At 37.6% G+C, this 144,179-nt stretch overlaps 6 protein-coding genes across 8 annotated transcripts; 1 reads left to right on the top strand and 5 right to left on the bottom strand.

Annotated features, from left to right (window-relative positions):
* The first annotated feature begins 68,277 nt into the window (after nt 1–68,277).
* Nucleotides 68,278–72,620, top strand: NIK2 (NSP-interacting kinase 2). 2 transcript variants are annotated; one of them, XM_079069115.1, is made up of 10 exons: nt 68,278–68,663; nt 68,800–68,929; nt 69,029–69,100; nt 69,459–69,602; nt 69,698–69,769; nt 69,868–69,927; nt 70,392–70,489; nt 70,609–70,761; nt 71,124–71,465; nt 71,684–72,620. In XM_079069115.1, exons 1-10 carry the CDS (start codon nt 68,561–68,563, stop codon nt 72,382–72,384), a joined length of 1,875 nt encoding a protein of 624 aa, XP_078925241.1. In that variant the 5' UTR covers nt 68,278–68,560; the 3' UTR covers nt 72,385–72,620. The 2 variants fall into 2 exon arrangements, with proteins under 2 accessions (XP_078925241.1, XP_078925242.1); XM_079069116.1 differs by having other exon boundaries at nt 68,279–68,663; nt 70,612–70,761.
* A 12,171-nt stretch (nt 72,621–84,791) lies between these two features.
* LOC145134452 (F-box/FBD/LRR-repeat protein At1g13570-like) lies at nt 84,792–87,192 on the bottom strand. Its single transcript, XM_079069298.1, has 4 exons — nt 87,100–87,192; nt 85,657–86,493; nt 85,400–85,558; nt 84,792–85,202 (listed from the first exon to the last, which is right to left on the bottom strand). The coding sequence occupies exons 2-4, from the start codon at nt 86,476–86,478 to the stop codon at nt 84,900–84,902; spliced, it is 1,284 nt and encodes a 427-aa protein (XP_078925424.1). The 5' UTR covers nt 86,479–86,493; nt 87,100–87,192; the 3' UTR covers nt 84,792–84,899.
* A 242-nt stretch (nt 87,193–87,434) lies between these two features.
* On the bottom strand, nt 87,435–89,959 carry LOC145134916 (F-box/FBD/LRR-repeat protein At1g13570-like). Of its 2 annotated transcripts, XM_079069724.1 has the most exons (5): nt 89,696–89,959; nt 88,515–89,149; nt 88,336–88,409; nt 88,092–88,253; nt 87,435–87,993 (listed from the first exon to the last, which is right to left on the bottom strand). In XM_079069724.1, exons 1-5 carry the CDS (start codon nt 89,944–89,946, stop codon nt 87,700–87,702), a joined length of 1,416 nt encoding a protein of 471 aa, XP_078925850.1. In that variant the 5' UTR covers nt 89,947–89,959; the 3' UTR covers nt 87,435–87,699. The 2 variants fall into 2 exon arrangements, with proteins under 2 accessions (XP_078925850.1, XP_078925849.1); XM_079069723.1 differs by having other exon boundaries at nt 88,336–89,149.
* Nucleotides 89,960–96,219: 6,260 nt separating this feature from the next.
* LOC145134559 (F-box/FBD/LRR-repeat protein At1g13570-like) lies at nt 96,220–98,613 on the bottom strand. The gene is made up of 4 exons (XM_079069396.1): nt 98,527–98,613; nt 97,009–97,833; nt 96,756–96,914; nt 96,220–96,656 (listed from the first exon to the last, which is right to left on the bottom strand). The coding sequence occupies exons 2-4, from the start codon at nt 97,816–97,818 to the stop codon at nt 96,357–96,359; spliced, it is 1,269 nt and encodes a 422-aa protein (XP_078925522.1). The 5' UTR covers nt 97,819–97,833; nt 98,527–98,613; the 3' UTR covers nt 96,220–96,356.
* Nucleotides 98,614–103,839: 5,226 nt separating this feature from the next.
* On the bottom strand, nt 103,840–107,978 carry LOC145129350 (gamma aminobutyrate transaminase 3, chloroplastic-like). The gene is made up of 19 exons (XM_079064046.1): nt 107,829–107,978; nt 107,131–107,213; nt 106,960–107,044; nt 106,781–106,853; nt 106,585–106,682; nt 106,422–106,514; nt 106,250–106,323; nt 106,128–106,166; nt 105,778–105,866; nt 105,609–105,685; nt 105,371–105,445; nt 105,222–105,269; nt 105,048–105,131; nt 104,824–104,911; nt 104,675–104,753; nt 104,488–104,578; nt 104,312–104,390; nt 104,080–104,195; nt 103,840–103,983 (listed from the first exon to the last, which is right to left on the bottom strand). The coding sequence occupies exons 1-19, from the start codon at nt 107,877–107,879 to the stop codon at nt 103,909–103,911; spliced, it is 1,497 nt and encodes a 498-aa protein (XP_078920172.1). The 5' UTR covers nt 107,880–107,978; the 3' UTR covers nt 103,840–103,908.
* A 1,032-nt stretch (nt 107,979–109,010) lies between these two features.
* Nucleotides 109,011–113,313, bottom strand: LOC145129349 (inorganic pyrophosphatase TTM2-like). Its single transcript, XM_079064045.1, has 12 exons — nt 113,007–113,313; nt 112,225–112,566; nt 111,989–112,103; nt 111,708–111,903; nt 111,531–111,644; nt 111,262–111,435; nt 110,971–111,165; nt 110,592–110,714; nt 110,412–110,518; nt 110,204–110,327; nt 109,551–109,823; nt 109,011–109,421 (listed from the first exon to the last, which is right to left on the bottom strand). The coding sequence occupies exons 2-12, from the start codon at nt 112,559–112,561 to the stop codon at nt 109,203–109,205; spliced, it is 1,977 nt and encodes a 658-aa protein (XP_078920171.1). The 5' UTR covers nt 112,562–112,566; nt 113,007–113,313; the 3' UTR covers nt 109,011–109,202.
* Between the last annotated feature and the right edge of the window lie 30,866 nt (nt 113,314–144,179).

The raw sequence follows: 144,179 nt of genomic DNA, 5'->3' as shown, positions 1-144,179 counted from the left end.
ATCACTCAATAACATACCCAAAAACACAAGAATACCATCGCCATCTGCTGTCACCACTATCTGCCAACACAATTGAATCGCCTCCATCTCTGCCTCTACCGTTCCAAATATGGAAATCGACATTCAAAAACCTTCTCCATCTCCTCCTCTACCACTGTTTGAGTGTTACAATGGTGATGATTAGAATATAACATAGAATTTTGTTTTGGCACTGACTTCGGCTGATTTTGTTCACAATCTCACCATTATCACCGGATACCACTGTTTCACCTTCATGCCATTAATCATCATCATCTTGAGCATCAACCTGTGATTTCGATTCATAAGATAAAAGGAGTTGCAATCGATCTTTAAAGAATGGGACCGGTGATTGAGCTTAGACTAAGGGGAAGGGGTTGTGATTTTTTGGTGTATGTTCTTGCTGATAAATCTCAATCGTTATCAAGAATTCGCTCAGTAATCTACCTTCTTTGTTTAATTTTGATTTTTGCATTGGTTTTGATTCAATTCTTAATTTGGGATTACAAGATTCGTCTTTATGAACATGTAAATAACGGGAACTTAGAGCAATGAATTCATGGTGATATGGGTAATGGATTCTCGCAAAAAACCTACTATTGCAGGTTTGATTTTGATATCGTGGGTTGTGGTACATGATACAATTAATTTGGAGGTGTTGGTAGCCAATGGCATTGCTGGTGGTGATGGTATTTGATCTTAGAGATAGTGGTGGTGTTTAATGTAGGAGGTGGTGGTGGTGTTTAATGTCAGAGGTGGTGGTGGTAGTAGGCAAGCGATGGTGGTAGAAAAAGGCGGATGGTGGTGGTGACAGTAGGCGGGCAGTTGTGGTGGGTTTTTGGTAGTCGGTGGTGGTGATCGTGAATGTTGAGAGAGGGAGAGGGAAAGGTATATATGATAAGGGTATTTTTGTAATCTTATAAACATTAAACATAATTTGTTAACAAAATTAGTCACTAGGACGATTGGTGTGCTATGTTTTGTTAAAAGGAACCATTAGAGTGCAATGTTTACTCCAAAGGGACCATCCATGCAAAAAGGTTTTCATAAAGAATATATTAGGGAAAAATTAAAAAACATTAAGACCATTGTGAAGTTTTGTCTAAAATTTAAAACACATTGCTTAATATTATTGAAATTACATTTGAGGTTGGTTATTATTGGTAACTAGATGAGGAACCCCGCTTTACGGGGATGGATTTGGACAACTCCGATCATTTTGGCCACTTCATGCTTGTTATCGATAGAAAGGATTACGTAGTAATTTGGAGTAAATATAGAGACTGTAATCCACTTACTCATCTAAAATTACAAACAAACAGAGCAAGCAAAATAGGTTAAATGCATGAAATAGCAATGTACTTTTGTTTCTCCACTCCTTTAGCAAATACCTGCAGAAAGAAAAAATAAATAAACTAAAAAATGTAAACTAAAAATACTTTAAAACCCGTTGAATGTTGTGGAAAAAGAAAGAATGGGTGCCGCTATTAATCAACTTGTATCCACTAAACCAAAGTCTGTACTGTGGCATATTTGAGTGCAGAACAAATTGGTCTTTCAACAAAATTGAAATATGAACCAAAAAAACATTACATAAGGGTAGTTCAGTCACAAACTATTAATGATAAAAAAAAGCAAGATTCAAAAGTAAACAAAGAGTAAAATAACGTTGCGGACAATAAAAAATGGTAATTCTAATAAGATAACATAATTTTATTTTTTCATTTTTTTCATGAAAAATAAATTATTTAAAAAACTTAAAACATGAATCTACATTTATTTGTGCACCCACGTGGAGATGGTATCCTGTTTGGTGAACTAAGGTCAAACCGTAACACCAAAACAGGAATAAATAAGGGACAACGCTATGCATATGAGAGAAACCGAGACTGGTGGCCGTCCCACATCCACCGCCTTAGAACCACATCCAAGTTGCAACCCTTTCCAACTTCCCTAAAAAACACCTTTTACAATGTTTTCAATGTGAAAATATATTAGCCACTTGAATACAAACCAATACCATTAACTTCTTATAGTATAATAAAGATAAAGATGGTCACATAACACCAGTTCTAACCCTACATAAATGAAACTTCATTAGCTAAAAACATAACTTGAACTGCTAAACACCAGAGTTTTAGATGTGGCTCAGTGCTTTCCTTCCTCCAAGACCCCCTATTTTGTTCTTTTGATCAGCCTTAACACCTGAAAGGAACAATCATCAAAAATTGATATTAGATTACAATATATATATATATATATATATATATATATATATATATATATATATTGTGACATCCCCTAATTTCTCGGCCAGAAAAGACCGATTTAATTTATGCTTTTTAAAATAAAATCAGAGAAATCTTTTCAAAAGATGTTGCGGAATTGGTCCCCAAACAACATATGATAAAACTTTATCAAAACCCTTCTTTAAAAAGGTATATATTTCCCATATATATATCAAAACTCGGGATGTCATGTTCCGATACAGATCAAAAGCATAAACAAGATATTATAAGCCTTTCAACGGTTATTTACAACTACTGGCCTATAATAAAAAATCTCTCATCGTCCTCCGACTATGCTCGGGGTCCACGACCTGTAATCATAAAAAACTGAGTGGGTCAGGCTTGGGAGCCTGGTGAGCATATAGGATTTTCAACCCACAATAATAATAACATATTAAGTTTACCAATCAACAATAACCCTGATTACCCATTCCCGTTGTCCTCACTTTACGTCCCTAAACACCTAACACAAGGGACTTAGCCTAAGGAATATCATCCGGTTGGACACTACTGCTAAGGGGACTCCTCAGCCATACATGTCCTAAAGGCAACCATGAGGGGGATTGGAGTACACCAATGAACATTTAGTTCATCAACACCTACAAGTTGCGAACTTGCTAGTGTACCACTGGACTGTCTAGAAAGGTCCGTGATCGTCATATATACTCCGCTAGACGACTACAACGATAACACCAACAACAACACCGACACCGAGGCCTCTCATCATTTTTAACACCCACCGACTATTTTGTCTACCCATGTTTTACCCAACATATTTGTAGATAAAATACATATACAGTTTAAAACTTGTATAAAACATCAATTCCACAGTCACCTCAAATAAACAATTAACATATTTACACATAACACGTATTTTAAGGTAAATACTTCATATCTATGTGTAAATTGAAAGTAACTACACACTCACATGATTTGATGATAATCGGGCAGCAATTCGTTTCCTAAAACGTTCGTTTCTAATAAAACCGGGAGTTTTATTGAGAAACCGGGCTCTGCAAAAGTCGGGCTTCGAAACCGAAAAGATAAATTTTCCGGGCTTCACAGGCACTTCGTGGCGTATTCCGAGGCTTATAATTGATACCGGGGCTTCGGGGGATGATAATATGAAAGAAATATGGAGAAAGGGGCTAAAAATGACAAGTTTTCAAAATACCCCCGGGAGGCCTCGCACCCTTGTATTTATAGGGCCGAGCCTCCTGATCCAATGGCTGAGAAGTGGCCACGCTCCGCGGATCCGACGGCTCGCAGAGGAGGCTCGCACGAGGGCTGCACGTGGGTCGCACCTGCGAAGGCTCGCTGGCAGTCTCCTATTGGACCGAGGTCTACTGGTCCGAAGCCTAGGCACCGTGGCAGTCAGCGAGGGTTCGGTCTCGTGCTAAGAGGGTACGTGTCGCATGGCTACTGGACCGCTTCGGATAAGGCCATGTGCTCGGATGACTCAGCAGCTTCGCCACGTGGCTTCGCATGAGTCACATATTTCGGACACGTGTCACATGCGAGGCGAGGGTGACGTGGCAACTCGTGACTATGCGAATTTTCTCGGTTTTTGTGCAAAAACTTCTAAAATCCATAACTTTCGCATACGAGCTCCGTTTTTGACGTTCTTTATATGCACGCGTAGGTAAATTTACGCTCTACAACTTCCGTTTAGACTTCGTCGGCTAATTTTGACTTTAATTTTTATATTATTATTTTTAACAGACCGGGACAGGAAATCCGTTAAAAATTCATAACTTCTTCATCCGACGTCCGTTTTCGTCAGACTTTTTACCGTTGTGCTACTATTTACGAGACCTTCGATTCTCGTTTAGGTCGTGTCGGCTAAAAATCACTCGATCTAAAATTCGAGTTTTTAGCTGTCTACTGCTAAGCTGAAACTTCGAAAAATCATAACTTCGCCATACGAAGTCAGATTTGGGTGTTCTTTTTATACCTACTCTCGGTTTAACGAACACTACGAGTTTCGTTTAGATCACTGAGGCTAAAAAGTAGTTTATCAAAAACTCACTTTTTACGACATTCGGCACCGTGCCGGTTTATCGTGAAACTTCGACAGGTCATAACTTCTTCGTTATAACTCGGATTTCGGCATTCTTTATATATCCGTAATCCTTGTCACGCCCACTATAAGTTTCTTAATAGATATCGGCTTTATCTAAAATTTAATTTTTGACGCTCATTTTTATTCTTATTTAATTAACTCCTAGTAATTAAGCATAAAACACATAGAATTCACATAATTCCGTTTTCATTTCTTCAAAATGAGTTACAAAGGTTAACCTAGACTATCACCTTAATATTAATGCCTAGGCTAGAAACACGAGTGTTATATATATATATATATATATATATATATATATATATATATATATATATAATCTCACAATGTGTGGTGTGAGTCGTGAGCCGGGGTGCCCACTATTATCCGTCTCAAGGATGCAAAGTCCCAACGTTATTGTTTACATGAACGTAATGTAATGCATGCTTCTGATGCTCATGACTAATAACTGTATGTATATACATACACACTTAATTAATATTTAAAATAGGACATCACATATTACAATAATACCCTCGTTAGTAATCTTGACTCAGAAAAAAGGTTTAAAAAATACTCACCAAAGATGGGAATGTCACATACCTTGCAATATCCATAAATTACCAACCTCTACCTCTATCATCTTACTAACCACTTCAACCTGGTGATTACATTACAATTCATAACCGGACATCAATTAACCAAAAAAAACAAAAAAAAACAACACAATATACATCCAACATTCTTTGACACATTTCATCAAACACCTGATGAGCACACACTATTAAACTTTAATATAACGACAAATTGCAATCACAAAAAGATGAAAATCAAGTAGTTGTACCTGATGTATTATTGCAAGCCATCATTGCTCCTACATATTAAAATCAACACGGTTGCTGACTTGAAATCAGCCTCAACTTGGGCTTCAACCTACTCCCTATGACTTTGTCTTGAAAATTCTTCGAAAATCAAAACATACCTGTGATAAACATATAGTGAAATCTTATAGGTATTTAATCCAACAGTTGGGATATAGAAATATGAAAGAAAATCCATGAAAAACTTACAGTCACAAATCCCTAATTCCTCAATTGACCATCCACATATACCCATAAATAAAGTAAATAAATAAATAAAAAAGAATCCATAATGTAAACAACGACAAAAGATGAAAACTAATTAAAGAAAAAATCATACCCTGCAATTTTGGAATCAAAGCAAGAGAAGGAGAGGAAATGTAATGCCCCGTTCCTAGTACGTATTTAATTTATTACATGTCTTTTATAAAGAGCTACTCGGCGAGTAGTAGCCCTAACTCGTCGAGTAGATGCCAGGTTGGACGCGGGTTTTAAGTGATCTACTCGGCGAGTCCGCGCCTGGACTCGACGAGTAAGCCAGTCTGGAGGAAACCCTAATCCTTAGGGTTTGTACCCTATTTAAACATCCTTATAGCCCCCATCCCAGCCTCCAGCACCCTTAAAGCGTTCCCCCTCAAAACCCTAGCCTCCATTGGTGAGCTTGAGTGATTCCTTCTTGATTTTGAGTGTTTTGGTGTATTCTTGGAAGGGTAGAAGTGAAGGAAAGAGAGAAGGTGCAAAGGAGAAGAAGGAGATCCAGAAGCTAGCTTCCATTCGCTACTTCATCTGGTAATAAAGCCTCTACCTTGTTCATTTTCCTAGTAGATCTTCATATATGCTTGTTTTGCCACTTTTGGGACATTTCAAGGTCCAAACTCGAGATAGGAGCTCCCTTAGGGTAGGGAGCTATAGATCTGGACATCATTGAGCCCCAGGAGCTCAAAGTAGCTACCTTTATGCAAAGCAAGGTCTTGTTCCAAACCCTAAGTTCCCATTTCTAGCTTATTTTGGTGTTTTAGCTTCATACCTCTATGCATGCACGTAAAGTTGGCAACTTTACGTGTTATATCGGCCCTAGGAGCTCAGATTTATAAATTGGATGCACTGAAATCGATTAGAATCAACTGTTTAGTGGGGACATGCATAGGACTCGACGAGTTGTTCTTGGACTCGACGAGTCGTAGCGCAAACCCTCCTGATTTCTCCGATTTTAGAGTTGTGAGTTGAATCAGCGAGTGGAAGAGGACTCAGTGAGTTAGAACAAGGATCTGGAAGTAGAGGGACTCGGCGAGTCCACGTCCCGACTCGACGAGTAGATTCGCGAGTTAGAGAAGTGTGAGTCCAGGAACTCAGCGAGTTCATAGTAGGACTCGGCGAGTAGAGTCAACCAGGAAGTTGACTTTGACCAGGAAGTTGACTTTGACCAGGGGTAAAATAGTCATTTTACCCTGAGATTATTTATCAGTATTTGATTTAGTGTTTATGGGATTTGTAGCCGGGGAGTTCCGGAGCAGCAGTCAGACAGTCTCAGATTTAGCACCTCAGCAGCCAGCGTTACGAGGTGAGTTTTCTTCCAGTAGGAACGGGTCTACGGCCACAATGCCGGCCCGTTTAAGTTAGCAGTAGTTCCGGACTTCGGTTCGATGCAGTAGTTCAGTGTGCTTGATGTCTTTGTGATTCAAGCATGTCTTCGTGTTATGTGTTCCGGACTTCGGTCTGATGCAGTATGCAGGATATGTGTTTATGTTAGTAGTTATGATTATGCTATGCTATGTTCAGTCAGTTCCGGATTTCGGGATGATGGCATGACACACACCACAGCTTCAGTTTATCCTGGGAGTTTTATTCGGATATTTTGATATGTTTTGACATCAGTTGATTTGATAAATTTATTATGACATTTTGAGACGCATGATCCATGGATTTATCTTTTAATATTTGATATTATGGTTTAGTAAAATTTTCAAACGAAAATTTTTGGGTTGTATTTTTGAGATGTTACAGGAAAGAGGAACAATCTCTGCTCAGCGTCGTCGACCGGCTCGTGGTCGAATGAAATCGATTGTAGTAACGTAATAGAATGGGGAGGCGATGAATCGATTGGTCGACGATTGTGGTTGTACAAAATCGGTGACAGAGCGAGTTGCTTCTTGCAGGACCAAACGAGAAGGTATTAAAAGTCGATTGCCCTGGAAATTTTCATATGAGTACGAACTCCACAATCACACCGGTGGGACTGAGGAGGTGCAAGGAGGTCACAGGAGGAGAAAGAAGTACAAAAGGTGGAGAAGAAGCGCCTTGGCATTCTCTCTGGAATACATGCGAGGCGGCGGTGGTTTTCTCAAAGAAGCATAGAGAAGATGAAAGACCCATACTTTCATATTTGACAATTGTTACTCCGAAACATGCTACATGCATATTTATAAAACAATATCTTACATTGATAAGGTGATTACAAAAGATTGGATACAAACCGACTATGTTTTAATATTTTACATAACTACCCAGGATATTGTAATTTTATACATACATGATCCCTAAATACAAAAGTAATATTACAACTATTCTAAACCTTTCAACAATATATGACTACACTGGTTACTTATCTCCTGCAAAATTTGTTAAACATTGAGAGGGTAAGCGGTGACGCTTAGTGAGTTCAATAATAGATACAATATAACGTTATGCCATATATATATACTTCAATATGGCAGAAGCAAAGAGGAACAAGGAACAACAAAGGCATACGTGAATCATGTGACAAACTTTCCATACTTGATATACATCAATAAAGCTTTGGCCCAAATGGCACAAAAGACATACAACTTCGGATTAACATTTTGGTAGATTTCAGGCTTATAGCCCTGTCTAACCTTTTGCCAATACCATAGAATAGAAATCATTCTCTTACGGAGACATGTTCTAGATGGCCAGAGGCTACATACCAGTACCAATATGAATCTAAGTCCTTTCACTGATCACATGGTCAAAGGTATTTCTTTTGCTATTAAAAATAACGAATAAAAATAACACGGAAAATACTCAGGAATATCATTTTGCTAGAATATTCAGGCTTTCAGTCTTATCTTAGAATACTACCGAAGCCAAAGTGATGCCTATGTCATACACGTCAAGGTCAACGGTTCATACCAATACCCAAGTGATGCCTTGCTATGAAAATAGCCTTGCTATGAAAATAGCAGAAATAATAACACGAGATGATAACATGGAAAAACACATAGCACATATAACACATAACATACAATTGTTCCTATATATTAAACTCACCGTGAAATAACCGGGGGTTAAAATAGTAATTCGGGGAGCACTTCGCCTCTAAATATGACTTTCTTCGTTGAAAACCGGGTCCTGCGAGGGTTGGGCTTCGAAACCGAAAAGATAAATTTTTCGGGCTTCTCTGGAATTTCGGGGCGTGTTTCGGGCGTTGGAATTAATACCGGGGCTTCGGGGGAAGTGGGAGTAGAAGAAATATAAGTTTAGGGGTGAAAATTGCCAAATTTCAAACATTTACCCGGGAGGTCTCGCACCCTTTATATAGGTGCGAGCCTCGGATCCGAAGCGAGGGGGAAGGGCGAGGTGGCTGCGAGGCTCGGAACAGGTGGCAGCAGGGCGAGGCTCGGACGGACAGCTGTGCACTTCGGATTGGTCGGATGACGCGGCTACTGCTTCGGATCGGGCCAGTATCCTCGGTCGAATTAGGAACCAAGACGCGGGTCGGATCACGAGGGAAGCATGCGAGATCACGTGACGAATTCGGACACCTGTGCGACACGCGTCGCTTTTCGGATGCTCCACGCAGCTGCTTCGGACACGTGGCCAACTCAGAACGAGGGTGACGTGGCTGGTACTATTCATGCGAATTTTCTCGAAAATTGTGCCCAATCTTGTAAAATCCACAACTTTCTCATACGGGCTCCGTTTTTTACGTTCTTTATATGCACGCGTAGGGAAAATTATGCTCTACAACTTTCGTTTAGACTTCGTCGGAAAATTTTGACTTTATTTTTATATTATTATTTTTAACAGACCGGGACTGGTAAATCCGTTAAAAATTCATAACTTCTTCATCCGACGTCCGTTTTTGTCAGACTTTTTACCGTTGTACTACTATTGACGAGACCTTCGATTCTCATTTAGGTTGTGTCGGCTAAAAATCACTCGATCTAAAATTCGAGTTTTTAGCTGTCTACTACTAAGCTGAAACTTAGAAAAATCATAACTTCCTCATACGAAGTCAGATTTTGGCGTTCTTTTTATCAAAATTCTCGGTTTAACGAATACTACGACTTTTATTTAGATCACTAAGGCTAAAAAGTAGTTTATCAAAAACTCACTTTTTACGCCATTCGGCACCGTGCCGGTTTTGTCGCGGATCTTCAACTGGTCATAACTTGTTCGTTATAACTCGGATTTCGATGAGGTTTTCGCCTAAATGTTTCTAACGAGATTCTTTACAACTTTAAATTATAAAATTTTATTTATTTCAAATTTTATATTTTCGCTAAATTTCACTATTTGGCTTTTAATTGGAATCTCATAAGACTTCCAATATTTTATGAGTGATTCTAAACGTAGTTTTACTTTATTTCCAGTAAAAACTATCTGTTACAACTCCACACTCAATTTCACATAATATTTCATAATATTATTAACTTTTCAAATTACATAACACAATTTCAAAACGTGTATGTTACAGAAGAAGATGTTGCAATGGAACCGATGAGCAAAGAAATCAGTGATTTGTTGTAAAGAAGGAAGAAGGAAGATGTAACGCGGAGCAGGCAAGTGTTATGTATGTGGATTAAAATTTTATAACCATTGGAGGGTAGAGGCGATGGGAGATACGTGTCTAGGAAACACATACACTCATACACCGACTTCCAAATAACCAAAATCGATAATAGTGAATAGAAAACGAAAAAAATACAAAATTAACCAAAGTCAAGTGAACTAACTAACCCAAGGAATTGCCCCACGCAAAAGACGACGGCAACAAAGGAGAAAGAGAACACATATCCATAAACAAAGGACCAGTTTTGCCAAAAATGGTGGATGTTCACTATTCCTTAGCATTGTCCAACTTTAATATGATATAAATTTGACCATGGTTTATATATATATTCCAACTTTAATTTGTATATAAAACACAGAGAAAGCCCAGGGTACCTTATAGTTATGTCAAAATACAGTCATAGAATTGGTCATTTTGTCAATAAACTTATATTACTTTTAAATTAAATTTTGCAGGTTGATGTCTAATCGAGGGAGAGGTGGCTACCCTAATAGAGGTGGCAGAGGAAGATGATCATATCCTCTTATTCAACATGGGAAAAATTTGCTAATGGCTGAAAATATTGTCTCTCAACCATCATCATCTAATATGTATATAAATTTGACCATGGTTATATATATATATATATATATATATATATATATATATATATATATATATATATATATATATATATATACTCACACGCAAACATACATACATAAATATACGAGTAATAACCTGTTAAAGTATGATGCAATGTTAAAAAAAGGTAATTATCTTTGTTTTTGTATTACTTTTTTGTATTTTTTTTATTTTTTTTAATAAAAAATGACGAAAATAATATTTTATTGGTTTTCTCAAAAATTCAAATTTGTTTTATATTTTAAAATATTTTTTATATACGTCTCCATGTATCATATAATTTCATTTGTCTCGTTTGAACCTAGTATATATATATATATATATATATATATATATATATATATATATATATATATATATATATATATATATATTGCCATATTTATATATATTTTATGCATTATTTTAATACATTTTAAGCTATAATTTGTTTAGTTGCAAAGATATTTGGTATTTATAACGTTTAAGTTGAATTTTGCAGTCAAAAATGGACATTCACGAAGAAAATGATTGATACCGACAAAAGCTAGATACTTAGAGGAAGAGGAGCTGAAAAGGACACAAAAAGGATGTTGTCGGACAGCTTGACCCTTCTCCAGTAGTTTTGCCATATTTTATGACTCGTAACTCCGATTGACGAGATTTAAAATGTTTTGAAAACTAGACAGACTTCCGGGCGACTTTTGTGTTTGTGCCAAAATGTGAATTTCATTTCCCACGTTGTGGCAATCTAGAGGCCACGACATGGCCACCTGTCCTGCCATAGAAGCTTCCGGTTACATGCTGCTTACGGGATTTAAAAGATGCCCACGACGTGACACCTATCCCCACGTCGTGGCAACAAGAATTTGGCAACTATATATATATATATATATATATATATATATATATATATATATATATATATAGGTTCAGGTGTTTAAAGTAATTATTGTGTTATTGTATGCATAAATGTGGGGCAATCAAAATTAAATAAAAAATTAAATAACTAAATAAATAAATCAGGGTAATTTAGTAATTTGTTTAGTAAGTTCCAAAAATAATCCCTATAATCATGGTATTGACTTATAATATAAATAAATAAGTGTGTCTTCAATCTCCCACCTGATAAAGCCCTAGCATCGACGCTTTCAGTGTTCGGAAACCCCTCACTGATCATCCAAAAATAATCGATGGGGGAAAACCTCTTCATCTTCATCTGATCACGATAACGCAACCCTAACGAAATAGAAGAAGAATGGTGGCTTGGATTTGTAACCGGTTGGTAGCAGCAGTAGCAGGGAAGGAGGCACCGTAGCAGTGACGACGGACGCCGGTGATCGACGGTGATCGACGAGCGGTGGGTTTCCTTCGACGGTGAGCGACAATGCGCTCTTCTCGATGTGGTCTCTGGGCTTTGTGGTCGATGGGAACAGCAGAGAAGGAAGAAAACGAGGGGAAAAGGGAGGACCTATGGGGTTTGGCTAGGCCGAAGGAAGAAGCAACGAAGCTGTGGTTGCCTTCGGTGGGTGCAGATGGGAGTTGTAGGGCGGCAGTGGGTCGTCTAGGTTGGTGGCAGTCGGCATTTCCGTCTGCTTTTTTGAGGTTTGTTTCTGTTTTTTTTTTTTTTGCTTGTTTTAGACAGAAATCAATAGAGGGAAAAGATGGGTGTTTGGGTTTGTTGTTTTTACAAGTAAGAGAACATGAAAATGGGGCTATTGACCATTGAAACAGAAAGGGGAAGGGGGAGTTGCAGTGAAACAGGTGAGCAGGGGGCTGTTTCTGCAGCCCCTTCGTTCTTCATCTTTTTTTTGTTTAATTTTTAATGGAATGGAAGCAAGAAATCAGTGGCTTTTGCTTGTGGAATCGGTGATGAGCAAGGATGACCAAGAGAGGGTTGTTGCTCTCTTGATTACTGGGAATTTACCCATTGGCAGGAAAACAAAGGAGAAGAACAAGGAAGGCTTTGGTTGCTTCATTTGACAGAAAATAGAAGGAAGAACAACGGTGATGATCTCTTCTTTGATTGGGTATGTTTCTTTTGATTGGGTTTTACTAGTTAAATAGATAAAAAAAAAAATCAATTCTCTTGATGATCTTATTGTATAGTTGTGAATTTTGATAGATATGGAGTACATTGTGATCTAAGGGAAAGAAAACATAAACGTGTGGTACAATTCTTGAGATTGACATGAAGAAGATAAAAGGAATCATGAATTCCAATTCTGTTGGAATGGAATCATGAATTCTAATTCTGTTGGAATCTAAACTACAATTTGGTTTTGTTTTCACAGAAGTTGATGCTTGAAGAACGGACAACAAAATTGAAAGTGATTCTAAGTAACATTATTCTTTTAGAATGTATTAGTGTCATTGTTAGATTTTGATGTTTTCTTTCCCGTTTTGAAAGTTTTTTTTAGTTTTATTCTTTAACAATAAATGTAATTCTTAACAATTGTTACCCGTATTTTATAAGAAATAATGTATTTTTTGTTTTTATTCTTCAATTAATTGTTCAAGAATTTGTTATTCTACAAGAAGTTTTTAAAGTCATGATCAAGAAATAGGTTCAAGAATATTTTTATTATTTATGGTTCAAGAATATTTTTATTTTTGAATATACTCAAAACACATTCTGTCAGAATGTCCGAATTAAAAGAATTATAATTCGTAAAATCGAATTTTTAAAATTAATAGAATCTATGATCCCTTAAAATATGCAATTTTCCTTTATTAAATCTATATTAATTGAATAAAATACCCTTGTAATTAAATTAGATGATATTTTTCAATTATATTTAATTCAATAATATATATTAATCATTTTCTTAAAATAAGTAAAATTGATTGGCCGACATTTATGCATACAATAACATAATAATTACTTTGAATAGAATAACCTAAGCCTATATATATATATATATATATATATATATATATATATATATATATATATATATATATATATATATATATATATATATATATATATTCCGGACATTAGGTTGTTTCCAGAGGTTAGAGGCCAGAGGGTTGCGACAATTGACGAAGAAAAACCCTTACAAAAACCCTTGGAAGGTGGAATTCGATTAAATAACAAGGGATAAAGAGACTGGAGCAAGGATTCACAAATATTCATTCGGTTTTCCTAGTATAATCATGTTTAGCTTAGTTTTCCTTTTGTTTATGTGTTTTCTAGCTGTGATTATGGGCTAATAACCCCTGCTTTCGTTTAGATTAGATGAAGTACTAAATACTATGTGTTAATTTTTTATTTGATGGATTTATGAAGTTAGTTTTGCTTTAAATATTGTTTGATAAATCTAAACCTAGCTTGTTATAGATTTTATCTTTATTTCCTTGCCTCAAGATTGGGTAGTTAAACTGCAGTTAATTGCATGGACTTGATTTACCTAGTTATTTATGATCATTAAATTGATAGAGCTAAAGATTAGCCATATCCTAGTATATGTGATAAGTTAGTTGCTTAACTGTGTTAGAGAATAATATTTGATCATATTATTTGTTTGATTACTAGACTTGACCATAGAATAGTAGTCTGTATTCAGAGTCAAAATTATCTTTAAAATCAATATAGTGTCCTTAACTTGCATGATCATTGGGGTTAAAGTTATTGAAATGACTTATACTAGTTAGCCTAATCATGATGACTACTAACTTTTATTTAGTAACTAATGGAATTAATCCATTGTCTTGAAATCCACCATAGGAAAAAGGAGGGATTCGAAGCTAAATGAAAGTACATTTATTTAAAACCGTCTTCCTATTTGTTTACTTAAGTAATTAATTAAGTATTTTAATTAAGTTAATATGAACTTGTAAAATCAGATAAAACCCAACATTTTAGTTGTTTTTCTTAGTTTAACTTTTAGTAATTATTTTATTAATTAAATACCGTTCCATTTGATCGACACCCGACTAACTTTACTATTCTATAATCCGACTAGGTACACTGCATATAAGTATATAGTTAGTTAAGTTTTGTTAGGTTATAAATTTAAAAGTTGATAGGTATACTTTTATGCACATCAATATATATATATATATATATATATATATATATATATATATATATATATATATATATATATATATATATATATATTGAGTAAACATAATGTTGTTATGAAATATGGTAACCATTTCAGGCATGATGCATGTCTTTACGTACCATAGCATATCCAGATATAATTGACACATGTATATAAATATAAGTTTATGTTTGAAAACGAGGTTGTGTATATATACATTTATTAATCAAAGACATATACATACATAAATACATACATACATACATACATACATACATACATACATACATACATACATACACATACATACATACATACATGCATACATACATACATACATACTGTCACACCCCAAAACCGGAACGACGGAAACGTTCGGGGGCGGAGGACGTCATGTTTAGTATCACAAGACATGCATCAAAGTAATCAAAGTAATAAACAACCATTTTATTAGAAAGAAAGTGTTTACAAAGTATGTGGTTCACATAACATAGACTACAAAGTAAATAACAAAACAAGACATGAAGTTATACTGCTCCATCTTCTGAATCCAAGTGCGCGTACCTGTCTACTGGTCTCCTGAGAATACAAGTTATTTTGAAAGCGTAGATCAGCATTTAAGCTGGTGAGTTCATAAGATTTTAGTGATGTAAGAAAGTTGTAAGTAAGTTGTAGTAAGTTGTAAGTTCTTTTAGAAAAGTTCGCATGTTCCTCCAAAAAATCCTATATTTCCTGCTTTGATGAAAGATAAGTAAAAATTGCTCTACAATCCTTTCTATGAGTACTAAATGGATACAAGTTATATAAAACCCAGAGAAAACAAACAATCGGTTGTGTGTATCTTCCCTAATACCACAACCAAACAAGGAACATGGAATGAGGCGGAAGGCACACAACCCATTGGTTGTTAGATCATCGTTGTATATAACCCTGGCGTATTTACTTTGTACTCACGGAGTTAACTGTAAAAGTTCCTTTATATTTGATGAAAAGATTCTTTAAGAAAACCCTTATTTCTTTTAGTAAAAATGGTAACCACAATAGTTCCTTCTATAATCACTTAGTTTATACTAGCTATATATAATCTAATATCGAACAGATAGTTAGTTGTGTGAATCTGCCCTAAGCCCACAACCAAACAAGGAACAGGAAGTAAGGCGGAAAGCACACATCCAACTACCTATCGGATATTAATTATATATAACCATGATGTATAAACTAAGGTATTATAGAATTAACCACTTAAGGTCCTTTAAGTTATACTGGTTTAATAAAAATGGATTAAACCTTTACTAGTATGTTTCTGGTTTTGTCTACCAAATGTTCTATTTGAAAAGTATGTTTTGTACTAGAAAACGGTGTAGTGAATTAGTATACTATGACCTGGCCCATACGTGGTACTCCTTATGATTACTTGGTGTATACGAAATATATACATAGCTAAGATCGAGTAGATAGTAGTCTGGGTGAATCCGCTCTAAGTCTACAACCAAACAAGGAACAGGAAATGAAGCGGAAAGCACACATCCTACTACCTGTCGGATCCGATTAATATATATTCCTGATGTATAAACTAAGGAATCATAAAGTTAGCATTATAGGCCCCTTTCTACTGAATGTACTAGACTCGACCGTTCTGTTTGTCGCTTGAAAAGTTGTAAGTTTTCCCTAGTTTATAACTATCTTAACTCGAAAATAGTTTGCATTAACTTTCAAGTGGAACTGTCACAATATGAAAGTAATGGGAAAATGTAAGTACACAGTTGTCTTTTAAATTGACATCTTGAAGTACTAATTACCTTAAAACAAGTTTGTTTTATTAAGGTCATAATGTGAGGTTGTACCCATACTATACGCTCTCCCTGCAAGAGATTTTGGTTACAAAACGTGACTTCAGCAAACAAATTGCTAAGCCGTGAAGTAGTCTCACATTAAAGTTATAGTAGTCTTGTATACCCAATTTATTATCACCTTTTGTTTAGAACAATGAGTTAGTGATCATTGGTATATTTTGTTAATCATGATTTGTTTTTCTGTATAGTATCTTAATATGTTCTTTCTGTTATAGTATCTTAGTATGATCTTTCTGTTATCGTGTATTGTATCTTCCTCCCTGTTTCTCTTTATAGTATGTTCTCTTATGTTATCGTGTATTGTATCTACCTCCCTGTTTCTCTTTATAGTATGTTCTAGTATCTAGTATGAACTGAACCCCTAAACTATACCTATTATAGTTTACTAGTATGTTTACTTGAACTGTTATTGACTTGAAGAAAAGACTCATTTATCTACTAAGTTATGATTGTACTTTAAAAACGGAGTTTTATAAACTATAAAGTAACATAACTTAAAAAGAGTTTTTGAAATGTTTTGATCACTTATAAATACATAAGCAATCCTTTAAAAGATGTTTATAACAAAACATTTACACAATTATCATTGTGTTCAACTTGTATTCCCCCCCTTAAAAGCATTTAAAACAGTTAAAAGATTGATTATAGGGGTATGAACTCACCTCATGTGGGTGATTCAAACGAATGTGCGCGTAAGGATGAGAAGTTCCACGAATGAAGTCCCGAGACACAAACGAGTCCTAAATGACATATATGGCATGTATTGGCATGAATATAGTGTTTATAAGCAACTAACATGCAAGGAAACACCCTTAGGGACTAGGAAACACTTGGACCAAGTGTTAGAATCACATGTGATTCATCAAAGGGGAGTGCACGGCCACAATGAGGAGTGTACGACCATGGGTGTACGGACATGGAGTGTACGACCGTACACTCATGGTAACTTATGCACAAAAAGGTCTTTGAATCAATGGGGAAGCTTGAGGGACTAATGCTCAACAAGAATAGAAACTAGATTTGCATTTTTGAGGCCCTTTTGGGGTGTTTTGAGGGGTGTATGACCACACCTGGGTGTACGGCCATACACTCCTTTGGTTCTAGTTAAATGTAGATTGTATGGTGTTTAACATGAGATCCTGACATGTACTAAGCATAGGGAAAAGATACTTACACTTTGGAGGCTCAAAAGGGTGTTCACAGCCACCAAGAAGAAGTGTGTGTTCTTGGTGTTCTTGGTCAAAGATGAAGATCTTGAAGATCTACCCAAAAAGATGATTTTCCTGGATGAAATCAAAGGGTGATACATGATTACGAAGGATAACAACAACTAGAGGGAAGAAACACTTACGTTTTTGAAGATCAAGGATGAAGAACTCGATGATAGTTGAGAGAGAAATCCGATTTCTAAACTTAGAAGTTGACGAAATGGCTAGAAATGAAGGGTATATCATACTTATGGAGGGGGTGTACGGCCAACATAGGTGTACGGCCGTACACTCCCTCTGATGGAGTGTTCGGATCGATTTCAATGCGAAGAACTTTAGCAACTCAATCCTTTACTCAATGCTTGAATGTACTGAGCTTATAACCCTTAAACAGACCCTAAACAATGCTAACTGATAGCAGAAACGGTCTGACACTTGGTTGAATTGAATGGCTGGAATTTACAAGGAAAAAATTTTCGGGTTGTCACATCATCCCCCCGTTAGATGGAATTTCGTCCCGAAATTAGCTTTCTTAGCAGAGCTATTGGGGTTGTGCTCCTCTGATTGGCGGAATACTCTATCGTAGACCTGGTAACTTTGCTCTACTGTTCATGATAGGATTCATACTAGGTCCATCTATCATTACCTCATGTATACAAGTCGTATATAATTAAGATTAGTTAGACGGTCGGATGTGCGACTCGGCCCCAGGTCCACAACCAAACAAGGAACAGGAGATAGGGCGGAAGCATACATACTAAATCTGCGTAATCATAATCATATACCACCCTCGCGTATACACTGAATAGTGATAGGTGGGCTGTATTTGTCCTTAGCCTCTGTGCTTGAACTTGATCTGCTGAACGAGTGGTATTTCGGGAAGGTCTACTGAACATACGTCGACAAGGCTTCGGAGGGCAAAGTACTCTTCGCACGAGTACTTCGGGGTTTAGAATACGAGGTAGACGATTCCGAAGTCTGGGTCGGACTGTCGTTACGAATGACGAAGGTTTCGTGAATTTGACGGTCAAGGCGATAGAATCTTCGAAACATATGAACTTAGTATGGTGAGGACATCGCCAACTCATGACGAAAGATTGCAACAGACTCTTTACTGAACAAAAGTTTGGCTGATTTGAAAGAAACGTCTGTTATACGATGATGTACCCCTAGTGTGCTCGAAAATGTACTATTTGTAAACGTTCTAGTGCTTTCTGTTTTCTCCTTGATGTTAACACTTCTACGTATCATACCACAATGAGCGAGTACATACAATGAAAGTGCTTTGATAACTAGTGTCGATACTTTATACTACGATCCTCCTCGGTACCACTATGATCGCCTGGAATATACAAGTTATGAATAATTAAGATGAATTAGACAGTCGACTGAGTAAATCTGCCTCAAATCCACAACCAAACAAGGAACAGGAATTAAGGCGGAATCACTCACTCTAAGTCTGCAAAATCTTAGCTATGAACAACCCTGATGTACACACTAAGCCATCATAGCTTCTCTGAACGGATCTTTTAGTTCTCTTGAATACTGTGACTTGTTCCGATAAGTGAGTTATTATAATTACTTTTAAGTGTTTTCCCCAAGTTTTAATCTTATATAAATATAAATTAATTTTTAAAGTAATTAGTTAATTTCGAAAACGCACCGCTCCTTGCTGGCGACTCCGGGGTAGATTCTCCTGCGGTGATCATCAGAATCCGTCCATCCACTCCTGACTTCTTTGTTATCGGGCAGTCCTTCCTATAGTGTCCATCCTCACCACAACCATAGCAGGCTTGGTTTTCTTCAACGCCGGGGACTTGGGAGATTGGTTGAGTCGGTGCCCTGCAGAAACGGACTATGTGTCCCTTTCTGTGGCAGTTCAGGCACTGCATTTCCTGACATACTCCGGTGTGGTGATAGTTGCACTTTCCACACTTCGGGAGGGTTCCAGCATATCGACTAGCAGGTGCTGGAGTAGCAGGTGTTGTGGCGGCGTACATAGTGCTCGTTTGTTGATCCTGCGGGGTTTCTTGTGTTGTTCGCTTCTTCTTCCTCTTGTTTCCCGACTTCCATTTATAGTCCTCTCCCTTTGATGGCTCGGGAACGGGGACTACCACGCCATGGCGGGCTCCATGGTCAATGAGTCGATGTGCCAGGCGTTTGGCACTATCGAATGTGGTTGGGTTAGAAGACAGCACATCTCCTTGGATCGGGGAAGATAGACCCCAGATGTATCTTTCTATCTTCTTGCTCTCCGGGGTAACCATCCCGGGGCATAGTGCTGCCAGGTCACTAAACCTGTCAGTGTAGGCCACTATGTCTGAGCCAACCATCGTGAGCTCCCATAGTTCTTGTTCCAACTTCTAAACTTCGCCCCTCGGGAAATATTCTTCTAACATCATCTCTTTTAGGTTCTCCCAACCTATTGAGTTAGCCACTGGTAGGGTCAGTGACTTCACATGGCTGTTCCACCATGTCAGGGCTCTGTCGGAGAAGGTGCAGGCAGCAAACTTCACTTTGCTCCCTTCTGGGCACAAACAGATTGCGAAGACCGAATCTGTTTTCTCGAACCATCGCATCAGAGCGATGACTCCACCATTTCCATTAAAGGACTTGGGTTTGCAGTTCATGAAGTCCTTATACGAACACTCCCTTGGTGTTCGTGAGAATCTCCGGGGTTGGTTAAGTGGGTACCGCTACCAGATCCGAAGGTACCACTTTCGCTGAAATGAGCTAGAGCAGTTGCCACTGCGGCTGATACTACTGCTTGAAGAGCAGCAGGATCGAATTATGGAGGAGGTAGTGGCGGTTGAGTTGGAGTTATCGGAGTAGTGCGCCTGTTTGATCTGCGAGGAGGCATCTTTGCTAAAAGAATGCAAAGACGAGATGGAATAAGTCTATAGTAGTGGTTTATAAGCCAAAAGCTGAAAGACAAGGTTATCCTAGTTCTGAGTGTTTCTGGTTCTGACTTTCATAGGGTTCTGAAAACAATTCATAAAAGAGTCTATGCAAAATAAACTTTATGAATTTGAAGTGGCTATCCTCGAATGAATATCTGTGACCTGAATAACTGTTACCAGTTGCATGAAGAGAAAATAATCCTAACACATAGTGTGAGCAGTGTCTCCACTCGCTCACTAAGTTAAACAAGATTATTATTTATTAGTGTGACGCATAAGACGTTTTGGTTACTTTTGTTGATCCTTCCTTGAAAACTTCTCATGAACCTGCTCTTGTTCCTCCTTGACTCTTCCGTTGACTGCTATGAGGAAGTGGTTACACATATCTGGGTTTATCGTGCGAGAATGGAAGTGTCTAAAGAATCTATGGGATTAAGTGAAACATTATGGGGTGATCCTTACAGAGTCCTCCTATAATCGTATAATGTATACAAGTTGTATATAATTTAAGATTAAATAGACCTTCGAATAAGTGATCCTACTCCAAAACCACAACCAAACAAGGAACAGGCAGTGAAGCATAGATCACAAATTCTAAGTCTATAAAATCTCAATTATATAAAACCTTGGAAGTATACACTCCAAAATTATAGACCTATCTGTAAGGGTCTTTTAAATTATCACATAAGTTATTTATATAGTGCCTAAAATACCCGTATAGTAGTTTAATGTAATGTACTTGATATGTTTTAAACTTGTTATCGTGTTATAGTATCATAAAATACTCCTATAGTATTCTAACTCTATGTACTGATCTAGAAATTCTTTGACTAGCGTTAGGTAAGTTTTAAGACTGTTGCAACACCACATCACTCCCAAACACATGTCGGTCACATCTCAAATGAATATAGTTAATCAGGCTATATTGATCCTAGCTATGATTACATAACTGTCCAGGTTTGACCGTAGTGTTCAACCTTTAAATACTTATGTTCTGTTCTTCTCGTGATACTTGTTCTAGTATGTATATATGTATAAGCATGTATGTATACTTTTATAAGGTATTGTTATATTTTTAAAATATAATATTATCCAGAGCACTTCGGCCCCCATTGTATTTATAGTTGTATATCTTTTATCGTTTGATATACTTAGTTCACTATAAACAATGCTCGGATACCAATCTGTCACACCCCAAAACCGGAACGGCGGAAACGATCGGGGGCGAAGGACGCCATGTTTAGTATCACAAGACATGCATCATAGTAATCAAAGTAATAACCAACCATTTCATTAGAAAGAAAGTGTTTACAAAGTATGTGGTTCACATAACATAGACTACAAAGTAAATAACAAAACAAGACATGAAGCTATACTGCTCCATCTTCTGAATCCCAGTGCGCGTACCTGTCTACTGGTCTCCTGAGAATACAAGTTATTTTGAAAGCGTAGATCAGCATTTAAGCTGGTGAGTTCATAAGATTTTAGTGATGTAAGAAAGTTGTAAGTAAGTTGTAGTAAGTTGTAAGTTCTTTTAGAAAAGTTCGCCTGTTCCTCCAGAAAATCCTATATTTCCTGCTTTGATGAAAGATAAGTAAAAATGGCTCTACAATCCTTTCTATGAGTACTAAATGGATACAAGTTATATAAAACCCAGAGAAAACAAACAATCGGTTGTGTGTATCTTCCCTAATACCACAACCAAACAAGGAACATGGAATGAGGCGGAAGGCACACAACCCATTGGTTGTTAGATCATCGATGTATATAACCCTGGCGTATTAACTTGGTACTCACGAAGTTAACTGTAAAAGTTCCTTTATATTTGATGAAAAGATTCTTTAAGAAAACCCTTATTTCTTTTAGTAAAAATGGTAACCACAATAGTTCATTCTATAATCACTTAGTTTATACTAGCTATATATAATCTAATATCGAACAGATAGTTAGTTGTGTGAATCTGCCCTAAGCCCACAACCAAACAAGGAACAGGAAGTAAGCTGGAAAGCACACATCCAACTACCTATCGGATATTAATTATATATAACCCTGATGTATAAACTAAGGTTTTATAGAATTAACCACTTAAGGTCCTTTAAGTTATACTGGTTTAATAAAAATGGATTAAACATTTACTGGTATGTTTCTAGTTTTGTCTACCAAATGTTCTATTTGAAAAGTATGTTTTGTACTAGAAAACGGTGTATTGAATTAGTATACTATGACCTGGCCCATACCTAGTACTCCTTATGATTACTTGGTGTATACGGAATATATACATAGCTAAGATCGAATAGATACTAGACTGGGTGAATATGCTCTAAGTCCACAACCAAATAAGGAACAGGAAATGAAGTGGAAAACACACATCCTATTACCTGTCGGATCCGATTAATATATATTCCTGATGTATAAACTAAGGAATCATAAAGTTAGCATTATAGGCCCCTTTCTACTGAATCTACTAGACTCAACCGTTATGTTTGTCGCTAGAAAAGTTGTAAGTTTTCCCTAGTTTATAACTATCTTAACTCGAAAATAGTTTGCATTAACTTTCAAGTGGAACTGTCACAATATGAAAGTAATGGGAAAATGTAAGTACACAGTTCTCTTTTAAATTGACATCCTGAAGTACTGATTACCTTAAAACAAGTTTGTTTTATTAAGGTCATAATGTGATGTGGTTGTACCCATACTATACGCTCTCCCTGCAAGAGATTCTTGTTACAAAATGCGACTTCAGCAAACAAATTGCTAAGCCGTGAAGTAGTCTCACATTAAAGTTATAATAGTCTTGTATACCCAATTTATTATCACCTTTTGTTTAGAACAATGAGTTAGTGATCATTGGTATATTTTGTTAATCATGATTTGTTCTTCTGTATAGTATCTTAGTATGTTCTTTCTGTTATAGTATCTTAGTATGATCTTTCTGTTATTGTGTATTGTATCTTCCTTCCTGTTTCTCTTTATAGTATGTTCTCTTATGTTATTGTGTATTGTATCTACCTCCCTGTTTCTCTTTATAGTATGTTCTAGTATCTAGTATGAACTGAACCCCTAAACTATACTTATTATAGTTTACTAGTATGTTTACTTGAACTGTTATTGACTTGAAGAAAAGACTCATTTATCTACTAAGTTATGATTGTACTTTAAAAACGGAGTTTTATAAACTATAAAGTAACATAACTTAAAAAGAGTTTTTGAAATGTTTTGATCACTTATAAATACATAAGCAATCCTTTAAAAGATGTTTATAACAAAACATTTACACAATTATCATTGTGTTCAACTTGTATTCCCCCCCTTAAAAGCATTTAAAACAGTTAAAAGATTGATTATAGGGGTATGAACTCACCTTATGTGGGTGATTCAAACGAATGTGCGCGTAAGGATGAGAAGTTCCACGAATGAAGTCCCGAGACACAAACGAGTCCTAAATGAAATATATGGCATGTATTGGCATGAATATAGTGTTTATAAGCAACTAACATGCAAGGAAACACCCTTAGGGACTAGGAAACACTTGGACCAAGTGTTAGAATCACATGTGATTCATCAAAGGGGAGTGTACGGTGTAACATCCCAAAATTCAAGACCAAAAATTTCATTTTTATTTAAGTTATTATAAAACCATTTAGTATAATATCATCCATAATAACATCCCATGTCAAAACCAAAGTGTAAATAATCAAAACATGTCAATATAAAACAATATCAGAGTGTAATCCCAAAGATCTCATGTGCGGAAAACATAGTGTGATGCGCTGCGATCGAGCCGACTCCTTTCCTTGAAAACAAAGTACCTGAAACCAAAACTGAAAACCGTAAGCACGAAACTTAATGAGTTACCCCATCATACCACATGCCATACAATTATATAACATACATACTGCCAGGCATATCTGGGTGCCCGACCTACCCCTTCGGTCCTCTCGACCAGTGACCTTGCCTACCATATCTGGGTGCTGGCCTACCCATTCGGTCCTCTCGACTGGTAACCGGGAGCTGGTCTCCCCTTCGGTATCTTTCAACCGGTAACCGGGGACTATTTCACCCCTACCACTACCACATAAAACCCTAGCATATAAACACAAATCACATACTGCCTAGCATATCTGGGTGCTGGCCTACCCCTTCAGTCCTGTCGACCGGTAACCGGGGACTATTTCACCCCCTACTACTACCACATAATATCATATCACATATATTATAATCTGGCTAGTATGGCTGGGTACTAAACTACCCCTTCGGTCCTATCGACCGGTGACTGGGGACTATTTCACCCCCTACTACCACTATCACATAACATCATCACATGCTAGAACATAAAACATACTAGGTAGCAGCAAACCTAGATGAATATCACAAAGACAATCATCTAACATACAACTCCTACTGGTGGGCCGACATTGTGGCCGTAGACCCACCGCTTCTGGAAGGTAACTCACCTCACACTGTTGAAGTCACGTAGACTCAACCCCACACTGCTGAAGTCCCGCAGACTCAACCCCAACTGCTGGATGACAGATTCCCGAACTGTCAACACCAAAATAACACCCAATTAATAATTGGGTTCCAATACATAACCATAAGTCCATGCTTGGGGGTAAAAGACTACTCTACCCCTAACTTGGCTTAATTCAAGCCCAAGGCCCAAACCAAAGGCCCAAAAGTCCAACTATGGCTCAACACCCAACATATGGCCTAATTTTCCAAATTGGGCCCAACCCTCTACATGGTCTTCCCCTAAGGCCCAACCATTTAATCCAGTCCAAACAAGTGGCATTCAATTGCCCAATGTCTCATAATCATCAAGGCCCAAATAATGGCCCATCTATGGCCCAATTTTCCAAATTAGGCCTAAACCCCTTACATGGGCCTTACCCTAGGCCCATTAAATTATTTTAGTTCATATGATTATTCTTGGATGGCACATTAATAATCCAATCATCAAGGCCCAATGGAAAGGCCCAATAATAAACCCAAGTGAAATTAGGGTTTCCCATAAAATGATGATTAGGGTTAAGTTTCCTACTTAACCCATTAAGGACTTAATCCATCAAGTCCCACATGGCCTTAGGTTAATTGCAAATGGTTATTAATTAATATTTGATTTAATAAACGATTCTAGTGCGGGTCCCAATTGATCCAAAGCCCATATATATCCAAAATTAAGGTTTTCTAAACCCTAATTAGGGTTTCCTACCCATTCATAGCCCAATAGGCCCAAAACCAAGTCCTTAAGCCCATTAGGGTTTCCTAGGCCCATTAGGGCTTCACCAGGCCCATTCGGGCTTCATTGGGCTCATTAGGGTTTCAAGCACCCCAACCGAATCAAACACAACAAGGCAAAGCACACCGCCACCCGACACGGCGGCCGGTGGCGGCAGCCACCACCCTACGGTGGTGGTTTGATTTTCCTTTCATTATTCCAATCTTTACATTTTACAATGAACTCACGAAATAAACACACACACTATACTAAATAAACACACACCCGCAACAACCCTTGTGGTGGACGGCGGTGGCACGCGGCGGCAGCCACCACCTCACGGTGGTGGTGGTGGCGTTCCAACAAAGTCCGGTCAAGCAATACATGCAACAAAGGACATCAATACACGTACACACCTAGACCCATGTTGGAACACGCACACAGCCACCCCCCCATGGTGGCCGGTGGCGGCGAAAGTGGCGGCTGGTGGCGTCCATGGAAGTTCTTCGCGGTTGTCGGCCATCAAACACACACACAGTAAGCACAATAACGAAAAACGCACACCCTCATCTTTTGCTCGTAAAAGAAACCCACACCCACCTGATGGCAAAAGTCGAACATAATAATCCTTCACGGTAGAATGCAACGGTCCTGACGATAGGCAGCAGTTCACGGCGAAAGGCGGTCTTCACAAGCTTATTCTCGGTGACAGCAAGGCAACACACCCACGTAAGCGTCGCCTGAGATCTGGAAGCAGCTTGTCGTCACGGAAATGGGCAGCAGTTGTGGCTAGCAGCGGCACCCACTGCGGCTAACGGAAATAGCGAAGAAGGGTGGCGGCGGCGACAACATCACATGTCGGTTGGTTCCCGACGGTCCATAGCAGCAACCTCCGACGTAGAGGGGTTGGACTCCGGCGACCTAGCTTCAGTGGTGGCAAGGAGTGGTGGCGGAGGAATGATGGGGTGTGGGGTGGTGCGGTGCCGAGTTAAAGGATGTTGCGGTTGCCAAAAATGGTCGATAGGGTTAGGGTTATAGAAAGGCTTTATACCCGATACCTTTCCAAACTTATTCCCATAATGACACCTTTAGTCCCTCCCTTCCCATTTTCTTTCAAAGCAAGACCAATATTTACCATTTAAACCCTGAATCCAAAAACTTCTTTCATAATAAGTTCGGATTTACTAGACAGCCCCTATCTTCTAAAATCTTTACAAAACTAATCCAGAATTTACAAAACTGCCCCTTGCTTGACAAAGTCTTTTCAATTAAGGTCCAGAATTTACCCTTTATCCCTCAACTTCTAAATTTATGACAATTAGCTCTTCGAGACCATCCTTTGATATAGAATTATTTATTTTAGGGCTACCGCTCGTTCATTAATTAATTAATTTATTTAATAAATAAACGGGGTGTTTCAACTCTCCCCCACTTAAATTAGATTTCGTCCTCGAAATCATTCCTTACCATTTCTAATACGCCAAACCACTCTAGTAACATGGTCACCGTCTTGGGTACACCCTAGCCTTCCCAGGGTAGTCGTGACCAATCTTCGCAAATGCCCTAAAATCCGCAGGTGAACGAATTCCTCACAACAAGATAACATCCACTCGATTTGAATCTGCTGTCTCGAGATGGTCCGAATCCCTGGCAAACCACTCATACTGAATCATTATCGACGAATCCAGTCCGTTTATCCCACAACTGTCTCCTTAACTTTTGATAGCTCGAGGTTCTCACTATGAAACATGATCACAAGACTAATTATCCTTGCAGATCACTTATACTTGGTCAAGGCTCAGTTGATCCCGCTGTGAGTGACTTGTCACTTCCCAGATCAACCAGCTATTTTGTCCGTACTTGCAACCTGAAACACAAATGCTAATACTACCCAAACGCTAAAACTGTCTGAACACTGAACTGCCTGAAGCAGTATGTTGTCACATGACTGCTTTCCTAAAGTCTATCGAGACCTTCCTGGTCTCACTTCGTTCACCAATCATCTGAAATACCGGGTTCCGGCCCAGCTGCGGAGCCAAAGGACTCCCACTTAGTCGCCTCGCACGACTTCTGAATGATATCCTTGTCTGTCAATGGTTGTCATTAGTTATCTTACCACCATGGCTCTAACAACCTCTTGATCCAACCGATCGGGTCCATGCGTCGAATCCTGTCATCATCAAATCCAAGACTAAAAGCGATTGCTACCTGACCAATGGTAGACTCATATCACAAATGGCCTCATACGGTCCATTGCTTCCATGATTTCATAAATATAGTGGCGTCCCTACAGTCTTATCACTGGCTCAACCAGATCTAATCCATCTGGGTAATTCCGAAATCCAATCCGTGGATTTCCATATCCGCACTGCTACACCCAAACCGGTGGGTACTACTGTTCCTTCTGCGTCCTAACAACGCGCTCAAGCTATCTACCAACCTAGTGAATGCTACGGCTACACCCACAGACTTACATCACTCTCACACTATCTGCCAACCTGGTGAATGCTACGGCTACACCCATAGACTTACAACACTCCTAGCACTATCTGTTGCTAGTGAATGCTACGGCTACCCCCGTAGTCTTACAACACTCTCCATGCTATCTGATTACCAGTGAATGCTACGGCTACCCCCGTAGTCTTACAACACTCCTCACACCATCTGCCAACCTGGTGAATGCTACGGCTACACCCGCAGACTTACAACACCTTCCATGCTAACTGACTGTTAGTGAATGCTATGGCTACCCCCGTAGTCTTACAACACTTTCCATACTATCTGACTGTCAGTGAATGCTACGGCTACCCCCGTAGTCTTACAACACTTTCCATACTAGGTCGAACACGCACTCGACCTAACACACAACTGAACTTGAGTCCTAACTAGAGCTCTACCCTGGTTCCCAAAACCTGTTGTCTGAGAGTCTCGAAGGTTGTGTGCTGCTCAAGCTCCCAGCGAAAGGTCACCGACTTCTTGGTCAGTTGGGTCAAAGGAACCGCAATCTCGGAGAAATCCCGTATAAATCTCTAGTAATAACCTGCTAGACCCAGGAAACTCCGAATCTCAGTTGGAGACCTCGGAATCTCCCACTGCATCACGACCTCTATCTTGGCCGAATCGACCAGAATACCCTTCTGGTTGGCAAGGTGCCCAAGAGATTGCACCTCGCGCAACCAGAACTCACATTTGGACAACTTTACAAAAAGTCTCTCCCCCACTTAGATTCGACTAAGTCTTCAAGGTACGTGAGAATTGAAGGATTCCCAATCCTTCTTACTTCCTAATAGCCCACTGCCGACAATCTGAGCTTACCAATGTTAACGATCAATTACCAGTCAAACCTTAAGATCGCCCATCCTCTCAAATCTTGAGAGTACTCTTGAAATCTGATCCAGTATGACACCTTAATCCATCTCCCATGTTGTCAACTGAAGGCCTTAATCTTCACTATGGCTGACGAATCCTCGTTCCCACTTTCATTCTTGCAGCTCCACAGAACTCTAACCGAACATGGCCCATGCGAAAATACAATTCTCTTGAACATCCAATGACCAACCACTTATGCATCTAACACTCGCAACTGACACTGCCATTTTCATGCTACCAGTCCTGTCCTAGCAACGGTAGTTCCTTGAGCTTCCAAGGTTCTTCCATAGACAACTGTCGACCATACCTGAACCATGATAGAACCACTAAACACTGACTTCCCTAAAGAACTATTGCTCTAACCCTGACCAAGTATCCTCTACATAATACTCTTGCACAGATCTCGACAAAGATCCGGAATGATAACGGTCCATGCGGAACCCACTCTGCAAGATTCGTCCCTCTGTGGGTTCATCAAGGACTTTTCGGCATGCAGGATGGCATATATGATCCTTGATAACCCAAACACTAGCAGAAAACCGACCCGAGATCTGAGTTATCCAAACTCACTCACAATCCCAAAGTGATACGTATCCCCAACATCCATTTAGTAGAAATAGAAGATGGCATACCCGCAACATCTGGAGGAATCCTGATCACCTTCTGCTGACATGACCAACTCCGCTACCCTGTAGCAGCCTAAACCCTTGGAGCGACAAACTCCCTTGTGCACTTTCCCGTACGTGCTGCACTGACTCAGGCACTGCTGGCCTTTCACCTGATGATCAGAAGTCATGGGTCTTTTCCCGGGACCATCTACTATATGCACCTAGCACGAACCTCTCTTCTCAAAATGCTCCAAATCGATCTCACATCTGCAACCTCTTGGAAATCATATCCTTCAGGGTCTGACACCCTGTCACGCTTGCTAGCTTACTTGCCAATGGCTAAGCTGCAACAACTGGAACATTCCCTGTCCCCAAACCGAGTCACAAACTTCTCCCCGTAACTTCTCAGATTCTCCAGGACTCTCACCAATTCGAGTATGGATCCTGTGCTTTCAGTAGTACAGGCCCAATACTACCTTCCACACCTATCCATACCTTCATCAGTAATCCTCCCAAATCCTCCAAGTCACTTCCTCAAACTGGTACACCCAAGTCTCACTGAGCTTACTACTAACCCACTGAAACATATCCTAGGCTTTCCTAGGTTCCCGTACTCACCCGGTCCTCAGCTGCTGAAAGATTCCCAGTAATGTCAACTAGCTACCTCATGAATATAGCCACATGCAACAAAGATCAAATAATCTTTCGAGTAATAGACCCATCCCTAGAACGGTTGGACTCAGACAAGAGCTGCACAATGGGGTCAAATCTATCACTCTGAGATTATCCAGCCTGTGCCACATGTGACTTAGCATATTCACTTAATAGCTAGCTTACATTACTAAGAGTCCCACAAAGCACAAAGCAAGCAACATTCAGACAATGGAAAAATCTAACCATCATATTCCAATCAAACCATTCTATCCTATAATCAGGAATCTGTACATGCAATTCAAAGGCTCATACAATCAGGTATAACCTAAACAGGCTATCCTATCACTGGCTGATCAGTACTAGCATGCAAGTCTACAAGCATATACAATAGGCATATAAGGCATCCTCCTAGATCCTTAGCCATAATCTAGCATGCAGTTCTCATAATCATATCATAACATAACATATCATAACATGTATGGGTATCTTGGGGAAAACTTACTTGAGCTCGGCTAATTTCACGCATCACACACCTTGTTCTTTTCAAAGTTCTTTTCTCTTTTCAAATTATTTTCAAACTCCTTTTTATAAAATGGTTTTACTTTTGAAAATTTTCATACCAAGTCCTTAGTTTGAGTCCAGACACACCCGAGAGTGTACCCGAATCCCTCAAACCAAGGCTCTGATACCAACTTGTAACATCCCAAATTTCAAGACCAAAAATTACATTTTTAATTAAGTTATTATAAAACCATTTAGTATAATATCATCCATAATAACATCCCATGTCAAAACCAAAGTGTAAATAATCAAAACATGTCAATATAAAACAATATCAGAGTGTAATCCCAAAGATCTCATGTGTGGAAAACATAGTGTGATGCGTTGCGATCGAGCCGACTCCTTTCCTTGAAAACAAAGTACCTGAAACCAATACTGAAAACTGTAAGCACGAAGCTTAGTGAGTTCCCCCATCATACCACATACCATACAATCATATAACATACATACTGCCAAGCATATCTGGGTGCCCGACCTACCCCTTCGGTCCTCTCGACCGGTGACCTTGCCTAGCATATATGGGTGCTGGCCTACCCTTTCCGTCCTCTCGACCGGTAACCGGGAGCTGGCCTCCCCTTCGGTATCTTTCAACCGGTAACCGGGGACTATTTCACCCCTACCACTACCACATAAAACCCTAGCATATAAACGTAAATCACATACTGCCTAGCATATATGGGTGCTGGCCTAACCCTTCGGTCCTGTCGACCGGTAACCGGGGATTATTTCACCCCTACTACTACAACATAATATCATATCACATATATCATAATCTGGCTAGTATGGCTGGGTACTAAACTACCCCTTCGGTCCTATCGACCGGTGACTGGGGACTATTTCACCCCTACTACCACTATCACATAACATCATAACATGCTAGAACATAAAACATACCAGGTAGCAGCAAACCTAGATGAATATCACAAAGACAATCATCTAACATACAACTCCTACTGGTGGGCCGGCATTGTGGCCGTAGACCCACCGCTACTAGAAGGTAACTCACCTCACACTGCTGAAGTCCCGTAGACTCAACCCCACACTACTGAAGTCCCACGGACTCAACCCTGCTGCTGGATGACAGATTCCCGAACTGTCAACACCAAAATAACACCCAATTAATAATTGGGTTCCAATACATAACCATAAGTCCATGCTTGGGGGTAAAAGACTACTCTACCCCTAACTTGGCTTGATTCAAGCCCAAGGCCCAAACCAAAGGCCCAAAGGTCCAACTATGGCTCAACGCCCAACATATGGCCCAATTTTCCAAATTGGGCCCAACCCTCTACATGGTCTTCCTCTAAAGCCCAACCATTTAATCCAGTCCAAACAAGTGGCATTCAAATGCCCAATGTCTCATAATCATCAAGGCCCAAATAATGGCCCATCTATGGCCCAATTTTCCGAATTGGGCCCAAACCCCTTACATGGGCCTTACCCTAGGCCCATTAAATTATTTTAGTCCATATGATTATTCTTGGATGGCCCATTAATAATCCAATCATCAAGGCCCAATGGAAAGGCCCAATAATAAACCCAAGTGAAATTAGGGTTTCCCATAAAATGATGATTAGGCTTAAGTTTCCTACTTAACCCATTAAGGACTTAATCCATCAAGTCCCACATGGCCTTAGGTTAATTGTAAATGGTTATTAATTAATATTTTAATTTAATAAACGATTCTAGTGCGGGTCCCGATTGATCCAAAGCCCATATATCCAAAATTAGGTTTTTTAAACCCTAATTAGGGTTTCCAACCCATTCATAGCCCAATAGGCCCAAAACCAAGTCCTTAAGCCCATTAGGGTTTCCTAGGCCCATTAGGGCTTCACCAGGCCTATTAGGGCTTCATTAGGCCCATTAGGGTTTCAAGCACCCCAACCGAATCAAACACAACAAGGCAAAGCACACCGCCACCCGACACGGCGGCCGGTGGCGGCAGGAGGCCGCAGCCACCACCCTACGGTGGTGGTTTGATTTTCCTTTCATTATTCCAATCTTTACATTTTACAATGAACTCACGAAATAAACACGCACACTATACTAAATAAACACACACCCGCAACCACCCTTGTAGTGGCCGGCGGTGGCACGCGGCGGCAGCCACCACCTCACGGTGGTGGTGGTGGCGTTCCAACAAAGTCCGGTCAAGCAATACATGCAACAAAGTACATCAATACACTTACACACCTAGACCCATGGTGGAACACGCACACAGCCACCCCCCATGGTGGCTGGTGGCGGCCATGGAAGTTCTTCGCGGTTGTCGGCCATCAAACACACACACAGTAAGCATAATAACGAAAAACGCACACCCTCGTCTTTTGCTCGTAAAAGAAACCCACACCCACCTGATGGAAAAAGTCGAACATAATAATCCTTCACGGTGGAATGCGACGGTCCCGACGATAGGCAACAGTTCACAGCGAAGGGCGGTCTTCACAAGCTCATTCCCGGTGACAGCAAGGCAACACACCCACGTAAGCGTCGCCTGAGATCTGGAAGCAGCTTGTCGTCACGGAAATGGGCAGCAGTCGTGGCTAGCAGCGGCACCCACTGCGGCTAACGAAAATAAAGAAGAAGGGTGTTTTGAGGGGTGTACGACCACACCTGGGTGTACGGCCGTACACTCCTTTGGTAACTTATGCACGAAAGGGTCTTTGAATCAATGGGGAAGCTTGAGGGACTAATGCTCAACAAGAATAGAAACTAGATTTGCATTTTTGAGGCCCTTTTGGGGTGTTTTGAGGGGTGTACGACCACACCTGGGTGTACGGCCGTACACTCCTTTGGTTCTAGTTAAATGTCGATTGTAGGGTGTTTAACATGAGATCCTGACATGTACTAAGCATAGGGAAAAGATACTTACACTTTGGAGGCTCAAAAGGGTGTTCACAGCCACCAAGAACAAGTGTGTGTTCTTGGTGAAAGATGAAGATCTTGAAGATCTACCCAAAAAGTTGATTTTCCTGGATGAAATCAAAGGGTGATACATGATTACGAAGGATAACAACAACTAGAGGGAAGAAACACTTACGTTTTGAAGATCGGGGATGAAGAACTCGATGATAGTTGAGAGAGAAATCCGATTTCTAGACTTGGAAGTTGAAGAAATGGCTAGAAATTAAGGGTATATCATACTTATGGAGGGGGTGTACGGCCAACATGGGTGTACGGCCGTACACACATCTGTACGGCCGTACACTCATGTGTACGGCCTTACACTCCCTTTGATGGAGTGTTCGGCTCGATTTCAACGCGAAGAACTTTAGCAACATACATGCACACATACACATATACATATACACACATACATACATACATTAATTATACATATACATACACGCATACATACATGCACACATACACATATACATACATATACATACATACATACATACATACGTACGTACGTACATACATACATACATACATACACATACATACATACATATATACATACATTCATACATACATACATACATACATATACATACATACATACATACATACATAATACATACATATACACATATATGAGGGGAGCATGGGTGGGGGTGTATGAAGGTTTAATAAATTAAGATTAAGTGTATGAGGGAAGCATGGGTTTTGGTAGAATTTAAAGTGAAGATGCATGTGTGAAATTCAAAAAGCATGACAAAATAAAGAAAGTTAAAAAGTATTTAAAGAAGTGAAACCTTTATCAAATAATTTTAGGATGAATGGTAGAATAGTGTGGCTAGAAATCGAAGGCTTGTCATTATATGCTTCGATCGAAGGTATTTTTAAAAAGAAAGAAACAATATGGGAACACTTTTCTTTATGGACGATGATCATGAGGTAAGTATATGTGTGTGGTAGGTATGTGTTAACACAATGGAGCAATCTTTTATTTTTGAAAAAAAAAACTAATGCTGTAAATGAAGGGATTAAATAGGATGTGTTCTTTCATGAATTATGGAGTCGGACTCCATAACCTCATGAGGATGATAAAGCCTCGTTAAATATTTATATGTACTAATTTTCTAATGAGTTCTAAAAACATGACATTAAGGAATTTAAAGCAAATCTTAAAAATTATGTTATTAATGTATGTGAAGATGCATAATTTAATAACATGAAATGAACTAGAAACTTGGCAAAGATTATAATTAAAACAAACAAGCATATACTTTGCGAAATGATATATTTTCTATGAAAATTAGTACTATTTTTACATGTTGCAACATCCATAATTAAATATACACTTTCAATAATGAACCTCCTCGATAACAATTTACATAATAAGAAGATTGATCCATTTAGAAAAGATCATCTAATATCGTATATTGAGAAATATGTATTACATAACATTAGTAAAGATGCACATAAAGATTTCTTTGAAAGTATGAAATATTATCGAAAAAAATTATAATACGTTGACTAGTGTTTTTGAAATTACATTCGACCTTGGTTATTATTGATAATATGACCTCATAATAACCCGTTTAAGGTTAACACATGTATTCAAGATGGTAACCATTTGAGGCCTGATGCATGTCTTTACATACCATAACATATCCATACATAGTTGACACATGCATATACATATTGTTAGATGCCTTTTTATGTATATTTTATATTAGTTTTACGAGTGTCTTGTAGAATATTTTATGTTTTTATATATGTTTGAATGTAAATAATAGTTAGCTCATGTTTTTCACCCGAATACCTGTATCGCTCACGTTTTTACGTCTTTTAAGGTATTTCGAAAGGAGTAGTGTTCTAAAATTTATTGGAAGCAGCTTCGATTAGGCTTGGAAATTGGGTTGAGTTCGGGTTGACGGGTCACGATTTGACGGGTTGACAGGTCAGAATAGATTGATCTAACCCAACCCATATAATATATGGTTTAGCGGGTTGGTGGGTTGGAAACATCAACCTAACCCACCCACATAACCCTTTTAAGTATATGAGTTCACAGGTTCGCAGGTCAGTGAGTCATTTTTGGGTAACTTTTCACATGTTAAATTTATAAGAAGTATACACATCTCTAAATTAATTAATAATTAGCATTTTACATTTAATATATTGAAATAAATAGCCAAATACAAATCTAACATAATAACTTAATAAGCAACAATTTGAAAAAAAAGAGGTTTCCAATATAAAGTCATAAACTTATAAACTCATAAGCATCCAACTGAAATTGAAAACATTCATGCAAAGGGAAATTGTGTTGTATATTCCATTGATTCATAAATAAAATTTTAATTTTTTAAATATAATATATATAGTTGGGTTGACGGGGTGACCCGCAAACCCAAATAGGTAACCCAACCAACCCATTAAATAAACGGGTTGGTGGGTTGGCGGTTCCGAAATCTTAAACCAAAATCATTTATTTTTGTGTCCGGTTCATGTCGGATTACAGGTTGGGTCGAGAATTATGAGTAACATGTAGGTAGAGATCATTAAGAAGATTGAAATTATATAGTTTTAATAATTTTATATATTATTATTTAATTCAAAATAATCAGTATTTTATACTAAGTTAGTATAAAAATTCTTATATCAAAGTTAGAAACATTATTTTTATATTTAAACTAGAAAAGATTCCCCGGCGTTACCGGGATCGGAATGTACTGCTTTGTAAAGTAAAGTAACATGTTGATCCGGAAAATATATACCGTTGCTTTTTGTCCGTTAATGTGAGGGTAATTTGGTCTTTTCAGGTAGTAGGGACTAAATTTGTCACCATGGGTAAACCATATGGACAATTTATGTAATTTTGGCGGTGGTAGTGGTGGTGGTGATGGCAATAAAACATTAATTTAAAACAAAAAAGAGAATGTTAAAGCTGGTAAACCACAGGGACCAATCGTGTAATTTTGTCTAACAATAATAATAATAATGATGAGGGACAATTTCTGCCAAAATACTAAATACTAATAATATGTAATAAAAGGTGAGGGTTATGAAAAATTCAAACAAAAGTGAAAGGGTTGTTTGTGAACAAAAGCATAAAGGTGAAGGGTCAATGTTGTAAGTTGGAGGACCAAAATTGACAAAAAAGATGTCACTTTACTGCTAAAATCTTTCATAACTTTAATATATATATATATATATATATATATATATATATATATATATATATATATATATATATATATATATAATAACGTATATTTAAAACTTTATAGTTATATTATGCTTTACACGTGAATGTTCACCTAATATATAACTAGAATGATGTTTTTTTTATAAATAATTTGGATGATAAAAGTAATGAAATTAATGATACTTTCTTTTAATTTGAAACGGAATTTAATCGGAATTTAACCCAAAATATATGACCGAGACTCATTTTGACGGTTTAAAAAATTATTTGATCTCAATGAACCCATTTATATGCTTTCAAAGATGTTCATTTAAATATTAATTTTTTAATATATCATTAATATACTTTTCTAATAATTGTTTTTTGAATGAGAGTAGAGTAAGGTGTTTGATATAGTGGTTATTATTTTTTTTTTGATGTATTAGGAACTTTTATAATTTCTTAATTTTTGGTATGAATGTTCCTAAGAAATCCATACTTTTTGATCATGTGATCAAAGTTTTAAAAAACTCGTTATGACGTGTCATGGTTCCAAGGCTTGTAGTTACCGTCAAGTTTTAACAAAATGATGCCTTAAGTCATATATATATATATATATATATATATATATATATATATATATATATATATATATATACAAAATTGTCACCTTAAGTGACGCCTTATAAACGACATGGCTCGCCACAATTTGAAAAAGTTTGAGGCTTAACATTGTCGTCAAGTCACACCTTACGTTATAGAACCTTGGATGTTATAGATAACCTTTTTTTTTTGAATTTATAATAGGGTTAGTAAAGATAAGCTTACATACTCCATCTTAAGTTTTTATATCTTTATAATGAGTTTTTTCTAGCTCTTTGTTAGTTTTGAATAATATCCTCTGTTCCATTTTTTTTTCTTAATAATAGCAAATTATATAAATTTTTAGAGAAATTAAATATTTTTCTACTTTTTATTCCTACAAATCCTCCTATCCATTTAAATGATGACATGTGTCACATTATTATATTAAAATTTCATTAAATGAGCATTAAATGTTACACATGTCACCATTTAATTGGGTATGATGATTTATAGGAACAAAAAACAAGAGAATATTTAATTTATCATTTTTTTAATAAATTAGAATCACTAGCTAAATAAAGAATCACCAATTTCTTCTACAAATTAACAGTTACACTAATAGTGTACTAAAAGTTAATTTCCTTGTATTGATTGCAATATCATTGTATATTAAAAATATTGTGGTGCAGTAAGCAAAAATAAATAAATTATAATAATAAGAAAGACCCTTAAACATGTGTTTTTGTCATCCCCAAATGCGGGTTAATCATTGCCTAAAATCCTTCCTGAATATGTGTGACTTCCATGTTCAATCGTTGATTTTTTGTACAAATTCGAATATAGATTCGTTGGGGTTTTAAAGGATAATGTAATTAATAACCAAGTTTTGTAATTATTTTATTTGTGAAGCTTTCTTTGAGAATTAATATTAAGATATGTTATAGTAATTTTAATATTGATATTAATATTCGCTACAGTGATTATAGTATTAATATTCTTGACGTATAATGTTCCAAAACTTTTCAACTGACGGTTGGGCATGGAAGCTTGAATCCTGCTGGATTTTCTCGGTTAAATCCCGGTTGTCACATTTCACCTTACACTACCACAAAACATACTTTGGAACACCAAATCAACGATAAATTAATATGTCGCTCGTTAGCAACATATCTGAATAGTTGATATCAATCGGTCTCAAGTTCCTAATAAATTTAAGAAGTAACAAAATACTGTGAATGCATAAAAAGGATTAAGGATGTTTGATATCATCTGAATTTTTAAAATTTGGATTTCTAAGAGTTTAGGATTTTTAAAAGGTTTGAATTTTTAATATCTGAATACTTAACATACTATTTGGTTGAAACCTTTGAATTGTTGTGCAAAATTATAAAAATGATCATTTTACTTTCTGTATTTTTTGTTGAATTCAATGTTTTTGTTTATAAAATAACCAAAACAACTTCTTGAATAAAAAGAATATATATATAAACACCATATAAAATCCAAATTAAACATAAATCAAACACATATTAAAATCAAACATAAATATTTTTAAATCCACAAAATCATACTGAAATCCAAATTAAATCCTACAATTTTAATTTAAAACATCTGAAAATAATTGATTCGCAATCCGGTCATGTAAATAGTCATGTATTTGTTGCCTTGTGAACCCTATTCCATGTCGAGTACCTCTTTGTCATCACTCTTTTCCCTTGCTTAACCAGTGTTCTCCCCAGACGTCATAAATAATTTATCATGAATATTGCATTTCCTTATGAAATTTTAGAAATCATCACCTATTTTTCATCAGAACTCAACACATTTTTTAGAGTATTTTTCAACACATATTTTCCAAACAATTACTAACCAATAACTATAACAACAAATAAGCAAGATATCATCGATTTGAACATGAAGTCATAATGTTCTTCATCTACGAGTTCAACAAAAGAACGAAGCATATACCTGTTTTGTTGCTGTTGGACGGTGGCGCCACAGGTGTGGGAGAGTGGCGACGGCCGGAGAGATGCGATGTTGATGAGTGGAGAGTCGGTTGAAGAGGCGCGAAGGTGGAGGCGAGAGAGATAGAACGGACGCTTTTAAGTTAAGGGCAATGTGTCTTTTTTTTTCAGATGGACCTTTAGATGTGATTCGGTAAGATGTATTTTTCATATTCAGATAATTTATTAAGTGGTAAACAAACACTCCGAATCTTAAAGATTTAGAGTTGCCTCCTTTTAACATTAAGTGGTAAACAAACAACCCTAATTTTTACTTATTAAACTAAGGACTTAATGATAAAGCAAAAGAAATATCAAGCGTGCATATTATATACACGTGCATGATGTGGATAAAGCAAGGAGACTTGATGAGCAAGCAATATCCAAGCGTACATATAACATACATGTGTATGATGTGGATATAATAAAGAGACTTGATGACCATACAATATCCAAACACTTCCTTTTAAGTTGGACTGTGAATATCACGAACACCTAACTTGACACGTAAGAAGCTAAAACGCTCAACTCCTAATGATTAGTGAAAATGTTTGTTGGACAGTATGGGATAGTTTTTAACATCACTACTAATTACTTACTCTCTCATAAAATAACTATCCATTTCCACATGCTTTGTTCTTTCATGATACATTGTGTTAACCACAATATGACATGCAACTTCGTTGTCACACATTAGCGAAGTAACACAACTTTTTGTCGCCGCTAACTCTTGTAACAACCATATTAACCAGAAACACTTCACAATTTTTTCCATGGCCATTAATTTGTCTGCCTCTTCTAATGAACAGGAGACAACACTTTGATTTTTAGTTCTCCATGGAATTGAAGATCCACCTAAGTTGACGAAAAATCATATACATGACCTTATAGTAGACAAAAAATTCAACTAATTAGCATCACACATATGTAACTAAATCAAGATTTATAGTAGTAGGTTAAAACAAACCTTGTCTAGGAGTAGACTTTAGACATCATAAGACTCTAACAGCAACATCCATATCTTTCGTGGCTGTCTAAAAAATCAGCTTAGCTGATTTACCTAAAAATATATATTTGTTCTATTAACCTTGAGATATAATAGTCATCGTACCAAGCCATGATATTGAGTTGTATCAACGATTATGTTGGAGTCATCTTTGTGTAAATGCAAGTTCTGCTCCATTGTGAAGTTACTAGGAGGACATCCTTGGATGCCATAATCCTCTAATATGTCTATTGTATATTTCATTGGATAAGTACTACCCCTTCAGTTAAATGAGCAACGTCAATTCCCTAACAAGTACTTGAGTGGATTCAAGTCTAAAATGCCAAAATATGACTGTAATAGATCTTTTACATCCTTACTTTTTTTTCTGTTACCATCGCTCATTAATTGCACGTCATCAACATATATTAATGTGATGACATATGTCGATCCTTGTTGGAAAATGAACATGGAGTGATCAGCTTTCAATTGTTGAAAATCATTACTAATTAGTTCTTTTGTGAATTTTATGGGTTTGTTGTAATCCATATATAGATTTATGTAGTTTGCAAACACGTTTTTCATTTGCTTTATTAAATAAGACACTTTCATATAAACTTCTACATACAAATCTCCATGCAAAAACCATTGTTAACATCTAACAATTGAATTTCCATTTCTTCTTAGCTGCAAATGCCAAAGTACATCGTACCATTTCCAAATTTTCAACAGAAGAAAAAGTCTCATAAAATCTAATGCCTTCAATTTGTGTGAAAACCTTACGCAACCAGTCTAGCTTTATGTCGACCAATTTCTCTATTTGGTTTATATTTTATTTTATATATCCATTTTGAATCTATAACTCTTTTTCATAGTAGCAAATCAATTAAAATCTATGTTCTATTTTCTTTGAGGGGTCGAATTTCATTACTCATGGCTTCACGCCAATTGGAATAAGTGGCTGCCTGTGAAAAGTTTTTGGGTTCATCACGGGATGTTATTCCTATAAAAATGGTTGATGAGATTTTGAAAATTTTTATAAGAAACAAATTGTGAAAATGGAAGTATAGTGGATGATTTTTTGTATGGAACTAGATCGCAAATGTTCAAGCGAAGGTGGAGTTGTCGAGATAAATTCTTCTGAGTGTTATGTTTTCACCTTTGTATGTGTATTGTGTCTCATTTTTCCATAGCAGGTGCATCGTTTAGTTTATTGGTGGGTGACATTCGGCTATTAATTGGCATTAGGCCATTAGGAGATACATGAGGGTCCAACCGATCAGTGGAGGACAAATGGGAGACCTTGGCCTCGTGAGAGTTGTTGACATTTTCTAGGCTACTGGTGTCAATTTGGACCTGGAACATGTCCATATTTTCTTTAAAATCCTGTTGTAATTCCTGCAAACATTCAGAGCAACCATTATATAATTTTCTTTGTGTCTTTCATCATTGTTTCCAAAGGAAAATATGTTTCCAATAAAGGTAACATTTCGAATAATGTGTATTTTTTTCATTTTCAAGTCATAAACTTTATATCTATCTCTTTTGTATCATGGGATATCTTGTAAAAAACATATGTTCTTTCGCTTTCACCAAATATATCTTACTTAAAGTAAGACATACGAAAAATTTATAGTGTTTGTATGACAATATTTTTCCAAGTAAAATTTATTGAAGAGTATTTTCTCTTAGCACTCTAGTTGGTACTTTTCATGATGTATTTCGTCGTTAGTATACAATCTCCTTAAAATTCAATTCTTAATGAGGCTTGAAAATGCTTGCGCTTGCCATGTCTAGTAGACGTTGATGTTTTTGCTCCACAATACCATTTTTTTGTGGTGTGTAAGGACATGAAGTTTCCAACAAGATTATTTGATCTTCATAAAACTCAAATATATGTTGTGACCTGAATTCCCATAGTCCGTTGTTATCCGACTTATCTTTTTGTCAAACTGTATCTTTACCATAATGTGGGATGACGTTAAAGAATGTCTCGCTTCATATCAACATTTCATGTGGTAGAACCATACTCCTCGACTATGGTCATCAACAATAGAAATAAAACAATATGATCCATTTTAAGAGGCATGTTGATATCGACCTGAAATATCCATGCGTATTAATTAAAAAAAATCCATTCTTTTATAAAAAAACTAATAGGAAAAAGAAAATTTTAATTTGTTTTAAGATAATATAAGAACTACAAAATTGATTGCAAGTACCAATATCCAATTGCGTAAAACTTCATCTGAAGCATCCCAAAATTTTGTGCGAAAAACTTGTTCACTTAAAACCGTAAATGCCACGTTCTTTTGTTTGAAAGGCTCCAAGTATTTAGGTCATCATTCTCTTACCGATCCCAATCTGGTTCTTCGAACGTAAATTTTGTATAAAACATGTCTTGAAAGAATGTCAACAAACATTTCAAATCACATGTTAATTGACCTATAAATAATAACAAGTAGTTAAATTTTGGAAGTTCAAAACGTATTTTAGACCAAAATTGTCATAAATGCATATTTTGTAAACGTGTTCCATAATAGATAAGGGATAGATTAGTTTGAATGTATTTTATTGTAAAGATAGGACCTAGTTTGTTGATCCATCTTATCTCTTACTTGTATTGTTATATAATACAAATCGATACCTAAAGGGTTTATTACGACAATATCATATTTCTACTTGGTATCAGAGCCAATCCTAGGGCTTCTGAGTTTCTTCCTCCTCCGGATATCTGATCCTTTCTCTCAGTTACGCCATCACCATGTCTACTCATATTAACTCTTCCAAAATCGCTACTGCCATCTCTTGCAAGTTAACCATGACAAATTTCCTATTATGGAAGACACAAGTCGTTCCAATTCTGAGAGGTGTCAAACTCTATGGATATGTCGATGGTACTACACCCGCTCCTGCTGGCAAAGTAACCACCAGAGTCGGTGCTGATGCAAGACAAACCGGTAACCCACAATATAATACGTGGGTAGTTTAGGATCAAGCAATCATTGGGGCCATGTTATCTTATGTGACAGAAGATGTGATCTCTCAACTCACCCGATGCACCAATACATCTTCTGAATTGTGGACATCTCTCCACCCGATGTTTTCCGCTCAACACAATGAAAATACCATCCAGATTCGAACTCAACTGTCAACCACCAAGAAGGGAAATCTTTCGGCATCATAGTACTACCAGAAGATGACCAGATATGCAGATACCATGGAAAACATAGGACATCCTATGATAGATGAAGAAGTGATTGGCTATATCTTAGCCAATTTAGGTCCTGGTCACGGTGATTTGTTTACAACAATAATTGTTTTGAGCAATCAACAAACAATTAAACTTCCAAAATTCTACTCCTACCTAATCGCTCATGAGGCACAAGCTAGTGCAGCCAACAACAATATCATAGAGTTTTCATCTTCAGCAAACAATGCAACTCGTCAATATTCGAACCCTTCTCGCAAAAACTACAACAACAACAATTTCTCCAACCAGAATTAAAGATAACACTATAGGGGTAATGGCAGCCGTGGCCGCGGCAGAAGTAATGGAGGACCAAGATGTCAAGTTTGTGGAATTCCGGGTCACACGACTTTAAACTGTAGAAACAGGTTTAATCATGCGTATCAGTCTGAAGAGTATCATGGAGGAAACAGTGTCACGACAGGCAACTACAACAGCGATCCAGCTTGGTACATTGATACCGGTGCTACAGACCATCTCACCAGTGATCTTGATCGACTCACGATAAATCAAGAAAGATACCATGTCAAGGATCAAGTTCAAGTTGCAAATGGAGCAGGTTTGGCTATTTCTCATATTGGTCATGCAAAAATTTATGGTTTAGGCACATCTCTTAATCTTAAAAATATTCTCCATGTTCCTCATATTAACAAACATTTGCTCTCTGCTTACAAACTTCTTTCTGATAATAATGTTTTCATTGAAATTCACAAACATGCTTTCTTTATTAAGGACAAGGTCATGAAGAGAACCCTACTATTCGGTAGAAGCAAATGAGGACTTTACCCGGTGCCACTCATTCGTACCCCTCATCATGCATCATCCAGTGTTAGAGTATCGTCTTCCCAATGGAATCAACGTATTGGTCATCCCACTTCAACAATAGTCAAGTCCATTTTACAGTCAAATAAGTTAGGTTGTTCTTTTGATAATAAGTTTTCTATTTGTGATGCATGTCAACGTGCTAAGAGTCATCAATTACCCTACAAAACTGATGTTCATGTTACTTCATCTCCACTTGAGCTTGTCCACACTGATGTTTGGGGACCTGCTCAAGTATCAAGTGGTGGTTTTAAATATTATGTTAGTTTCTTGGATGATTATAGTCGTTATACTTGGATTTATCTCATTAACAATAAGTATGATGTTGAGCAAATTTTTTATAACTTTCAAAATACGTTGAACGTCTTTTAAATGCTAAGATTCGAATTGTTCAATCTAATTGGGGAGGTGAGTATCATAAACTTCATCAATATCTTCAACGTGTAGGCATATCACATCGTGTATCATGCCCTCATACCTCACAACAGAATGGGATGGCGGAACTAAAGCACCGCCACATAGTTGAAATAGGGTTAGCCCTATTAGCTCATTCTTCTCTTCTTCTTCGCTTTGGGATAAGGCTCTTCTCACAGCCTGTTATCTTATCAATCGAATGCCCAGTCGAACAACCAACACTTTAACCCCTATTACTCGTCTCCTCAAACTCAATCCTGATTACTCGTTTCTTCGCACCTTTGGTTGTGCATGTTGGCCAAGTTTACGCAAGTACAACTCACGAAAACTTGAGTTTCGTTCCAAAATATGCACATTTCTTGGTTACAATTCGATCCATAAAGGTTATAAATGTCTCGATCAGACTACTGGTCGTGTTTATATCTCTTGAGATGTTGTTTTTGATGAATCTCGCTTTCCCTTTGCGAGTTCCGACACTACCACCACACCTTCGACTTCATGTCTTGTTGTCACCTTTTCGCAGAATGAACCAGAAATTTTAAATGACCATATGAATGCCTATGATTTATCCTTGCTTTTGTCGAATAGTTGTGATGCAGCAACAACTCTGGCATCGACAAATTTACTGGTTTCTTATCAATCTCACGGGACCATATCTCAAACACCACTACCACCAACTAATGAGGCTTAAGACAATGCCGACCCTATACTCACTACTAAGGATCAGCAAACTCATGGTAGCTCAACTACTGGTATGGACCAGCCTCATGTTGACAGTCCTGTTACTTAACCATCTGACGATACTTCTCCCCATCCATCTCCACCAGGCGTTCAAGCACGTGGTCGTGCCCAAAAATTCTTTCCGCGCAAATTTACGGATGGAACAGTTATTTATGACCTTAACAAGCAAGCATTCTTAGCTACACCTACTTTTTATCGTACCGCTCTATCTGAGACCACTTGGAAACAAGCTATGGAAGCTGAATTTTCCGCCTTGCAACAAAATCGAACATGGTCTCTAGTTCCTCGACCATCTGGGGTTAATATAGTAGGCTGCAAATGGATTTTTAAGTTAAACCAACATCTTGATGGAAAAATTGATAAACATAAGGCTCGATTAGTGGCACGGGGTTTTACTCAACAATATGGTGTTGATTTTCAAGATACCTTTAGTCCGGTTGTTAAACCTGCTACAGTTCATTTGATACTTGCTTTAGTTGTTTCACGTCGTTGGCCTCTTCAACAAATCGATGTTAGTAATGCTTTCCTCCATGGTTTTCTAAATGAGGAGGCGTATATGAAGCAACCCCTCGGCTTTGAAGATCCACAAAGACCTCATTTTGTGTGTAAATTGCAAAAAGCTATCTATGGTCTCAAACAGTCTCCCCGAGCTTGGTTCTCTAGACTTAGTGATAAGTTGCTCGAACTTGGTTTCTGGCCTTCCGAAGCTGACACTTCTTTATTTGTTTTTCATCATAACGATATCAATATCTACATGCTTGTTTATGTAGATGATATCGTTATCACTAGGTCATCTTCTCCCGTGATTACCAAACTGGTTCATGCCTTATCTATCCACTTCTTTTCCAATTAAAGATCTTGGCCGGCTGTGTTATTTTCTAGGGATTGAAGTCCTTTACAATTCAGAGGGAATAACACTAACGCAACACAAATATGCTACTAATCTACTACATCGTGTTCATATGGAGAATTGTAAAAGCATTTCAACCCCGATGTCAGTGACAGAAAATCTCTATCGAGCTCATGGAAAACCACTCAACGATGAAGAAGTATTCAAATATAGGAGTATGGTTGGAGGCCTTCAATATCTTACGTTGACACGACCTGATATTTCCTTTGCTGTCAATAAGGTGTGTCAATATCTTTCGAAGCCAACATACATTCATTAGGAGGCAGTCAAAAGAATTCTAAGATATGTAAAGGGCACATTAACCACATGACTCAGATTTAGGCAGTCCAATTCAACACTCTTAAGTATCTTTACAGATGCAGATTGGGCAGGGTGTTTGGACTATCGTTGATCCACAGGTAGCTATGCAATATTTCTTGGGCCTAATCTGATTTCTTGGAGCTCTCACAAACATCTGACAGTGTCAAGATCGAGTACAGAGCCTGAGTACAAGGCACTCGCAGATTGGGCAGGGTGTTTGGACTATCGTTGATCCACAGGTAGCTATGCAATATTTCTTGGGCCTAATCTGATTTCTTGGAGCTCTCACAAACATCTGACATTGTACTTGCAGATTGGGCAGGGTGTTTGGACTATCGTTGATCCACAGGTAGCTATGCAATATTTCTTGGGCCTAATCTGATTTCTTGGAGCTCTCACAAACATCTGACAGTGTCAAGATCGAGTACAGAGCCTGAGTACAAGGCACTCGCAAATGGCACAATAGAAGTAATATGGCTGCAAACCTTACTTAAAGAATTAGGAGTCAGACAACCAAGACCTCCTGTCACGTGGTGTGATAATCTAGGTGCAACATATTTGACAGCAAATCCAGTATTTCATGCTCGTACAATATCATATTTCTACTTATTTTACCTATGCCTTTGACTAAGAAAGATTCACCATTAGGTATAGTTTATTATTATTATTTTATATTTTTTTATTTTTTTTAAACGACAAATTTAATCTACTTCTAAACTACTTCTTAATTTCACATATGTCCACGACGGGACTTGAACCCTCAACCTCAAGGAGGGAGGGCAACATCGGATACCGCTGTGCTAGAAGCTATTTGGTACCATTAAGTATAGTTACTACAAAACATATGTTACCTATGCCTTTGACCAATTTTGTATCATTTCAATTTAAGCATATTTAACTACAAAACATCCAATTTTCCTTGGCATGATCATACTTTGATAGTTTGATGTTTGTTTGAACTATTTGTATATTCAAGAAAATGACGGAAAAGCAACTGAAAAATGATAAAAAAAAAAAAAAAAAAAAGATGCGGGATCAAGAAGTATAAAAGACAAGTTGAGGAACAAAGCTAACTGATGGACTTTGATTGAGAGATGGAAGGCGGTTAAATGTGAACATGTTCGATGAAAAGTCAAAGCAACGAGCACAAAGGATGTTTGTTTGAACTATTTAGTAAATAACATAACTATTTTCAACTTTTATTTGGCAAAATATTAACTACATAAGTTTATTCTATGTAGTATGATACTCACCTAATAATAATAAGAAAATTAATAACAAGCATAGGTTGCGATTGCAGCATCCAAAGTTAAAAAATGAGAAGAACATATTCTTTGTTTGCTTAAAGAAGCCAAAAGGTACCAAATGGAGGTGCCGACATTACACACCATTAACATTCATTCATTCAAAATTTCCTTTACTAAAAGTAATACGATTGATCATTACTTTGTTCTTTGTTCATAGCCTTTTTTGGTGCTTAGTTTCTTTTGGAGCCTATTGGGAAGAGGAAAAAGGTTTAATGTTGTTCATCCTTTTGCCCTTTCGGCCCATGAGACACCTCCAATGAACCACACATAATAACTTTTCCCTTCCAATTGGTGCGAAGAGTTCCATCCGTTTTCACTTTGTGACGAGAATATAAGATTTTATATTTATATTGGTTGTGGTTGAATAATCCGTTTAGTAGTTTAAGAATTTCAGCCTTAAAGCTAAAATCGAAATAAAAGTAGCATAATATATATAAGAAACCACCAAGCTGATTCGCTTGCAAGTAAGATAATTTTGTAGTAAAATGTTTTACTAAAAGTTCTAGGACACGTAAGAGACCAAAAAGAGAAAAATCGAAAATGGATTGACAAGAGTAGTAAATTAGTACCAAATATAGTATAAAAGTTAAAAACAAATAAATTCGATATTCTAAAAGTCATGGTAAAAAATGTAACGCCTCACAAAATAAAAAATAGTTATGCTTGAGTTTTCATAAAACTTTCAGCATGAACGGCAAATTCGACGTCATCTACTACTTTACTAACTATTTGATTGCAAGGTCTGCCTACTTATCAGTTATCACAAGGCCCAGATTATCTATGTAATGTTAAAACGACGTAGTTTAATGATTGTATAATTTTAATAATTTGTTAAAATCTATTATATCTTTTAGTCAATGAAAGAAAACTAAGTGAAGTGCATGGATAAGTACTGATCAGAGAATGTGACATGACACGAGGTTTGGGTACCAAAGTACAATGTATAGAAGAAAATTTTGACAAGAGAGTGATCGTGATTATAAAAAAGTGGATTGAGAAAGGTGTCAAGTGCCAACAATTATTAATGCAAATAATGTGTACCATTTTTGAATGGGCGACAAACAAAAGTAAATTCTGATTTATAATTGATATGAGATATAATGTATACAGTCCCCACTAAATCCTTAAAGTTTTCGTAAGTTCTATACAAAAAGCACTATTATGTTTAAAAGATACACGAGTCCTACTCATTATACATTAAAGAACCAATATCTCGAAACCACTTCTTGCCATTTCCACCTAAGTAAAAAACTGTTTCACTATCCTATAAATCAACTAAAATCATAATAAAAAATTGTTAAGGATATATTCACTGTTTAATACTCATGAGGAACTTTAAATGGATGTTGGGTGGAATGGGCTGTCACAAAATCGTTTTCCCTTGTCCATAGTAGAAGGGTACAAGTTTAACTCATGATTGAGGGCATAGCTTGCAACTGCTTCAAGCTTGGATCTTGGCTATAAAAACTATATTTGGTCCAAGATTCCTTTAGAAAAAACACTAATTACCTACAATGTCATGACAAAATGATTAAAACATGTTCCCCTAGTGGCCTTCATCAAAATAAGCAATTTTGGAAATACGTAAATGAACAATTTCATGAAGGCTAGTAACAAGGTACTAGGGTTAACTATCATTGTCCCTTCTTTATTGCCACCTTTTCGTGGCCATCACAAGCAAAAGTTAGTATATATCCATGGCAATTTGCAAAGATTTGGGCCATTTTTCCTGTCAATTTACTTTTAACTTTATTTCCATCTCCCATCACATTACTTTTTTTATATCAAAGATGCCTCCTCCTCTCTCTCATTGGAGGTATTGGAGCCAAAAATAGAGTCAAAAGAAAGTGGGGTTAAAAAGTTTGGTCTTAAATCATGATGAAGATATGCACTTAGTGGGTGGTAGCCCAATGAGTATGAAATAATTGATTGTTTTAGTCGGGATGCAACTTCAATTACTTGGAATTGGATCATTGTTTAGCGTAAAATTGTCACATTGTCAACATGGCAATACATACAAATGATATTTCCATTACAATTTATTTTAGTTATTATAATTATTTGGTTCAAAAGCTACCACAAAACGAGCTTTCAAACATGGAAAATTTCATAGCTAATCCGCATTTCAAACATTTTAGGACGAATTAGCATCGGAAAAAAAGGAGTTGGATATTTTATAGTGTCTACTTTTTAGCAACAGACTCACAATTAGTCGCATCATATGCCTTCCTTTAGGTGAACTGTTTAGATAATTGAGTTCATTCTAATTAGGGATAATGATTTAAAAGGGTAATATATTTTTCAATTTTTATATATTTGGTCACTGAGTTTTTTTTTTTCGGTTCATATTTGCCCCTTAAACTTGTTTAAATGTACACAACATTCAAGTTTTGGGTAACTTTCTCTTTTAGTCCTTAATGCTAACTTGTTATCAATTTAGGTCCCTTGCTAGTACGCTGGGCGTACTCTATGAGTACGCTTAGCGTACTAGCCTTCTGATGGTCGCAGATTCCACCCATGTACGTGGGGCGTACGTGGAGTACGCATGGCGTGCGCAGGGCTAGGACAAACCCTAATTTTTAGGGTTTGTGCCCTATTTAAATGACTTAAACTTATCTCTTAGACATTTTAGACCAGCCTCCACCTCCACCTCCCCTTGCCCTGAAATCGAAACCCTAGAGTGATTTGGTGAGTTTTGAGCTTGAAAGAGTGTTTGTTGGTGGTTTGTGAAGGAGAAGAAGAAGAAGAAGAACACTTGGAGGAGTGGCTTGAGCTTGTAGATCTAGGGTTAGCTTCTCATTTGCAAGCTCTTTGAGGTAAAAAGCTCACACCTTGCTGATCATATATGTTAGATCTAGTTTATGGTGTATTTTGTGTACTTTTGAGGCTTTTTTTTGTTAAAGGTGAGCTTTTGATCTACTCTTGAATCAATGAATGCTAGATCTTAGCTCCATTCAGTCCCTATATTCATAAAAATGTCAACTTTATGGAGTATTTTGATCCATGCATGCATTAAGACCTTTGTTTACCCCTTTTTGAGCTTTTGAGTCCCATAAAGCCATGCATGAGTATAAAGTTGCCAACTTTACGTGATAAGTTCCCTTTAGGACCAGATCTGAGAGTTTGACTTGAGGTCTCAACCGATTAAGTGCTTAATGGAGTAGGTTGGAAAACTGGGGAGTACGCTGGGCGTACCCAGTTGGTACGCTGCACGTACTAGCCCCAGATGGTGTACGTTAAGAGTACGATCTAAATACGCCCCCATGTACTCAGCAGATGGGCTTTTGGGTTTAACGTCCTCGGTATTGTGCCATAGTTGGGTTTGTAAGTTTGGGTATGGTTGGGCCATTAGTCCTCTGTTTAGGGCTTGGAGCTATCTTGTTGGGCTTCATGGATATTAGGCCCATGATGGGTTTTGGGCCCAATTTGGAAGATTAGGCCATAAATTGGGCCTTAGTGTCACACCCCGAACCAGACGTCAGAAAACGTCCGGGGGCTTGCGCGTGACTTCATCTTGTAATATCATCACAATTGTATATAATTGAAACAAGACAACACCATCATCATACATATCAAGATAAAACTAGCATTGTTTACATCAAGTACAATATCATAAATTACATGTTCAAAATATATAATGTATGATGATAACAAAATATAACAAATTCCACCATTTCCTGCTGACCTTTCTGCTTAACGATTCCCTGAGAATACAAGTTATTTTGAAAAACGTCAACATATATAATGTTGGTGAGTTCATAAGCATATTTGAATGAAAAGTTTCGAATTGTTTGTAAACACTAGAAAATCCGATATTTTCTGAAAATGGTTTGAACGTGATGTATCAAAATCAAGTATTAATGCATGTGTGTTTTCTGTATTTGGAATGTATATAGAATATAATCCAGATAAAAACCCTGTATTTTCTGTAGCAAGTAAAATGTATTGTTTAACTGTGTATTACCCCAGAAAATCCTATATTTTCTGTTTATAAAAGTGTTGTGGTCTCAACCCTAAGACCGAATATCAGTGTATGTAGGTTTTTGTATCAACAAGATTTTATAGGTGATCCATAAAATTATGTTGGAGAGGATCTCTATGTGAGCCGTTTTAACCATACTTGATTATGACGAATTCGCCTATCGTGGCGTTTTTTAGGCGCCAGCTTGATGTACGGTAAGGTTTGTCACCCTAGACTGGCCTGGTTTAGCTCTAGCGAACAACTCAGGTGTGGGGTGTCACCCCGTATAGATCTATACACAAACTCTCGCTCTCCTTCCAGGAGACTCTGGTTATAACTACAGGCTACGACCGTACACTCTAGAGGTGTCAACCGATATGTCTCACTAGCATCCTTGGCTGAGTTTACGCGAATATTGTATTACATTATATGTATAATGTTTCCGAGTACGTTCTATGTTTGAATAGTCCAACGAGTATGTATATGAATGTACGAGGCCCAACAGACATGTAGGAGGACCACCAAGGCCCAATAAGCATGTGATGTATAGTCTAGGTCCAATAAGCATGTAATTGGGCCACTAAGGCCCAATCAACATGTAATGTATAATCCAGGCCCAATATTCCTGTGAATGGGCCACTAAGGCCCAATAATAGGTGTAACACCGTAAATTTTCAAACAATTTTTCACTTTTAAAAATATAATTTCATTCACAAATATTCTCAAATCTCAATGTATCACATCTCAAATCCATAAAAACACATCCCAAGATCAAAATGTATAAAACTCCAATAGTGTGTACTGATCATGCCAGCGCCTTCCCGCGATCCTCATTGGTACCTGAAACACATAACACAAAACACTGTAAGCATAAATGCTTAGTGAGTTCCCCAAAGTACCACATATAACACATATTAGCCACTCGAGGCTATAACTCTGTGGGCCCACTGGCCCTAACTCTGTGGACCCTCTGGTCCTAACTCTGTGGACCTTCCGGTCCTAACTCTGTAAACTCTGGAATACACACAGCATAAATCACATAAATATAATGCAGTGCAACACATCACATACATAGCATACAAGATACTCTGTCACATAACTCTACTTACCACTCAAGGTAAAGTATAGTGAGAAGACTCACCTCGGGTAACTCGGTAAATCTCGAACTTGGTAAAATCTGGTCTAGCCCCCGCCTAATCACATGGAATAAGTACTCTAATCAATACAACCCTCAAGGCTAGACTAATCCCTCTCTTAGTACTCTCAGAAGGGTAAAAGACCATTTTACCCCTCTCATGGCCCAAAGACCCTAACATTGACCAAACCCTAAAAGTCAACAAAAGTCAACGGTAAACTTTGACCAGACTCGCCGAGTGCACTCGTGTGAGTCGACGAGTACATGCATGTCCTCTTCTCCCCTGGTCCTCACTCGACTCGCTGAGTTAACCCTACACTCAAAGGGTTGTCACCGGTCGCGACTCGCGGGGCAACCCGACTCGACTCGTCGAGTCCCTTATGGGCTCGGCGAGTTCCTCCCATGAAAACACTCAAAAGATCCTTTGAGGTCAGATCTGCTTCACCAACCAGTAGATCCAACCTTCTAACACTCGAAAGTCACGTAAAGGTTCAAACTTTACGTTCATGCAATGCTTATAAGACCAAAAATGGAGAAATAACCATTTAAATGGGGTTTTACTCTCAAGGCTCACATGAAAGCTCATAAAGCTGGAAGCTTGGGACCTTTTGGACCTCTCAAGGTCCAGATCTATCAACTATACCCAAAGGGACCTCATATGCTTCACAATCTAACTCAAAATTGTGCAAAGGAAACCCTAGATTCAAGGAATCTATCAAATACACGAAATGGGAAGGAACTTGTACCTCAAAACGTGAATCTCAGTGTGAACAACACAGATCCAAGCTCCACAATCAGCCTAGCTTGTTCTACCTCCTTCCTTCTTGCTAAAACACACAAGAAATGGTGAGTTAGCCTTCCTCTTGCACCACAAACGATCTCTCTGCTCTCTAGGGTTTCTCAGGGGTGAAGTGGCCGCAAATGGAGGCCATAAAGGCCTTTAAATAGGGCTCAGGCCCTGAGATTTAGGGTTTCACTTTACAGCGCGGACTCGCCGAGTCCACGCATCGACTCGTCGAGTCCCTCATTAATCCAGACAAGAATTCGCGATCCTACTCGGCGAGTCTGAGCGCTTACTCGCCGAGTCCCTCCCTAAAACTCAAGGTAAATACTTAAAATAAGATACCTGGGAATCCGGATGTTACAATTCTCCCCCACTAGAATCAGACTTCGCCCTCGAAGTCTTGCTCAGCAAACAACTCTGGATGCTGCTCCCGCATCTCCAACTCCGGCTCCCAAGTCAGCTCGGACCCTCTCTGATGTTGCCACTGGACCTGCACCAGGGGCACCTCCTTGTTCCTCAGGACCTTGATCTTCCGTTCCCGGATTGCGATTGGCCTTTCACCATAATTCAGGTTTGTATTCACTTGAATATCCTCCAGCTGCACCACTGCCGACTCGTCGGCTATATACTTCCTCAACTGAGACACGTGGAAGGTATCATGAATCTGGCTCAACTCCTCGGGTAGCTCTAGACGATATGCTACCTTTCCCACCCTCGCGGTCACCCTGAACGGGCCAATATACCAGGGCCCCAGCTTGCCCCTCTTCCTGAATCGAATTACTCCTTTCCAAGGGGACACTTTCAGGAGTACGAAGTCTCCCACCTGGAACTCAAGTTCGGATCGTCGCCTATCCGCATAACTCTTCTGGCGACTCTGAGCCGTCAACAACCTCTGTCTAACCTGTTGTATCTGCTCGGTCGTCTGAAGCACTATCTCAGTGCTGCCCATCACGCGCTGCCCTACCTCTCTCCAGCAAATGGGAGTCCGACATCTCCTCCCGTATAACAACTCGAAGGGAGGCATACCAATAATTGAATGGTGGCTGTTGTTATAAGAAAACTCAGCCAACGGCAGATACGTGTCCCAACTTCCCCCGAAGTCCAACACACATGCTCGGAGCATGTCCTCGAGCGTCTGAATCGTCCGCTCACTCTGCTCGTCCGTCTGTGGGTGGTAAGCGGTACTGAAATGCAGCTTCGTACCCAACTCCTCATGGAACTTCTTCAAGAACCTGGAAGTGAAACGTACATCTCGGTCTGACACAATCGAGATTGGTACTCCATGTCGCGATACCACCTCCCTCACATACAACTCTGCCAATCTCTCTGCAGAAGAGCTCTCACTGATAGCAAGGAAGTGAGCGCTCTTCGTCAGCCGGTCGACAATCACCCAAATCGCATCGACACCCCTCGCGGTCCTTGGCAATTTGGTGATAAAATCCATGGAAATCTGTTCCCACTTCCACTGGGGAACCTCAAGTGGCTGCAACTTGCCGTGCAGACGCTGGTGCTCAGCCTTAACCCTGCGACAGGTCAAGCACCTCTCATTAAACCATGCTACATCCCTTTTCATACAGGGCCACCAGTAATCTTTCTTCAGATCCAAATACATCTTAGTGGCCCCGGGATGGATCGAGAACCTCAATCGGTGCGCCTCCTCCATCAAAGTGGTGCGCGTCCCGCCTGCATACGGCACCCAAATCTGACCCTGAAAGGTCATAAGCCCACGGCTATCGGTAACGAACTCAGGTACCTGCCCAATCATCCGATCTCTCTTGCGGTTCTCCGGTCTCACGGCCTCTGCCTGGGCCTCCCGAATGGTGTCCAACACCGGAGTCATCATGTCAATCTCAAACAAACATCTCGTATCGGGGCACTCTCCGCCCTGCGACTCAGGGCATCAGCTACAACATTAGCTTTGCCCGGGTGGTACAGGATCTCACAATCGTAATCCTTTACCACGTCTAACCATCTCCTCTGGCGCATATTCAGATTGGGCTGATCCATCAAATACTTCAAGCTCTTGTGGTCCGTGTATATGGTACACCGAACCCCATATAAATAGTGACGCCAGATCTTGAGGGCGAACACCACTGCCCCCAACTCCAGATCGTGGGTAGGATACCTCGTCTCATGAGGCTTCAGCTGCCTCGATGCATACGCTATCACATGCCCCCTCTGCATAAGTACTGCACCCAACCCTGATATCGATGTGTCACAATACACCACAAAATCCTCCATCCCTTCCGGGAGGGCTAACACCGGGGCTTCGCATAACCTCTGGCGAAGTGTCTCAAACGAGGTCTGCTGCTCCGGTCCCCACGAAAAAGCCACACCCTTCCGGGTCAACCTGGTGAGAGGCACGGCGATCTTGGAGAAATCCCTGATAAATCTCCGATAGTAGCCAGCCAACCCCAGAAAACTCCTGATCTCGGTGGGGGATCTCGACACCTCCCAACTCATCACCGCTTCAATCTTGGCCGGATCGACCAATATCCCATTCTGGTTGACGAGGTGTCCTAAGAACTGGACCTCTCGTAACCAGAAATCGCACTTGGAGAATTTGGCGTAAAGCCTCTCCGATCTCAGAACTCCGAGGATCTCCCTCAAATGCTCCTCATGCTGCTCTCTGGATCTCGAATACACCAGTATGTCGTTGATGAATACAATCACCGATCGATCCAACATCGGTCTGCACACCCTGTTCATGAGATCCATGAACGCTGCCGGTGCGTTGGTGAGCCCAAAAGGCATCACCACGAACTCGTAATGCCCATAACGAGTCCTGAATGCCGTCTTCTGGATATCCTCATCTCGCACCCTCATCTGGTGATATCCAGACCTCAAGTCTATCTTGGAGAACCAAGATGCTCCCTGCAACTGATCGAACAGATCATCAATCCTCGGCAGTGGGTAACGGTTCTTGACCGTTAACTTGTTCAACTCCCGGTAATCAATGCACATCCGGTGTGAACCATCCTTTTTCTTGACAAAAAGGATCAGCGCTCCCCACGGCGAGCTACTCGGTCGAATAAACCCCTTCCCCAGCAGCTCCTGAAGCTGCGAGGATAACTCCTGCATCTCGGTCGGCGCAAGGCGATAAGGCGCCTTGGCGATAGGCGCTGCCCCCGGAACCAAATCGATGCGGAACTCTACCTGCCTCTCGGGAGGCACGCCCGACAACTCCTCGGGGAAAACATCCGGGAACTCACGCACTATCGGGACCTCATCGACCGACCTCGGTCTCTCTGCATCTACTCTCGTATCCACCACATAAGCCACAAACCCACTACAGCCCTGCTGTAGGCTCTGCCTCGCTCTAGCGGCCGAACAAAATGCTGACCCAGAACGGGTACCCTCGCCATAAACCGTAAGAACTCCCCCACTAGGGTCTCGTATGGTCACCAACTGTCGCTCGTAGTCGATAATCGCTCCAAACCTGCTCAACCAGTCCATGCCCACGATGACACAGACATCTCCCATCGCAATCGGGACCAAATCAATAGGAAACTCAACGCCGAAGATCTCGAGTACACATCCTCGGATCACATCAGTGGCATACACCGCTCTCTCTTCAGCTACGGAAACTCGCAAAGGTCGAATCAACGCCTCTCGACAGATACTGATGTGCTGACTAAAGGCTAACGACACAAAAGACCGACTCGCACCCGAGTCAAATAACACCAAAGCAGGTACAGAACTCACAAGAAACGTACCTACGCATATCATATATAAACATAACACCATAATCTCAAAATAAATAGATGAAAGAACACATACCCGCCACAACATCTGGCGCTGCGCGGACCTCCTCCGCTGTCAACTGGAAGGCTCTCCCGCGAGCCTTTGGCGCCTCGGCCTTCATTGGCCGACTCTCTGCAGCTCGAACGACAGCAGGGGCAGATCCCTGTGATGCTCCCTGGGCTGACCCCCGCAACTACGGACACTCGGCCTTCCGGTGTCCTGTCTGGTTGCAGTGAAAACAGACTGCAAACCCCTTGGGGCAATCCTTGGCCATGTGCCCCTCCTTGCCACACTTGTAGCAAGACCCTGCTCTACAAACCCCCTCATGACTCTTGCCTCACTTGCCACAAGTGCGGCTCTTCTGGTTCCCTGATCTCGAATCGGCGGGCTTGGCCCGCTTGGCTGCCGGCTGGGACTGTGCCGGTCGCCGATCCCTCCCTTGAGACTCCGCCTCCTCCCTGGCCTGAGTCTCGAGCTCAATCTCCCTCATGCGTGCCTGTTCGGAAGACACGTGCTCAGGGCAGAACATCGCCCTCTCATGGAACATCCTGGTGATCACTTTAACAGACTCGGTACCCTGCTTGAGGGTCAAGAACTCCTGGGCCAAACGTTCCCTTTCCACCGGGGGAACGTACTCATCACGAAACATAGTGGTGAACCTCTCCCAGGTCACCGCGGCAAGCTCTGCAGAAGAGTAGTGCGCTGTCACAAACTTCCACCAGTCCTTCGCTCCCAAGCGAAGCTGGTTCAGCGCGAACCGAACTCTCAGATGCTCCGGACAAGAACACGTATAGAAGCATCCCTCAATATCAGAAATCCATCTCATCACATCGATCGGATCCTGCGTCCCATCAAACTCTGGTGGCTTCGTGTTGCTGAACTCTCGGTACAGCAACGAGTCACCCCCCTGCAGTCTCGCAGCAGCGACAGCTGCGGTGGCTGCAGCAACAGCAGCATCAGTAAGAGCAGCGTAACGCTCGTAAAAAGTCTCGATCCGGGTGGTCTTGATAGACCCAAACATCTCTGGTATCTCGGCTCGGATGGCAGCAGCCACCTCCTCATGAATCAACCTACGGATCTCCTCATCACTGGTACCACTGGTACCACTGCCTCCTGGATGGTGGCGCGTCCCAACCATGATGTCTCTGAAATACAACACGAAAGAAATCAGAGACTCGAACGAGTATACTCGCACTCGATACCCAACCCTACTTGCTCTTTAGTACCCTAAGGATTCTTACTTGGACTGCTCACCGATCCGGTGTTTCCAGTAGTACGGGCCCTTATACTACCTTCCACAGCGCATCGGTATTCACCCCAAGTCCTCCTCCTAGGATCCCAGATCACAAGTTCTCTATATCTCACTAAACTCAGGCTACTCTCCGGTAGACCACTCATAAGCTCCTCGCTGCTACCTACTTACTCTCGAAGTATCTCATAGCAGCAATAACTCCTAGGCTAAGGCAGCACAAATCAGGCCCACTCTAGTCCTAACCATGAATACCTAGCCTACTCTAGCATGCATAACATACCACATAATATCTCATAACACATAATGTAAGGGTATTTTGGAAAATCACCGTTCGGGCGCTGGCTGATCGTACACACTGCTCTGCTCTGCTCTTTTCAAAATCTTTTTACTCTTTTAGAAAAATTTTGTTTTATTTCGAAAAATTCCTCAAATCCTCAGTTTGAGTTCAAATGCGCTCGAAGGTGCATCCGAATCCCTCAAACCAAGGCTTTGATACCAACTTGTAACACCGTAAATTTTCAAACAATTTTTCACTTTTAAAAATATAATTTCATTCACAAATATTCTCAAATCTCAATGTATCACATCTCATATCCATAAAAACACATCCCAAGATCAAAATGTATAAAACTCCAATAGTGTGTACTGATCATGCCGACGCCTTCCCGCGATCCTCATTGGTACCTGAAACACATAACACAAAACACTGTAAGCATAAATGCTTAGTGAGTTCCCCAAAGTACCACATATAACACATATTAGCCACTCGAGGCTATAACTCTGTGGGCCCACTGGCCCTAACTCTGTGGACCCTCTGGTCCTAACTTTGTGGACCTTCCGGTCCTAACTCTGTAAACTCTGGAATACACACAACATAAATCACATAAATATAATGCAGTGCAACACATCACATACATAGCATACAAGATACTCTGTCACATAACTCTACTTACCACTCAAGGTAAAGTATAGTGAGAAGACTCACCTCGGGTAACTCGGTAAATCTCGAACTCGGTAAAATCTGGTCTAGCCCCCGCCTAATCACATGGAATAAGTACTCTAATCAATACAACCCTCAAGGCTAGACTAATCCCTCTCTTAGTACTCTCAGAAGGGTAAAAGACCATTTTACCCCTCTCATGGCCCAAAGACCCTAACATTGACCAAACCCTAAAAGTCAACAAAAGTCAACGGTAAACTTTGACCAGACTCGCCGAGTGCACTCGTGTGACTCGGCGAGTACATGCATGTCCTCTTCTCCCCTGGTCCTCACTCGACTCGCTGAGTTAACCCTACACTCAACGGGTTGTCACCGGTCGCGAGTCGTGGGGCAACCCGACTCGACTCGTCGAGTCCCTTATGGGCTCGGTGAGTTCCTCCCATGAAAACACTCAAAAGATCCTTTGAGGTCAGATCTGCTTCACCAACCAGTAGATCCAACCTTCTAACACTCGAAAGTCACGTAAAGGTTCAAACTTTACGTTCATGCAATGCTTATAAGACCAAAAATGGAGAAATAATCATTTAAATGGGGTTTTACTCTCAAGGCTCACATGAAAGCTCATAAAGCTGGAAGCTTGGGACCTTTTGGACCTCTCAAGGTCCAGATCTATCATCTATACCCAAAGGGACCTCATATGCTTCACAATCTAACTCAAAATTGTGCAAAGGAAACCCTAGATTCAAGGAATCTATCAAATACACGAAATGGGAAGGAACTTGTACCTCAAAACGTGAATCTCAGTGTGAACAACACAGATCCAAGCTCCACAATCAGCCTAGCTTGTTCTACCTCCTTCCTTCTTGCTAAAACACACAAGAAATGGTGAGTTAGCCTTCCTCTTGCACCACAAACGATCTCTCTGCTCTCTAGGGTTTCTTAGGGGTGAAGTGGCCGCAAATGGAGGCCATAAAGGCCTTTAAATAGGGCTCAGGCCTTGAGATTTAGGGTTTCACTTTACAGCGTGGACTCGCCGAGTCCACGCATCGACTCGTCGAGTCCCTCATTAATCCAGACAAGAATTCGCGATCCTACTCGGCGAGTCTGAGCGCCTACTCGCCGAGTCCCTCCCTAAAACTCAAGGTAAATACTTAAAATAAGATACCTGGGAATCCGGATGTTACAATAGGGATCGCAGGTATTAGGCCCAATAAACATGAAAATTTACACCTTTAGTCCATTTGTATGTAAGTTGACATTTTTGGCCCAAATAACCATAAATTGATAAATTCGGCCCATTAATATAAAATTTACATTTTCAGCCCCTTTTTAAATAAAATGACATTTTCGGCCCTAGTTTTGTAAAAATAACATTTTCGGCCCAAATATATATATAAATTGACATTTTAGGCCCAAATTTGAATAAAGTGTCATTTTCAGCCCATAAAACCGTAGATTTTCATTTTTGGCTCCAATTTGTATAGAATGACATTTTGGTCCACAAAAATCATAAATTTTACATTTTCGGCCCGATAACCGTATGGCTCATTATGCGAAAATTACACTTTTGGTCGCTTAAATGTCATGAATATCATAAAGACCCACTTTCTTAAATAAAATGACTCTTTTGACCCTTGTACAAACCGTAAATGTCAAGAAGGTCTCATTCTTTTGTTTATTTGTCAAAAATGGCCCTTTTTCAAGATTTTGTTTAGTTTCTTATGAATCTTCACATGTTTAACACATTTATCTTTATAGTAAGTTGTATGAAGTGTTTTAGTTTACAAATATCACAACTTTTGGTTAGAATTTTCGAGATATATAGTGTTTCATCACATAATCACAACTTAAATCAAGTAAAACACACATAACATGCATAAATACATAGATCTACCACATATGCAACTTGTATTCTCCCCCAAAACATGTTAAAACCGAAAACAAGGGGTATGAACTCACTTTGCTTTGAAGTTTCGGTTTTTGATGAAGAAGATGAGGAGATTTCGGTCCTAGCAAGCTCCTTGAGGAAGTTTTCGAACTTAGATGGTTCTAGGGAGTTAGATCATGAAATAAAGCTATGTAAGAAAGTGTTCTTAGTAATAAGATGGAAAGTAGGTGTTTATACATGAATACAACTTACCAAGAGGTTGAAACCCGATGAACACTCTTGAAACACCCACACACACCCACAATTTTTAATGAGGAAGAAGGAGGAATTTTTCTTGAGAGGATTTTGGAGAGTTTGAAAAATCTTGAAGTGAGATGTGGAGAGAGGGGGGGGGGTCTCAGCCGAATATCAAGAGAAGAGAGAGAGAGATGTGAGGGGATGTTTCATGGAAATCCACCATGCAAAAGTGATGTGTCACTTGCAAATTAATTCTCTTTTTCTCTTTTTTTTGTTTATATGCATAATGGGCCGAGAATTTGGGCTAGAGAGATGAGAATGAAATGATTTGGGCCCAATCTTGGCTTTATTCGAATCTTAAGAAGCCTAATAGTATTTTTCGGCCCATTAGGCCCTTATGAAGGTTCTCGGCCCAATGAAGCCCAATAAAAAGGGTTCATGGCCCATTTGGGCAATTGAAATCATTTATGGCTCAACAAGGCCCATTAGAGATAAGATGCATTATTCTGGGCTCACATGGCCCAAAATGCTAAAATCTTATGAATGTGGGTCCAATTAGAGCCCAATTAGGGTTCCTAGGCCCAAGATAGTCAAGTGAAGGTTTATTGGTCCATTAGGCCCAATAGGAGAATCCTAGTTCATATTACACTTGAACCGGGATTTTTAGGGTTTTAAATCATTGGTTGACTATATGAGATGCTTTGTATAAGGTTTTGAACTTTACTTGTGAACATTGATTAAGTTTGTTGCCATTGAATGAGCATAGTGTATATTATCAAATTAGGGTTACAAATATCACAGTAGATGGTGTTTACATTAGACTAGAATTTCCTAGCTAAAATGCTAGTTGTGACAATTAGGATTTGGGTCTTTTGAATAGTTGAGTTGGGCCTTGGATTTTGGCCAAGTTAGATAAAGGGTAAAATGGTATTTTACCCTCTTTATGGGCTAAATAGCTTAGACTTTTGGTTATGGGTCAGAATCCGATTAATAGTTGGATGTTATTGATTTTAATAGCGCAGGGATTTTCCGGTCCAGCAGTCAGAGATTCATTCGAGTGATTCAGCAGCTAGAGGTGAGTTTTCTCATTGTGTTTAGCGGGTCGTAGGCACCAATACCGGTCCATGGTTTATTATGTTAGGGTGCTAGATGTTTGTGTGACTCTTGCATGTGTTATATGCTTGTATGTTTACCGGGCAAGGCCCGATGACGGACGGGGCCTTATGACTATCCTGTATGCTATTATCTTTGTGATTATCGCATGTGTTTGTATGATTATACGTTTATATGTTATATGTATACCGGGCGGGGCCCGATGCCAGGCGGGGCCTGATGACTAACAAGTCTGTATACCGAGTGGGGCTCGATGTCGGGCGGGGCTCATTATTTGTTTATTATGTATGGTATGTGGTATTTTGGGGAACTCACTATGTTTTGGGCTTACAATTTTCAATTTATGTTTCAGGTACTTCTAGTTCGAAAGGGAAGAGCCCGAGATGATTGCAGTGCACACACCATTCCGTTCCGCATTTTATGATTACTTTGATGTTTCATGATGTATTTGATACACTTTGTTCTATCTTGGTTTTATGATGATGTTTGGATTACAGTTTTATTAATTTAAATACGAAAATTTTTGGTCTTAATTTTTTGGACGTTACACATCCAGTCCTTATGACCGACTACTCTAAGTAAACCGGAAAAAATGACTTAATAGGGTAATATATTTCTCACTTTATATACATTTAGTCTTTAATATATTTTTTGCACATTTAATTCTTAATATATTTTTGTTTTAAAATAAGTCCTTATTGTTTGTGTACACATTTAATACTTATGACCGGTTTCTTTAGGTTTTTCTCATGGCATCTTACGTTGGACAATCATTAATCAGGCGTTTGGGGATGTTGATACTTATCGTCACTGCGACCTCAACTGCTTGGTTGCTTAGGTGTTGTATTCTGAACTTCGTAACTTCTTCATATGATCTTAGAATCTAACGATCTTTATATCCACACGTTCGTATTTAAGTCTACTACAACTTTCCTTTAGATCGCTCCCATTAAAAATGAATATATTTTTTACTTATGATCATTATATACATGCGTGTATGTATGAACATTTTTATAATTTCTAAAGTACAAATATATTTCTTTTTAACGAGAGTAATCTATACGAAATTGTAGTAGACTCAATTACGAATGTGTTGATATAAAGATCGCTAAAATATGAGATCGTATGAAGAAGTTACGACGTTCAAAACACAAGACCTAAACACCAAACAATTGAGGTCGTAGTGGCCATAAGCATAAACAACCCCAAACACTTCCTTAATGATTGTCCTATGTAGGATGCCATAAGAAAATACCTAAAGAAATTGTTCATAAGTACCGGGTGTTTATAAAAACAACAATGACTTATTTTGCAATGCAAAAATATCAAGGACTAAATGTGAAAAAAATAATTAAGGACTAAATGTGTACAAAGTGAGAAATATATTACCCAATTAAGTAATTTTTTTCGGCTTACTTGGAGTAGCCGGTCATAAGGACCGAATGTGTACAGTTAAACAATTTGAAGGGGAAAATATGAACGAAAAAAAAACTCAGTGACAAAATGTTTATAAATCGAAAAGTATATTATTCTTTTAAGTCATTATTCCTCTGATTCGTTGTTGAAGGGCCATTGCTGGGTATGACATGAACTACATTGATAAGCGTATGTAGTCAAGATGGGATTTGTCCCTCTGATTCGTTGAGAGTTAGACATCTAAGGCCTTACTAAAAGTTGAACACTAAATGAGATTGATCGCGATCCATATCTCATGTTTCAACATGATGTCTGAGACAAAGGAATAATTGATACCATACCTTTAGTAACAATTGTAGCTTAGAGCTCCTGGAATTGGCTGTTGATGGGATGACACCCTTCATATGTTGTTAGGGGCAGTAGCCCATTGCTAGACGTCAGCTACTGTCTATGTCGGCCTATAATGAATCTTGTGCAAGTGAGAGATTGTTGAATCTATATGCCTAAGTGTAGTGATATGGCTAATAATATATGATCATATAGGGTCACACCTTTATCAAGTTGGCACATTTTGTATATTTATTATTAATGTGATTATTTATAAATAATATCAATTCTTGTATTTTAATTAGGAAATAATTATTGTTTGAGAAAATAATAATTATAACAGAGTATTACTAGTTATTATTTCATATGGTATGAATTAATAATTCATGTACAAACTTTTGGACTAGTTGGATTCTTTTGTCTTTTACCTAAAGACAAAGTTTATATTTTATAAACTTTGAGTTTATAAAATTGAAGAATCTTCCACTTTTATATACTATGGACGAAAATCATAAAGGCATAGGAGGTTGTTTGTCAACCTTTCTTCCTTTGTCCCCCATGCCTCTAAAGTAAGGTGATTACTTTTTATTAATTAATGAGGTTGCTTTTGCTTTTCATGGACTATATAAGAGAGTGCATGAAGCTTGTTTTTGGCTAGTAAAACCCTCTCTTCTTCTTCCTTTATTCTCACCAAAACTGTAAGTAGCAAAGTGCTACTCCTATTGCTTTCTTTTGAAGATCATTGAAGTCCTTAGTTGTTCAAAGTGCTTCTCATTTAGTGCTTATTTGAGTTAAGCACTTAAAGGCTTAATAAGTACTTTATACAAGAAGGAACTAGCATTCCAAGTGCCTTAATATTGATGATGTATACTTGTAGAGAAGATCATGTTCTTTGATCTTTACATCTTCATCAACACCCCAAAACCAAGTGGGTTTAAAGGCTTCAAAGGTTATCTCTAAAATACTCTTTGGTTGTTTTTATTTCATTCTAACCTCTATAAATGAATCCATGATGGTTTGGTTTGTTATGAACTAAAAATAAACTAGTTATTTTTAAAGACTTCCGTTGCCGGTTTTTGTGAAAAACGATCTTATATTTCGTATCAAAACCCTTCAGTCGTCATCGAACGCACTACGACCAAGTATTTGAGTTTAACGTTTGTGCCCTTGACGAAATAGGTGGTGGAGAATTGTCATCACAATCATCACCATTTTTGAGTCCTCACCGGAACTGGACCATATATATATATATATATATATATATATATATATATATATATATATATATATATATATATATATATATATGTGTGTGTGTGTGTGTGTGTGTGTGTGTGTGTGTGTGTGTGTGTGTGTGTGTGCGCGTGTGTGTGTGTGTGAATTGGTTAAAATATCATGTGTAAATTACACCATTCGTCCCTTGTATAGGTGGCAAAACGTACGTTTAGTCCTTATTTTCAAAAATTAACTCGGACCGTCCTTGAGTTTGTTTTTTCTTGTATGCTTAGCCCCTAATGACATAAAATGATTATATTGTCATTATAATTTCATTTTTAATTTAAATTTATTTATTTATGATTTGTTAAATTAAAAAAAAAGGAAAAAATATTCACACAAAATCCATAACCTCTTCCTTCATTTTCCCTGATTTTATCCCTCTTTCCCACCCGTTCATCTTCCTCTCTAACTCATCTTCCTTTCCGGTGAGGTCATTAAACAATCCACCCTCAATGCATGATGTTGAACAACAATAGCAAAAAAGAGAGAAAAAAAGTTAGTGGCGTTTCAAATCTAGGTTTCAAATGGGAGTTTCATATCTAGTGGAGTTGGTGGTGTTCAGGTTGGTTTCCGGCAAAAAAATCCTCCCTCTTTCTCCTCTAACACTATTGATAAGAGAGAGAAAGACGTTGAGGGAAACAAAATCGATGAGAGGAAGATGAAGAGGAGACCGATGAGATCGGTTTTTCTAGAACTGAAACAAAATCCTCCCTGCCACTGGCATTGTAATCTATGGATTTGCACTCTAAAGATCGTCTCTTCGAACTCTTGTGTGGTGGTGTTGGAGACATGTGGTTTAGAGAAGAAAAAGAAGGAGACGGAGGGGGTCGGCGACTTCTGCTTGGAGAGGAGCGAGACGGTGAAGTCTGGTCAGAGAAGAACGTCGTCTTCCCCATTTTGATTTTTCCCTAATTTTGGATTGTTTGCACAACAATTGGTTTGTTTATGATTTTTTGGGTTTTCCAATAGTGATTATGAAGTGGTGACAAGTGGTGTTCGAAGAGGGGTGGGTTGAGATGAGAGTAGATTTTCGGTGATGGTTGTGCATGTTTCTGGTGGTTGTTGTGCAGGTTTCCGGTGGTGGTGTAGACTTCTGATAATGGTGGTGGTTAAGTGTTCTTCAACAAAAGAGAAAGATCATTTAAAAGTGTTAGGTGGACTCACAACTTTAATTAAAATATTTTTTTTAATAATTAAAAATAATCAGAAATGTTAAAAATAAATGAAAAAGAAATTGAAAAGAAGATTTTACGTCATTTCAAGTCTCAAAGGGATGAATCATACAAATTTAAACTAACGAGATATGAAACGTGCACATTTTTATGATATAAGAAACGGTCCGAATTAATTTTTAAAAATAAAGACTAAACGTATGTTTTGGCACATGTATCAGAGACAGGCTAATGATGTAATTTACCCAAATAAGATAAAGAAGAAAACAAATGACAAGAGAGAATAGATGGAATGCATAATGCTCATTTGATGTTCATTTTGTGTTTTTCCTGATGTAAACGTGTTATCTAGTATATAATAATTAAATTACTAGATTTGAATAAATAGTATATATGTATTTTATAATGAACAAGTTTGTGCTTCAGAAATGCTTCATACCTAACAAAAAATATATATAAAATTATTATGTCAACAGAAGAATTATAAAAATATTATTTATCAATTTTCAAGATTCCTTGATTGACTCGTAGAGATAAATAAATACACTACTTTAGTATATATTCTTTACTGAAACAACTGGGAAGCATGTTCTTTCTTTCTCTGTCTTCTAATTTCTCTCACTTTAATTCTCACTCTCATTTTCCCTCCTATTCCATATCACTATACTGTGTGTTTGTTTCTCGTGGGTGCTGACACAAAGCTTCCATCGCAGTTCCAATTTAATATGGAAAGCAAATGAGAAGCGACTTCCATCATCATCATTTTGGTCTCTTCTTGTTTCAAATTTGACACTTTTTCTTCCATTTCATTCAAAAAAACCTTCTCTTTCCACCATTTTCATTCGATTCAATGGACCTTGAACCTCTTTTCTTCTGTCTGCTGGCTTTGTTTTTTACTTCATGGGCTTCTTCTGCAACTGCTTTGCTTTCTCCCAAAGGTGTCAACTTCGAAGGTACTTGAAACTGTTGTATACCATTCATGAACCCTAAATCTGAAGCTTTCTTGATGATCGAAATCAGTATCATGCAAGTTTTCCATGATCTTTATCACATATATCGTAAAAACTGAATCATTTGATGAATTTGCAGTGCAAGCTTTGATGAACATCAAGAATGGTTTGGAGGATCCGCATAGTGTCTTAAACTGGGATGCAGATGCTGTTGATCCATGCAGCTGGACGATGGTTACTTGCTCTTCAGATAAACTCGTCATTGGGTTGTAAGCATCTTGATCTTCATCTTTCTGGGTGTTTTTCCATTGATGGATTAGTGAATCTTAAGTTAACATAATCTCAATTTTTGTTGAATAAAATTGTAGGGGGTGTCCAAGCCAAAATCTTTCTGGTTTTCTTTCTCCAAGCATCGGTAACTTAACAAACCTCCAAACAGTGTAAGTATTAAGCTCTTTCTTCTGTGTTTTTGGATAAGTGATGTGTTAAAATATGCAAGATAATTACCACAAACATGACAAAATGAAGCAAAAAATTTGTAAAAAGTTTGGATTTTTTTTGTTAAAAAGTGATATCCATACATAGCTTAATTAACATATGAAGGCAATGGATTTAAGTTTCATTTTCCCATGTATGGCATTATTTTCTCAAATAACTCTTAAATATCAGTAAGTAATTCGTACACTTATTGGGACAAAAAGAAACATATTAAGTCCATTAAGTAATAAAAAGAACAACACAACACGTAAAAAAGTGATGTACAATATGAGTTGCTTATGGTACTAGTGCTTAATGCAGGTTGCTACAAAATAATAGAATCTTAGGGCCACTTCCATATGAGCTTGGGAGGTTGCCTAAGCTTCAAACACTTGATCTTTCTAATAACTCGTTCACCGGTGAAATCCCACCTTCTTTAGCTGATATCAAGACCCTCCAGTATTTGTAAGTAGTGAAATTACGTATTTACCCTTCTCTTTTATGATAATCAAATGTAATGATTTTATTTTATTGAACTTTTGGGTTTTGAATTGTAACAGGCGGCTAAATAACAATAGTCTCACAGGACCAATTCCACAGGCTTTGGCTAACTTGACACAGCTCACATTCTTGTAATCACTTTAATAAAAACAACTTTACACTTTAATCTTTTGACTGAACTATCTTTTTCTTTTGGTTTGAATTTACTTAAATGCCCTTTCTTTTACAGGGACTTATCGTTTAATAATGTAAGTGGTCCTGTGCCAAAGTTTCAAGCTAAAACATTCAAGTAAGTTCCATGTCTGTTTTAATTTTCGGGTTCAAGTTTTAATATTAAATTGGGAAATTGTCAGAAAAGTTTTAATATTTTCAGGAAAGTTACACTTTAGCCCCAAGATATTTTTTTTGAACAAAAAAATCCCGATTATTTCATTTTGGCTCAAATTTACAAAAAAGTCATTTTTTTTCTTTTAACAGGAAATGACATATTAGCGTGTTTTTAAAAATAATCAGGACTTTAATGTTCAAAAAAAAATATTGTGACTAAAGTATAACTTTTCTGAAAATATTGGGACTTTTCTGACAATTTCCCTATTAAATTTTTATTGTATTCGTACTACTTATAATAACTTTTGAAAAACTTCATACCAAACTTGATGAGCACATTGGTTATCAAACATGGAAATCATATATTTGACCTCAAAAGTCAACCTTTTACGTTTCAACATTATAACTAATCGTTAATATAAACAGTGTTATGGGAAATCCAATTATATGTGCCACGGGGACAGAGCAAGATTGCAATGGAACATCACCCATGTCAACGTCACTCCCCTTCAATACTCAACAAAGTAAGACTTCATCCCTTTCATAAAAAAACTTGTTTGTACTTATGTATCATATAATAAACATTGTAGTATATATGAAGAAATTATCTGACATCATATTTTTCACATTTTTTTGTAACAAGTAGAGTCGAATCCATCCGTTATGCCAAAAACTCACAAGATGGCTTTAGCCTTCGGGACAAGCCTTGGGTGCTTTTGCTTGCTGTTTTTCGGATTTGGATTTGTTTTTTGGTGGAGGAGACGACACAACCAACAAGTTTTCTTTGATATCAACGGTTAGCATTAATAAAAACTTCTAATTATGTGTTAGAATGGTATAATTGTAGAAAATGTCAATAGTTCGAGTCTCAATAAGTTGATGTTCCAATGTGGATTGAGCTCCTTGTGCACACTGTACTCTTTTCTCATCCTGATCACTGTGTACCTGATTTACATCTCACTCGTAGTTTGGGAGTTTAAGTTCCAATGTGGATTGAGCTCCTTGTATACATTGTACTCTTATGTCATCCAACTAACTGGTCATGGTCACTATGTACCTGATTTACATCTCACGTAATGCGCATGGGTTTATGGATGAATAACTTTTTGCAGTAACGACTAATGACTAACGCATGATAAACTTTATTTTTGTTTTCAGAACAATATCGAGATGAAATATGTTTGGGGAACTTAAGGAGATTCCAATTTCGAGAACTTCAAGTTGCCACGAAAAACTTCACGAGCAAGAACATACTAGGAAAGGGCGGTTTTGGAATTGTGTACAAAGGTGTTCTCTCGGATGGAACCGTTGTAGCCGTTAAGCGGCTTAGAGATGGGAACACAGTTGGTGGTGAGATCCAGTTCCAAACTGAAGTCGAGATGATTAGCCTAGCCGTTCATCGAAACCTACTTAGACTCTACGGTTTTTGCATGACATCATCCGAACGCCTCCTTGTTTACCCCTACATGTCTAACGGGAGTGTCGCTTCTCGTCTCAAAGGTGCATTTTTTTCATTTCAGTTAAAAAATATTTGTTTGTTAACGGTTTAACCTGTTAACAAACAATACTTGTTTATTTAAACTGTTTAACAGTTTAAACAGTCTAATCTGGACCGGTTTAAACACCGGTTGATAACCGGTGATAACCGGTCCAAACAGAGTTCGGTCCATTTTTGGACCTCTAGACTGAGAATCAATCACAAATGTCTCTTGTTACAGTCAAACCGGCTCTAGATTGGGGAACAAGAAAGAGAATAGCATTGGGGGCAGCAAGAGGTTTACTATATTTACACGAGCAATGTGATCCGAAGATAATCCATAGAGATGTGAAGGCTGCAAATATACTATTAGACGATTACTGTGAAGCAGTGGTGGGTGATTTTGGTCTAGCAAAGCTTTTAGACCACCATGATTCCCACGTTACAACCGCCGTTCGAGGAACAGTAGGCCATATAGCTCCGGAGTACCTCTCAACCGGCCAATCGTCGGAAAAAACAGATGTTTTCGGGTTCGGGATTCTCTTACTAGAACTGATAACAGGCGAAAGAGCTTTGGAATTTGGGAAATCGGCAAATCAAAAAGGGGTTATGCTCGATTGGGTTAAGAAAATTCATCACGAGAATAAACTCGATTTGTTGGTGGATAAGGATCTGAAAAGCGATTACGATAGAATAGAGCTTGAAGAAATGGTTCAGGTGGCGTTGTTGTGTACACAGTATCAACCGAACCAACGGCCGAAAATGTCGGAGGTGGCGAGGATGCTTGAAGGCGATGGATTGGCGGAGAAATGGGAGGCGGCGAAGAGAGTTGAATCGAATAGAGGGCGGCCGAATGAGTTCTTGTCGTCGGAGCGGTATTCTGATCTTACAGACGACTTTTCGTTGCTTGGACAGGCAATGGAGCTTTCAGGCCCCCGGTGATACGCGCCTCCCGATTGCAGAGACAGTGAATAAATCGGCGGAGGGATGATCTTCTTATTGTACAGGTGCTGAATTACAGTTCATAAGTCATACTTATCGTTTTTGAGTGAATTTTTTTTTTTTTTTTGGGTTTGTTCCGAGTGTTGATCTTGTAAGAGAAATGCTGTATAATTTTTTGTTGTTCGTATCGAAATGAGTTCTTTGACATGAATAAAATCATGGACCATTTCCAAGTAGAGTAATATCGTCTTTTTTACATTGTCTCTTTCATTATATCAACATAACATTAACCTGTAAATTGAAAATCGTTTCTTCTCCTTTGTTTCTGAAAAAAGCTAACCTTTTAAGACAAAAGTAATCAAATATGAAATTTAATAAACAGAAAAACATAAATAAATGGAATTTATATATTATGGATTGACAATTCAAGATACATACTTAAATGTTAATGTATACAACAGATTTACAACCACAAAAATAAGTAAATTGAGGCCTTGTAGTGTTTTAAGACAGGAATTGCCTTAATATGGACCTGTCTTAAAGATATGACAATCAATTCAAAATAAGATATTAAACAAGTCAAAAATCACCATGCTCCCATTTTGCATCAAAAAATGATTTTAAGAGGAAGTATATGTGTGTTTAATGAACCTCCAAAGTCTGTCCATCTTTATGTATTTATAGGCTTCTAACGATGGTTGTAAAACTAAAAATAATTGCTAAAAACTGTCAAACAATTAATTCAATAAATTAACAGAATTTACTAAATAAAAATTAATTAAATAATTACTTTTGGATTTATAAGAATAAAAACTTAGAGTAAATTACACGAATGGTCCTTATGGTTTAGCGTAATTTACATGTTTGGTCCCTAACTTATTTTTTTAACTCGGAAGGTCCCTACTGTTTGTTTTTGTTACGCGCTTGGTCCCTATCTTAACTAAAAAGACTATTTTGCCCTGATTTTTTAATTTATTAAAAATAAACAGACACCCAACCCCACCCCCTCACCTCACCTTACCTACCCCATAATTTTTCCCTATTTAAATAATAGTCTTTTTAGGTAAGATAGGGACCAAGCACGTAACAAAAACAAATAATAGGGACCAAGCACGTAACAAAAACAAATAGTAGGGACCTCCCGAGTTAAAAAAATAAGTTAGGGACCAAACACACAAATTACCCCAAACTATAGGTACCACTCGTGGCAAGGTGGCTTACAGGCTAGAGCTGCCGGAGGAGCTTAGTCGGATCCACAGCACTTTCCACATTTCGCAACTGCGAAAGTGCATTATGGATCAGGAGGCGGTGGTGTCGCTGGATGATATTCAGGTCGATGAGTGCCTGAATTACGTGGAGAGGCCTGTGGCCATACTGGAGAGAAAGATGAAGATTCTGAGGAACAAGGAGATACCTTTGGTGAAGGTACAGTGGGAGCATCGGAGGGAGCCCGAGTGGACGTGGGAGCCAGAGGCAGAGATGCTCGAGCATTATCCGGGACTGTTCACCGCGGCAAACTTCGAGGACGAAGTCTAGTTCAAGTGGGGGAGAATTATAACGCCCCGATTTTCAGGCATTGAAGTAATATAAGAATTTTCTTGATTTCAAGGGCTACTCGACGAGTTGGTTGCCCTACTCGTCGAGTAGCAGCGGGTTGGTCCACATGTGTTAGTGACCTACTCGCCGAGTCCAAGAAGGGACTCGACGAGTAGGAGCTGGCAGATGAAACCCTAAATTTCGGGGTATTGCACCCTATTTAAATGATCATTGGCCTCCCCCAGCCTCCCCTTTACTTCTTCTTGTCCCTCTCAAACCCTAATCGAGTGTGTGTGCTCTATTTGTGTATTCTTAAGCTTGGAAGAGGATTTTTGGAGAAAAGAGCTTGGAGATCAAGTATCCAGAAGCAAGTAACTTGTGGGATCCGAAATTTATCTTATTTGGCATCTTCTGGAAGGTATCAAATCACTATCCTGACCTCATTTCATTTCTAGATCCCTTTTGGGCAAATTTTAGGGCTTTCCTAGTATGTTTGGAAGCTTTTCTTGTGTATAAGCTAAGATCTGAAGTTGTAACTTCAGATCTGAACTCTCTTGGGCTTCTAAGTCCATAAAGCTTCCAGCTCTTGCAAGGATGAGACTCTCCTAAGGTGTAAAGCTCCATTAGAAGCTTAGATTGGTCATTTAGAGCCTCTAGGGCCTTGCATGCACGTAAAGTTTGCAACTTTACGTGATAAACATGCCTTAGAAGCTTGGATTTGCAATCTAGAACCTTGGCATGGCTTAAAAAGTGTCTGTATGGATGAAGGTCTGAAGGGACTCGGCGAGTTGCATAGTCAACTAGGCGAGCCACATGAAGATGGCCATGTACTCGACGAGTTGGATGAACAACTCGGCGAGTCCGTTGAAGATTGCGTTGAACTCCGTGAGTCAGTCGAAGACTCGGCGAGTCGGCTAGGGTTTCTCTCAACCTTTGGACACGTATGAACTCAACGAGTTATAGGGGAACTCAACGAGTCGACCTAGGATTTCACGACTTCTCGAGTCCAGGAAGAACTCGACGAGTCGGTGAACTGCACTCGACGAGTTAGGTCCACATGGACTGTTGACTTTGACTGTGGACGTGGACTTTGACCAAGGGTTGACCAGTTGACCTCTGGGGTATTTTGGTAATTTGGAAATTTATGAAAAAGGGTTTTATGGTAACTATAGGTGGTGGAGTTCGTGTTGGCGATTCGAGAGTTGAGCCTATCACTTCAGTGCGACATTTGGGAGGTGAGTTATCCTCACTATACTCAAGGGTCTAAGGCACCAAGGTCGGCCCTTTGGATTGTTATCTGGTTATGTATTGTGGTATGATATGTTAGATCGGCATCCTAGAGGGTAGGATAATATTATGTGGTATGTGGTATGGCCTGTTAGAACGGTATCCTAGAGGGTAGGATAATATTATGTGCTATGTGTCATGATTCGCCAAATCAGTAGTTGTCTATAGACTGTTATGTGGTTATCTGTTATGTATGCGTACATGTTTGTTTGGCGGTTGAGGCTGATCTGCTTTGTGCGAAAGCCAATAGACCTGGGCATTCCAACCTGTTGGTTGTGGGTCGTGAGTATTCCATCCCGAGGATGATTGGACTCATAGTACGTGGGCATTCCAACCTGTTGGTTGTGGGCCTGGGGTATTCCATCCCGAGGATGATTGGACCCATAGTATGTTGGCATTCCAACCGGATGTTTGTGTAACATCCCAAATTTCAAGTCCGAAAATTTCATTTTTAATTAAGTAATTCACAACATAGTTTACCAAAACATTTCCCATGCCATGTCATTTGTAAAAAGAAACTTAACAATGTGTCTGAAAATCATATCGTCAAAAGCAAAATAAATCAGAGTACATTCTCAAAAAACTCCATACGGAAACCATGTATGTGTGTGATGCGCTGCTACACCGCCGGCTCCTTCCCCTTAGACGAAGAGGTACCTGAAACCAAAACTGAAACTGTAAGCACAAAGCTTAGTGAGTTCCCCCATCATACCACATACCATACAATCACATAACATACATACTGTCGGGCAATTCTGGGGCGCCCGTCCTACCCATGTCAAGCCATTCTGGGGTGCTGACCTACCCATGTCAAGCCATTCTGGGGTGCTGACCTACCCATGTCGAGCCATTCTGGGGTGCTAACCTACCCATGTCAAGCCATTCTGGGGTGTCGACCTACCCTCCGGTCTTTTAACCGAACACGAGGACTATTTCACCCCCTACTGCTAACACATAATATCATATCTCAATCATGCTGTCAGACATATCTGGGGTGTCCGACCTACCCGTTGGTCCTAATGACCGATTCGGGGACTAGTCCCCTCCTACTGATACTATCTCGCATAACATAGCAAACTAGCTTAGTCACATATCAAGCAAACTAGCATACTCGCATATCAAGCAATAGCAGACCAGAAAATTATCACAAAGACAATCATCTCAGCTAAACAACTACTAGTGGGCCGACCTTGGTGCCTTAGACCCACTTCTACTGGAAGGTAACTCACCTCGATGTCGTGTAGTGTCTGAACTGTCCTCGGCGTGAAGGTCGGCTCTCCTCGACTCCTCAATCCCTACACGACAACCTTCCAAGTCATCAAACAGAACATACAACCCTAACCAGGGTCAACTCAAGTCCAGATAAAGTCAACATTGGTCAAAGTCAACATCCAGTTGACCTAATTCGCCGAGTTGGTCTACCAACTCGTCGAGTCCAGGCTCCACTAACCCGATCCAACCCCGACACCACTCATCGAGTCTAGCGAGTACTCATCGAGTTCTCCTTCATTCAAACCATCGGGACCATCTTCATCCGACTCGCCGAGTTCGAAGAACAACTCGGCGAGTTCATCTCCCTCATAAGAACGTGTCCAGTCTATGACTCGCCGAGTTGTATGAACAACTCGTCGAGTTCATCTTCAAAGGTTGGGAGATTGCCTTGGACTCGCCGAGTCTGATCTTACACTCGTCGAGTCCCATGATTCCTAGGTCCCTTTACGACTCTAAATATTTACGAGACTTCCTTCCCGAACCACTGGTCCATCCACAGAAAGGATTTAGTGGTCATTACCCACCGACTCGCCGAGTTCCAAGAACAACTCGTCGAGTCCCTTCTTGACCCTTACTATACAGTCGATTTAAATGGGTCTTAACACGTCAAAACCATAGATCTGGCCTCCTAATGTCCATTTTTTACGTAAAGTTCCAAACTTGGTGCACATGCATGGGGTTTTTGGCTCAAAATCCATAAAAGGTGCTCTACAATGAGCATGGGGCTCTCATGGCCATAGAGTTGGCACCTTTATGCCATGAGACCCCTCCAATGACTCAGATCTGAAAGTAGAACTCCATGAATCACTTCACAAATCAGAAAATGGCTTAGAAAGCCCTAAATGCACCCAAAATCAAAGCCCTAAAGATGAACAACCAAATGGAAGACCAAAACAGGGGGCATTTACCTTGATTGAACTGAAGATGGAATAAGATCTCTGGATCTACAAGCCCCAACTCGGATTCCCAGGCTTCTTCCTTCCTTTCAAGCTTCACAAACCACCCAAAAGCACCAAAAATGGCCTTAGATCACTCAAAGCGACTAAGGTTTCGATATGAGGTGTTCTGGGAGCATAAGGGACGATGGAGGCTGCAGTAAGACGTTTAAAAAGGGTGCAAACCCTCAAATTTAGGGTTTTACCCAAACAACACCTACTCGCCGAGTCAGTCTCCGACTCGTCGAGTAGGTCACTTAAACTTCCGCGGATCCCGTCTCTACTCGACGAGTTGGGCCACCAACTCGTCGAGTCCCAGAGAAAAATACATAAAATTCTTGAATTAAAGACATACCAGGAATCGGGTGTTACAGTTTGAGGGCCTGGGGTATTCCAACCCGATGGTTGACTGGACCCATAGTATGTTGTTTATGATTATATGTGTATTGTTGTGGGTATGGGTATTTTGGGGGAACTCACTAAGCTCTCGGGCTTACAATTTCAGTTTATTGTTTCAGGTACATCAGGGGATCGTGGCAAGGCAAAGGTGTGATCGTACAGCTCCTCACTTTTTATGACCTTGTTTCTGGGATACTCTGATATGATACATTTTTAAAACAAGTTTTGTAATAGTTAATGGATTTGTAATGTTTTTAAAAAGTTTAAATTTGCCTGAATTTTTGGGTGTTACAGATGAGGTCCAATAATGGGAAGAAGAAGTGTAATAGTGCTGACAATTATGGGTATTTATCCACATATACCATAACATCCTGTTTTAAGGAAAATTAAAAGTTTATTAAATAAAATTAATTAAATAAAAGAGTGGCAAATAAAAGAATAATAGAAGTAATAATATTTTTAAGGATCTAATATAACAAGTTTGATGAATATTTAAGTGTTGAAAGCCTATTTGGACTTAAAATAGAACAATTAAGACGAGGGACTAAAAGTGACGTATGTTGCTATTTATGAATTTTTGGGCAAAACACTGCTCGTGTATCCAAAACATGATCATGTAATTTGGTTGTGGTCTATAAAATAAGGTATATTATGTGTTAAGTCGGTCATTTCTATCTCATTTCACCCACACACCATTTGAAAGTTAGAACGGGCGATTTTGAGAGTTTCTAACCAAGAATTGATGCTACATCCAACGAATTCCAAGAGAATAACAAATCAAGCTTCCTTTACTCGGATCGAAGCAATAAATTATTCTTATTGTAAGCTTAGATGAGATTTAATGGTGGAAACTGGAAAAAGGTGATGGAACCGTAGTTCTTATATCATTCTTATGGAAGAAAATCTTAAAGACAGTTTTGTAGTAAGTATGGAAATCACTTTACAAATACAATATGTCAAAACTATGTCATATTACATGAGACATGAGGAATTGAAGATGATCGTCATGAACCCTAGTTTGGGTAATTTATAGTTATCTATGAAGTTTAGCAAGTTATAATTATTGGACTGTAAATAAATGAAATTATGCGATAGATGAGGATTAATATGGAATTATAGAATAAGATTAAACAGATGAAAAAACCTTCTGATGAGATTATCATGTTGTTGAATAGGGATTAAAGAAGCATTGGTCAAAAGCACCAAGTGAAAGACAATGAGTAATAGTTAATTTTCACTAACTAAAATGGTGAGTACATGTGGATTTTCCCATTATAGCATTATATTAATTGTTTTGATCTAATGAACTCTTCAAAATAATAAGCATTGGTTGTATATGATTTGGAAAGATCAAAGTATCATATAAGCTTATCCTTAATGCTTAAACTCGTTGATGTTTTTATATGATAATTGTTTATACTATTCAAATTGATATTATATACTATGGATATTGTGACAACCCGAAATTTCTATTATGTACAACCATTCACTTCAATAGAAGACAGAACAGTTTCTGCTAACTTTTGAGCTGTGTAGAGTCAGTTTGAGTGTCCTAAAGCCTAGTACTTCAGGAGATAACAAGAGAGAGGATGCCCTAGGGTTTATTGTGTAGCAATAATGTCCCAAAACTCCAAGAGTTTGGAGTTTACGGCCTAAACATGGTGTTTACGGCCGTAAACCCCAAGGGTATAAATATGGCACTTAACCATTTTAATCACTTTTTCACTTTTCAAGATCCAAAACTCAAATCTTCTCAAGTATCATCCGATTTTCCTTCTTGATCTTCAACTTTGTAAGTGTTTCTAGCCCTAATAAGTTGATATCTTACTTAATCTAGTGATCTTACATGATTCCATCCGTGAAATCATTCCAAATGTGTAGATCTTCAAGTTTCACCAAGAACACACAAGATAAGGAAACACAAGATCAAAGGTGTAGATCTTCAAGTTATAAGACTTGTTACACTTCCTAAACATCTAGAAAACATAAGGAAACACAAGATCAAAGGTGTTTACGGTCCAAGATGTTCTTGGACCGTAAACCCTAATAAAGGGGCCAAAGTGTGCTCTAGTCCTTTACCAAGCCTTGGAAACTAGTCTAGATACCATCCTTAAAGTGCTTAGGACCTTAAACATCAAAAATACCATAAACCCTTAGGGTTTACGGCCGTAAACCCAAGGAGAAGTGGTCCAAGGACCGTAAACTCCACAAAGGAGTGAAATGGTGCCCTAATCTTTTCCTAAGGCTTAAACATGAAGTAGGAATGCTTCTTATGATCTTTAAAGCTTCAAAACACAAAATGGTAAAAGTACCATGAGTTTACGGCCGTAAACTCATGGGTTTACGACCGTAAACTCAATGTGAGTTGGTCCCAAAACCGTAAACTCCAAAAGAGTTTACCCTTGGACCCCAAACTCAATAGCAATGTCCTACAACCCTTAGATGCAATCCTTAGTACTTATAACACTTAAATAAGGTGTTTTACATGTCTTAGGATGTCTTAACTTGGTTAATTAGTTGTTTAATGACTAATTGGATACATATATGTGTTATTATATGTTAACTAGGATCCTTGTGTGTGTTCAAGTCTTCACTTGACACTTAGCATCCTATACATTCCGTTCATTCAAACCACTCGCTACAGGTGAGTTCAGACCCCCTTAATTAACCTTTTAAATGTTTTTAAATGCTTTTATGGGGGGGGATACAAGTTGAACAATTATAGTTATTATATCAATCACATGTGATTAATAACTACCAAACAAGTGGATTTCTTACTTTCAAACTGTGTTACCAAACTGTTTTACTTCAAATTGTTTTATAAACTCTTTTTCATATCAAATACTTTTATTAAACTCTTTTAACTTATATTATGTGTATCTATGTAGATATAGTTATATAAGTAGGATTGAAAGGACTTAGGACTGATAGCTCACCTTACTTCCTGTTCCTTGTTTGGTTGTGGACTTAGGGTATTCAGGTTATTTGTCCGAAGGTCGTTTGAATCCTAGTTATATATCATGTATATGTGTATAGATATAAAAGGTTACTTCATTCAGTTCAATACCTTTGGGTAGCAAAGGTACACAAACATGTTCATACATTCAAACAACATTACTAGTAAACTATAATAGGTATAGTTTAGGGAGATACTAATACTATTACTAGAATAGGGAAACATACAATGAGTCAGTTCATACATGAGTCAATAACAAACAAACAATAGATACTATGATGAGAAACAAACAATAGATACTATGATGAGAAACAAACAATAGAATACTATGATGAGAAACAAACAATACATGCTAGACAGGGAGAGAACACAATACAGCTAGCACATACATATACTAGAACATTATTACATTTATGTGAGCCACGTAACGGGGCATGACACTACCTGTCATGACCGTTTTGTATCCAGAATCTCCTTAAGTGGGGAGCGTATGAGTTTGTGTATAGATCTATACTTGATTGACTATCCTACACCTTGCTGCTCGCTACAGTGGGACTTGCAAGTCTACGGGTGCCAAACGTCATTTCTTACGACGTCTTACATCGTTGTTTTTCTATGAGTCGGTAGCAGGATACAGGCCGATCACATGGTACTTTAAATAACAATTGGTTTAAGGTAGTTAGTACAGCAGTAGTTACTTAATACAACACTATAGTACTATTTCATTTTCCCATTACATTTACTTTGTGATCTTCACACAATAAACAATAATGTAAAAACTATATTTTTGGTTAATGATAGTCGGAATAGGGAAAATACACACTCTTACAAGAGACACACACACAGATACTAGATGCCTTGGTAGAAGGCTACTTTTAGTAGGAAACATAGGGTTTTCTAGGGGAGTTCAAACAATTACAAACTTTTACAAACTTATACAATTACAGACTTACAAACACTTTCATGCAAATACATACATTAATATACTTATGATCTCACCAGCTTTAAAGCTGATAAACTCTTTCAAAATAACTTGTATTCTCAGGTCACCAGTAGACAGGTACCGGTGCCAGGTTTTGAGAAGATGGAGCTCATTCAAGACTCATCTTTTATTTTGATGTATATTTTTGGTGTCTATATAACTTGACAGAACACACTTGTATGAAATTATATTATTAATGCAATTGATGATGTTGTTGCTTGTTTACTACTTTGCATTGTTGTGATACTGAACATGACGTCCTCCACCCCCGAACGATTCCGCCGTTCCGATTTTGGGGTGTGACAGATATTGTATACTATATAGAGCCTTTTCCTTAAAACAAAGACCGGGAAACAAAGATTTCCCAAACGAAAAGTCACATATTCGTCCCCAGCACCCGTGCTCAAATGGGTTTGTATTCTTGAGTCTTAATAAAATTGGATGCTTGAACAATATCAATTTTTGAAACAAACATGGATATCGCAAAATCGATTAATGGGTTTGTATATTTAAACCATTAACATACACATCTCCATGTATGGGCTTTCATCAACAAACAATATACACATGGATTTGCATGTTTGAACTGGATGAAGATGATGAACAATTGTGCTTTAGTTTTCCATTAGTCAAACCTTCGTTCTTTGAAAATGGTTTTCAATGGAGATGATTCCATGTTATGAACAAGAATAAGACAACAACCCATTGATGAAAATGATTCCAGATTCAAACTAAATTTGACCCTTGAATGTTGTTCAACTCCCTCATATGCAAATGAAACCTATAGTGAATCCTTGATGTTCTTTTTTGCAAATGAAAATGAGTGTTGAAGATAAAGATAGAACCAAAAGCCACATAAAGTAAAAAAAATGGTATAGATAGAACAAAGTAAGAGTAGTTTGATAGTTTATAACTGTGTAAGATCTGACTGGGTTAGAAGATGACTAGGTTAGAAATGTTGACTGAGTTTATGTTGTTTTATTATTTCTCTGACTGGTTGTGCCAAATGATAAAAATGAGCATATTACCCTTATTTTGTATTTTTTTTTGCTTATTCGAATATAATTCAAACATAAATCTGATTTCAACTTATTTTTGCCAACATCCTACCTAATAAATGAAAGTTTTCTACCACATGTCATCACCTAATTCAATATGTCACACATCATTTTTTTAATTTTTTCAATTTCATTTAAATACACTTGACAAATTGTGGTTTTTTTTGGCTTTGTTAATAAATTTAAAAAAAAAATCTAATCTAACAATATAATAAAGAAAATAAAGAAATTTAAATGACATCTTAAATTCTAATGCAATTTGTCAATTAATGTAATAAATTCAATTTAAATTCAAATCAACATTCCTAATTGAAAACATAATTTCCGGCTAATCCCTTTTGATTTCACGATAATTTGCAAAAACTTTTCAAAAATTAGTTCATTCACAACAAATATTGATATCATTTCCAAATTTAGTTTTGTAAATTATGTATAACTACAATCTCATTCATATGTCGTATTTTATCATTTATATATTTTTGTCGTTATGTAAATTATTGCTAAAAAGCATGTAATGCTTAATAATATATATTAATTTAAAAAAAAACATGTGTGTTAGACGTGTCTCACACCTAGTTTACAACATACAACATGTACAACATATTATGATTTCATACAACAATTCAATAAATTCTCATTTCATGCAACATTTCATACAACAAATTCTTATTTCATACAGATATCATATAAACTTTCAAAAAAATTTAATTTCATGAAAATATAATTGATTTCATAAACATATAACCTCACATTATGCATATAAATTCGGAGCACAAAATTTGATTTCATAAGATTTCAACATTTTTTTTTCATGATCACAAAATCTGATTTCAGAGCTTACAAATCAAGTTATCTCAAAAACAAAAAAAAACATAAAATTAGCGTGCATACATGTGGAAGGCCGATAGAAGATGATGAATGGAGGCAGAGGGTGATGGTGTCGGTGGAAAAGGCTAAGGAACACCGGAGACGCAGAAGTGGAGAAGGAAGGGAAGCGAAAATCTGATTTTTCCTTAATGTTCGTCAATCGTGATTTCAGGGAAAAAAATCAAAAACTTATGTTCCTTACCTATGCTATTCTGGAAGGCCGACAGGCAGTTTCCTTTTTCTTTCTCCCTTGTAGCCGTTACCCGAATTCGTGCAAGTGTGTCCACACCCCCCAAACTGACTTGACGAGGAATTCATTCTCGCGAACAAACACAACTAAACGACGACAGAGGTTGATGGCATCGCTGGTAGAGGTTGACGGCGTCGCCGGCAGATGCATACGTGAGGAAGGAAGCGAGTGCAAAGCTGCTATTCGTCTTTTGTTCGGTTTTTTTTTTTTTTTTTTTTTTTACTTTAGGGCACAGGGGAAAAACATGGAAGAAGTTTATTTTGTTTGGGCCAACCACTAAAAAAGAGTGGTGTGGACCGAGTCAGGTTCTTGGTCAGCAACAACTGACCGAGTGAGCCATATTTTTAGTTTATGACTGGCTGATGCCCGAATCAGCAGTCAATTCTGACCAGACCTTTTAAGTGGAAACCAAACAACCCTTTATTTTATTGTGGGACCCAAAATGTTTAGAAAAAAAAAACAAACAAAGAAACAACTCTAACCAACAAAATATTGGTACTTTTGACCATTTTTAATTATGGTATTCTTGTTTAAAATTTATTGATTACAGATTCTTTTCATAAATAACTAGAAAATATATTCTATATAATGAGATTTTATCATGTTTAACTTTTTAGTTTTGTAAATAATAAATTTATGATTAAAATTTGTTATTATATATAATCATGTTAAGACCTATACATTGTCTTTACATATAATATAAAAAAATTCATAGGAACATGCATTTCATTCCTACATACCAATCAAACGTCATCATTGAATATAGGAATCATTTTTATTACTGTGACCAATTCTATTCTTTTGTGATTCAATTGCATCCAACGATATAGTCCTCTGGGTAGTATTTGATTTGTTGTCTCCATAACCTCAAAACTGTCCATTAGCACGAAGTTCATAAAACCTATACCAAGTCATTGATCTCGTGTTGCATTAGAAATTCAGAATATGCATGAAATTCATATATATGCAATATTTACATCTCATCTTTAACAAATATGATTTCAGCTTCTGTTGATGCTCGTTTAAACCTCAATAACTCGATCAAAAAGCTTGATCTGTCCTTGGTACTCATGTACACTCTCGGGGTGATGCTCATGGTCTTAAGAACTGGTGAACTCTCAAGCAGAAACCCTATCAATCTAATCTCGAGTGGAATACCATGCATATGTGTCATCTTTACCATCTTAAGCCTTTCAAATGTGGAGTCAGAGGGGCATTCCTTCTCCCAGAAATCCAAAGCGGGAGCTTCTGTTGCAGTTGATGACACCCATGCACCCTAATTTGTTTATTTTAAAAAAAAAAAAAAAGTTAATAAAAAAACATCAATGTTTAAGGTCAAATGGGCTACTTTTTCATCTTCAAATTGATAAAGATTCTATAAATTATCAAGTAAGCTTCATAAGGAAACAAAAAATTCTAAATGAATACCACAATAGAATTTGAAGATGAAATCTACTTGTTGTTTAAACTCACCGAAATTTGAAGTTCTTGAAGATTAGGGGAATTTAAAATCAAACGAAGAACCACCATTACTTCTTTAATGTTCTTAAAGCTTACGTCATAGAGTTCAATAACCTTTAGTTGTTGGTACTTCATTTGTGTTTTCCCGAAGGTGTTACCTATACTCATATACTGGATAACAAACAAAAAAGCAATTCATCAGCCAACAAAATTAACAAATGGAGATATATAATATTATAATTAACATGAAAGTTAGATCAACATCTTACAAGCGTAAAGTAATAGCGTCCGATAAACCTCTCAAGGGACAATGCCCCACCAAGAAACTTGTCAAAATTACAACTTGAACTTTGGTCGAAATGTTGGACAATTATATTGTTCATGTATAGATTGACACATATAGCAACTAACTTTGCAGTATTCTCCAGAGATAATTCTTTAAAATTACCTTCCAAGATTAAATCCTTTAGGTTTGGAGCACGAATTGTGAGTTCTAAAACATCATTAGACAATAAATTCAAGCTCTCAAGAAGCGGGCAACCTGAAATAAGAGTCTGAATAGCATCTGGAGCAATACTAACTTGTTGAAGAATAAGGTGTTTCAAAAATGGGAACCCTTTAAAAGATAATGGAGGGGGCAACTCCCAATTAACAATCTTCAAACGAACCAGTTTTTGACAAGAATAAAGACACGAAGGTGCTCTTATAAACAACTTGTTTTTAAACTCAAGAACCAATTCTTTAACATCTTTTCTTGATAAGAAAAGCAGCCATTGATCTATATTGGGGGAGCTTCGTAGATAAGTAGTAGATAAAGCGAACCCATTGATTGGACTATCGTGAAGAAAAAGAAACCGATTGATAAAATTTACGAGATTGTTCTTTGCAAGTGATCTATCTCGAGTCCCGGATACACATTTATCATCAAACTTAAGGCGTGTAAGTGTAGCCCATTTGTATCTCCATTTAGAAGATAATATACTTGTTTTTACAGCATCTCTTAATGGCATCTTTGTGAGTATGGTTTCGATAATACTTTGAGGCAGATCGCTTATATGATCTTTCCTGAACCGAATTCCCCTCCTTCCCATCTTGTTCCTTATGCTCTACAAAACAATGACTTAATTTTTATGTCATGTACATTTTGTTAATTTTAATATTAAGTTTTAAAGATGGTCCATTTAGACTCAAAAGTTAAACTTTCAATCCTTATTGGAAGGAGTAGTTGTACGAATGCATATTAGGGTTTATACACAATTTATTAAGAAGAATTACTTTAGGGTCTCAAATTACTATTCTATTAACAAATTTCGTCCAAATAAACAAAATCGATAACCCGAATGGTTAGCTTTCCATTAAAAAACGAGAATGAGCATATGTTCATATGAAATCAAAACGTAAACATACTACAAAAGGACACTAATTCATACAATTAAGAAAATCCCTAAGCTTTAGGGACATGATCTACAGAACTGAAAAAAAAAACGTAAGTTCTTTAGATATCAAACAAGCGTGCTAGTGAATTGAGTTTTTTTTTTTTTTTTTTTAACCCAAATTGCAAACTTTAGAAGAAGCCAGGGAAGGAGAAACGGTAATGATGAAGCCTTTTTTGAAGAAAACGCATATCATAACATAAAAAAATCAGGCATCTAGTGCTATTGCAAAAAAGAAAAAGATTGACCAAAATAGACGTAAAAAGAGGAGATTCGTACTCTGTGGTTCTGATATGATCGAGCGGCAGGAAAGCGAAAGAAGTATACCGGTTTTCCTTTTAAGCACGGGCCACTTTAAAGGCCTTATGGTAAACAAACGGGACCTGTTAAATTGGTTTTACTTTTTAGTAGCCTCTAATTATATTATATCCCTAATAGTCTAATGCTAACAAAACCCAAAAGTACCTGTGTTATTCGGATTTATTGGGTTTTGTTTAATTGGTTTTTGACTTCCAAAACTCACAAATACAAATGTTACATATAATATTATAGTTTCATAATATGTTTCAAGATAACTTTTTACATCAATTTTTTTAATTTGGCACATAAAAATATTATTTAAAGTTGTTAAAAATAATTTAATTATTTTCAACAATATATTATTGTTGTATTTTAACTAAATAATTTTATTTTACAAGGAAACAAACCATTCACTCAATACATATACATACGTACATACATACATATATGAAAACATGTAACATCCTTAAAAAATTTCAAATAGTAATTACACGCTTTGGAACTAAGGTTGGAACTTGTTAGATGAAAATGCAAGTCATAAGAGATTGAGAAATTCATATAAATGGACAAGATTTACCCCTAATCTTGAACAAATATCATTTCAGCTTCTGGTGATGCTCGTTTAAACTTTGTTAACTCAATCAAAAACATTAATCTGTCCTCAGTCATATACACACTTGGGATGATGCTCATAGTCTCAAGAACAGGTGAATTTCCAAGCATAAATCCTATGAATCCAATTTCATGTGGAACTCCAGACATATCCATCATTTTCACCATCTTCAAATGTTCAAATTTGGAGTCAAACTCGCATTCTTTCTCCCAAAAATCCAAATCCGGAGCTTCTCTTGCAGATGATGAATTCGATGAACCCTAAATTATATCCCAAAAAAAAAAACAAGAAAATCCATGTTTAGAATCAAATGTGTTGCTTTTCATCTTCAAGATTGATAAAGATTCTTTAAACTCACTGCAATTTGAAGTTCTTCAAGATTTGGAGAATTTAGAATCAATCGAAGAACCACTTTTAATTCTTTCATGTGCTCAAAGCTTACTTGAGAGAGCTCAATAAACTTAAGCTGTTCATACTTCATCTCTGTTTTTCCAAAGGTGTTGTTACCTATACTCATATACTGAATAACATACAAAAAAAAAAGTAATTCAACAGCCGATAAAATCAATAAATGAAGTTATATAATTATATCAACATCTTACTTCTGTAAAGTAACTTCTACCAATGAGCCTTTGAAGAGAAGGTATGTTTCCAAGAAACTTGTCAAACTTACAACCTGAACTTTGACCAAAATGTTGGGCTAAATCATCGGTCATATACATGGAAACAGTTATAGCAACTAAATTTGGAGCATACTCAAGACATATGTCTTTAATCTCACCTTCCAAGATTAAAAACTTTAGATTTGGTGAACAAATTGTAAGTTCTAAGCTATCATAATACGATAAATTCAATGTCTCAAGAAGAATGCAACCCGAGATAAGATTCTGAAGAGCTTCTGAACCAATAAGAACTTGTTGAAAGCTAAGGTGTTTCAAATATGGGAACCCTTTAAAAGATAATGGCGGGTTTAAAGCCCATCTAAAAAGCTCCAAATTAACCAACTTTTGACATGAAAAAAGACAAGAAGGTGCTTTAAACCACTCGCCACCTAATTCAAGAACCAATTCTTTAACATCTTTTCTTGATAAGAAAAGCAGCCATTGATCTAAATCAGGGGAGCTTTGTAAATAAGCTGTAGATAGAACAAATCGATTGATAGGACCATGGTGAAGTAGAAGAAATCGACTTATAAACTTTGCAAGTGATCTATCTCGGGTCCCGGATGCACATTTATCATTGAACACAAGGTGTGTAAGTGTAGCCCATTTGTATCTCCATTTAGAAGATAATATACTTGTTCTTACAGCATCTCTTAATGGCATCTTTGTGAGAATGGTTTCAATGATACTTTGAGGAAGATCAGTTAGATAGTCGACTCTAGAGGTCATTTTTCTTCGCATTTGTCCCTCTTCCCTACAAAACAATGGCATACATTTATGAAGGAGTGGTTGTAAGGAACTGCAAAAGGTATTAAAAAGAATCTCTTTAGGATTCCAAATTCGTAATCTATAATATTGAAAGGCCAATTTTGGAGGTCGAAAAACTGGATGAGTTCCATTGTAATAATCATTAGGTTTAGGGTTCCACATCCCTAATCTATAAACCAGTGACGAAAATGGACTCCATATAAATAAAATCAATTACCCATGATACGTGTGTTCGTATGAAATCAAAACTTAAGCAGAGTAAGTGACAAAAGAACAGAATTCATACGATTAAAGAAAACCCTAGCCCTATAAGGGACATGATCTACAAAACTCGAACAAAAAAAAAAAAAAAAAAAATTCTTTAGTTATCAAAGAGGCCTGGCGTCGAAATGAGATTTTTTTTTTCTATCCAAATTGCAAACTTGAGAGAAGCCATAGAAGGAGAAACAGTTATGTTCAAATCTAGAAAAAAAACGTGACCATATCAGAAAATAACAGCCGCCTAGCTACTGCAGAAAGAAAGAATTTTTACCAAATTAGATGTGAAAGAAGGAGATTCGTGCTATGATTAAGACCGATGATCCTTAATGGTTCTGATATGAGATGGAAGCGAAGCTGCGAAAGAGAAGAAGGATGAAAGCATCTAATACAAAGATGATATACAGCGTTATATACCCCATTTCCTTTTTTTGTACGGACGGCCGGTCTAATGAGAGACGACCGTACAGGTCTAAGACGATCAGTTATAAAGCGGTCCAGACGGTCATAGGTCAAACTACCCATTTGCAAAACCGTCGGTCCTATATAGGGTCAAAAACCCATTACCCGTTACGGGGTTATTTTTATAATGTTTTTGGGTTGGGGAGCAAGTACCCCGTATAGTCGGGGACAGAAGTGGGGCAAGGACTTTCGTTCCGAATTATAAGATATTAAACTGGTAATACATTGATGCTCAACAGGGGTGGAGCCCTCCCTGAATTTTTGGTTATAAATAGTCCTTTTAGTTTCATTTTATACATTTTAGACCCAAAACTATAAAATTTTGGCTGTGGCCCCCCTGCTTATCAATTTTTATACATATTATATTTCCGGCCCCCCGAATCAATCGTTGAAGCTCCGCCCCTGATGCTCAAGACCAAACAAACGAGGAACAGGAAAAACTGTGACACAATATGTTATTGTTATAGATCTCTATCTAAACTAACAAATACATGTCCTTATTTATACTAATGAAAGCAGTAACCTAAACCAATATGTAATACTTGTTAAGCAAGCAGACAACTTCCTAATCTAAATCAAATGCTAAAAATAAAAAGGTTTTTCCCAAAATACCCATGCACTCATAAATCCGATTAACCCAACAATCAACCCCTTAATCGGATTGGTCATACCTATTGTTCACAACAGTGTTGAATCACCGTCTTCCCGAACCATCCCGACTTTTCCCGGACACCCAACATCCATCTCGGTCACGTCCAAAGTCCTCCATACCCTTTTGATTGTTCATAACACACGTAACATGTAACATGGCATCTCGTTGGATATGTTCATTACCATCTAGACTTTTCCCAGATGCACGACCTCTCCCCGGCCAGATCCAAAGCCATCCATTTTTAACTTCCATCGCCATAATGTTCACAACGTGTTGTTTCTCCAATATCTTCCTTTGTTTCGATTATCATTCTTCAAATAGGCATCTCTACCGACTAAGAAAACAAAGCCACCCGCTCCACCATTTTCTTTCAATCTGCCAAACGAACTGAATCCAAAGCTACCTGCTTTGACGGATCCTTCCTGCCCGCTTTTCACGCGCCTACGTCGGTATCCCCTTATCACGAACAAACCGATCAAGAACTATGCAATCCCTTTGAGTTTTCTGCTTTCTGATTTCAACCGATCAACATCCTATTATCTCTTTTCACCACCCCCAACCTTTTCAATCAAGCTTGTTCCGAGAGTAGGCATGGAAATTTCACCCGACCGAGTGGGAAACCCGGTTAACCCGCCCCAATCGGGGACGGGTATTCCCCGCAAAAATGGGTGTCGGGTATGGGGTTGGGGATCCCCATTATGCTAAAACCGGGGATGGGGCCGGGGCCGGGTATACCAATCCCCAACTCACCCCACCCCCGCTTTGATGAGATTATATATATATATATATATATATATATATATATATATATATATATATATATATATATATATATATATATATATATATATATATATATATATATATATATTGATAATCAACCACTTGGGTTGTGGTGACTTGGTAAGGCATGTGGAAGATATGGTGGATAACATATTGACCCATGTTCAAATCCTGGCACCACTCAGCCCTTGTGGCCATGGAGGTTCGCTTGCAGTGACTCTAGGGCATGAGGCAAAGCCTCATGTTTGTAGCGGGGGATTAGTCGGTGCGCGAAAGCTGGCCCGGAAACCCTCGTTAGGGAAGTTCCCTTTCCAAAAAAAAAGTATATTGATAATTTATTGAATATGAAATAAGTCTACTAAGAATGAATTGATTTGTATTAGACCATCAGAGACAGTTTCTATACCAAATTATGTTCCTAATTCCAAGAGTTATTAAATCATCATTTTGTTCAACGGTCCGTATACCAAATCGCCATTTCTTGTTTTGATGCTAATTAGACTTTATGATTGATATAATCATTATCTAATTATGGCCTCTGTTTTTTATCACTTATTAAACCTGATTTTTTTTTGCGTAAGTTGAGTTTATTATCTTGATAGATCGGGGATAGGTTAGGGATAGGTCAGGGATGGGCCGGGGAAAAGCCCAAAATTTAAAGGGGAGAGGATTCGATTCCCCGCATCCGTTTGGGGATGGGGATGGAGATGCGGACAAGGTTAGCCCATCAAGCATATGATGGATTTGGACCATACTAGCAATGCAAATGGGTCACTAAGCCCTAATAGCATGTAAAAGTCATTGAGGGTCCAATAGGCATGTAATTGGGTCACCGGAAGCCCAATAAACATGTATTGATTTTATTGGGCCCAATAATCATGAAATTTGGTCACAAAGGCCCAATAAGCATGATAGAGAATGTTGGGCCCAAATCATTGTATCGTTTAGCTGTTTATCGATGTGTTTGTAGTATAGAATTCGTTTACGCTTAGTATTTACTTTCAATGGTAAAACATTTGACGTTGGATTTATAACGACACTTAGATTATAAACATATACTTTCATATATATATATATATATATATATATATATATATATATATATATATATATATATATATATACTTAAACCCATACGCTATAAACTTAATATCTTTGGCCCAATTGTTTTAATATTAACATATTTGACCCCAAAATATTTATTTGACCATTTCATCCCGTTTTCATATAAAGTTACATCTTCAGCCCCTTTCTTAATAAAAATGACATTTTTAGTCCCTTTTGATGAAAATTGGCATTTTTGGTCCTTAACTCATTTTTCTTGGCATTTTCGGCCCAGAACATTATTTAAATTGTGATTTCAGCCCAAAAATATAATATTGAACATTTTCAGCCTTTAATTGTAAAAAGTTTACATTTTTGGCCCAAATTCCGTAAGTTTTACATTTTTGGCCTAATTTCCAAAAAGTTTGCATTTTTAGTCCAAATTTGCACTAAAATCGTTTTCAGCCCCTGAAATAGTTTATTTATGTTTTTGACCCATATTTTGATGAATTTACAATTTTAGTCCTCGAAAATCTCTATTTTTCACAACTTTGGGCCCAAAAACCGTGAGGCCCAATTCTTAAGCCCATTAATCATAAATTTATGTTTTTAGCCCCTTAAGAAGTATTATTTCCATAAAATCCGACTATTATATAAACAAATACCATTTTGTCCTTGTAAAACCGAAAAACATCATCTTTTAACCAAATCTTTGTTATTTTGCAAAAATGACACATATAGGAATATTTGGCTTTGTTTTTCACTTCTTAAACATAAAAACTCTTGGATCTTTGAAGTATGTTGTTTATTAGGTTATTTGTTTATGTATCTTTCACACTTTAGCCATAGATTTCGAGATATAGCAAATAACATCGTGTTTTCACAACACAAAACCAAAGAAATCACATATAACAAGCATACACACATAGATCAACACATAGCACTTTTATTCTCCCCCAAAAAACAAGTAAAACCCGAAAACAAGGGGGTATGAACTCACCTTGTTTAGTTGTTCTCGGTTTTGAAGAAGAAATGGAAGGAGTCTTGACCTTTAGCAAGCTTTCTTGAGTGATTTTCGGACTTAGAAGGTTTCTAAGAGTTAGATCATGAAGTAAAGCTATATAAGAAGGAGTTCTTAACATTAAGATGGAAAATAGATGCTTGTGTTTAATAACAACTTACCAAAGGTTGAGAACAAGCAAATTTCGAGATTTTGATGAAAGAAAGAAGGTGTTCTTGAGAGAATTTGGAAGTGTTTGAAAAATGAATTATGTGTGTGGGTGTGTTGATGCTCTCGGCCGAGAGTTAAAGGGAAAGAGAGAGGAGAGAGTCTTGAGGTGATAGATGCATGGGAACATGAGAATACTTGGTTAAATGGTGAGTAATTGTCTAATTATCCATTAAACAAAAATGATGTGTCATGGCTTAATAATCCTCATTAATCTCTTTTTTTTTGTTGGGCCGAAAGCTTGGGCTAGGAGAAAAAGTTGCATAGTGTTGGGCCATTAGTTGTCTTAGTTCGAAGTTTATAAGGCCCAACTTAGTATTTCCGGCCCATTGGGCTCCTAAGGTGGTTCACGGCCCATTATGGTATAAAAGAATGGATTTGAGCCCATTAAGGCTAATCAGATTTGTTGTGGCCCAACAAGGCCCATTAAAGGTAAACTAATCCATTTTAGACTTATAAGGCCCAAAAAGGTTAAGTCTCATGAGAGTGGGTCCAATTAGAGCCCATTTAAGAGTTCTAAGCCCAAAATAGTCAAATTGGAAGCTTATTGGTCCATTAGGCCCAATAAGGAAATCCTAGTCCATATTGGACTTAAACCAGGATTTTCAGGGTTTCCAATCTTTCGTTGACTATTTGAAGTGTTTGCATAAGGTGTTTGATGGAAATTTTGTTGTCATTGAATAATCATCATGCATGTTTTCCAAATTTGTTTACAAATGTTATCCTCATTGTTGTTACAAAAGCATGGAATTTTCTAGTTGTGACAATCGGTCCCGCAACTTAAGGTTACACTTTTCTTGAAACCGACTCTCAAACCGGCCACCCTACGCCTTCACGAGCCCTAGGCTCTGATATCAAGTGTAAGGTATTAAACTGGTAATACCTTGATGCCCAAGACCAAACAAAGGAGGAACAGGAAAAACTGTGACAAATGATTTTATTGCTAAAGATCTTTATCTAAACTAACGAATACATGTCTTTATTTATACTAATGAAAGCAGTAACATAAACCAATACGTAATATTTGTTAAGCAAGCAAAAAACTTCCTAATCTAAATCAAATACTTAAATTTTTTTCCTAAAATACCCCTGCACTCATAAATCCGATTAACCCAACACGAATATCCTGCAAGGGCCCCGAAATAATTATTTAATATTTAATTATTTTATTTATAAAAATAAATATTAAACTTAGAGTAGCCATTATGTAATATATATTTTGTATATGAATAACTAGTGTAATATGTAAGGTTTAATAAAATAAACAAGTGAAAAAAAATAAGGTAAATAAGGTTAAACAAAAGATTTTGGGTCAAATGGGGTTAATGGGGGATTAGGGGAAACGGGGAAACGAGGGCGGGATCGAGGGCGGTCTTGAAATTTGGGGGTGGGATCGGGGTAGGTAGACGGAGGAACTCGGGGTCAGGTTCAAGGTCGGGGGAAACAGACGAATTCTGGGGCATGGAGGCTATTTACGCCCTCATTTGGTCCCGTTGATATCCCTAATCCCACAACAGACCCTAATGGTTCCTACTTGCTTAATCACTATTTCTCTTTAAAAATCTCACATCTCTCGGCGGGCTTTGATCCGAACGCACTATTTGAGAAATGTATCAAAGCAAACCGTACCATATCGATCTGGAATAATTTTGTGCAACTAAAAAAAAACAAGTTCTTTGCTGGATGCAATCAATGTCAACAAGTTATATATTAACAACAAGATTTTGGAAGAAAAAACGGAAAGCAAGACTTGTCATCATGTAATAACTCCGATGTGGAAAAAATTGATAAAGACTTCATCGTCGACACTCAAAAACGACATGCAAATTACGCAATAAGTACAATATGACAACCCCAACCATGATTACCCATATACCGACGACACTTGCAATTTTTGGAATATCCTTCCGCATATCTTCGTTTGAATAATATATTTTTGTTTTACAAATTAAGTAAAGTTATAAAATAATTTTTAAGCTTTTTATATTAATGAAATATTGAAGTTATATATGTTAATGTTATGAGACAAAATTGTCCAAAAAGACTGGGTTAAAAAACAGAATCAGAAAATAATAATAAAAAAATAAAATAAAATAAAAACAAGCCTCATCGAAAGACAGAATCCACCAGAAAGAAACAAACACAAAAACTACAGCACTACACTGGCCTGGACCGAGACTGAAAAAAGACCGACAAAAGTAATAGTTTTGGTTATTTGAATTATTGTGAGATCGATCTAAGGTTATTATAAATGCGTGTAAATCGCGTGGTGTATTAGGAACATGAAAAAAAATACTATTGATAGTAGTTCTAATGATGATAGTCAAATTGGTATCAATGCAAAATCAAACTCTAATGAGTAATCCTTGGAAAGATTGGCATGTACCCTATATGTTAGGAACTTTCAACCACACATGGAGCCTTGAAAATCTATGGACACTTTTGTGAGAAGTTTGGAATAGTGGCTTACATATACATAGAAAGAAAACTCTCTAAGCAAGGGAAATGTTTATCTCTTGTTCATTTTTTAAATTTAAATATGAAAATAACCTCATCCAAAATGTATCTTCTTTTTGGGGTTTGGATCACGAACATGCAAAAACTTTATTAGTAATGAGAGGATGGCATGTGTTGAAGAAATATGATTTCAGCTCCATAACCTTAATGCCATCAACACAAAGTTCATAAATCCATACAAGTCTTTGATTTGCATATCAGTATGTATGTAATAAGTTACAATCATGAGATAATAAATGTTGTAAAGATTTACACTTGATCTTGAAGAAATATGATTTCAGCTCCTGCTGATGCTCTTCTAAACCTGAGTAACTCGATCAAAAATCTTGTTCTTCCTTCAGTCATATAAACACTTGGAGTGATGCTCATAGTCTCAAGAACAGGTGAACTCCCAAGTAAAAGCTCTATGAATCCCATTTCATGTGGAACACCAGACATATCTGTCATCTTCACCATCTTAAGCCTTTCAAATCTGCACTCAAAAGGACATTCATTCTCCCAGAAATCCAAATTCCTAGCTTCTGTTGCAGATGATGAATTCGATGAACCCTAAATATTCAATCCCAAATTTGTTATTTTTCATCTTCAAGATTCTTTATAGTATCATGTAAATAAATAGAATTTGTATATGAAATCTATATAACTCACAGAAATTTGAAGTTCTTGAAGATTAGGAGCATTTAGAATCAATCGAAGAACCACCATTATTTCTTTCATATCCTCAAAGCTCACTTGATACAATTCAATAACCTTTAGCTGTTTGTATGTCATCTCTGTTTTCCCAAAGGTGTTGCCTATACTCATATACTAAATAGAATCATAGAAAACAAAAACACAATCAATCAATCAATCAATCAAATAATGCAAATTTGTAAGTGTTAAACTTGGATAAAAATCTAACCTTTGTAAAGTAAATATGTCCAATGAGTCTTTGAAGAGAAGGAACACCACCAAGAAACTTATCAAAATTACAACTTGAACTTTGACCAAAATGTTCAGCAATATCATCAGTCATGTACATAGCAACAGATATAGCAACCAATTTTGGAGTATTTTCAAGACATATATCTTTAAACTCGCCTTCCAAGATTAAAAACTTTAGATTTGGAGCCCGAATTGTGAGTTCTAAACTATCAAAATACGATAAAGTCAAACTTTCAAGAAGAGTGCAACCCGAGATAAAATTCTCAACAGCTTCAGGAGCAATAAGAACTTGTTGAAGATTAAGGTGTTTAAGATATGGGAACCCTTTAAAAGATAATGGAGGATCTAACTCACATCTAACAAGCTCCAATCGAATCAATTTTTTACATGAAAAAAGACATGAAGGTGCTCTAAACCACTCTCCTTCACCTAACTCAAGAAGCAATTCTTTGACATCTTTTCTTGATAAGAAAAGCAGCCATTGATCTACATCAGGGGAGCTTTGTAAATAAGCAGTAGTTAGAGAGAATCTATTGATAGGTCCATCATGAAGAAAAAGAAACCGCGTTATAAATTTTACAAGATTGGTTTCTGCAAGTGATCTATCGTGGGTCCCGGATACACATTTGTCATCAAACTCAAGGTGTGTAAGTGTAGCCCATTTGTATCTCCATTTAGAAGATAATATACTTGTTCTTACAGCTTCTCTCAATGGAAGTTTTGTTAGTATGATTTCGATAATACTTTGGGGGAGATCAGTTATATAGTCTTCAAATTCCATATGCATTTTGTTCCTTCTTCCCTACAAATCAAAGAAATTGTGTTTTATCAACAATTTAACTCGTTTATCCAAAAGAAAAACTAAGAAAAAAGGAAAGTTCGAGGTTGATTTGTTCATTGTTTTTGTTTCTCAATTGTAACGTCCTCAATGTATTGAGAAGATTCAGATGTTAAGACGTTAAAGAAAAGATTCAAACTTTTGCCTAATTGTAAGACACTAGGGTTTATACACAATGTATTGAGAAGAATCGCTTTGGGGTTTCTTGATTCCTGATTATAAATTCAATGGCAAATCGTCAAGCTCAAATAAATAGAAAGAATTTCAGTGGAATATTATGTTAAAAGAGTTATGAAAATTGATCAGGATATGACTTAACAATGTGCAAATGTTCATATGAATCAAAACTAACAAAAGAACACACATTCAAACTATTCAAGAAACCGCAAGTCCAATTAGGACAGGATCTACAAGATAAGGATCTACAAGATAAGATAGCAAATTATTTAAATTTTTTAGTCATCAAACATGGGGTGTAAGTGAATTAGGGATTTTTATATCCAATTTGCAAACTTTAAAAGAACCCAAAGAAGGAGAGACAATAATGATCAAACCCATTTGCAGAAAAGACAGATCCTTACAAATTAGGAATCTAAATCGATTTGAAAAAAGATAAAAATTAGAACAAATTAGGTGTGAAAGGAAAAAGATTCGTACCTAAGATTAAGACTGATGATCCTCGATTGTTCAGGTAAGAGAAGGAAGTGAAGGAGACGAAGGATGAAACTATGAAAGCATATTATATAATACAAAATATGCACCGCTTTCATTTTTTTTTTAAGACAACAATGACAGTGTTAGCTGAAAATTGTCATTTGGTCCAAAGTTTGGACTAGCATAAGAAGTCCAAATTTTTTATTTTGTTGCGAGTTTGATCCGATTTGTTTTTAACTTTTTTATAAAGACGATTTTGTCCTTGATTTTTGCTTTTTTAGTTTTTTTATTTATTTAAATATTTTTCTGATTAAAAGAAAATTAAAAAAGTCAAATCTCTCTCTCTCTCTTCGATTGTTCAAGAACAACAGATACAATAAAAAACACATTCCCCTTTCCCTTGGTCTTCCTCCCTGCAACTCAAACCCACCAACAATCTTTCTATTTTGGAAGAAATCAATTTATGAGCTACATCTTTTCCAGCCTAACACAAACTGAACTCGAATTTTGTTGTCGTATCTCCGTCCGATCTACTATTTGCCCACCGATCGGCTCCGCCCCTTTTCCTCTTACCAGCAGATCAACTCAGATCGACTTCCACCTCTACCCACAAACCTTGGATTGCAGAGTAGAAAGCTTCTTTCTCTGTTCAAAATGAGTCACGAAGATCAGTTTGAAGTTCAAATTGGAGATATCGATACTCAAATCTTCAAGAAGCTTCATCAGGTTACCATTATGCCCTCACCGTGAATATGTTGAACTATTGTTTGATTTATTTGAACCCTAACTCTACACCATTGTTTGATTTATGAACCCTATCTTTGTATGTGTATATGGATTTGTGTGTACTATTGTAGATACCTCCATCAGATTTAACCATATTGAATCTTCAAAACATGACAAAGAAGCAGCGTAGGAAGATTGTGATATATCTGTTCCTCTCATATCTCTCTCGTCTTGCAGAACCAACAGAGCTCTAATATCAGCAAATTCAAGCAACAAGCTCAATGATTCTTCTGCTTTAATGGCGAAAAAGTCCAAACACAACCACCAACAACACCAAATCTCCTCTGAATGATGAACCAATTATGAGATGAACCAATTATGAGATGATGCAACCCATTTAGATTCACCCCCAAAACCCATCAACGAATTGATAGATTTTGGGGAGACCCAGATGGACCCGACAAAGGAAGAAATTTGATTCCATGGTTTGTGGTTTCAGGTGAAGCTATTGGTGGTGTGGTGTGGGTGATGGAAGTGGTGAGTTGTTTTGCAGGTCTCGATGGTTTTGAGGAACGGATGAGCAGGAGTCGTATCTTTGGAGGTTCACCAAAAGAAGCTTGACATGAGATCTGGGTTTTGTTGGAAAAAGCTTGAAATGAGATATGGTGTTGTTCTGGTTCTAATGACAAATTCTTGTATCTAATTTGATGTTCTTGATGAATTTTTGGGGAAGAAACCATTAAAGAGCTTTTGTAAAGGAAAAGTAATGAAGAAGGAATGGGCATTAACGAGAGAGAGAGAGATTGCATTTTTATTTTTTTTTATTTCTGTTATAAAAAAATTACAAAAATAAAATAGAAAATACAAATTTTATTTTTAATTTTTTCCTTTAATAAAAAAACAATTAAATAATAAAAAAATTGCAAAAGAACAAAAAATAAGGGCAAAATCGTCATTAAGAAAAAGTTCATAGCAAATTGGACCAAACTCGCAACAAAATAAAAATTTTGGACATCTGGTGCTAGTCCAAACCTTTTTGGACCAAAGTGATAATTTTCAGCTAACCAAAGGGATCATTTGTGCAATTTTGTCTTTTTTTAAGTATGGGCCATTTCAAATGGCCCAATGGTATTAAAATGTCTCACAAGTGTTGATAATGAATTTTGATTTATACATATCTCTGAAATCCAACCAATGTATTATATCGGTTAAATTTAAAAAAAATTAAATATAAATGTCAAAATATTTGAAAACTTTGAATTTATAAAAAAATAAGAAAAATAATGAATTATTATAATAAAAATGTTTTTTATCTTTTAAATTAAATAAATAAACAAAAGAAATTAATGAGTTTTAATTTTGGAAATTTTGAAATTAAAAGGTAAGACGATTAATGAAATTGATATACATTTATTACTACATTTATTGCAATTATTACATTAAAATATTTTTAATAAAATAGAAAATTTCATAAAATGACATGTGGAAAAAAAATTAATTCAAAATAATCATAAAATGACATTTGACAAATTGAATGAGAGGGTGACAAGTGACAAAAAAATATTCATTTATTAGAGTAGATTTATACGACAAAATTACAAAAATGGTCCCCGTGGTTGGCAAAATTCTGCAGTTTCGGTCCAAAAAGTTTTAGTGGTGCACCAATGGTCCAAAATTAGATCTTTTTATTGGTTTTAGTCCTTATACACTTAAAAAGACGATTATGCCCTTATAATTTATATTTTTTATTTTTTTAATTACTAAAATACATAAATTAATTGCAAAAATGGTCCCTTCATCTCCAACTCCACCCTCTATCACCGTTGTTTTGAACCACCTTCGTCAGCTGACATTCTCGTCGGAGTTCACCTAGATCACCACCACCGCCTCTGCCATAGATCTCAAATTCCCCATCCATACTGCCCTCCCTCCTCCTGTTTTGCTGGAATCAAACCCTTCTCCCGATTAAAATCACCACAACTACCTGTCGCACCACCTGTAATCATCGTCGAAGCTCACAACCATTAAAACCACCATCAATCATCTAACCTGCTACACCAAAAAACGAGATCCTTATGTCACCGAATTACAACGACACTGGAAACAAAAACCTTCATTACATCCACAGCCTCCATCGCCATCTGTTAAGCCTCACACACCACCATAAACCTCCATCATTCCACTGAAAACACTCCTTCCACCATCAAGCATCACCTCAGCCAAAAACCACAACAGAGCAACACCTCATCTAGCCTCCTACAAACGACATCGGTGGGGTTATGGATCGATTTGATCGGATCAGAGTAGAACTGTGAGAGAGAGGGATGGGAAAAGTGGCGACGCAGTGGGTGGCTACAGGTGAAGAGTGGCAACAATGGAGATCCAAAAAATTTGGGTTTTAACAGGATTTGGCGGAGGTATTGTGCAGCGGCGATTAGATCGATTCTCTGGTTGTTGAGCCACGACCTCCTTCGGTCTCGTAGATGCTGATGGAAGACGGAGGTAGCATGGAGCTGGTTTTTTTTATTTTTTTTTATTTTCCATGGCAGATGGTGGTGTCTAACGGAAATGAAAAGAAAGAGAGAGATATTGATCGGAGATGGGGAAGAGAGAAAGATGGTAGGTGGGTTAGTAGGGGGGTTATATTTTTTAATTAAAATTAATTAGAAAAGAATTAATAAAGGGCATATTCGTCATTTCAAGTTGGCTATGGACCAAAATCACACAAAAATGCCTACCATAGGGACCAAAACCGTACAAGGTATCCGAAATTGGACCACCGATGCATCATCAAACTTTTTTGGACCAAAACCGTAGAATTTTGTCAACCACAGGGACCATTTTTGCAATTTTTTTATTTATACATATTTAGTTATTCTGTTTTTTTGTCTATATTTCCCATGTTAAACTGTTCAAAAAATATCCTTATGACATGCTATCGGAGGTTTATCCGGTTTCCGACGTATTTGACAGCTCCGACGAGATTCCTGTCATCTTATCCGGATTCCCTTTCTAAACGAGATCTCTCTCCCGTTTTATCACGAATACTTGTGTGAAGAATGTCCAATTGATGCATGATTTTTTGTTGACTCCGTGCAATTCCTAATATTTGTATAAGATCACGTAGTGAGAGTCTGTTAGGTTGGATGGAATGGAGTGGAATGACATACAAAATGGAATAAGACATGTTCCATGACTATCTGCATTAAGTCGTTCTTTTTGTATTAAGTCAAAGTTACACTGATAGTGAAAAGAAATTAATTACCTCTTCAATCAAAGGAGAATCTTTGGCTAACTGATTTGAATAAGACATGAAACGTTTATATAACTTATAAAGTTTTCGGAAGAATATTGTTTTTGGGGCATTAAAGAGAGTAGAAATGATTTTTATCAATTTGAAAGTATGAAAAATGAGATTATTTCAAAATTTTAGTGTTTATATACTTGGGCCCATGGGCCAAAAACGGCCGATTTCATAGCTCACTATAGTGAACTCATAGGTAATATAGGTAAAATTGCTAGTAACCTTAATCACATACAAATTTGATGGCTAAATTTGATAATCTTTTAATTTTTTTACTAAAAATGGCTAAATTATTATTGTTTTTTTTTTTTTTTAATTTTGTAAAGTCTTCTTGATTTAAACCATTTCAACTTTCTTACTTTAGCACTGCATGGAACTCTCAAATTCATATTACCCTTTTCATGTCTTCTCTCCAACAACTTTTACAAATTGAGGTTGGAGTTGCTTTCCAAATGCATCACTCCCCTGTGACCCTAAAGAAATAAATGGAGTCTGCAACATCATAAGTAGTTAGAGTACATATTAATGCCGATGTTGATCGATGTATACTTAATAATATAACCTCAACTTTTTATATACCTCAATACTATGCTTGTTTGATATCCAAATATTGCAACCATTTTACTCCAAGTCATATACAACATTTCTTAAAAGAATATCACTTGTGACCTTCATTAAATAGACATTTAATATTATATTTTATATTTCTTTGTTAAATAGAAATAAATTATTGTTGAAACATTTTTTATTCAAAAAAATATGTTTAATAATACTGTTTAATTTATTTGGTAAGGATAAAAAAACAGAATCAAATCTCTTACAAGCTAATAACTAAAATAGCTATAATTGTTTAAAATACATTTCTTTAAATACGTGAAAATAGTATTTTACATTAAAAAAACATATAACTTCATTTTTTTTGAAAGAATAATTAAAAAACAAAGCAAACGAACTCATCTTATAAAGTTTTCTTTGGGGGATTATCTTTTGACATAGATATTGTGGATTGGGTGCTCTACACGTGGTGTGTTTATGATTCATCAATTATTTCTTTCTTCTTCTTTATGCATTTAATCTTTAAAACATATAAAATGTTTACATATTGTTGGTATCATGGGATATTTACAAATTACCATATTATATTGTGAAATAAATAATATCGTATCTAATATTTCTGATACGATATTATTTAATTCCATAAGTTGAACACTTTAGTCGCTCAAATCTTTACATCTTGTTTTAACATTTGATGAGATATATATATATATATATATATATATATATATATATATATATATATATATATATATATATATATATATATATATATATATATATAACACCTACTACAACTACTACTTGAGCTGTGATTTGAGCTCCTCCACCTTTGTTTCAGTATCCTTCAATGCCTTCCCATATTTGCTTACCAACTGAAACAAAACATCAAAACATTTTTAGCAATAATGAAATTTTAGTTTTTAATTTAAAAAAAAAAAAAAAAAAAAAAAAAAAAAAAAACTACTGACCTCATCAACTTGATTTGATGTCATGATGAATGGTGGAGACATCATTATACTGTCACCAGCAACACGAACCAACATCCCATGTTTCTCACATTGTGCTCCAAAGTATGCACCGATTCCTATCATTCAAACAAATGGAATAAAGCAATGTAATGGAATCAACCATTCCATTCCTTTCCTCAATCCTGATTCCATCATACCAAAAAGTAGACAAGTTTTATGATTGGAATCTTACCCCATTCTGGTGGGAACAGTTCATTTGGTGACTTGTTATCTGTAAACTCTGTCCCAGAAATCAACCCTGTTCCACGAATCTACAAAAAAAACAGAATCAACTTTAACAAAAATGTAAAAAAAAAAAAAAAAAAAAAAATTCTATAAAATCCATGAACATTATTAATAGTTTAATACCTCTCCAACTATGGGACTTGAGGAAAAGGCTTTTATACCATCTTGAAACATTGGGGAGATGCTGTTTACTTGATCAAGAATATTTCGCTCTCTATAAAAAAAATTAATATAAAGGCTTCAAATTTAATAAGAAATCTTGATTAGGGAAAAAAAATAGGATTTTGATATGAAGAATGTAAGAACATACTTATAAATCTTGAGTGTTTCTAGTGCAACAGCACAGGCTACAGGGTGCCCAGAATACGTGAATCCATGAGAAAATGAACCTAAAATAAAAAAACAAAAAGTTATAAATAATTAAACATCACAAGTCTTTTTAAATTTATATACACATACCAAGTTTATTGCTTTGAGAATATATGACATCAGCAACCTTAGGGTTCACAAGAACAGCACCAATTGGCATATAAGCCGAGGAAAGAGCCTGAAAAAAAATATATATATATATATATATATATATATATATATATATATATATATATATATATATACTTTATAATTATCCTTTAACAATTTAATTTTTTTTTTTTAAAAAAAAACCGAATTTTTAATAGTCATACCTTAGCTATGGTGACAAGATCGGGTTTAATGTTGTACTTATCACAACCAAACATGGTTCCAAGCCTCCCAAATCCACATATTACCTTAAAAATAATAAACAAAAGTATATCATGTACTTTAAAAAAACTAATAGTTCAGAAAAAAAAAAAAAACAAATTATAACAACCAATTACCTCATCAGCAATAAATAAAATGTCATATTTTTTTACGACAGCTTGAATCTGCATCACACACAAAACTACTATTACTATTCATGGTTCAACAAAGATGCACAGGGGTAAAATAGTAAAATAGCATGAAAACTTTTATTAGTCAACTTGACCTTCTCAAAATATGTTTTAGGGGGAAGTATCACTCCACCTGCTCCCATCACTGGTTCCGCAATAAATGCAGCTATCTAAAAACAAAAAAAGAACAATTTTTTTTTTATCAAAATGTGATGCCAAAAGTTTTTTATTAAAATTTTGTTGATGTGTATCAGTGTATGTTATAGCTGTCATGTCATGTCATGTCAGATACAGTACAGCCTGTTTTGTACTGTCCTAAACAGAAGACCTTACCGTCTCTGGTCCTTCTTTTAGGATGAGGTTTTCCAAATTGGTAGCCAACCTTGTTGAAAATTCTTTTTCTGTCTCACCTAAAATAATTCACTATAATTAATTAATTAATTATCACATCATTTTGATAATTAAATGTTCATGGGTAACAAGAAAGAAAGAAAAAAAAAACCTGGAAGATGAAATCGCCAATAATGGGGGCAATCAGTGTGCAATACAAATGGAGTAGGGAGATCAAAATTTTGATGTAATGCTGGAAGCCTAAAAGAAAACAAGATTATACAAATAAGGGACACTTTGACTTTCATGGTCAAACAAGTAAGCTTTTTTTAACTTCAAGATTGATGGAATTTTGCTTTTTAGGAAAAAAAAATTGAAACCCAAGTTGAATTTTACAACATAATTACATAAGAAAAGAGTTGGTGATGAATTGTGTTGGTATTAATATCAATTTTGAAGTTTGAATTTTAGTTGAGTTGACCTCATTAGTCAAACTTATTTTTTTTTTGAAACATGACATACCCAGAAAGACTAGCTGATACAAGAGTGGATCCATGGTAGCTGTGAGAATATAGAGTACACATTAGAATTGTGCTATGCGGGAAAGAAAAGTTGTATAAAGATCTGTTAAGATGTGAATTTACGATTTTATCCTTGCAATAATTTTCTTCTTATTTGGCCTTCCAAGGGCATTGTTGTAATACCACACCAGCTTCACCTATAAATGATAATTGCTTCAAGTTTGATTTTTATGAGGGTAGCATGAATAATTGTGTATTGATTTGAGAAGGGTAAAATGGTCATTAGTTGCTGAACCTGAGTATCATTTGCATCTGATCCACTATTTGTGAAGAAAACTTTTGCCATTTTATTGGCTGTAAACATTCCCAAAAGTTCACTTGCAAGATCCTGTAACCATAAATATATAAAATTATAAATCACATAACAAAAGAATCTCATAAAAATAATTTAATTTTACCAAAGAGGGTTTTGTAGTACGATTCCAAAAAGAATGATAGAAAGGTAAAGTATTCAGTTGCTTGTTTGCAGCAGCAATAAGTCGAGCCTCATTTCCACCTATAAAACAATTCAAAATAACATATAAATAAATCAAGAAATGTAATAATAAAAAGAAAAATAAAAATCAAATACGAATATGAGAAATTGAGAATGACCTAAAGGATTGCACCATAAACCAGCAAGAGCATCAAGATACTTTTTCCCATTTATGTCATATACATAAGATCCCTACAAGCAATTGAAGAATATAAGGGAAAAAAAATCAAAATTTGATTTCAAGTTCACATATTTTGTCAAATTTTAAAGATAATAAACCGAATTAATAAAAGAATACCTCAGATTTCTCTATCACCAATGGGTTTGATTCAGTGGTTTGCCATCCAGCTGTGAAAGGTGCTAACATACTATGTCCCTTGTATCTAAGAATGAAATTTAACAATTTTAAAATAAATATTTATAAAGTTGATAAAAGTTGAGATTGAAGCAAACTGTTTACATGACATACCTATCATCATCAGCCATGGCAGCATTTGTAGTGTTCCATCTGACTGTGGAAAGAGTTTGCACATTTCTTACTGACGAACGAATCTGTATCATGAATCGCAAAACAAATATTTCCTGATTTAGTGAACTTTATTCTATAAATTAATAAGGCGTGATACGATTTTGTATAAATTAATGATTCATAGTGTTGTTGCCTTCATTTGATAATTAGTTTTGTATTGTTTGGCAAATCTGATTTCAAATTTCCAACTTCTTTGTGGGATAAAATATTCGGATTTGAGAAGCAAACAATGAGTGATTGTTTAGGGTAAATGTAAAAAATCTTTTTGATTATTGATCATCCGATTGATTCAATTTCTTAAACCCCTTAATTTGAACTTGTGGCGATAATTCCAGCAAAATTCACGTTAATTTGGTAATTGAAAAGGTGTCAAGTGTCATCTGGAAAACTAAGACGTTGACTATTCATCTTTTTAGTCGTAGAAACACAATTTAACTCAAGAATTAGTCAAAGTACACTAAAAAAGCCCTAATTTTCAAACCAAAAGCGGCAAGATAATGCGATGATATGATAAATTACGAAATAGGGAAATATTAAAAGAGAACGAAAGGATCAGAGGACTATGAAACAGAATATAGATGATGATAAGGCCAAGTGAATGATACAAGAAGATGCAAAGAAATGAAAATTTGTTTAACCTTGGAGGAGGTAGCAGCCATGGCTGATCGAAAGAGATGACGATTCTTCATTTACAGAGTGAGAGAGTGAGTCAGTGAGAAAGAGACCATCAAAGAACAAGAAGACCTTTGATTCCTATTTCAGGCCCCACCACAGGATCATGTATTATTTATTTATTTAACACAGTTATTTATATAAAATAAAAAAGAATAGTATTTATCACACAAATAGGACTAGATTCATTGTCATGTTTGTGCTTTGTTTGTATCTGTTTTTAATATTTGGGTTGGTAGCATTTTTTTCATTATTTTTCAGCTTCCATTATTATTGCTAATATTTGCTAATTACATTTGGCTTATTTTTTTATGTAAATTTGTTTTAACTTTTTATTCCCATTGTTTGTGTTTGTGGCTAGTTTTTTTTATAGTCATGTGTTTTCCCCCTTTTTACTTCGGTTTGTATTTTTGTGTTACACCAAAATAACCATTTTTTTACATCTATATTTAAATAATCGCAAATTTTGCAAATAATATTTTGTTATTGCAAAATGGAAAAGATGGTCCTAAAAAATTGATGTATTTTTTTGTTGTTTGTGACACCGCTATCAAAACCTTTTGGAAATTCTTATTATTTCTTTAAAGTGCAAATTTTCTTGCAATCAATTTGGGTAATGAAATGGATTCAAAGCAATAACTATTCTTTAAATTCTTGTGATTAGCTTAATAAGCTCCAAATTGGCTTTATTATTTCTAGCTTCATTTTGCAAAATAAGAATAATTCGGATTTTTTTTGTGAAGTGTTAATTTCATATTTTCAAGTTATATTTAGATTAGTTAACACTTTTGTCTCCATGTGATGTATATTTTCTTATTTGAACTACTAGTTTAGGTTACAAAAAAATATTTTTGTCTTTATTCTTTGTTTTTCATGGTTTTTACTTTTTTATCTTGTTTCAATATCAAATTTACATGTTGGGTTGGGTCCATATGGTCATTAATGAAATTGGAGTTTGATTTTCCCATATTATATTCCACAAAATAAGACATTTCACAAAACATTATTTAGGATTACTATAAATGTCATATTTCCATGTTTCACATTCTTCCATTTTCATAGATTCAATTATAGTTGGTCATGTAGTATATCTAATTGTTCAAACTACTAGTTTAATCTTAACTTTAAAGCCAAAATCACAATGAAGCTAAAATGGTAAACAGACATATCTTTCTTTGTCAAAACTCAAAAGGGCCCTAAGAGCTTTAACTCAAACCCCAATATCTCTAAAACCGCAGATCAATTCGACCCATGAATATCCGAAAAAATTCTTGTTAAAAACATCAAGATTTGTTATAAAAACTAGCAAAAAAAAAAAACAAATGAGTTAGAAGAAAGAATCAATTTCTTGATGAAACCCACTTCAACATGAAGATCCCAACACCACCACAAGCCATGGCTAATAGCAAAGAAACCATGATTGCATCAACCTCCAACCCTTTACTTTTCTTGGATTCTCTTTCTACACGAGATCTCTCTCCCATTTTATCACGAATACTTGTGTGAAGAATGTCCAATTGATGCATGATTTTTTGTTGACTCCGTGCAATTCCTGATATCTGTTTCACAAGATCAAGTAGTAAGAGTCTGTATTAAGTCGTTCTTTCTATATTAAGTCAAAGAAACGCTGACATATGTTACAAGATTTATCAAGTAAAAGATATATAAAGTGAAAAGAAATGAATTACCTCTTCAATCAAAGGAGAATCTTTGGCTAATTGATTTGAAGATGAAGAATGTCGCACCAAAGATCCAGATGAACCATTTGCAACACCAACAACAGATGTGAAGTAAGAAGTTGATACGGATCCAGATCCATTATTGCATGATTCGGGTTTTTGTTGACTATTATAATTTATCCCTCTAGTGAATTGGGAATTAAGTTCATCAATCCGAGATGTAAATTCATCCATTCGATCATTTAATGTTGAAATTTGTTCCGATAGTTGACTAATTGCCCCCTTTAGAAGATGACAAACAACAATAATCAAATACAGACAAAACAAGACAAGACAGAATAGAACAAAAGTCAAATACTGACAGGACAAGACAAAACATGTACGGAACAAAAGTCAAATACTGACATGACAAGACAAGACAGAACAGGCCGTACAACTTTCATTGGACCGAGACTATTGTTTTTACGAGTTTGGTCCAAGGGCAAAATGGTCATTTTTATAAAAAAAAAATTAACAGTTGGGTAGTTAGATTCAACAACCCATGGGGCATATCTGCAACAAAAGGAAACCACGAGGACCGATTTGTAACAAAAATGAAAGATGGACTAAACCTGACATTTTGAGTAAACTCAAGGGACCAAATATGTAATTTACAAGATTACCTCGCTTGCTAATGTGGCTGTTGACTCGGTGTTCCTATCATCAAACCTTTGACTATTGGCACCAAATCCAGTAATGGAGCTCAAATTTTTATCCCTTGCTGTTGAATACGAATGAGACATTCCACTACACAAATAAAAAATAATTACAAAAAAAAAAAGGCAACAAACTTTCATTTATTTGACTTTTTGACTTTTTAAAAAATTGTACCTTTTAAGATACTTGTTTCTCATTGTAGCAAGAGTAACTGAACCTTTAGGGCTCGAAAGCATTTCCTCATCTATGCTTAGCTTTGTTTTTATATCCTCGGGTAGTACCTAAACAAGGGTAAATTCGTAATTTAGCAAGGTCAAAGCAAAAATATGAAATTGTTTTTGATAGTTTTGATACCATGACTTCATTTAAAAGCTTTTCAAGCTTCATTTGTTCAAGATATGTACGTGGAATGTATGATCCTTCAAGTCCCAATTGCTCTGCAACATATCTTACACTTGCCCTATCTCTCCCTAACACCTTCATCAAATAAAATAATTGTTAGTTACTTTTAAAACATTGAATTATAATTTGTTAAAAACATGATCTTTTCGAAAAAAAAAACAAGATTAGTGTCATGAAAAGTTTAAATTAAGGAATGGAAAGTTAACAAAAGAAAGGAATGACATCCCTTCAAGAATAGTTGATTCCATTCCATCAAACGAAACAAAGAGATATTTTTTTCATTCCAATGGAATGAACGATTCCATTGGAATGAATGATTCCATTCCATTACCTGAACGTAATGGCGATTAACTTGTTCCAACCAATCGATTTTCACACACACCCTATCATCACGAAAAACATGGCTACTTCTCTTTAATATTGAAGCTATGGTGTACCCTAATGCCATTAAGCCACCAAGAAGCCGAACACTAACTTCAAAACTTATCCTTGGAGATATTATAAATGGAGGATCCGTAACCCATTCCTAGAATTTTTTTTTTTTTAAAAAAAAAAAGAATTATGTTAAATGAATTACAAGAAATACGAATAACTTTAAAGAAAGTGTAGATTTATAGCAAACCTCAAACATAAGATTATATTTTCCTTCACGATTTCGCATCCTTAAATATGATTGACAAGTTTCTGGATCTTCGCCAGGTGGCAAAAGAAAAATGTCATAAATTTGCTCCAAAGATTCTGTATATTCTTCTGACATGGCGGATTTCACTTGTTCCACACTCACATTTCTTGATGACTGAAATATCAAATATGTATTTCAATTTTCAGATAGTGAAATTACAAGTTTATTATTTATCACTTGATGAAAATGAAATACAAAAAATTAAAAACCTTTAAAATATAAGTGGGATTCTGGAATCCAGTGAAAGGATTAAACTTGTTGACAATCTTTATATGAGCTGTTTGAAGGTCAGGTTCTATAAACGCCTTGTACATCGGATAAACCTGTTCATCTTAATGTCAGGGGGCAAAATAGTCATTTTACTAAATGAAAAAGAAGAAACAAACCGTTTCAGATATCTGGTATATGATTTCTTCAGGTTCTTGTCCAGCTCTTTGTATGTCCCTCAAAACCCTTTTCACAAGATCAAAATGAACGCCACCTGTCACTGACACTCTAAGATCCAATAAAGGGCGTAATTTTTCACTCAAAGCATAAATGCCTTCAACTATCACAATTCGGGAACTTGGGACTTCAAGTGTCCTACAATCACCACATTATATATAGATCATAAAGTTTATGTTTTTATTTATTTATTTATAATGTATGTTTTTAAAAAGATACAAACCTGTAACCTGTGCGACAACTGGATTTGAAATCATAAATTGGAACTTCAATTGTCTTCCCTTCTTTAAGATCATGAATGTTTTTAAGCAAAGTGTCATAGTCTGTCAAACGAGGATCTGTTTGGGAGATTTTTCAAACCAAAAAATCTTGTTAACTAACAAGCTTTTTGAAGGATTTGGTGGCTCCCATATGTTTTCAACCAATTGTAAATAGACAAGAATGATTTGAAAATCTTACCATCAAAGTTACCATCAATTACACGAGTGGCATCATTGTAATTATCCATTGATATGACAGCAACACTCGGCATGAAGTTAAGGATTTTCTCAGAGAAAGCAGTCTTTCCAGCACCAGAAGGACCAGCTAACCCAACGAGTATTATCCCTTCGTTTGTTTGGACTAATAATTGACATGCTCGAATTACAACAAAAAACCCCTTTTCAAACGATAAAGTATCTTTAATTTGAACAATTTCAGATCGATCACAATCTTTTCTCTTAACTAAACGAACTTGATCTTTCAACAGACCTTGTTTTCTTGAAGTTGATTCACCCATTGAGTTATCAAGAGCCATTTAATCTGAAAGTAAGAGCAATGGTGCATTCAATTTCGTTATCAAAAACATAAAAGTTTTTCAAATTGTTGTCGCAAAAGTTGATCGAACAGTTTGAATTACTTGTAAAGCTAGCAGATTACGAACGACATTCTTATTTTCTAAAAATCATATACGAAAAAGAAAACACACAAAAAGCCATGAATGGGATCAACGTCACCGATCTTCACGTTTCCCGATAAAGATTTAATAACAACCACAATAGCTCCATGTGGTGACAAAACTAATCAATCAAACATGAAATAAAACATAAAGAAATTCGTAACCAAATATGTTGAATGAAAAAAAATGAATGTATTCTCAAAAGGGGAAGTTTCGAAAACTTGAATTGGATCTAAAAACAATCAGAACAAACCGACTTAATCGCCAAAACAACAAGCGAAGAACAGAGCAGTAGAAAAGTTACCAATGAGGGGTCTCTTTTAGTGTAGAACGATAATTGATCAAATGGGTAATCAATTCAGAGGTTTTAGAACAAGATTACACAGTGGGCGTGAGACTTGAGCAACAAAAGAATGCACAAAGTTGGTCAGCAATGAGGTATTCATACATATAGCTATATGTGTACGTAAATTGATTTTTTTTTTCTCAGAGTTCAAGTTTCTTCCTTTCGATGCATAAAAAGGTATGATTTTCCGAGATTTTCTTGGGAAGTGAGAATCTGCAGGATTTCTAGTTTGCAGGGGAGAGAGTATATAAACCCTTTGGGCGAAGAAAATATCAGGGTAAAATATTGCGATTTTGTGGCCATTTTTTGGTAAATAGATGTGGGCTATTGGGCCCCATATTATGGGTTTGGACTTTGGACCCCTTTCGGTTTTTGGAAGTTAGAAAACAACTTGGTCACACAAATCTTGTATTATCTTTTAAAAGACTTATGATAAGTTAATTTTGATAAATTAAAAATGTTTACTTTATTAAATACATACATATCCTACACAAATAATACAAGTGAAGCCAAGTTGTCAACTCATGTTATATTAAAAAAAATCTTCATTACATCCAATATAAAGTCATATCTTCATTACATCTAATATAAAATCATTGTTCATTTTTCATAATTTTCTCGATCTATTTGTCAAGACTTGGCATCACCACTATGGTTATATTCGTTCATACAAAAAAAGAGGTTAGGTTCATTTAGCTAGTAGAGTAAGTAAGAGTCAGATCCATAGTAGCTTTATGGTTAACAAAATAATTTCAGCTTGATTAAGACATTATACTTGAATAATTATTTAAATTAGTACAAGTAAGATTTGTTTCCAAAGTAAACAAAAAATTTTGACTGAAATAATGTGAGGTTTGTGAGAAAAAGTGTTTGTTCTAGTTTTGAGGTTGAATTTGAAGTTGTGTTGTATTCAATATTATGGATGTTATATATATTTTAAATTTGAGTTTGAAGTTGTATGTTATCCTATATTTCAGATGTCATGTATGTAGATATAAGAGGTGAGTTGCTACAATGCTAATAGCATCGACATTTGTGTTTGAAATTGATTCCAAAGACTTGAAATTAGAGCGTTTATATACCTAAAACATTGATTCCATTAAGTAGAGTAAATTCGTGATTTATTGGTCAAAATCTTCAGAAAAAAAAAAACAAAAAACAAAAACAAAAACAAAAACAAAAAAAAACAAAAGATATGAAGAATCTAGATAAGGTTATTATGTCGGAGAATTTTACCGTAGTTTTTTGCAAACAAAATTTTGGTTAATCAACATTATAAGGTTGGTAAAGTTGTAATGATGTTTAGCATTTTAATATTCCATGTCGAGTTTTATTGTCTTTATGTATAGTATTAGCATGGCCAATCATTTGATTTTAAAGACATGTGTAAAGAGTAAAAATGGACCCCTACATAAGGTTTGGGAACTAGCCAAATATGTGAAAATTTGATTTTTAAAATTTAGGTTTATAGTAATTTTTGTGGCTGTTTATCCGGTTTTAAAAGATAGAGTAAATTATATGAATGGTCCTTCAGTTTTACAGTTTTTTCTTGAAATAGTCTTTACGAAACTTTTTTTTCCTAAGATGGTCCCTAAGGAGCAAACATTGCACACAAATGGCCCTTATGACTAACACTGTTAACAAATTCTATTAAGTGATTGTGAATGACGAAAATACCCTTTGTTTTTTGCACACAAATGGTCCTCTCTCTCATTCTCTTTCTCTCTCTTTCTCTCTCTCTCTCTCTCTCTCTCTCTCTCTCTCTCACACACACACACACACAAACCCGTTTGAAGATCAGTTCATTGCCTAACCAAATTCCATTTCAGCAAAACCAATATTTGCATGTGTAAACTAAACATCACCATTTCTAGACAACTTCATCACCAATCTCTTCGCTCTCACTTTCAATAATTTCTCCAAAATGCTCACAAGATCTGATACATAAACAAGTGACGTATTCCCCAAATTGAAAATACTCAGTTGTGCAAGTCATTTCTTCTTCCCTCCACTTCTTGTAGTCAATAATAGAGGAAGAAATCAACACCCATTACATAAATCAGAAATCAGAAATCGAAATATATATATTGGAGTAGTGTTCTGAAACCTAAACCGTGAGGCAAAAAATGATGGAGCTGGGTGCAGGGGCGGTCCTACAGTGGGGGCAATTGCCCCCACAACAAAAAAAAAATCATTAAAAAGTAGGTTTTTCTAAAAAATATATATTTTTTAACCCTTCAAAATTATATATTTTTACTCATCAAAAAAATTTGTCCCCCTTAAAAAGTTATAAATTTTTTTTGCCCCCTCTTCGGAAAATTCTTGGTCCGCCCCTGGCTGGGTGTTGTCTTGTTGAATATTTGGACTTAACTTCATTACCACCCTTCTACATATCTCACTTTCATATCCATCAGACATGCTTTCATATCCATCTCCTCTAACCCCTGAAATCGGAGCTGGAAAATCGGACCTTGAAATCCCTCCTGATTTCAATCGAAACTAGATCAATCCAAACGCATATATAAACACACTAGTTTATAACCCGTGGGAACTACGGTTACAAAATTAAAATTGGTAATATAAATCAGAAAATTAAGTTGTTAAAATAAACATATATTATTTAAAAAATAAGGAATTATAAAAGAAAAATGTAAACATAATATGTGTAACCAAATTTGGTAAATATCCTTTAATCGGGGGATAGGTGCGGTGGGTAATATTGACATATTTTGATATATTTTGTTACCATATAAGAATTTATGAGTATTTATGGATATGAGTTGTAAAATGAAATTCAAATTGGAGAACCAAAACAATGACATGTGGCGTATTATTGATTTAATAGCTTGACACATGGCAGAATGAGATTAACCCTATTCATTTATTAGATAGGGAGATATCCCAAACACATTTGTTCTTTCCTACCAGCACCACCATTGATTCCAAACTGAAATTGTTGCTCCTAGTTCAGTTCATATAAAGATCAGAGAATCAATTTGACTTTCTGAAACCGATTTCAACGATTTTGATTAAAGAAAAAGTTTTCTTTCCTACCAGCACCACCATTGATTCCAACGATTTTGATTCAAGAAAACATTTTCTGAAACCGATTTCAAGAAAACATTTTGATTTAGAAAATCAATTTCATATATCGACTTCAAGCAAACATAGAAAATCGATTTCTGAAACCTATTTCAAGCTACATTTCGATTTAGAAAAATCGATTTTAAAAACCAATTTCAAATAAAACATTTTGATTTAGAAAACGATTTCAGTTCTTACACATAGACATACCGATAGTGATGGTTGGTGAACCCTTGAAGACAACATTGACGATGATTGATGAAGGAAAGGGCAACGATTTTCCACTACCAGTAGTATTGGTGGTCAATCGATGATTTAAAATGGAGATGTGAACAACGACGAAGACATGGAGGTCACTGCAACTAGTAATGGTGGAGACTAGCGATGCTAGAGTAACATTGCAAAAAAAATCGAGTGTCTTTTTTTCTTCATATTTGAATATATAATTGTGTTTGTGTACATGGATTTTTCCAATTTTCTTGTTCTTGTGTAACACCCGATTCAATATATTTTCAGTTTAGACCCTTGGGGTGTAAAAGTTTAGCAGAATTGGTTCCTAGGGGGCAGATTTGCCAACTTCAGGAAAATTAGACTACGTTGGGCGTACTAGTGCATTTAGGATCGCGGATTCAATCCGCATACGTTGGGCATACGTGGAGTACGCATGACGTACGAGAGGAATAATGAAACCCTAATTTTTAGGGTATTGCACCATATATAAGTCATATGATAGTCTAGAGCAAGTACGTTAAGCGTACGAACTGAGTACGCTCCGCGTACTCAGCAGTGGGCTTCAGAACTTTGGGCTTCTCGATAATGGGCCCATTTTTGGACCTTAGTAGTCTTGGGCCTTGTTGGACCATCATAATTCTATTTTTGGGTTTATGCTTTTTATTGGACTCCTTTGGTTGATGTAACACCCCAACTCTCATGTATAAATTTTACAGCTTTATTTCCACTTTAAAGGGTCTACTCGACGAGTCGGATGCCCTTACTCGTCGAGTAGGAACGAAATCAGCCGCGTGTTTTAAGTGACCAACTCAACTAGTCGGAGGACACGACTCGACGAGTTGGTGCTGGTGGATGAAACCCTAATTTTCAGGGTATTGCACCCTTTTTAAAGGGTGATTAGCCCCCCTTGGCCTCCCTTACAGCCCCCCTTGAGCTCAGAAACCCTAATTCGTATTTACTCTCCATATTTGTGTGTTTTAAGCTTGGAAGGTGGATCTTGGTGAGAAGGACTTGAAGTTCAAGAAGCTTGGAACAAGGAGGAGTGTAGATCTGAACTCTATTCCATATTAGCATCACATTAAAGGTAACAAGTCGTTACCTTGGCTCTCCATTAGCTAGATCTCTTCATTCAAGGGTTTAGAACCCTTTTGTTGTGGTATTTTCTGGATTTGGGGCAAGATCTGAGGTTGCAACTTCAGATCTGGACCCCTTTAGCCCCTTATGGTCATAAAGTTTCAGTCTTTGCCAAGCTATGGCCTTTTCTTTTCCTTAAGCTTCTTCTTTAGCTTGGTTTTGGCTCTCAAGACCTTGCATGCACGTAAAGTTTGCAACTTTACGTGGTAACTAGGCCCTAGGAGGATAGATCTACCATTTGGAGCTTTGGAATGGATCAAAATCATTTGGACAAGAAATGGACTGTATGAACTCGACGAATCAGATAAGGAACTCGACGAGTTGGGAAGGGTTTTCCCATTGTTTGGTTTCTGAATGGACTCGGCGAGTCAGCAGAGGACTCGACGAGTAAGTTAGGGTTTTCCCCGACTTCTGGAAACGCATAGACTCGACGAGTTGGTCGTAAACTCGACGAGCCAGTGAGGGTTTTATGACCTTCTGAACCCTTAAGGAACTCGACGAGTTGCTAGCTGCACTTGACGAGTTGGGTCAACATGGACTGTTGATTTTGACCGTTGACTTTGACTTGGACCAAGGGTTGACCAGTTTGACCTCTGGGGTATTTTGGTAATTTGGGAATTTATGGAAGCTAGTCATCGGTGGATGTAGGTGTTGGATTTGGAGCTGCATTTGGTTGAGTTGACTTTATCGATTCGAGCTACTTGTGAGGTGAGTTCTCCTCACTATATCAACAAGGTCTACGACACCAAGGTCGGCCCTGTATGATTTGCATCCTGGTTTTAGGATGGTTGCTATGTTATTGATCTGTTAGATTTCATCCTGGTTTTAGGATGGTTGCTATGCTAGTAATCTGTTAGATTGATATCCTGGTTATAGGATGGTTGCTATGTTAGAGATCGGTTAGATCAGTATCCTGGTTATAGGATGGTTGCTATGTTATTGATCGGTTAGATTGGTATCTTAGTTATAGGATGTTTGCCATGTTAGTGATATGTTAGATCTGTATGACTATCTGTTATTGCATGCTAGCGTATGATATTATGTGCACATGTTTGTTGGGATTGAGATTGGGTTGAGGCAAGTCCTAATTTGTGTTGTAGGCGAAGACACCCAGGGCGGACCGGATAGACTGCAGACTCGGTTAGGGCACACTAGTCAGGCCGAAGACCCAACGATCGGTCCGGATAGGCTGAAGGCCCCGAAAGGGCGGTCCAGATGTGCCGATGGCTCGAAGAGCGGTCCAGATAGACTGATGGCCTGCGAGGCAGTCCAGTCAGACTGATGACTCATTATGCATGATGTGTTGTTTATATATGATATGGTTATATCTGTATGGCGTTGGTATTTTGGGGGTAACTCACTAAGCCTTCGAGCTTACATTTATTGGTTATTGTTTCAGGTATTTCTGATGATCGCGGGAAGGCGAAGGCGTGATCGTGCACCTCCTTATATTTTCATGATTGATTCTGGGGATACTCTGATGTTTAAACTATTTTGAAAACATATTGTAATAACTTAATGGTTTTAAATTGGCTTGAATTTTATGAGCGTTACAGTTGAAGGCCCATGAAAGGATTTGGGCCCAATTTGGAAAATTGGGCCATATATGGGCTTTAGGTGATTATTTTGGAATTTGGGCTTTTTGGACTGTTGGATTGGGCCCTGGCCTTGGGCCAAGTTAAGAAAGGGTAAAAAAGTCTTTACCCTAATTTGGACTCCTAGTGTGATTTGGGATCCAATTATTAATTAGATGTTATTTTGTGATTGATAGCGCAGTAATTTTAGCGGATCTGCAGCCAGAGATTTATTTGTGGATTCAGCAGTTTGAGGTGAGTTTCCTCACTGTGTTTAGCGGGTCGAAGGCACCAATGTCGGCCCATGGTTTATTATGTTAGGATGCTAGATGTCTTCGTGACTCTTGCATATGTTATGCGTTGGTATGCTTACCGGGCAAGGTCCGATGTCGGGCGGGGCGCGATGACTGTATTGTATGCTATTATCTTTGTAATATTTGCATGATGTTGTATGATTATGTGTTTATATATATATATATATATATATATATATATATATATATATATATATATATATATATATATATATATATATATATATATATATATATATCGGGCGGGGCCCGAAGCCAGGCGGGGCCTGATGATTGACAGATCTGTATACCGAGCGGGGCTCGATGCCGGGCGGGGCCCACTATATGTTTGATATGTATGGTAGTGGTAGGGGTGAAATAGACCCGGTATCCGGTTGAAATAGACCGAAGGGGATTGCAAGCACCCATATATGCATAGTTGTATGTATGTATGGTATGTGGTATTTTTGGGGAACTCACTAAGCTCTGTGCTTACGGTTTTCAGTTTATGTTTTAGATACTTCTGGTTCGAAAGGGAAGAGCTCGGGATGATTGTAGAGAACACACACCGCCTTATTCCTCATTTTGTGACTTACTCTGATATGTTATGATGTATTGATACATTTGGTTCCACTTTGGTTTCGTGACGATGTTTTGGATTATAAATTTATTAATTTAAAAATGAAATTTCTAGTCTAAATTTTTGGGACGCTTCATCTTGTGTGGTAATGATGAAAAAAATTAATTGATGGTGTTTGAAAAATATGGGCAATGATGTTTGAGTTCATATGAATAAACATTAGGATAGAGAAAGAGAGAGAGAGAGAGAGTGAGAGAGAGAGAGAGAGAGGTACCAGTAGAGTGGGTGGGCCCCACTTTTTCTTAATTTCAAATTAAAAAATATAAAAAAAAAAACAAAGAGCATTTTCGTCTTTTCACACTTAGTTAACAGATTATGTTAACAAAGTTAGTCATAAGGGTCATTTGTGTGCAAGGTTTGCTCTTTAGGGACCATCTTAGGGAAAAAAAAGTTTCGTAAGTACTAGAGAAAAACTGTAAAAGTTAAAGGACCATTCATGTAATTTGTTCTAAAAGATATAAAGAAAATAGTTATTATATTGAAACACTAAGTTTTTGAAAATACAAGACTTTTTGACCTGTATCTATTGTATTTTATAATAAGAACTCAAGCCAACAATATGGATCATTCCGTCCCTATTATGGGTGAGCAAAAATCGAACTGTATTCAAAAGAAATAGGTCTAACAATCTCCCCATTTGTGTCGAGTCGTGAAATAAGTCTTCAAGTACTTTCACCAAAAATTTGAAGAGCTGTAATCCACCATCGCAACATGTCAGGCACAAGTTTAACTTCATTCTTTGAATTGACTCTGCAGAGCTCCACCTTCAAAAGAATGCCATTCATTGTTCCAGTCTTATAGCAATGTTTGTCTTGCATATACTATTAGATTTATATGCATCAAATACACTTAAACTAGGTAGCATAAAAATCAATGATATACATAAGTGTACATGCAACCTAGAATCTAAGTTTCATTCTAATCACGGCTACCTTATGAAAACATAAACACAAAAAAAGAACCACATATCTATCTTGCAGCCAATTTCCTTCTAGCTAGCGCCCTTGTGTGTGCCACCTTGTTTGGATGAAAATGATCCAAACCATAATCGTTTTCTTGGTTCACACCCAATGAACTCAAACGAGCATAATAAAAAAAACAACTAGGAGGAGGACGATCTCACTAAGAGTACATACACAGTATGAGGGAAAATGATGGTGGGGAGTCAAACCAATCAACAAGGAAAGATGAAATTCGTAAGACCCTATTTATAGCATTGGATCCATTCATAGGTTTTATCCTCCGACCCATGTGGGATGAAATGAGATTTTCGAAATCCTCCTTATCCAATAAAGATTATGGATGATATTGTCTACGATTAATGAATTTCACATTTAATTATGATAATATTTCTTATAATTAATGTTTCTTATATGTTTATTCAAAAGAAACACAAACACATGAAATCACAACATCATCAGTTCTTATTTATTAAGAACCAGAAGGTTTTCAAGAATACTTACAACCAAAAGCTCACTACATACACCACTCTTCTCTCTACAAAGAACCTCACTACAATCACTCACATATACTACACACCTTATGAATGACTGATTAAGAACAAAAGGTTAAACCTAAGAACAAGAACCCTAATGGTGAGAGAAAGAAGAAGTGATATGTATGAAGATGAATACGCATCTGTCTCCATTCCTCACACAACCAATCAACTTATACCTCTGACTAGTCAACCAGATCACTGATCTACAATATGGATCGGATATGACCCGCATGTTTCATAACCTCACCATCTCACTACTCCAGCCCAATACTTCTGCAACTTATACACAATATACCCTTCTGCACCAAATCATAACAAATACAAGCAAATATATATAAAATAAATAAACTAAAAATATTAAAAGGATACTTAAAAGGATATAATGAATTATAAGTTTGTAACATTAAACCCTCATAATTCAACACCCCTCCACAAACTTATAATTCAAACCAGGTTCAACACTTATTCTGAAAAGGATCAACCAGACCCAAACCTTTACAAATCCATTCATGCTGAACAACTCCCAAAGGTTTAGTAAAAATGTCTGCCATATTAAAATCTGAACTTACTTTATGAACTTCAACAATACCTTTAGACACTCTATCTCTTATAAAGTGAGTGTCAACATCAAAATGTTTTGTTTTTTCATGAAACATTGGATTATGAACAAGTTTTATTGCTGACTCATTGTCACAGAAAATAGAAATAGGTGTTAGATCTTCAACCCAACATCAAACAATATTTTTAACATCCACATAATTTCACAGGAAATAACACCAAGTGCTCTATATTCTGATTCAGTAGAGGATCGAGAAACAGTATCTTGTTTCTTACTTTTCCAAGATACAATAGTATTACCAAGAAAAACAACATACCCTGTAACTGATCTTCTAAAGACTAAATACTTAGCCCAATCAGCATCAACAAAGCTTTTTAGATTTAGATTACTCTTTGTAATAGAAAAACCCCTTCCAGGATTTAACTTCAAATATCTAAGTAATCTTATACCAACATTAAAATGAGATTTTCTTGGTGAATGCATAAATTGACTCAATACCTGAACAACATATGAAATATCTGGACGATTAATGGTCAAATAAATGATTTTTTCGATTAATTTTTGATATAGAACAATATTTTGAACAAGCACATCATTAACATCAATTCCTTCTCCTCTAATTACAACATTACAATCTAGAGAGTCTTAATTGGTTTACAACTCAACATTCCAAATTCATGTAATAACTCCATACAATATTTCCTCTGACATAAACAAACACTTTCATTTATATCTATAACTTCAATACCCAAAAAAAAACTTTAATTTTCCCAAATCTTTGATTAAAAATTTGGATTTCAATAAACTTTTAACTTTATTAATTTCTTCATCATAATTACCACTCAAAATTATGTCATCAACATATACAAGTAATATAACAGCATTACCATTAGAAGTTTTAACAAATAGCGAAAAGTCATTCATACTTTGAACAAATCCAAACTCAAATAAAAAACCACATAATTTTTCATTCCACATTCTGGGAGCTTGTTTTATCTCATATAAAGATTTCAGTAATTTACAAACTTTGTTATTATTTTTATCATTATAACCAAGTGGTAATGTCATATAAACATCCTCATCCAAGTCACCATAAAGAAAAGCATTGTTTATATATAATTGAAATAAATTCCAACTAAAATTAATTGCAAGAGAAATAACAATCCTGATAGAAACCATTTTTGCAACAAGTGAAAAAGTTTCATCAAAATTTATACCTTCTCTTTGGTTATACCCCTTAGCTACAAGCCTTGCCTTAAATCTCTATATTTCACCATTAGATTTTACTTTATTTTATACACCCATTTACAACCAATAGGTTTTCGATCAGTAGGTAAATCACAAATTTCCCAGGTATTATTCCTATACAAAGCTTCAATTTCTTCATTCATAGCACTTACCCAGTTAGGATCCAAAGATGCTTGATAATAAGATTGTGGCTCAACAAATTTATTTAAATTGGTTGCAAAACACTTGTTATCAAGACTAAGAAAAGAATAATTAATAGATCTTTCAATTCCATATTTATACTTTCCTTCTATAGGAAAATCATTAAATTTTTGAGGAAATCTAGACTCACGATTAGATTTTCTAACTCCTAGTAACTGAGAATCAGAAGTAGAAATATTATTATTAAAGTTTTCCTCAGAATTATTAGTGGGACCTAATGCAACAATCTCAGTGTAACAATGTGAATTTTCAAAACAATTTTTCATTTTTAAAACATAACATATCTCATAAAATAATCTCAAAACTCAAATGTACCAAATGTTATCTCAGTAAAACATATCCCAGAATCTCAAATACATAATACTCTATCAGTGTGTACAAATCATGTTGGCGCCTTCCCGTGATCCTCGCTAGTACCTGAAACACATATCACATAACACGGTAAGCATAAATGCTTAGTGAGTTCCCCAAAATACCACATACAACACATACGCCACTCGAGGCTATAACTCGGTACGACCCTCCGGTCGATGTGTCTCAGCGGGACCCTCCAGTCTCATAGCTCGTTGGACCCTCCGGTCCGGTCTACCTCGTTGGACCCTTCGGCCCGGTCTAAATCGTTGGACCTTTCGGTCCGGTCTAAATCGTTGGACCCTCCGGTCTGGTCTAATTGAGGACCCTCTGGCCTCGTAAGTCATTGGACCCTTCGGTTCGGTCTATATAACACATAGCATACACATAACACAATGCACATAATCTCAATCATACACATAACACATAAGACCCTCCGGTCTGCACATAAATACCACTCTAGGTAATGTATAGTGAGAAGACTCACCTCGTATGATGTCTAGTAAACTCTCGTGCTCGATATCCCCGATCTAGCCTCCGCCTATCAAAATGATAATATCCCTAATCAATACTCTCTTATATTCTGATCTCTAAAGAATGGGTAGAAGACCATTCTACCCCTCCATGGCCTCTCTTGAATCAGTTTGACCAAACCCTGAGGTCAACTGAAGTCAACTCCAGTCAACGGTCCAACTTTGACCAGACTCGTCGAGTGCACCCGGGTGACTCGGCGAGTCCATGCGTGTCCTCTAAATCCTCCTAAGGCCTCACTCGACTCGTCGAGTTAACCTTTCACTCGACGGGTTACCACCGATCACGAATCGCGGGGCAACCCGGTCCGACTCGTCGAGTTCTCTCATGGACTCGGCGAGTTTCCTCCATGACAACACTCATTTGACCTTCTGAGGTTAGATCTGTTTCTCTAACTTATAGATCTGACCTTCTAACACTCAAAAGTCACGTAAAGGTCCAATCTTTATGTCCATGCATCACACATCTAGCTCTATTTGATGAAATAACCCTTACAATGGTGTCCTAGGCTCAATACTATCATGTAACAGGATAAAGCTTGGTTTCTGGGACTCTCTGGACCTCTCAAGGTCCAGATCTAATGTCTATTCCTCAATGGGACTCCACATGTTCCATAGCTCAATTTAAGAAGTGTTATAGAAACCCTAGATTCATGAGATCTACTATATACACGAAATAGGCATAGATTGTTACCTCAAACATAAGCCTTTGATGAAATAGAAGAAGTTCCGAGCCCCCCTTCAATCAGCCTAGCTTGAATCTCCCTTCCTTCCTTGCAAGAGTGTACTATGGTGGTGAAATTAGCCCTCTTCCTCTCTCTCTATGCTTTCTGGTTCGATAGGGTTTCTCAGGTGTGTGTGGCCACCAATGAAGGCCATAAGGACCCTTAAATAGGGCACAGGCCCAAAGATTTAGGGTTCTGTCCACAGCGTGGACTCGTCGAGTCGACTTGCCGACTCGTCGAGTCAATTCATTAATCCTAGTCATCAGTCGCGATCCTACTCGACGATTTTAGGCGTCAACTCGTCGAGTCCCTCTTCTTGACTAAAAAATAAATACTTAAATTATGATACCTGGAAATCCGGATGTTACAATTCTCCCCCACTAGAATCAGACTTCGACCTCGAAGTCTCACTCTGCAAACAACTCTGGATGCTACTCCCGCATCTCCGCCTCCAGCTCCCAAGTCAGCTCGGACCCTCTCCGATGTTGCCACTGGACCTGAACCAAGGGCACCTCTTTGTTCCTCAGAACCTTGATCTTCCGATCCAAGATCGCGATCGGCCTCTCAATGTAATTCAGACTCGCATCCACCTGAATATCCTCTAGCGGCACTACCGCTGTCTCATCGGCTATACACTTCCTCAACTGGGATACGTGGAAGGTATCATGGATCTGACCCAACTCCTCGGGTAGCTCCAAACGGTACACTACCTTGCCCACTCTGGTGATCATCCTGAAAAGACCAATGTATCGGGGCCCCAGTTTGCCCCGCTTCCTGAATCGGATCACTCCTTTCCAAGGGGATACCTTCAGGAGTACAAAGTCTCCAACCTGGAACTCGAGCTCGGATCGCCGCCTATCCGTATAACTCTTCTGGCGGCTCTGGGCTGTCAGTAACCTCTGTCTGACCTGCTGTATCTGCTCAGTCGTCTTAAGCACTATCTCAGTGTTACCCATCACTCGTTGCCCTACCTCTCCCCAACAGATGGGGTTCCGACACCTCCTCCCATGTAAAAGCTCAAAGGGAGGCATACCAATACTCGAATGGTGGTTGTTGTTGTAAGAAAACTCAGCCAAAGGTAGGTATGTGTCCCAAATTCCCCCCGAAGTCCATAACACATGCTCAAAGCATGTCCTCGAGCGTCTGTATCGTTCGCTCACTCTGGCCATCCGTCTGTGGGTGGTAAGCAGTACTGAAGTGCAATCTCGTACCCAACTCCTCATGGAACTTCTTCCAGAACCTGGAAGAGAAACGTACATCTCGGTCTGACACAATCGAGGTCGGCACTCCATGCCGCGACAACACCTCTCTCACATATATCTCTGCCAGCCTCTCCGCAGAAGAGCTCTCACTGATAGCAAGGAAGTGAGCGCTCTTCGTCAGCCGATCCACAATCACCCAAATTGCATCAACATCCCTCGCGGTCCTCGACAATTTGGTGATGAAGTCCATAGAATCTGTTCCCACTTCCACTGGGGAACCTCTAGTGGCTGCAACTTGCCATGCGGACGCTGGTGCTCGGCCTTAACCCGACGACAGGTCAAGCACCTCTCTACTACCCACGCAACATCCCTCTTCATACAGGGCCACCAATAATCTCTCTTCAGGTCCAAATACATTTTAGTGGCCTCGGGATGGATCGAGAATCTCGATCTATGCGCCTCCTCCATCAGAGTGCTACGTGCCCCGCCCGTATACGGCACCCAAATCCGACCATGAAAGGTCATAAGCCCTCGGCTATCCGTCACAAACTCGGATACCTGTCCAACCACCCGCTCTCTCTTGTGGTTCTCCGGTCTTACAGCCTCTGCCTAGGCCTTTCGGATGGTATCCAACACCGGAGTCATCACCGTCATCCTCATACATATATCTCGAATCGGGGCACTCTCCGCCCTGCGGCTCAGAGCATCGGCTACCACGTTAGCCTTGCCCGGGTGGTACAGAATCTCACAGTCGTTATCCTTTACCACATCCAACCATCTCCTCTGGCGCATATTCAGGTTGGGCTGATCCATCAGATACTTCAAACTCTTGTGGTCCGTGTATATGCTACACCGAACCCCATACAAATAATGGCGCCATATCTTGAGGACGAACACCACTGCCCCCAACTCCAAATCGTGGGTGGGATACCTCGTCTCATGAGGCTTCAGCTGCCTCGATGCTTATGCTATCACGTGCCCTCTCCGCATAAGCACCGCACCCAACCCCGATATAGACGCATCACAATACACCACGAAATCCTCCATTCCCTCCCGAAGGGCTAACACCGGGGCTTCGCATAATCTCTGGCGAAGAGTCTAAAACGAGTCCTGCTGCTCAGGACCCCAAGTAAAAGCAATGCCCTTCCGGGTCAATCTGGTGAGGGGAACGGCAATCTTGGAGAAATCTCTGATAAATCTTCGATAGTAGCCGGCCAACCCCAGAAAACTCCTGATCTAGGTGGGGGATCTCGGCACCTCCCAACTCATGACAACCTCAATCTTGGCCGGATCGACCAATATTCCATTCTGATTAACGAGATGTCCCAAGAACTGGACCTCTCGTAACCAAAAATCACACTTGGAGAATTTGGCATAAAGCCTCTCCGATCTCAACACTCCAAGGATCTCCCTTAGATGCTCCTCATGCTGCTCTCTGGATCTCGAATACACTAGAATATCGTCGATGAACACAATTACCGATCGATCCAACATCGGCCTGCATACTCGGTTCATGAGATCCATAAACGCTGCTGGTGCATTGGTGAGCCCAAAAGGCATCACCACGAACTCGTAATGCCCATAACGAGTCCTGAACGCCGTCTTCTGGATATCCTCATCACACACCCTCATATGGGGATATCCAGACCTCAAGTCTATCTTGGAAAACCAAGACGCTCCCTGCAACTGATCGAACAAATCGTCGATCCTCGGCAGTGGATAACGGTTCTTGACCGTCAACTTGTTCAACTCCCGGTAATCAATGCACATCCGGTGTGAACCATCCTTTTTCTTGACGAAAAGCATCGGCGCTCCCCACGGCGAGCTACTCAGTCGGATGAATCCCTTCCCCAACAGCTCCTGAATTTGTGAGGATAACTCCTGCATCTTCGGTGGCGCAAGGCGATAGGGTGCCTTGGCAATAGGCGCTGCCCCCGGAACCAAATCGATGCGGAACTCCACCTGCCTCTTGGAAGGCACACCCGACAATTCCTCGGGGAAAACATCTGGAAACTCTCGCACTATCGGTACCTCACCGACAGATCTCGGCCTCTCTGCGGCAACTCGTGTATCCATCACATTGGCTACAAACCCTCTACAGCTCTGCTGTAAACTCTGTCTCGCTCTGGCAGCCGAACAAAATGCTGACCCAGATCGGGTACCCTCGCCATACACCGTAAGTACTCCCCCACTAGGGTCTCGTATGGTCACCAACTGTCGCTAGCAGTCTATAACAGCTCCAAATCGGCTCAACCAGTCCATGCCCACAATGACACAAACATCCCCCATCGCAATTGGTACCAGATCTATCGGGAACTCAACACCGAAAATCTCGAGTACACATCCTCGAATCACATCAGTAGCATAAACCGCTCGCTCGTCAGCTATAGAAACTCATAGAGGTCGACTCAACGCCTCTCGTCGGATACTGATGTGCTGGCTAAATGCTAATGACACGAAAGATCGACTCGCACCCGAGTCAAATACACCAAAGCAGGTACAGAACTCACAAGAAAAGTACCTATGCATACCACAATATAAGCACAATATCTCAAACTCAGTATAAGTAAATAAAAGATACATACCAGCCATGACATCGGGCGCTGCGCGGACCTCCTCCGCTGTCAACTGAAAGGCTATCCCGCGAGCCTTCGGTGCCTCGGCCTTCACTAGCCCGGCCTCGGTAGCTCTAGCAGCAGGTGCAGATCCCTGTGCTGATCCCTGAAGTAGCTGTGGGCACTCGGCCTTCTGATGGCCAGTCTGGTTGCAGTGAAAGCAAACTGCAAACCCCTTGGGGAAATCCCTCGCGAAATGCCCCTCCTTGCCACACTTGTAGCACACCCCTGCCCTGCATACTCCCTCATGGCTCTTGCCGCATTTGCCACAAGTGCGGCCCCTCTGTCCCCCAGATCTCGAATCAGCGGGCTTTGCCCGCTTGGCTGTCGGCTGTGACTGTACCGGTCCCATGTCCTTCCTCTGAGACTCGGCCTCCTCCCTGGCCTGAGTCTCTAGCTCAATCTCCCTCTTCCGGGCATTTGCCTGGAGCTCGGAAAATGTCTGGTATGTCGAGTTCGCCACGAACTCACGAATGTCACTCCTCAGTATGCTCAGATATCGGCTCATACATGCCTGCTCGGTAGACATGTGCTCAGGGCAAAACAACGCCCTCTCATGAAACATCCGTGTAATCACAGTCACGGACTCCGTCCCCTGCTTGAGGGACAAGAACTCTTGCGCCAACCGTTCCCTCTCCACCGGGGGAACATACTTATCTCGGAACATGGTGGTGAACCTCTCCCAGGTCACCGTTGTAATCTCTGCAGAAGTGAAATCAGTCGTCACAAACTTCCACCAATCCTTCGCTCCCAAGCAAAGCTGGTTCAGCGCGAACCGTACCCTCAGATGCTCCGGACAAGAGCAGGTGTAGAAGCATCCCTCAATGTCAGAGATCCACCTCATCGCGGCTATCGGATCCTGAGTCCCATCAAACTCTGGTGGCTTCGTGTTGCTGAACTCTCGGTACAACAACGAGTCACCCCTTGTGGCCTTGCGGCAACGACAGCTGCAGTGGCCGCAGCAGCAGCCGCCTCAGTAACGGCAACATATCTCTCGTCAAAACGTCTCAATCAGCGTGGTCTTGATAGACCCAAACATCTCCGGGATGGCCTCCCGGATCGCCGTGGCCACCTCGTCGTGAATCATCCGACGAATCTCCTCGTCGCTAACGCCGCTGCCCTCTGGTGTGTGGCGTGTCCCAACCATGATGTCTCTGAAACACAACACAAAAGAAATCAGAGACTCGCTCGAGTATACTCGCACTCGATACTCAACCCTACTTGTTCCTTAGTACCCTAAGGATTCTTACTTGGACTACTCACTGATCCGGTGTTTCCAGTAGTACGGGCCCTATACTACCTTCCACACCGCATTAGAATTTACCCCAAGTCCTCCTCCTAGGATCCCAGATCACAAGTACACTATATCTCACTGAACACAGGCTACCCTCCAGTAGACCACTCATAAGCTCCTCGCTGCTACCTACTCACTCTCGAAGTAACTCATAGTAGCAGTAATCTCCTAGGCTAAGGCATCACGAATCAGGCCACTCTAGTCCTAGATATGAATACCTAGCCTACTCTAGCATGCATAGCATATCACATAATATCTCATAACACATAATGTAAGGGTATTTTGGGAAATCACCATTCGGGCGCTGGCTGATCGTACACACTGCTCCGTTCTACTTTTCTCAAAAATCTTTTACTCTTTTAGAAAAATTGTTTCTTTTATGAAAATTTTTCTCAAATCCTCAGTTTGAGTTCAGATACGCCCGAAGGTGCATCCGAATCCCTCAAACCAAGGCTCTGATACCAACTTGTAACAACGTGAATTTTCAAAACAATTTTTCATTTTTAAAACATAACATATCTCATAAAATAATCTCAAAACTCAAATGTACCAAATGTTATCTTGGTAAAACATATCCCAGAATCTCAAATACATAATACTCTATCAGTGAGTACAAATCATGCCGGCGCCTTCCTGCGATCCTCGCTAGTACCTGAAACACATATCACATAACAAGGTAAGCATAAATGCTTAGTGAGTTCCCCAAAATACCACATACAGCACATACACCACTCGAGGCTATAACTCGGTACGACCCTCCGGTCGATGTGTCTCAGCGGGACCCTCTAGTCCCATAGCTCGTTGGACCCTCCGGTCCGGTCTAGCTCGTTGGACCCTTCGGCCCGATCTAAATCGTTGGACCCTCCGGTCCGGTCTAAATCGTTGGACCCTCCGGTCCGGTCTAATCGAGGACCCTCTGGCCTCGTAAGTCATTGGACCCTCCGGTCCGGTCTATATAACACATAGCATACACATAACACAATGCACATAATCTCAATCATACACATAACACATAAGACCCTCCGGTCTGCACATAAATACCACTCTAGGTAATGTATAGTGAGAAGACTCACCTCGTATGATGTCTAGTAAACTCTCGTGCTCGATATCCCCGATCTAGCCTCCGCCTATCAAAATGATAATATCCCTAATCAATACTCTCTTATATTCTGATCTCTAAAGAATGGGTAGAAGACCATTCTACCCCTCCATGGCCTCTCTTGAATCAGTTTGACCAAACCCTGAGGTCAACTGAAGTCAACTCAAGTCAACGGTCCAACTTTGACCAGACTCATCGAGTGCACCCGGGTGACTCCGCGAGTCCATGCGTGTCCTCTAAATCCTCCTAAGGCCTCACTCGACTCGTCGAGTTAACCTTTCACTCTACGGGTTACCACCGATCACGAATCGCGGGGCAACCCGGTCCGACTCGTCGAGTTCTCTCATGGACTCGGCGAGTTTCCTCCATGGCAACACTCATTTGACCTTCTGAGGTCAGATCTGTTTCTCTAACTTATAGATCTGACCTTATAACACTCAAAAGTCACATAAAGGTCCAATCTTTATGTCCATGCATCAGACATCTAGCTCTATTTGATGAAATAACCCTTACAATGGTGTCCTAGGCTCAATACTATCATGTAATAGGATAAAGCTTGGTTTCTGGGACTCTCTGGACCTCTCAAGGTCCATATCTAATGTCTATTCCTCAATGGGACTCCACATGTTCCATAACTCAATTTAAGAAGGGTTATAGAAACCTTAGATTCATGAGATCTTCTACTATATACACGAAATAGGCATAGATTGTTACCTCAAACAGAAGCCTTGATGAAATAGAAGAAGTTCTGAGCTCCCCTTCAATCAGCCTAGCTTAAATCTCCCTTCCTTCCTTGCAAGAGTGTACTATGGTGGTGAAATTAGCCCTCTTCCTCTCTCTCTATGCTCTCTGGTTCGATAGGGTTTCTCAGGTGTGTGTGTGGCCGCCAATGAAGGCCATAAGGACCCTTAAATAGGGCACATGCCCAATGATTTAGGGTTTCTATCCACAGCGCGGACTCGTCGAGTCGACTCGTCAACTCGTTGAGTCCATTCATTAATCCTAGTCATCAGTCGCGATCCTACTCGACGAGTTTAGGCATCAACTCGTCGAGTCCCTCTTCTTGACTCAAAAATAAATACTTAAATTTTGATACCTGGAAATCCAGATGTTACACTCAGGTTGCGCGAACTAGAAGTTTCACAACCAAGAGTACCTTCCTGATTAAATATTGTTGCATCTAAACTAGGACTACCATCAATACCAAAATCAGTTGCACTTGATGGTTGATCAACAAGTGTATCACCATCCTAATTATTACAATTTAACTCTCCACTATTTTGATTATCAACAAAATTTTCAGAAAACAAAAGTTCATCATTGGAAAATGGATCCCAAGGATCGTTATTATGTAAAAAGGTTGTCTTAAGAAATTGAGAAACTTCATTTGATTTAGAAGCCAACTTAAAAGGAAAGACAGGCTCATAAAATTTCACACCCCTGGAAAAGAAACAAGAACCATTATCAAGACTAAATAATTTGTAACCTTTTTTAACATTAGAATAACCAATAATAACACATTTCTCAGAACGTTCAGAAAATTTATCAGTATTGTTTAGCTTTGTAGCAAAGGCCAAATGTGACAACCCGAAACTTTGTCCGTTTCCGTTACGCGATTTCCGTTAATAAAAATTTGAATTCATTAACTTTTTCGTCAAACTTCTTGGTTTAGAAAAAAATCTAGTTATATATAATTAAATTATTTGCAAGTCAGAACCAAAAATCGCGCGGGAACCCGAATATCTCGAAAAACCAAACATTTCCGGTCTAAGTGAGGTTACGGCCGTAAACTAGTTTACGACCGTAAACCCGTTTACGGCCAGTAAAGAGTGGACCCCACCACCGACCACAAAACCCCTATAAATACGAGACCTCCACCTTCATTTGAACATTTCTGGCCAAAAACCCTCTCCTTCTCTCTCTAAGAACCTTGACCGTATACACCTAAAAACACCTTCAAATTTCAGGAAAACATCGAGAAACACCGTTTGGAGTCACTTCCGAACGTCTGGAAACGCTTATCTCTTCGAAATCAGCACCATCGTTCTTGAGTTTACGGTCCATCTTCAAAGACCGTAAACACTGTTCTTGAGTTTACGGTCCAAGCCTTCAAAAACCGTAAACTCTGTTCTTGAGTTTACGGCCGTAAACTCATCAAGCCTTCAGAAACCGTAAACTACCAGTCGACCGTAAACCCTTGTTCACGGCCGTAAACACCTTTTAAGTGGTGCTTTTGTCTGAAAACCCACTTTCATCGATTCGATCAAGTCCCGGTAGCATTCCTCAACCGAATACAAGTGTTCCTCTAACACTTTATCTAACGAAATCACTAACTTAGATACATATATGTATTTATTTGATAATAGGATTTCGTTAAGTGTCACGTGCAACAACTCGAGGATCTTCATTTCAGTCAACGCTTTCACACAACAACTGTGAGTTCATACCCCTACATTTTCCGTATTTTAATGTTTTCAGGAGGAGAATCCAAGCTAAACATAAATGTTTTCAAAACTATTGCAAATCTCATACTTTAACCCCTTTTGTACTGTGTTGAGCATAAGGGACGTTTTCACTAAAATTACATAGTTTTCCGGACACAATATTCACTATACATGCAAACTATAATCGGTATAGTTTGAGATTTTTCTAAAACATATCAAGTATAGAAACTTTCATTAATGAATATGTTCACTAAGACAGAAACAGTTTACAAATTACATCGCTACTTATTCATGGTATTCATAACTGTAATTATCACTACCAACGGTATACATACGGATTTTCACTATGGTAGAACGCTACTACACTACATGTAAACTAGATTGTACGATACTGTGAGGCGCTACTTCACTACTGTACCCTTAGGTGTACATGGATAAATCCTACCACTGTATAACCAGAGTCTCCTGGAGGGAGAGCGTGAGATTTGTGAATAGATCTATTCGGGACTGACAATCCCACATCTGGACTGCTAGCTACAGTTAGGCGGACACGCCTGAGATGTACAAATGTCATTTAACTCGACGCCTGAAGAACGTTGGAAAGGTCTTTAGTCATATCAAGCATGGTTATACGACTCACAATATGTATAAATCACCTTTAGTTTACAACTTAACACTCTTCAACAATTTTATTTACATTAAATAGAACTAATACACACTACAACTGGAGAACTTTCAGGCTTTTCAAACAGAAACGAGCATACAATGTTTCACGCACGAAATGCTATTACATCATGATTAGCATTAGCTAGTCACATGAAGTAATAATTTCGCATATCACTACAGTTTTCAGTGACAAACATTCATGGTTTTATACAGAATTGAAAATACTACTTTCTCACTAAAGAAAATATCGGATTTTCTTGGAACTATACAAATATTTTTCGAACTCATCAACGATTTTTCACTACAAACCACCGCTTATGAACTCACCAGCTTTATGCTGATACTCTTTCAAAACTGCTTGTATTCTCAGGAAATCAGTAGACAGGTACTTGCTGGATTCTCGAGGAACTGGAGCAATAAGAGTTTTAAGTTTAGACTATACAAAGCTATTGAATGTAATTCAAACAAAGTTTCAGACAAAGTTTCAAATTGATGTAAACATTTTTATTTTAGTATTCACTGTACTGGTTGTGTTGCTATGATTGCTATTATTCATTGGTTGTGATGCTACACATGACGTCCTCCGCCCCGGAACGTTTCCGCCATCGGTTTCGGGGTGTGACAGATTGGTATCAGAGCCCTTGTTTATAGCGAACTAGTATACCGAACCTTACGTGGTATACAACTATAAACACTAAGGGGCCTAAGTGCTCTACGCTAAAAGTATACTTTCAAAAATATAAGTATTTTTATAAAAGTATATGAGCATGCATACATAACAAAGTTCGTGTCTCTAGTAGAACAAAACAAAAAGTATTTGGATGTTGGAACGCTGCGGTTAAACCTGGGCAGTTATGTAATCATGTCTAGGGTGAATATAGCCTGATCAACTATATCCAGTCGAGACATGACCAACATGTGCTTGGGAGTGACTGTGGTGTTACAGCAGGCCTAAAACTTACCAAAATCATCCCACATAAAATACTATAGGAGTATCTTCGCTAGAGCCAAACTCAGTATACAGATTCACTCTAAGTGTTGCTACCTCTTCTCCCTTAAGCGATAACTTACTTGCGTTAGTAACCTTTCTGTGCTTATCGCTCGGTAGTATACTTTTATTATCAGGATGAGATATATTTTGTTTTATATATATCTCGAGGACTTACCGTCCTCTTCTTCCTGACTGTTTTCTAGAACGAGATGCCTCCTCGACCAAGACCCATCAGAAGGAACGACGACACTCCGCCACCACCACCACCTCCTCAGTTCGACCCTGTCATGTTTCAGGCAGCAGTTACCGCCGCCGTGACTGCAGCAATGGCACAAGTGAATGCTGGTGGGGCTGGAGGTGGAACCGACCCACAGAGACCAGGTGGAAGTCAGGGACATCAAAAAGAATGTTCCTACAAGGACTTCATGACTGCAAAACCCAAGTCCTTCGACGGAAATGGAGGTGTCATCGCCCTGAATCGATGGTTCGAGAAGATCGAATCCATCTTCGAAATTTGCGTTTGTTCTGAAGCAAACAAGGTGAAGTTCGCCGCCTGCACCTTCACCGACAGAGCCTTGACCTAGTGGAATGGTCGAGTTAAAACCCTAACCCTGCCAGTGGCTAACGCCGTGGGCTGGGAAAGACTGAAGGAGCTCATGCTCGCGGAGTACTGCCCGAGGGGAGAAGTACAAAAGTTGGAACACGAACTCTGGAACTTGAAGATGAAGGGTTCCGACATCGCTGCCTACACCGCGAGATTTTGTGATCTGGCTCTCCTCTGTCCGGGAATGGTCACCCCGGAAAGCAAGAAAATCGAAAGGTACATCTGGGGACTGACACAACCAACAAAGGGGAATGTCTTGGCTGCTAGACCGATTACTTTTGAAAGCGCCAAGGATCTGGCACAGACTCCGATCGATCATGGAATCAATCTGGATGAGGTGACAGCTGTCTCCGAGCCACAAAAGGAAAGCGGTGGGAAGAAGAAGAAGTTTGGTAACAAACGAAAGGGTCAGTCTTCGCAGGAGCCCTCCAAGAAACAACAAACAGTGGCAGTTCATGCTGTTACTGCTCCTGCTGCTGCTCCCACTGCTGTTCCAACCACCCAATCTCCTACCGGTGGTTATGCTGGAAAACTACCCCTGTGCAACAAGTGTAACTTCCATCATCACGGACCCTGCCGTGAGTTGATTTGCAACAGCTGTGGAAAGAAAGGACACACAGCTCGATACTGCAAGGTGCCAACCCAACCAACCAACCAGGCTCCGGGAGCGGGCACTGGTCAATCTTGTTATGGATGTGGAGAGGTTGGGCACTTCAGGAGAAACTGCCCCAAGGCAACAACTGGTGGCAATACAGGGAGAGTTCTGGTGATGGGCCAGGAGGAAGCAGTTGCTGATCCTACCGTTGTTACGGGTACATTCCTCCTTGACAACTCTTATGCATGCATTCTCTTCGATTCTGGTGCGGAGAGGAGTTTTGTTAGTCATACATTCAAACATCTAATCAAATGTAAATCCCAACCTCTAACCGAAACATTTACCGTCGAGATGGCTAACGGAAAGAAGGAGAGCACTAACGACATATTCATAGGCTGTACTCTTACTCTAGACAATTATTCGTTTCCCATCGACCTTATGCCTGTGTCCATCAAGAGTTTCGACATCATTATCGGCATGGACTGGTTGAGCTCCAATCATGCTGATATTCTTTGCTTCGAGAAGGCTATCCGTCTCAATCTTCCCTCTGGCGAAACCCTCATGATTTACGGAGATAAGCCTAGCTCGAACCTCCGTATCATTTCGTGCATCAAAGCTCAGAAGTATCTACGGAAGGAGTGCCATGCATTCCTAGCTCATGTTGTCGACAAAATGCAAAAAGTTAGAGACCTCGAGAGCATCCCCGAAATCTGTAATTTTCCTCACGTTTTCCCCGAAGATCTCCCAGGAACCCCTCCCGAGCGCCAACTCGAGTTTCGTATCGACTTGATCCCCGAAGCTACTCCTGTAGCTAAATCTCCTTACCGTTTAGCGCCAGCGGAAATGCAAGAATTATCTAGTCAGCTCAATGATCTGATCAGCAAAGGATTCATAAGGCCGAGTTCCTCACCATGGGGAGCTCCGATCTTATTCGTGAAAAAGAAAGATGGATCCTTTCGGATGTGCATTGACTACCGAGAGCTGAATAAGCTTACCATCGAGAACCGATATCCCTTACCCAGAATCGACGATCTTTTCGACCAACTTCAGGGAGCCAGTTATTTCTCAAAGATAGATCTAAGATCAGGGTACCATCAGTTGCAAGTTCATGAGAATGATGTACCCAAAACAGCATTCTGAACTCGCTATGGACACTACGAGTTTGTAGTAATGCCCTTTTGTCTAACCAACGCACCGACAGTATTCATGGACCTGATGAATCAGGTGTGCCGCCCTTTCTTAGACAAGTTTGTGATTGTGTTCATCGACGATATACTTGTCTATTCGCGGAGTGAGAATGATCATAAACAACACTTAAGGCAGGTGTTGGAAACATTAAGGGCAGAAAAACTATACGTGAAATTCTCGAAGTGCGAATTCTGGATCAGGAAGGTAAATTTCCTAGGACACGTGATTAGCAAGGAAGGAATACATGTGGACCCTTCCAAGATCAAAGCGATTGAGAATTGGTCTGCACCAAAGACACCCACAAAAATCTGGCAATTCTTGGGTCTCGCGGGCTATTATCGCAGGTGTTGGGTTTTGAGCATTCTAACACTTCCTAAGTGTACATGCAACCCTAATAAACCTTGGATCTATGTTTGTCTAAAATACATGCAAAATTTGTTTTCCAAGGTTTATAACTTATCTAGCATGGCATGGGGAACTTTTAAACATAAAAGAACTAGATGAATTACATACCTTTGTTTGTGAATTGATTCCTTAGGAGTTTGAGAGCCAAGCACCAATAATGTGAATGCCTCAAATGGAAATCACAAATCACCACAAACTTGGAAAACTTATGAGAGAGTATATCTATGCTCTAGAAATCGGCCACCTTTCTTCACACACACTAGGGGTGTCATTTCATGCATCACAAGCTTGTTTATATAGTGCACATGATTAGGGTAAACCCTAATAACCCATGTCTTTTTCTTTCCAAGGATCCATGGGTTAAGAGCTCCATTGATCATCCATCGACTCCCATATAAGCTTAGCCCATTACCATAATGAGTGTTAGCCCACACTATATAAATATAATAGCCCATGTTTAATTAGTCACCATTTGATCACTAAATTAATTCATAATTAATTTAAGACCAATACTAATTAAATAATACAATTTCATATTAATATATTATAACTTATAATATATTAATAAGCCGCAAATATACTCTTCTCATAATGTTATCCATATAAATAGTTCGGGTGAAGTGCAACCCAAATGGACCATGCCGGGTCGGGTCAAGTATATACCAAATAAGTTATGGACTTAGACACCTTATCCAACAGTCTCCCACTTGGATAAGTCTAATAACTATATTTGCCTATATGACTTCAGGAACCAACCGGCAATCGTAGCTCTCGAAAACTCTGTTGAACTATGAAGCACCATTTTAGATAAGTGATCATATAATCCTCTGCTCTCATGATATCAGCCGGACAAATACATGGAACAATGTCTTACTTATTGTCCAGCAGTTTGTTTCCCGATTTCCGATTTTTTTTGACAAAGAACTTAATCGAACACATCAATTTAGTTCTGACCGGGCCCGGTACATAGGTCAAAACAAAATCATCGAGGGGCCCAGATATCGCTTCTAATCCTCCAAGGACTAGAAGGAATATATAAACTTCGACTCATATACTTGTTTCTACTACTTGTTGAATTATACACAAAGGCACGTTTTATAACATCAAGTTACTGATGCGTTTTTGTGCAATCAATGTACAACCAACTCATAGGTTACAACTCATATCTCTAGGTTTGAAGACTTATATGATATTACCGTCTCACGATCACTCGAGATAAATTCCATGAAGTGATGCAAGTGAGCGTGGGTTGAATCCAATACTCATAACTGATGAGCACTCATGAGTGTTGTAGCCATGTCCAACATCTTAGACCTCTACAACCAACTCATGACAGTCTTGATTCATATCTACTTCCAACATATGACCGACTGTGGATGGTTTGAATAACTTAATCATTCGGAAAGAATAACCTAGTTATTATGGAAGTCAAAACATGCAAAGTGAAACACAATAATAATCGAATCCAATATGGTCTCAGAACCCTTTTGAATATAAATAAAACCACCTTTTATTTATCACCATATTGATTACACATTATTCATTGTATAATGTTTCAAATAATCAACTTAATACTTGAATAAAACAACAGTTGTCCCATGCTCCTAGCATGTACACTTTGTTTTTCTAAACAATAGTTATGCCATACTCCAAGTATGCACACTATGTTTGTCTATGATCTTTACTTTGTGAAATAGATCAATTGAACATGATTCCAATGATGCTCATTTCACAATCCCAAATCCTTACCGTAAATGAAAGAATACCAAATTCTTGTCATTTACTGTAATCTGTTAGATTCCAAACTTATATGCATTGATCCTCTTGCGATGACTATGCACAAAAGTCACAGAACTTGTCAACAATCATTACAGAGTATTCCAAAGGAGATCACTTCTATGGAAACGAAGTCTCATATTCAAAGTACATTGCTTTGAACATCCTTCTTGCATAAAAGTTTCTAACTTTCTCATAGATTCTTAATATCCAACTCCCAATATGGAAAATTTCCACATTCCCATTTTGATTATCATATCTGAACAAGAGCTACCTCTTTTCAGAATATATCCATATGGTCCTTCCAAAATTTAACACTATACTTCCAACTGTCCCTGAGCAACCAATCTTTGGTGAACCTTAGATTGTCCTCGACAATTGCTTAATCATTTTAGTCTTATCCAATTCTAGACTTTTCCCTTCTTAATGCTCTAAGCATTTTGAAAAATTTAGAACGGATAAATATTATAGCACATGTGACCGATCCTATACCCGAAGCATATGGGACACGATTCATGATGTCTCACATAAAGACCTGATACTAGATCAGTCTTTTGCTACAATATTTTTATTTGCCATGTTTTCAAAAATCGACTATGAAGAGGGATGCCGTAATCATAATCGAATTTGAGAACGCAATATATATTGAATTTCCTTATGTTGAACCATTCCAACATAAAACTCATATATATGTCCTTGACTAATGATGATTAAAATCTCAATCTAAACTTTTTAGGATTGAAATGAAGTATAATCTCCTCTCCCTTAATTATAGCAAAACAACCTTTTCCAAGTGAAACTCTTGTTTTCTATAATTAACAATACTCATCATAATTGATTATGCTCCCACTAGCATAATAATTATTTAGCACAACAATTATGCTCCCACTAGCTTTGACATGTACTCAGAAATCTACTTCTAGAAATCAATACTTAATTGACTTTCATCACCAAAGTTCAGACTTCTGATACGAGATGCTTCAAAAAAACTTTATCTAAGCTTCTCAGACTCATACATCTTTCCTTAGATAGCTCACATGTGTGTCTAAGCAATTATGAAGAGGGATGCTGTAATCATAATGTTTAGACCTGTTTGCCATTTCTCACAAGTCCATGTTAGTGTGCCGGTTAACCACACAAGCTCCACTAACGACTTTGAGAATGCAAACAATACAATTGCTATCTACTTAAAATCTACTTAGTGAAAGCGTTTCCTCACCATCATTTTCATGAATCGGAAAAAACCTTATGACACTTAGATTTTATGATGTATGTGTTCCTATCCATATGAATTTGTCAAAACCGTAATCAAAAGACAAGGTTAGTGACAAACTCTAAACATATGGATTGAACTTGTTCAATCTTGATTTCTTGCCTCTTGGTAGCCCAAAGGCCCACCATTGCTTCCAAGTTGTTATGCACACAATTGAGAACTCACAGAACTCACATACATAGTCAACTTTACCGGAATAGGCACAGGAACAAGAATTATGTCAACACGATAGGTTACAAACCTCAAGTCGTGTGCTAGCGATAAACTATAGGTTTTATCCTTGATTAGCTCTTGAAACTCTGAAGACCTTTAAGATTCCCACTGTCCTCTTGACATGCAAGTTTCTCTTTGTCAAGAATCATTCCTTGACAACCAAACAAACATTCAAGAGTCAGTACGGATCCTTATCAAGATAAACACTTCACACAATTGGTGTCATTGGTCTTTGTTTTATCCAAAACATCACAACTTACCAATTTCAAATGTGCAAGAGTAGAAAACATTTTACTCTTACATTTGACAAGTGTTATAAACCTTATTCAAGATGTGTCACTCAAGTTACAATCTTGGAGTATGACTCTAAGACTTGTTTTTGGAACGAAGTATGATTCATCTTCTTGATTTTAACCATTCCAACAATTCATGAATCCTCTTCTTAGCCATAAAATTCACTAAGATGTCCTTAGAGGATGAATTGTGACATGGTTTCTTAATCATTAAAATGATCATAAAACAAGATACTAAAGTACTCTCCCATCTTTTCAGATTTGAGAAACTTTTATCTTTCTGCCCAATTTGATTCTTCCCATTCGTCCTGCCATACATTGAAACTTTTCCAATGTTTCAGAATTGTACTTCAACTTGTAGGTACAACCATATTTACTAAACTTTAGTACATCATGACGAATAGTCTTATCGATCTTTGTGGTGGACTTTGACCTGCACACACCCAGTGTACCCGATCCTTTAGTCTTTCACCTGTCTCACATATACATGTGGTCAGGGAATTAGTCTTAACTTTCCAAAAATGAAAATTCTCATTCATCGTGCAATACAACCTGCATGATTCCAACTTTCAGTCCAATTGAAACCTTGGGTGATGAGAATCTTTCCTTATTTGATAAATTTAGACACTACCACTAATGAAAGAATCAAATGCACATTTCCATTATTGCTAGAACCATACAAACATCAATTTTTCATAAAATGCCATTGCAAGGAGATATAATAAAATAAAACAAAATTTTATTTATTTATAAATGCGGAAAAACTTTTTCCTTACAATGCAACTTTAAATGAAAACTATGCTATTACATATCTTCTAGCAATCTATCATAACTCTTATGTAGCAGCTCAAGAATCCGATCTTCGAACCATCCATATTCGCTATCAGATTCAGCATACTCCTTTTATTAAGTGTCCTTCCCTTTGCTTGATCCTGAAGCAGAGTCAAACCTTTTGTTTCTACTTGCTTTCAGATCTTTTAGGTATTTAGGGCAGCTTCGCTTCCAATGACCCTTCTCATGACAATAAAAACATATAGACTCTTTGGGAATGGTACACGAGATTATCACAAACTTAGCCTTTCCCTTTGCCTTTTGGTCAACAGGGTCGACCAAGGCCGATCCCTTTCCATTGGGAAGAAAAGGATTTTATGGACTTCCAATGTTACCAATGTCCATGTCCATGGAAGTTTGAGAAATAGACCTTCCACCCATATTTTCTTGACCATTGCGCCACATCATTTCTGACTCAGCAGCAACAAGCAAATAAGATAGATCTATTAGGGTCATGTCGTGATTTATCACATAGTAGTTCTGAATGAACTCACTATATGACTCTGGAAGTGACTGAAGAACCCAGTCAATAGCCAACTTCCTTGGGACAACGACACCCAACATTCTCAACCTGTCAAAGTGTGACTTCATTCCTAAGACATGAGTGCACACAGGTCTTCCATCCTTATGTTTCATTGCTAGTAAGGCTTGAGTGACCTTGAATTTTTCAAGTCTTCGAGCTTGTGGGTCAGGGAGAATAAATGGAGGAGGTGGAGGTAGAGAAGTATGATTTTCATGAGATTTGGGAAGATCACAGTTGTCTAAACCAGACATCTACAATGGGAGATATTCAAGTTAGTTGATTTTAAGTCCTTAATATAACACCCAATATGAAATATTAAGGCTAGGACCCAACACAATATTTTATAACTTGGAAGAGGGATGCCGTAATCCAAGCTATAAAATATTTGAAGGTAAGTGAATGACGATTCACCAATTTCCACCATGAAAAACGAAATAATTTATTAGGTTTTATTGGATTTGAAACTCCTAGATCTTTTGAGATTCATTGAACTTTTCAATGGCATGTTTCAATCTCGATTGTGCCCTCTCAAGTTTTGCGACTGGGATGCCGAGGATCACAAAACAAGGTGTGAATAACCATGCAAACTCACTTGGTACCCTTAATATTATCATCTAATCGATGTGTCGGTTAACCACACACGCTCCACCGATCTATGATAAACATTAAGTCACCCTTCGTGATCCTTACTAGTCCAAGTTAGTGTGTCGGTTAACCACACACGCTCCACCAACGACTTGGTAAGGTACAAAGTGTGAATTTCATGGGTTAGCACCATATTCACATTTTCCTAAAGTAACTAAGATTGGGAATTTATAAAAGGTTTAGTTACTTTATAATATTCATTATACTTTTAATGAGAATTTAAAGTCATTGTCCTACCCGTTCGGCTAACGACCCTCCACCGATCAAGAAAGTGGTGGGTGAGAATGGACACCCATTAAGTTGCCATTTTATAGGCAACAACCTTATACCCCCCTTATAGACCGGCTTCGTGAATGAGGCCTACTAACGGTAAAACGACTTGATCTTATACATATATATATATAAT

The sequence above is a fragment of the Lactuca virosa genome, chromosome 8 (genome assembly GCF_052849685.1).
Source record: "Lactuca virosa cultivar CGN04683 chromosome 8, Lactuca_virosa_CGN04683_v6, whole genome shotgun sequence".
Taxonomy (NCBI): Eukaryota; Viridiplantae; Streptophyta; class Magnoliopsida; order Asterales; family Asteraceae; genus Lactuca; species Lactuca virosa.
Note: the sequence above shows the minus strand (reverse complement) of the source record. Positions and strands in the feature narration are given on the sequence as shown.

What these genes read in the sequence shown, in the direction of transcription:
- NIK2 (XM_079069115.1), top strand. Translation starts at nt 68,561, where the DNA reads ATGGACCTTGAACCTCTTTTCTTCTGTCTGCTGGCTTTGTTTTTTACT. An exon ending in TTGACACAGCTCACATTCTT is followed by an intron (nt 69,770 to 69,867) that starts GTAATCACTTTA and finishes TTTCTTTTACAG; the next exon opens with GGACTTATCGTTTAATAATG. An exon ending in AGTTTTCTTTGATATCAACG is followed by an intron (nt 70,762 to 71,123) that starts GTTAGCATTAAT and finishes TTTTGTTTTCAG; the next exon opens with AACAATATCGAGATGAAATA.
- LOC145134559 (XM_079069396.1), bottom strand. Translation starts at nt 97,818, where the DNA reads ATGCATATGGAATTTGAAGACTATATAACTGATCTCCCCCAAAGTATT. An exon ending in GACATATTTACTTTACAAAG is followed by an intron (nt 96,915 to 97,008) that starts GTTAGATTTTTA and finishes GATTCTATTTAG; the next exon opens with TATATGAGTATAGGCAACAC. An exon ending in TTCAAGAACTTCAAATTTCT is followed by an intron (nt 96,657 to 96,755) that starts GTGAGTTATATA and finishes TTGAATATTTAG; the next exon opens with GGTTCATCGAATTCATCATC.
- LOC145134452 (XM_079069298.1), bottom strand. Translation starts at nt 86,478, where the DNA reads ATGGGAAGGAGGGGAATTCGGTTCAGGAAAGATCATATAAGCGATCTG. An exon ending in GACGCTATTACTTTACGCTT is followed by an intron (nt 85,559 to 85,656) that starts GTAAGATGTTGA and finishes TTTGTTATCCAG; the next exon opens with TATATGAGTATAGGTAACAC. An exon ending in TTCAAGAACTTCAAATTTCG is followed by an intron (nt 85,203 to 85,399) that starts GTGAGTTTAAAC and finishes TAAACAAATTAG; the next exon opens with GGTGCATGGGTGTCATCAAC.
- LOC145134916 (XM_079069723.1), bottom strand. Translation starts at nt 89,946, where the DNA reads ATGGGTAGTTTGACCTATGACCGTCTGGACCGCTTTATAACTGATCGT. An exon ending in CTTCTTTCACATCTAATTTG is followed by an intron (nt 89,150 to 89,695) that starts GTAAAAATTCTT and finishes ATTGTTTTGTAG; the next exon opens with GGAAGAGGGACAAATGCGAA. An exon ending in TTGAAGAACTTCAAATTGCA is followed by an intron (nt 87,994 to 88,091) that starts GTGAGTTTAAAG and finishes GATATAATTTAG; the next exon opens with GGTTCATCGAATTCATCATC.
- LOC145129349 (XM_079064045.1), bottom strand. Translation starts at nt 112,561, where the DNA reads ATGGCTCTTGATAACTCAATGGGTGAATCAACTTCAAGAAAACAAGGT. An exon ending in AGCTTTTAAATGAAGTCATG is followed by an intron (nt 110,519 to 110,591) that starts GTATCAAAACTA and finishes ACCCTTGTTTAG; the next exon opens with GTACTACCCGAGGATATAAA. An exon ending in AGAAACAAGTATCTTAAAAG is followed by an intron (nt 110,328 to 110,411) that starts GTACAATTTTTT and finishes TTATTTGTGTAG; the next exon opens with TGGAATGTCTCATTCGTATT.
- LOC145129350 (XM_079064046.1), bottom strand. Translation starts at nt 107,879, where the DNA reads ATGAAGAATCGTCATCTCTTTCGATCAGCCATGGCTGCTACCTCCTCC. An exon ending in GTACTACAAAACCCTCTTTG is followed by an intron (nt 106,515 to 106,584) that starts GTAAAATTAAAT and finishes TTATGGTTACAG; the next exon opens with GATCTTGCAAGTGAACTTTT. An exon ending in ACTGTTCCCACCAGAATGGG is followed by an intron (nt 104,196 to 104,311) that starts GTAAGATTCCAA and finishes TTTGAATGATAG; the next exon opens with GAATCGGTGCATACTTTGGA.